Genomic DNA, 142,306 nt, shown 5'->3' with positions numbered 1-142,306 from the left:
ACAAGCTATTGGATTTTTTTGGAAAGAGTGAAATGCATGTGTTCACAGTAAGGAGAAGGTAATGAACTGAGCAAGCTGCTGAACTTATTAAAGCCACATTCTATGATTTTATAAACAACGGTGTTTATGGCACCTCTACACTGTATATAAATTTATGCTGAATTCTTTTCAAGAGTCTTGAGAGTTCAAAGCAATTTGCCTACCCTGTCATGAGACGAAAGGTTTTAATTCCATAGTTACAAACAAGGTGATAGCTGCTTCAAAGCTTGGTCTTCAGAGGTATGGCTCACCACTTTATTTATATATTTGGTTATTCCACAAAACAGAGAAAATGAAAATGATCACTCGTGTTTGCTCCCCTCCCCATTGTAAGATTTGCTAAGATGCTAATTAAGCTATTTTTCTTTTTTTAAATTGTTAAAAGCAGAGGAGCTGAAACATCAGTTGAATTGTTCTGTAACAGGACCAAACATTTTCCACTTTCAGCACCTTGACGATGTATTTGTGACATTGTGGTGGAATTTCTCACCACATGATTATACAGTGCAACCAAAGAATGGAAATTCTGGTCAGTTTCTAAGGACATTGTTTGCCTCTTTTTCCCTCAACATCTAGAAGACGGTAAAGCACATGTGTTATTTACCACGTCTTTAAAAAAAATGGTTTATGTATCTGTTCTTCCACATAATTTCACATAACTGACATCACTGTGTGTGCACAAGTGTGGTAGGATTCAACAACATCTGTTGAGTGAGTACATGCATTACTTCATGACAGCTCTCGATGTAGCACTTAGGTCCAGTCATACTATGAGAGACAGAGTGGGAGGCAGGGAGAGGGTGAGTGAGTGATCTGGTGAAAGAGTGTGATCTGCATGAAGAGAAAGAACAGAACATAGAGGGGCAGAGTGACAGGGAGAGACAGAAAGCAACTGGTCGGACATGAAAAGGTTATTTGCTACACAATGGTTCTTTGTGATTGAAAAAGACAGATTTGAGTCCAAGAGAATTCCTATTAGTAAGAGAAACAGATGGAGAGAGAGGTGAGACATGGAGCGTTAGAGTAGGCGTGTGATTCAGAGCTATGAGCTGTCTGCTGTCCCTCTCTTTCCCTGCTTTCCATTTCCAAATAAAAGCGAAAAAAAAAGCAAAAATTTCAAAGCTTTCTGGAGTCTATGTCAAAAAACCTCTGCTTCCCCTGGAGAGGAAACACTGGGCACTATTTAAAATCTCCCGCTCTCCTTCTCTTGCTGTGTAGTTTGGGATGTTTGTAGTTTAAATCCCTTTGACATGAGCAGAAAGCAAACCTGGATGTTCCCAGAAACCAGGTCTGGATCCACCCAGAAAGCAGATTTAGTTGTGCACAGAAAGCAGATCTGAATGTCCCTAGAAGGCAGATGCGGATGTACCAAACATCAGCTCTTGCTGGGCACTCCTCCCTCACTCAGCAGATTTACTCAGACAATATACCTTTAAGGAAGTCTTTCCCATTGGTCTGATGCCAGAGGTATTTCATTCAGCATTCAGCCATATATGAGCTGGAAGGTCACTCTGAGCACCACAGCGAGGGTAACATCGCATTACAGCGAACTCAGTGCACACGTGCACAGCAGTATGTGAATGGGCTAATAATTGAAGCAGAGGTCAGAATATAGAACAGTGTGGGTCTAAAATTTCTTTACAGTTACAGTTTCTCATAGACACCAGGAAACATGATCTCTTCTCTTACATGTTGTAACACATTTCTAGAAACCTAACATGTATGCAAAAAAAAATGTGATGCAAATGAAACGTGGACTTCAGAACTATGAACATTTTCCTCAAAACTAAATGTCCACATAAGAATACCAGACAAATGCCAGTTTGTTGAATTTCTCTAACAAACTTTTTTTCACCCTGCACTAATAAATTGAGAACACAGCTGTCACAAGGCATATGCTAGTATCATTGTTGCTTACATAGACTAAAGACAATGAATGCAACCTGTAATGAAATTGTATGCATTACTTATTGACACATTTCCCCAAACTAAAAAGTCAAAGATCTTAACCATACAAGCTATTCTCAAAACATCTCCATAAAATCTCTGAAACTTCACTACAAAAGAGCTTTGCTCTGGGGCTGTGTGTCTTTGCTCTAACCAGTCCATAATGTGACTTACTTAAAGCCTCGGCAGGTTACAATTATTGATTAACAATAGAGTCAGTTACTCTTACTCGCTAGATTTTAATTATTGATTAACAGTTGAGTCAGTTACTCCTTAGAGGTAACAAAGTGTTGGACACAATTCAAGTCATATTGTGTTAAAGCAGCTTTCCCTAACTCAGGGCTATAACAGCCACCTTCCAGCAGATAGCATTAGGAGCCGTTTCCCTGTCACACTGCTAATGTGGTTGTGTTTCAGAGTCTTTGTGCACAGTAGATGTTTTGTATTATGCACACAAAAATAATAATTTTCAGCATTAGTGTTTCACATTAGAGAAACAGAGAAACAGAAATGCAGTTTCCTGGGACAGAGCAGTGAGCACATTTGCATGTAAATGTTGCTGAAGCGATGAGCATGAAAGCACAACAAGGTTGTGTGTTCTGTAAATTTGTTTACATGGTCATGCTCTCTCCTCTAACCACCCTGGAGAGCAGCAGGACCACCTTGGATAAACAGTCACGTTACCCCTTCTGTGTGTAATGCTTGAGAAGCCATGGGGTGTTTGTACAGTAAAATCAGTCATGCTCAAAGCACTGTGTAGAGTGAGCTTTGACAAAGAGAGATGGGTGTGTGAAAAAAAAAAAACAGTGGTTCATCTTTTAGTGCAAAAAGTCTAAAATGATTGAATATCATATGATATAATTACCATATTTGTTCATGCTATGCTATAGTATAGTACAATCTATTTCTGTAATGTTTAATGTATGCAGCATGCTTATGGATTAACACACATGAAATACATACCTCAATTAATGCTAAAATTGTATTTGCCTTTTTGCTCCTATTAAATAATGTGCAACATCCTAGAAAAGAACTGTCAGCATGAACAGTTGTGGAGGGAAACCAAATGTAATCCAGAGGCATAAAGCAGTGTCTTTGTTTCCCACATGAAGATGGAAAAGAGATTTTCTGAAGGCAGGGGCCTCAAACACACTGCCTCATCAGAACGTGTCTGACAGCAAACATGACAGAATAAAGAACACACAATTAAACAAACTTTCCATTTCACTGAACAACCAGGTTCTTCAAAATGCAGGGACTGAATGCACAAAAGATAATAGCGATACTTGGAAAAAACCAAGAAGAGGAGATTTTTAGGACAAATTATCTAGTAACTGCTGCTACTACTACAGTATAGGAAAAATTGAGACATCTTGAATTTGGAGAGAGGATGCATTCACCGTGCCTTTCGTAAGTGAGCCTTCTCTCTTTCACTCACCCCTCATTTGCTTCATTATACACTGATAAGGGACTATAGTCATAAACCTTTCAATGGCAAAAATTGAAAAATATTTACAGTTTTTTTGTGTGATTCCAGTACATTACCCGTTTCGCAAAACTAAAAACTAAAAACAAAGCTCTTAACCATACCAGCTATTTTCAAAATTTATGCATAAAACTTCTTAAACTTCACTACAGTTAATCTTTGAGACAGAAAGATGGATGTGTGTATGTGTTCCATGTTCACTGCCAGGATTTCCCTCCATTTGAGATTCCGCCCGATTCCTCACCAGGTTTTCAAGAAAACTGCTCCTACTATTTAATGGCCCCTCCCACAAGAGAGAAGGCTGGAGACAAGTTGCAGTTGCTTTAAATAGTTTAATTTATATAAATTAAACTATTTTAATTTATATAAATTAAACTATTTATATAAATAGCTTTAAATAGCACTATTGAAAAGGAAGCCCTTGCACTCCCAGCGTTGCAACATTTTGAGGTGTACCTTGGTGGTAGTCCAGACCCCATCACCGTATACACAGATCACAATCCGCTAGTGTTCTTGCAGAACATGGCTAATGCCAATCAGTGCTTAATGCATTGGTCTCTGATCATCCAAGGGTTTAATATTGACAAACATAAAAAAGGTTCAGGAAATGTGGCAGATTCTCCTTCCAGATGTTGATGATTTCAGCTTGTTTTGTTGTTTGTGTGCTGGAACTTCCTTTGCAAGTCCGCACTTATGAGGGAGGGGGGTGTTAACGGAAAGATGGATGTGGGTATGTGTTCCAAGTTCACTGCCAGGATTTCCCTCTGTTTGAGACTCCTCCCTACTCCTCACCAGGTTTTCAAGACAACTGATCCTACTATTTAATGGCCCCTCCCACAAGAGGGAGAAGGAAGACAGTAGACAGTTTTTTTGTTGGTTTGTTTGTTGGTATGTTTGGCTTGTGGTTGAAATTTTGTATGACTTGTGTATGACCTTGTTTTCCCTGTTTTTGGACTTTGTTCTTTGGCTTCGCCCCTCCTGCTTTGGTAGCTGTTGTGTATATATATATATACACACACTTATAGATATTGTATAAAGAGTGTAAATATTGTTTTGTTTGGTACTTTGGTATTAGATACTGGTGGTAGGGAGTGACTGCCATTTTTGTTGGGGGGGGGAGTTGCCTCTGTTTATGGGTCAGGTAGTCAGGAAAGTCTGCTGTATGTTCCTTTTGTTGTTAAGATTATTTAGTGTGTATTTTTCTTTCATTAGTGTGGGTTTTCTATATTGTTTTGGCCTAGGTCACTGCTGAAGACATTGCACCACTAAAATTGTTTGTAATTAATATCCACTGTGAAATATACCCAAAAGGAGACTTCTATTTGTGCTACTGTTTTTGTTGATGTTCACTTTTTACAACCTGCATTCTGTTAGCCATTTACATTTCTTTTTCCTTAGTATAGCCTCATAGCCTAGACAGGGTCATAACACTCTTACTTGCTAGATTCCCTTCATTTCTGCTGTTGACCTCTTCCCTCCTACCAGTGTTAGACAGAGCAACATCAAAAACCTATGGGATTTACAAAGGGTTCTTTTATATCTTGGGTCCACTCAATTGCAGCTTCAGAGGTCCACAAGTAAGCTGAGATAAATTAAGAAATTGTGCTCTTTACAGATGGTGACAGGGCCACCCATTTCTAGGTGCTCAGTTAAAAGTAAGCTACTGTCGGGTGGACTACAATAATAAAAAATAGCCCTGTGACATGTATTTAGTTTCTGGAGTTGCTCTTAAAATAATTAAGATTATATCCTCCAAGATCCTTTGGAATTATTATTATTATTATTCCTTTGGAATTATTATTATTATTATTATTATTATTATTATTATTAATAATAATAATAATAATAATAATAATAATAATAATAATAATAATAATAATAATAATAATTATTATTATTATTATTATTATTATTATTATTATTATTAATAATAATAATAATAATAATAATAAGTTGAATTTATACAGCCCCTTTCCCTTTTTTAATTTATTTTCACACACACGTTCTAAATTACTAGGGACCATAAAGCTCTAAAATGATCAATTGTGGGGGTAGTGAACACACGACAAAGAGCAGGGGTGAAAAAATTAGTATAAAAAGGATTTCTACAACATGTCTTTAAAAAGTGTGGAGATTTGCACATTGTGAGGAATTGTTATAGTCTTTTGCACAAGTAGAAAAGCATTTAAGGTTTACACACAGTAACACTTCTCACCCAGAGCCAACTTAAACTCCTACTCAAGAAAACAGATGTTGTATTCTTTACAGTTGGCCATGAGGCGAGAGTTCTGTAATAGTCCTCTGTAGATGTCAGTATGCCGAGCATGCTCTCCATGTCAAACGGTCAGTTCCAACTTTATCCAACAACCCTCATTGCTTCCAGCCAGGATTCTGCACACTGAATATCATGCCTGACATTTAATGTGATAAACCTGTTCCACATTATGCAGTGTAATTCTCTTTTCCTTCAACAGCATTGGTTAAGGAACATCGGGGGGGGGGGGGGGGGGGGTAGCTTGACCATTACCACAAGTTGGCTGAGCCTGCATGGTGGCGCTAAGGGAGTGGGCTTGCCTCTTCAGACTTTCTCGGCAGTATGGAGAGTCCTCAACCCAGGGCCGCCTGGGTTGGAGAAAGACTCAGATGGGTGCAAATTACCTGAAGACAGACTTATTAGAATATGAATGGGTGTGCAGGCTGATTGCACTGTGTACACTTGGGTGGGGTGTGTGTGTGTGTGTGGAGGAGAATAAGAGAGACAGCAACAGCAGGTCACTGAAGCAAGCTGAATTTAAAGACAATACAAGTATAACAGATTTGGAATCAAAGATAAGAAGAGAGTATAGGTACTGTATTCATATAGGCAACATCTTAACATGTTTCCACACACATTTCTTGTCTACTCATCTTATTGTGGATGAACAGGTGTAAAGACCAAAAAGACGTATTAAACTCTTCATGTTTGAAGAGGCTTAGATATTTGCCAAAGTATTATATATACAGAGAGAGAAAAAAGGATTATGTGTTGCTAGTGCATGAAATAATCACAATGTATAATGAGTATTCAGCAGGACCCATGCAATGAGTATGAAATGAATTAACCATGAAGATGGCATCTGTCTCTTGCTGTCTCTGTACCCAGGGGCTTCACAACAACAGCTCATGCCTGAAGGGATTTGTCTTCCTGCTGATCTTGTGCAACCTGCATTATGAATCTGCACCTGTATTCCCACAGGTAGAAAACTGAATGCAACACAGCACCTGCTTTTGGCTCACAATGGTGCAATGAAGCTTGCATTTTCAATAATCTATTTAAATAGAGCTTGGCACAAAGAAATGCGTGAATGACAAGATAATCCGACAATCATAATAATGTGACTTAGCTACCCGTTTTTGCTTCCAAGTCTGAGTCTCTAGTGGGCATAGCCAGAAGTCTAGCACTCTTTGGTCAATTGAGAACATGCAAAGTGCAGTGAGACCAAAAAGGCCATTTGCCCTCCTGATGACACAGGCCAGGAGACTGGTGATTATAGTAAGCATTACTGAAGATTTGCAGACTGAGAAACAAGAATATTTGTTCCAACTTCCACTGTTTAAAGAAAGTGGCTGCTCTAGAAGAACCAGGCTGTGAGTCTGCTACAGCAGGCTGCTCTAGGTGGGATTAAATTTGTCGATCAGCATCACTAGTAGCACCAAAGCCAACACCTGTGAACATACTGCTCCCAGGAGCACAAGCATTCACCCTGCAAAGGAGAAAGACCGTGGCAAGATGAAAGGAAACCAACAAACCAATCTCAGTGCCAAAGAATTTAAAATTGCACCGATAGTAGTCAGTTGTTGCAACATGCAGGTGGTGATTAGAGCAGCATTTCAACACCTGGCAGACTTGGTTTATTTCCACAGTGCATCTATCAGTTCCAATGCTATGGCCTGCTATGGCCCCAGCAGTGCGGTTGACCCCACCCCTCTTGGCTGTAGGCAGCCTTACACTGGCCCCCTCTCTGCTACCTGCCTGGTTTCCATCAGCTCAGCTATATTGCAGGGAGAAAGCACTGAATTTCACCTTATCGCAAGTCTGCTATTACCTGCCTTAGTAGGAGGAAACGACTCCCCCGCCCTTTTAACGAGTTCCATGGTGGCCCTTCGAGCTGTGCAGGCAATACAGCCCACCCGCTACCAAGGTGTGCCTTTGACTGTGATGTGGTTCTGGTGCTTATACCTGAGGGAAGTGAAGCCTGGCAGGATTTGTTACACAGATCTATAAAGAACACAGACACTTCTGTTTCTGTTATGGGGATCTGTAGATGACTGAAACTCTACACTGTTTTACCATGAGCTTGATTAGAAACACTTAACCAAAGTCCACTCCTGGAATCCTGCCCCCACATCACTGAGTGTTTAACGAAAGACTGTTCCTGGGATATTTGAGTGAGAAAGTAAGCAGTTTATTCTCCTTGAACAACATGACTGACAGCCATGTATTTGACTTCTGGAAGATATGCCAAGGGCATGTGAGGAGGATATATGTGAAGAGGAGTGTCTTTTGGGACCTATTATATTCATACACTTCTTCACCTTTGTATAGTTCATCATGGTTTTGAGGAATTTAATTTTAAATATGTAATAGACACCAAAAAACAAAGACCAAGTGGATCTGGGAGTTCCTGAAGGTCCACCAGACCAAAGCCCTCGGCGCTTCTCTCCACGGACAACCCACCTTACAAGAACTTGTCTGTCTCACCTGGCACCAACTAAGCTTGTTTATAGACCCTTCATTTCTGCTCGACTTTCTATCCCTGTTTTATAGTCCACATATTTCTTTCTACTTGCACTGATCAGCTATAGGAAATGGTAGCTTGTGGTGTTGTATGGTAGCTAAATCAGCTCCTATACCAGTACCATGTGTGTTTCGAATTTTTGCCTCAGTGGTAACTCACAGTGGTAACTCTGCTAAAAGATAAATAAACATGTTATTTAATAGTAATCCTTTGGACTCATTTGCCTATTGATAAGATTCCAGCCCTATACTTTCAGTTTACTCTTAATTTTACTTTCGGATTAAAAGTTGCAGTATTGAAATATGAGCAAACGAATATAATGAAATCTGAACAAAGGGATTAGCATAGGGATAGGCTTTCTCCCCCTCTTTCTTCAGAGAATAGCGCACTTCTTTTATGCCCACCAGTGTCTTAGAAATAGATACATCACCAGATCATATTCACTGCAATGTGTGAGACGCAAAACACATGAACATGTCACCACATGCCTCAACCTGCTGTGTGTGTAGAATACACAAAGACCCTCACTCATCACAGGTCTGGGCCTTTGTCCATAGAGACCATATGTATGTGTGTATGAGAGAAAGGGGAGCAGGCAGAGTACACAAGACTGAATAACTTAAATATCAAGTGCAAGTGTGCGCACACGTTATATGCATATGAGTGTGTGTGTATCAAAAAAACATGTGTTTGGCGTGTGTGGCTGGCCACCACACTTGTCTCCAGTTCATGACAGTGTTTTTTCTCTGCTATACAAGATTTATAATCTCCTCACTCTAGTAATCTACACTTCTGATGCATGTTACCCAGCGGGACTTCTCTGCAACAAATGCATTCAGCCTTATGAACTAGTCACCAACATTGGAATATGGAATAGTCTGCTTATCCAGATGACCTGTAGAGCCCATAGGCCAAGGGCTGTTAATCTCACTCACGTGACTTTAAACTTCTTAATAATGGACAGAATGTTTTATTGGTGAAAATTTTTTTTCTTCATGTTTATTGAGTGCATGGCATATGAAGTGTACTGCTGTGAATACACAAACATGAATAAACAATGAATTTATATAGTTCCACAATTACAAATGCTTAAATTTACCAGAAGGAACTGCTGTACCTTCATGTTTTTATGTACTACTTATGAATGCATTAATTCTAGTGTGCACAAACCATCCATTTTCCAGCTACCAAGAAAATATTTTTTTAATCCGTTTCTCCTTCCTTTTAATAAAACCCATGAACTGTGGATTAAAGAGGAATAAAATCCTCTTACTGCTGTATGCAACATTGCTAGTGATCAGCATGACTGACTTTACTGCTTGTTTGTAAGCAAACTAATGCCAAGTGACCCATAGCTATTACATACACAGACAACAAACTATATGCATTACAATTCATATTGTTTAGTCACACTGGATTACATTCCAGCCCTTAAACAGCCCTTAAACGGGAGTAAGTACTACAAATAGAATAAAAACAGTAAAGGCCACCAACTATGTGCATGCATAATGCTAGTGCTGCCTGGTTTAGGGCTTATATTCTTACAATTGCTCCCTCATTTACACACAAATACAGCCAATGCACTAATGAACTAAGACAATTAGTCAGACAAAAGCACAAATACATGAATGAAAACCTGGTGGTAGGGGGTAAACTGTCTCCAGTATCCTTGACAACCACTTGTTGGTGATGCTGGAAGGACAGTGAGCTCTCATTTTCTCTGTGAACGTGTGACTATGAAAGCGGTTATTTTAAATGCATGTGTCCCAGGAAAGTGTTTGATGTCTTTGATTGTGGAGCAATTACTGGTCTTGAAGGAAAGTGGAGAATAAGAGAACCACTTTGTGTGTGCACATGCGTGGGTAAGAGACAGAATGAAGGTTTTATGGTCTTATGTGCACTAGCTGTGATCTCTGCAATACGAGTGGACATGTGTATGCGCAAGAGAGATTAGCGAAGCTATTTTTCTACCTTAACCCTGGCCATATCTCTCCTTACAACAGATACAAACCAAATGAGGAAACTTGCCCATGTTGTAGCAGAAGGCCAATGGCCAAAATCTCCAGCAAACACTGCAGGAAATCACCACTTCTAATCTCCAAAAGATCCAACATTTATGTAGTGCATGAGCCCAGCAAGATGAACTCTGCAACCTTGAATGGAATTAATCAATCCCCAGTGTTGGAAGACAAACACAAATCCAATATTGCTCTGCTAACCCAATAAATACAGGTCAAACTACACACATTCAAGTTCTTAGCAAATTCCATGTGTGTAATCAATAATCAAATATGACAGAAAGCTTACATGAAACCGACATTCAACAGTGAAAGCAGAGCAAGTCTTTTTTTCTGTCTCAAAGTCAGTTTAAACCCAAATCAGGATCTCATGCAACCTGCCTACTGAAACAGAATTTGTATGTTTATCACGGTCGTTGAGCTCTTATGTGAGCTACTGTGGGGGAGGCTGTTGTAATGGCCCGAATGGCGCAGGGCAAGGAGCAGAACGCACAAACTCCCTCGATGCGGACAGACGTTTATTAACACAACACCAACGGTAAACATAATGGCAATCACGTTTAACATGCATCCAATAACGACAATGTACATCACAAACATACAACTATGAGTACAACTAAAGACAAAGAGGCACATTCCAACAGGGGTTTGAATACACACAAACATTACAATGTGCAGGTGTGTGCTGACAACTTGACGTGGTTACAAGCGAGTCTATGATCTCCCACTGCACGTGGCGGGCTGCGCCATGTGAACAGTGGGAAGGGGAACATTCCGTGACAGCTGTTGACCCTACTGACTGATGTTTTCGGGTATCAGAAGTAAACGTTAATGACCAGTGGTTCCACTTACAATTTGCCATATCTTACAAATGTGCAATTTACCAGTGGAAACAAAGTATCAAATATGTGTTAGTGCAGTGAAAAGTAGGATCAATATCTATGAAACAAAATGGAAAAAAAAACCAAAAACATAAAAGTATTTTAAAAAGCAAACAGAAAAGCAATGTACACATACTAAAGCACTATTTAGTGCAGTATAGTAGCAGAGTGCTTATAGATCACTGTAGAACACAAAGGAACAGCGACAGCATTATCTATGCAGTTCTCCTCATCAGAAATCTGGGAAGTGTGCATATGTGCATAAAAGAGGGTAGCATTCCAGTGGGAATCCTCTCCTTGCCCACCAGACCCAACTAGAGATGTCTTAAAAAGGAGCATATTTTTTCCTGCTGGTCACCAACTTTACTTGGTGTCCTAGAGGAAGTAGCCACATTGACACACTTTAAGAAGCATCACAGCCTGGCCTCATGCTCTGGCAAAGTAGAGTGCTTTCAGCATTTATAGAGTTTGGCAGGCACTCTTATCCAGAGCAACTTACATATTTAACAGTGTGACAGTACAGGCAGTCCCTGGGAATCAAACCCATGACCTTGGTGTGACTAGCACCAAGCACTACTAGGTACAAGGCTACACGGCAAGGCTGACAGAGATTCTACTTTTCAACTTTTTTTCTTTTTCTTTAAAAAAAAAAACTCATCTGACCAATCCAGGCAAGAACAAAAGGTCACTCACAGGGCTGCCAGTTTCACAGCACACTTGCTTAAAGACATATTATTAGTGAACTACTATTAGCTATAACATGAAATGTGAGGATTTGTATCCCTTCGGCTAGACCATGCTAACTGTAAGAAAAAGGCTTCAGCCAAACATACCTGATAATCACAAGCCTTTTTGCACTTATTAGATCCTATTCCTTGTTAGCTATGATTTTTCTTTGCTTTAAGAGTTACAAACTCATAGTGTGAGGAAGATGTATCATTTGTGTTTCTTCCCACAAATGCCTGTTTTAGAGCCCCATCACGCAAGCAGTGTGTGTTACAGCTCCATCACATGAGTCACACTCTGCATTCACACCTAATAACTGAGGCCTCTATGTACACACTGTGTTATCTTGCCCTGCTCGTTAGTTGCTTTGGTCAGTTTCACACACACACCAGGAAAAAACCCTCAATGCAATCCTACCGAGTTGAATGTGATATTGAAGTAAAACTCGACAATGTGAAAAGGTGTATGAGAAATGTTAATTCATACTAGTTCACTACCTCTGTGAAGGGGGGGTGGGGGTGACTGAGATGTTTTGCCTTTTATAATAGATATATCAGTGTTGTCTTCCTGGAAACCTGATTTTAACCAGAGGGAATAGCAGGAACATCTGCAATGCTGAAGAAAGAGATGAATTGTTTCATTTTAATTTAATAGTTTAATTGTTTAACCAAAGCCAACTGCCAGTAGTGAGGGCTATTCAAACTGAAACATAAGAGACAAGGATATCTAATTAGTGTGGAAATAGTGAGGTGATTGGGCTGTGATGTTTGCAAGATGGTAAGGAGATTTGGGGGTGATATTCAAAAGACTGTGGAAAGGCCTTCTGGGTTTGGATTATTGCACCTTGAACAGAAAGGAGACCAAAATGCACAGAGGAAGTGTGTGGAGACTGAATATAATATCTAGTGGAAAAGTGGATTCAAGTTCCAATGGTTCAGGTAGCTATGCAGCCTCATGTAAATATTAGAGTTCAAGTTCCGGGATCCACAGACTTCATTTAGTGTATAGTGAGAGATTCAGAGATGGATTGCTCCTGGTTCCTAACCAACAGAGACTGATTGTTGCTGGTCGCTAACAAAACATCTTTTAAAAAGTCAGAGGCAAAGATTTCTCACAAAGACATGTATTGTCATTATTGAATGAGTTAAAAAAGCTCTATCCAACCTGACTACTGACCAAACTTGTTTAGAATCTGGAACACACTGTATCTAGCAGTGAGACCAGCAGTGTGTAGAGGCATCTGCAAGCTTTTAAAGCACCCCAACCAGCATGGTGCCACAAAGTGAAAACCAGAAGGATGGAGCTCAGTTTTGTAATGAAGATAGACTACAAATTATTCCTCTGATGAAACATTGATCTGGACAGAGTAGGATTTCTCTCACCACCTCATGCACAGACAGGGACCAGGACCCCTCTGGCCATGATGTAGAGCAGCAAGGCCATAAAACAGCCTATCTGAAACAATAGCATCTAACTAAGCGGTTAAAACGGTCTCAAATTTCATGTTACCTTATTTTATTTTTATTTTTTTGCTTGTTTGTTTTGTTGGTTTTGCTTAATTTCGTATTTTTAGTTCATGTTCGCCTTGCTGTGTTGATTGAGACGTTTCATTGTATAACCAGCGAGGAATTGTTTCAGAATTGGCATCAAAAGCAAAGATGGGCTGCATAACCACCGATACCCAAAACTCCTGCTTTTGAAAGGTCTACCTGAAAAGGCCTAGGGCTCTCTAACTGAGCCAGCTCCAAAAATCCAGTCCCACTGATCAAGAAGCCTTGTCCTTTCATTGTCATTGGCCTACATCACTCGTGTAGGCTCGAGCCAGCAATGCAATGGAAAATGGACTCTATCTCAGGGCCATCCAGAAGGTTTGATGGGAAACAGACACGCTCTCTCAGTGCCACCCAGACAGTTTGACGAGGTGGAGCCCAACGAGTTGTAAGAACAGGCATTTCCCTTTTCATATTACCATTTAGCATCAATAGTAACACTACTGTTTATACATCAAGATTAGACCAGCTTACTCTTTCCTCTTTCCATCTACAATGCAGTCACCTCAATCCTATAATTAGGTGTCCCTCAGGCGGTTTCAAAACAGTTTTTCCTTCTGTCTTCTGTTATACCTTTAGTCATGCTCTCTCACCACGAATATCATTTGGTTAAGTTTCCTTTTGTTGGTCATGATATGGTTTGATAATTAGACTGCCCGATCAATCATTCTCACAGGTTACTTTAACAGTTTTTATTTTCTTTCCATTCTTTTCTTTCTCTAATTAGGTAGCCACATTGGTCCACCACAAATCTATCTTGTGTTCCTTCGTTTGGTTATTAATCATAAAGTTAATTAATTTTCCCTGTTAATCAGGGTGGTGCCCCAATTAATCTTATCAATCATGATGGACAATTTATTAAATTGTTAAAACTGATACATTTGAAGGTCCCTTATTTGGAAGAAATTTCAGAACATCCTCAAATATACACGCAGGCATCCGTGCATATACAGTCACCAGTTTTGGTCTGAGAAGGCACACACTTAGTGTAGAGTTAGAGTTACTGCTAAAAGTAAAGTACTGGGGCTCATTGAAGCTCGGCACATGTCCATTTAAAAAGTCCCTCTTTTATGACAGCGGCTACATCTGAGCTGAAAAGTGGGGAAATCACTGAGATATGATAACAATGTTATTGTGATCAGACCATTTCAAAGCTTGTTTAACCCTTTCAGAGCTGGCTGGTTTGGGATCTCCTCAGGGTTCAGGCCTTCAATGGACAAAAGAAGATAAATAAGTGAAAGCAAAATTAGGGCAGCAAAAAATGGGAATAGAGCGTGAAACGGCATGACAGACACAGAAGAGTGAACACTTGTGTTTGGGTGAGGGGGTCACTGTAGGAGGTGTAGCTGCGTGATGATCAAAAGGGCCAAATCACTGCACCTGCAGCTACACACACACACAATCTCTCTCTCTCTCTCCCTCTCTCTCTCTCTCTCTCTCTCTCTCTCTCTCTCTCTCTGTCTCTGTCTCTCTGCCTCTCGCACATGGACCACACACACTGACATTCTCTGCCTCACGCCACCCTCACCCCCCACCCCCCCAGCACACACACACTGACTCTCCATGTTTATTCAGGCTGAGGATAAAATTCTTACATCTAGGAATGAAATAACATGACCTGAATTGTTGTATTTAGGTACATTCACAATATGCAATCAGAAATGTACAATAGCCTACTGTAAGGCAGTTGGCTCAGAGAACTTTCCACCTCCACATTTTTAGACAAATACTATTTTTCAGTCAAAGCTGGAATGTGTCTCACCATGACACATTCAGCTTGGGGCCATGGGACTCCTTGTACATCTGGTTTTTCGATATGACACCTTAATAGGTAAGACAATACAAGTTTATTTGCATAGCCCTTTTCACACAATAACAAATGAAAGTGCTTTACATTGTAGAATAAAATAATAAAACTAATAAGTCTTAATACATCCTGAGATCTAACACCCCAGGAACATTGAAAAATGAAAAGTTACATAAACAATTTATTTAAATTGAAAATGTAATAATAAATTTATTTAAATAGCAAAGAAAAATAAACAGTGAAATAATAAAATAAATTAAAGGAGGAAAACTACATTAAAAGACAAAAGTGCTACAGCAAAATAAAATAATAAAGTAACTGTCGTGGCTTCCCCCTCTGGTGTCATGGTTCCCAAGGTGATGTCACCATCTGGTTTTGTTTTGTTTTGACCCCAATCTCCACCATAGTCTAGCATCATGTGTATCCCCTCCCCTTATGGTTCATTACTATGTGTGTTTATACCTGTTATTTTCTGGTATTGGTAGTCGATTTTTGTCTGTGTTTTTGATGAAGAGTTTTGCATGTGTTGTGCTTGTTGTTTGGGGTAGCTTCTGGCAAGCTCTAGTTTATGTATTTCTCCAGTTTCAGTTTCTGTTTTTGGTCAGGTTTTGTTGTTTTTCATGCATTTTTTAAATTATTTTCTTACCTTCAACAAACAGGATGCTCACACTTGCATCCTGCTTTGCACCTCACCATTATCCACATAAAAGAAAAGCTGATCATTTATAAGGATGCAGCAACTCGTGGATACCTGGCTAATTGATGAGGTTTGCGTTTGGTTGGTTGGTTATGTCCACTAGCACAGAGGAGGGTAGCCTGTGTATATGTCAGGCAGCCCTTTGGCTTGGGGACAGGCAGGACTTTCTCCTGGGGTAGGAAAGAGTAGGTTTAACTGTATTTAAGCAGATTTGGCTGTACTTGTGGAGATACATAGGGTGAGTCAAATCTTGGTCAGATTCGCTCCTCCGACTACTAATGACAATGTTCCTAATCACTGCTTTCGTGTGCTAGACTACCACCTGGACACTGCTCAAATCCATTCCTCAAGGCTTTTTTTGGAGGAAGCTGTGTCCTTGGGTCTGGCTCTCCTGTGGTCAACCAATACTTGCCTGGCATGGGGAAGACTCTTAGCATATGAGGGCACCCAGGGGTCTCTATGCCTGTATGCATTTTTGTGACTCCAGGTCTGCCTCCTGCCTCCGATGTTCATAACGCCACCCAGTCTCCTATCTCCAACATTGGTGATGCCACTCTGTCTGTGGTGTGGAAGACACCATCCTGTCTCCAGTGTCCAGCCAAGAGGATGCCATCACCATGCTCTGTTTCCATGAAGGCTCTGCCTTCTCCTTGCCCTGTGCTGTGAGGGCCACAATCCCTGCACCCTGCATCATTGAGGGCACCACCACCATAGATGATCCAATGCCAGTTCCTGGCCTTCCCACTGGCCACCGCCAGCCACCCACCCATCCAGTTCTCTTTCGGGCCAGCCTTTCAGTCATTTTCCCAGTTCCCTGGTTGGACACTCATACAGTTATCTGGGTTGTCACCATTGTCTAGTCTCTTGTTTTCATTATCTAGTCTCCTGTGCCTGGTGTATTGTTTTTCCCAGCCACCATGTCTGTCTCTTATCTGGTCTTGTGCTTTGTCCTTGGTCATCATTCCTTTTATTCCCCTGCCAGGTATTGCTCTGGCTCTTGTCTTGGCTCCTGTTCATACCCCTGTCTTGGTTCCTGCTTCTGTCGTGGCTCCTGTTTCTGATCCTGTACATGTTTCTATTCGTGTTTAGTTTTTTATTGTGCTTTGGGGACGAATGGTTGGGGGGGGGGGGGGGGGTCTGTCATGGGTTCCCTCTCTGGTGTCACAGTTCCCATGGTGATGTTGCCATGTGTTTTTGTTTTGATCCCTATTTCTGGCCTAGTCTCACATCATGTGTTTTTGCTCCATTTTAGTGTCTGTTTTTGTTCCAGTTTTGTTTATCTTGTGATTTCATTTGTGTTCTTACTTTCAATAAACTGTTAGCTTGCACTTGCATCCTGCTCAGAACCTCCTCTTTATCTGCACTAAGTACTGACAGATATTGTGCAAGAGTTCAATTATAAACACAAGAGAGGAAAAATGTTTTAACCTGGATTTAAAAATCGCTATATTTGTGGCACATTTAAGTTTGACTGGGAGTTGCAATTTTGTATAGCATAAGTGCTAAATACTGTTTCACTGTGTTTGGTTTGAATTCTAGGCTCTACAAGCTGGCTTGTGTTTATGAATCTTAAGAGAGATACTGGGTATGTACTCTGAGTATATTAAAAAGTATTCAGGTTCTATTACATTCAGTGATCTATAGACTAGTAGTAGTTCCTTAAAGTCAATTCTCTAAGTAACTCAAAGCTAGTGTAGTGATTTTAGAAATAAAGTAATGTGCTATGTTCTATTTGTCCTTGTTAAAAGTCTTGCAGCAGCACTCTTAATAAATTGCAGCTGTTGAGTGGTCTTTGTGTAGAGTCCAGTCTAGAGATAAAAGTATGTATGAGTTTCTATAGGTCTCATTGGTACATTAGAACACAGAGATTTCTGACTAGGTCTTTAATTTTTATAACCCTAGACTCAAGATGTGCACTAATTTTAAGACACTGTTGACAAATATAATTTAAGGTGTGGCTTTATTTAATCGAAAGTAATTCTGTCTCATCCAGTTATTCATGTATTTCAAAGTCAGATAAAGCAGGTCTATTGAGATACAATCATTTGCTGCGAATTCCAGACATGTGTATGCCTGTGAATCATCTGTAAAACTGTGATAGAAGATTTTGTTGTGCTGTATAATTTATATACATTAAATGAAATTGGACCTGGGGGATTCCGCATGTTAGAGTTATCCGATTCATTCTTGCCAATCCTGATAAAGTAACTTCCGATAATGCCGTAGTCATCCATGACCAGGAGTCAAAGGGAGCAAAATTCACACTGCTCATTGGATGGGAGGTATAATATTTCTCTGTCACCTGTCATTCACAGCAACAGTTGATGGAAGTTTGTGATTTCATCTGAGTGGCACCCTCAAATGGTTGAAGCAGGGATGTGTCCGAAGGGGGTGGGATTGGATGTAGGGACATGGGTACAGGTGCACTGTGTGCGCACGCATGCGTCAGCACCGAGTGGCCAGCTTTTTCCATGCTGTCAGAATGAGACGGTCATTTCACCACAGTGCTCTCAGATGTACAGTGGGATACAGAATTAGACACCCGCTCTTTGGCAGCTGTTTCCGCAAAAATGTCCATAGAACTGGAGGGGGAGCTTGCAGCACCAGTGTCACTGACTTGGCTGTCATGGAACGTGGTTTTGGTTTTGTTAGATGTGAGCCTGGAGCCTTCTGAGTGCCGGACACGGTGCTGCTGCTCAGGGATGACTCTTCCTTTTTAAAACACAGACCAAGGGCCTGATATCCTGGCCTTAGATCAGGTTCAGAAACCAAAAGTTCTCCCCCAAGGTTTTGTTCCAGCCACCTGGATTTGCTAATTAGCTGAAGATGGTGAAACAAACTGGGTGATACAAAGTCATGGAAAGACTTGAGTCATGGCATGAATAGGAACTTTCACACCTCTTCCTGCTGTACACCCACAGCTGGGTCTCCTGCTACACACTGATCATCTCATCTGATCATCTAATATTGCCAGGTTGCTGATGGCAACTAGGCATTATCCACCCACCGGGCATTATGATTAAAGGTCTTTTCCCAGGGTGTCCCTTTAGAAATAAACCTCCTCAGAGGTACCAGTTGATTAATTTTTTCAATTACCCCTCTTTAACTTTTTTTGTTTTTTGTTAATAGCTTTTATCTTGATTAAGAACCATCCTCATTATTCAATAACAGTCCCTGCATAGTTATTAAGTACAGTTTAGCTAATGATTTACAAATCAACACAGATATATAGATCTGAATTAGATAATTAGCTCCCAGCTAAATAACAAAAACAAAAATTCTTTTCATTAAAGAACTATTTGTTTAGTTAATTTTTAAAATAACTTGAAACCAATTGTTTCATTATAGCAAGAAGAAAGATGTAAATAACTTTCAAAATTTAAGGCATGGAGTTACAGAGGATTCACTTTGCACCCTCAGTTATTATAATCTTTGATAATAGCCTAAGCAAATAATAACACCAGTTGTCATATGTATCTGACTAAATTATATATATAGCAAAGGAATGATAAAATAAAAGGAAAATCATCCGCTTTTTTTTTATACTTTAAAAAGCAGGTGATGATAATATTTTGGTTTTTGTCAACTATCAGTTTTTTAAAGACATGAACTGTACAGGTGTGCTTCTTCGTGAGCAGTATTCCAAACCATGCCAAAAGCATTTCACTCTCTCGGATACTCCGGAACCTATTCCATCCCTTTCATAGACTACCTTATATAGAAGAATTCATTTACTGCACATTCTGCTTGTGTAGAGATAGTTGAGATGTGGCTTTTGTGATGTCAGACAATAAATTCAAACTAGACATCACCCCAGTTGTGCCAAAGCTGAATGTATCCTGTAGAGTAGTTGACACATCAGCATTAATATAAAATGTACATGATAGCATAGCGAGTTGCGAGCTGACAACATGTGACATGGGCACATATACATCACCTTTGACATTATGAGGATGATGCAAATTTTTTAAAAGGGCCATATAAACAATTTTCCTCTTCAGTCATTCCTCTCTGGCCTCAAATCTTCTTTGGTGTGGATTTTTTTTTTTTTTGTGAGTGTGTTTGTGTGTGTGTGTGTGTGTGTGTGTGTGTGTGTGTGTGTGTGTGTGTGTGGCTGTGTCTTTCTATGTGTGTAAGTAAACAACTGCAAACACAACAAACACAGGGTATTCAAGTAGCAACAAAGCATAGTGTAAACCTAAAAAGAAAATTGATAAAAGAGATGTGTATTACAAATATTATAAAATGCAAATGTATTAATATAACAAATTAATAAAATGATGAGGAAAATCATACAGCTAATATGATATTTAAATATTGATTAAATAATGTACTGGTTAAAAATATATTTACTAAATGAATTCTTAAATTTTTAGAAAATAAGAATTTAAGACAAGTAGGCATTTACAAATCACTAAAAGTATAAAACCAAAATGTACCAAAATTATAATAGGCTATATTTGTTTTCATTAATCTTGGTTAGTGTGGTCCTCATTATTCCTTTATTGATAAGTTTACTTCCCTGCATTCGGGTATTGATCACAACCTCCTGCTGGTTAATTAAACCGCTGCAGATGTACACGTCAAGCGCTTAACACTTGCCATAGTACTTCAGATCACTCTGTTAATGAACACACTGCAGGGGCTGCAGACATCTGTGTCCACAATAAAGACAGACAGCAAGAAAAGGGGCCCTGAGGCAGGGTTAGCACAGTGGTTAAGGTACATAACTTGTATTCAGTTTGCCAGTTCAAACCCCAGCACTACCAACTTTCCACTATTGGGTCCCTGAGCAAGGCCTTTAACCCTCAGTTGCTCAAACTGTGTTCAGTCATAATTGTAAGTCGCTTTGGATAAAAGTGTCAACTAAATGCCATAAATGTAAATGTAGATGTAAATCTCATGTCAGGAAAATCCATGCATTTCAAGTTCTGCTGTGAGAAATTAAATCCAATTGTATGTGCAACATAGAGCAGGCCTCCCTAGTTCCCAGGGTGAAGACCTTTTCCAGGAACATAATATGAACAAAGGAAGAGAAGTGTTAATATGGGTAGATAGGTTCTATGGGAAGGAATTTACTGTAATCATGTCTAGGCTGTGTATACATGAAACTATTTTGAGGTTCTAAACAAAACTTGATCCTGTTTTTGGTGGTGGAATTGCCACCATGCAAAGTGCTGTTAACACATAGACAGTGCAAACACTGCTTATGTGCCAGAATGCTGAGAAAGCAATTACACTTTTGGTCCCAAATGTGTTAGGATTCCTCTTTGAGCATCATTCTGGTTTATCACTGTTCAAAGCAGCAAGCCTCAGTCTGTTCCATGAGGACCAATGTGTTCACATGGTAGTTGGTCTGAAAAGAACATCTGCGACTTGGTTAAAGTGAAACATCTTTTACTGTCATTTCATTAGCAAGTAGTTATTGGTGCCACTAGCCCTTTGACTTTCTCACACGTGACATGAGCGCACATCAAATCCAGTGCTGTGATGAAGAAAACCTTGGCCCATTCACCTTGGCAGACTCAATTTGATATTTTCAGATTAGCAGCAGGTTAATGTAGGTGAATTACAATCTTCTTCCGGCTGTCACAGACTAGTCATGATTATTACTTAAAATAAACTTTTTATTAAAGGATATTTTACCTATACAAAGTGTAAAAAGTACAAGTTGTCTGAGCAGCTTTGTTAACAAGTACATTTTACAGTCCACATTAAAATCAGTCAAGTTGAGTTAGTCAGGGACTAACTTTAAACCTGCAGGGTTTCGTTTCGTTTAATAGTCATGTGTAGGAACCTGTTGTAACGTTGAGGCAGACGCATGGGCTGAGAAAAGCGAGATTTATTATGGGCAAATCCAAAATAATTGTTTGAACAGTCCAGGGTCATAGAGCTAACACGTAGAGTCCGGGAATACATAGTGAACCAAAAGGAACGAGCAAAGGCAAGGCCTTACTGCAGTTTGCACTGACAACACTGAACAGCGACCCACACTCACAATAACCACCCACAAGACTGCACAAACACGGGGATTAAATACATGAGCTAATGAGCATTAAACAAGAGAGGGGCAACTCATGAGGAGCGGATGGACGGAACTAAGGAACGGAAACAAAGACCAACGCTCACCCGCACAAAATGTAAGATACCTGGATACATGAATTCTTCACAAAACTTATCACTACAATGGATCCATATGAAGGAAAACAGTTGAATTTAGTTAATTTACCCAAAGCTAAAAGTCTAATCATACTGCACTTATTCAAGCGTCTAACATCGAACATCGTGTTTTTGTGTATGGAAATAATTGACACTGATATTTCCACCATCTTTCCATTCTGTCTTAATCGTGACAGTAAAATGAACTACAATTAGCTTTAGAAAATAATTGCTCCAATTATCTGATATAATCAATTAGCATTTCTGTTGTTTCGTGATGCATAAGTGCCCTGAAAATGGGGAAAACACATCCCTCCCGTTCTTCTGTGGCTGGATCAGGTTCAAGTGCGTTGATGAAAATCAGAGGCGAGGAGGCCACAGTCATCATCGGGTTGGCAAGTAAGGAAAATACAGAATGGACTGAATGAAAAAAGGGAGAGAGAGAGCGAGATAAATAAATAAGTAAATAAATAAAATACGTTTGGGGGTGTTAAGTGTTTTTTAAGTTGGCTACCTTTGTTCACAAGATTGAGCTCACAAAGAAAATCAGAAAGACACAGTGAATACGAAAGAAGAAACAAATAAAAACCAAATATGTGAAACAGAGATGTACATATAAATAACAAATTACAAAATAATAATAATTGATGCAATGTTGTTGAGCCACTAACAGTTACTGGACTGATATAGCCATACCTCGTCTGCCCTCTACTGATTAATAGTGCAGTTACAAGTAGACACCCTTGAAAATTGTAGCGCCTAGGATTATTTGTTTTCTCATATTAAAATGCGTAAGCGACACTGCGTTGGAAAGTGGTAATTATAATAATTACAAGTAATTGTCCTTTGTTATTATAGGCTATTAGAATTAAATTGAATTTGTAATTTACTCGAGTAGGTTATAATTGAACATGAATACTTGTACTCTTAATTACACTTCCATGAAAAACATAGATTACTTTTACTTCTTAAATTTCCATTTAAGTACACCTTCAGAGTAATCTTAGGCTACTCGGTACGAAACTAAAAAAGTACGACACATATATTTTTATATATAAAACACAAAATCTACACAAATCCAGTTTATACCAACTTTCCACAACTGTATTCGATCATTTTTGTGCAAGAACCTCCAACACATAATCTCTTCATTTTTAATGCCAGTTCCAAGAAGAGTTTTAGTACAGACTCAAGCATGAGTATGGCATTCATTAATTAATCTATTTAGAAACATGTATGCAGTTCTTCAATAAATATTTTCCCTTTGTCGAGTTCAGTCTAATTTTCTGCAACTGGGCACTGGGGGTTAGAAGGGTATGTGACTGACAGAGGCCGTAAAAAATCTTTAGTTTTTAGGAGTTGGTGGCTAATGTAATATCTTCATGGGCCCAAATCCCTGGCACTGGCCGATGGGCCCAAAATACCTTGCACGCCGTTGTTCTGGAATAGAGGACTCGTCTGTCCTCCTTTCCCTGCAGTTCCACATTTGACCAGGCGAGGTCGTTCTCTAAGCGCATCTGAGACTGGCCGAGCGTAACCTAGACCTTTTTGGGAACTTTGAGGACAACTTACAAACATTAATAGAAATGCTAATTCCTGCCAATTATATTATATTGTAATAGATCTATCTGTGCATACAATAAAAAAAATCATTCACTTCTGTAAACAAAGTATATTGTTTTGCAAGCACAAGTATCTGCATTATAGGTTTCACAAATAGCTCTGGAGATAACAGTGATAACATGTCCTTGAATGAACAAACTATTAGCTATAACCAGCCTATGGTTATTATAATAGTATTTTTCGATCTTACAGTGAATAGTAATGTTCATCATAATGATAAGCACCCTAGGTGCCATTCTGAAGAGAGCATATCTGGAGGTTCTTATCCAAAGAGTTCACTTTGATCTTGCTTTTACAGCATATATAATACTTTAGATGCTTTCTTTACTATATCCCTATCATATAAGACTGTGAATTTGAATAATAACAATAATAAGGCCTTTCTGCCTCTTATGTTTGGGGTCTGTGGATTGTTTTGGAATGGAACCTGCCCCTGTCTGCTTTCCTGCTGTGCTTTAGAGAGTTCAGAACTTGGATTACCAGTCTGTGGGTCTGAAGCTGCTGACTGGCTTGAAGATAGTGTGTACTTCCTGTTTTCCTCTTTACACATTTACAGGGACAATACAAAGCAATAAAAAGTGGGTCATGGTTGTTGTTTAATTTTATTTCCTTTCTGGCTGTTTTTGACAGCTGAAAAATGAAAAACATACACTGTATCCGGATCATTATAGAACAAGTGTCAAAGTTTAACCCATGTGCCTGTTTGTTTTTGTGTTCATTAAATGAAGCAATGGAATCCATACCAGTCAGCAAACCATAGTACAGCTTTTTAAAATAATGACTACAGGTTATTCAGATTTGCACTAATAGTCATAGGTCTACTTTAGGCCCTATGCTGGTCTAGTAAAACATCTGCAATATTATATTGATTTGATAGGGCCCACTGAAAATTAAGTACACTCTTAAAAATAAAGGTGCCCAAAATTTTCTATTTCTTAATTAGCTAACTACCTTGATATTTCATAACTTTCTATCACTGTGTGGATGTTTAAACATTCACAGCAGAGTAAAGGTTCATTAAACTTTATGAAATCTCATTTACCAGTGTTTTTTTGGTCATCTCAGGTTTACCATGTACATTTTTATTCTGAGCGTTTACTCATAGAGGATGACACAGTCAAGCGGAGAGGGAAGATCAACAGAATAAACATAAAACTACAGTTGTGGCAAATGGCAGATAAGAGAAAGTAATGTAAGCAGTTATGATTATAGGCTGTAGGATATAAGGAGTAATAGATAATAGATACATTAGAGATAATAAACATTTTTAGAATAGGCCTCTGCCATTTTTTGATTTTTCCACATTTATAAATATTAAGAGCAGGAGAGAAGTTGTTTACACTGATGGTAATGACATGTCAGTGTGAAGAACCTTTTTTAAAAACTGAAGAACCATCTATGTAAGGCTATGTAAGGCTTGTTTGTACTATTTTAATAAACTAAAAAAAATATCTAACTTTATTTCTCACATTTTGGTAAATGATTAACTGTGAAACACATGATTTACAAACAAACATACAAATCTGCAAGTTCTGAAACATTTACTCACTTAAACAAACACACAATGCATTATGCTTTTTCTGAATGGGTTATCTTCAAAACATTGACAACAACCAACTCACTCCCACTCAGGAGATGTGGTGTGATTGGCTGCCTCACACACAAGGTGCTCTTGTAGGTAGCTGATTGGCTAATGATGCTGAGCCCACAGTCCATAGTATTGTTTTTCAAAGACTTCGGCTGCACCTCATGGACCTCATTCAATACAAATATCATCTTCTTTTTCAGGGTGATTCAAATATTGGATGAGTGTAATAACTATTTCATGACAATCTTCCAGAAAACAAAAGTAAAAGTGGAAATTAGCTCATATCTTTTTTTTTTTTAAAGTAAACAATGCATTCTGTCACATTAATATCCTTCTTCAAATATATCTTGTCACTCAAACCTTTTCCAAGGGATTCAAAGTGACGTGAGTGGAAAATAATAAAGTGATTATTTAAAATCCTAAAACAAACAAATACTTCCAGCACTTTATTTGCATTTAAATTTTGCCACATGCACTGCTGTACTATCAGAAGTCTGAGGTCCATCCTGAGGTTAAAAGCATGTTTACTCATCACTGTTGGAACTGACGTTTGGTTGAGGTAATTATAAAGTGTGACTGGGTCTCACTTTCCACTCATTCCCTTTTCCAAGGAAACTGCTAGAAGAAAGAAAACTGGGCTAAAAGAAAAGGCAGTATGGCATCAGAGAGAAATTACAATACATTTTCACAGCAGGTTTTAGGAACCTGAATTCCACAAAAATAGGATTTACATTTATTTTAATCCTTTGTCTTTTTTATTAATTTAATCCTACATCTTAAATTAGAAAATGTTCTACCACACAACTTGACAGAATGTCAGGGGAAGGCGCATCACCTAAGAACATCAATGGCCAAATGGCAAGTTTTTAGTATTAAAAACACCCTGGTGTTGAGACTTACTGATCTTGATCATGTTGGCTTTGCACAGTGTTAAACTTCAGTTTCTTAGACATAGACACGGTGCACAATCTCAGAAAAAACATTCCACTACAAAAATTACAATGGACTGTAACAAGATGGAAAACATTTCAAATGTGTTTACCTTGTAGGGTTCATTCTTTGTGTGGGGTTTGCTCATTCACATAATAACCTTCTGTCAGTGTTCTGTTTCATGCAGAACGCTGACAGACCCTCTGCTCTGTGGTCCCTTTCACTCTTAGACAGTGAACTCACATTCCCCAGCCAATGCAGATGCAGGTGATAGGGAGCTTTCCGCAACCACATGTGTTTCTGAACAGCAGCTCTCTGTGAGGCTTGGGCAGTCAGGGTGTAGGATGGCTGTAGGGAGGTTCACATCTGCCGTATGCCTGTCTTCGTGCGGGCTTCTCCTTGGCTAAGAAATGTGCCTCTGCCCCACAAGCTTATCTCTCTCCCACACATTGCCACTTTGCCAACCACCGCTGTGCGTAAGCCACAGTCTGCATTCTCACCCATCTACACACCAGGCAGCCAAAAATTTAATCAAGCCTGTGAAAAGCGGTATGCGCTTCCTGAGTGTCTAGGGACATCAGAAATAATGTTCTTTATGCATGCAGGACTGAAATGGAATGTCAGTCTGTGAGTCTGAAGGAAAGTCAGGGCCTCTTCTCAGGGGTGAGAAAAAAAAATTATATAGAAAAAAAACCCCAATGTACTAGTGGTTAGGAGTAACTGTGGCTAAACAGTCTTATCATTGCTAGCTTACTCTGCCTATGGTGTGCTTGAAGACTGTAATTATGTACACTGAATTGGGGGCTTTAGCAAGAAGAACAGGGCCTTCCTGCCAAAAACCTATGTAAGACCTAGATGGGCTCAGATGAAAATGAGCCTGTTCTGGATTTTTTGATATTTTGATATTTTCTTTCCATTGTGAGTTGTTTTCTAGCATCCTCCACTTGAATGCTAGGCATGTCTTACCTCAACAAAACAATAGAATCATACTAAAGATTCTGGCAAAAATCAAAGTATATTACACAGCTGCACAGACAATGTGTGGAGTACTTCCAGACCAATGATACCTGGAGAACCAGAGGCTTTAAAGCTCTGTAAGGTTTGGTCAGAGTTATTTCCCACAAACCTGTGAAGCAAAACTTCAAAATGCACAATATTTATTACAATGTAGTTAGTAATGGCTGTATAAATACACAGCTGCACACATGACTTTAGATGCATTTGGAAGCTTTGCTTCTGTCTAAAGCCATGTTTTGCTTCTGTCTAAAGCCATGTTTTCACTATGCAAGATTTATCTTAATTATAAACATAAGTCATAACAGGAGCTAAGTCTGTACTGGTTGGCTCTTGTGTTAGGGTTTTAGGGCAGTCTGAGTTGACATCTGGCAGAGAAAATCAAGTGTATGAAGGGCACAGACTCTAATTTTGCACCTCATGATCTAGTTTTCATTCTAGTTTTTATTTTTTTCAAGAGCACTCTGAACATAATCCAGTAATGATTACTGGACAGAGACTCAAATCTGAATGGATCCTGCTAGTAGCCAAAATTAAATTGGGAAAGTTAAAAAATGCAGGAAGTAGATAAAATTGCTTTATATAATACAGTAGTGGCCTTTCAATATTTGCAGTTACAGTATAAACAACTAATACACGTTTAGACATAGGCCTTGAGAACTTTCAACATAGGAAAAGAATCACATCACATGTCCCTCTTAAGACACTGACAGAATTAGTAGGGCCCTTAAACTGGCAACCAGTTCTGGGTTTGTAGGTCACAGAGGACCTAAGAATAACAAAAAGCAGGAGAGGTTGCTAGAATTACAGCTAGAGTTAGCAATACATCTGCATTACTTTTGAGAATACTGACTATGCAATATATGCACTGACAAATGGTAACAAGATGAAAAGAAAAAAACAATGAGATCCTGCAGTGCTCTAGTAGTGAGCAAAATCAAGTGTCCTATTTTTTTCAGACAAATGCTTAAGAAATAATAAGTGGAGCCATGGCCAGTGTACTAGTAAGAGAGAACTCAGGTCCCTATCAAACATTCCAGTACTACAGGAGTTTTTTTCCCATTATTCTTAATCACATTTTTTCTCCAGTTCTTGCCACATCCTTTAGGTGGAAAAAAAAAAGTTTTCATTTTATAAAAGAAATTGAGAAAGGTGATTTCTTCTCATTTTCCCACACTGACTGTAGCTATAAGGCATTTTTGTTTATGATATTCATTAATCTCCTGTTTCAACAATATAATTATGCCTGTTTGTCCCTGTTGATTTCAAAATGATATAAGTAACAGAATTGGGATAAGTGCTTCTACACTGGCTGCAGTGTTAGAGGTGGGAGGCGGGGCATTCATACTCTGTTAATGGCATCAAAGTTTCTCTGGAGATCATTAACATGAGGATGTTGTGTGTATGGTGATTGTTATCAACCACATGTGTAGGCATGTGAGTTGTGCAAATTTGGAGGACAATCCTGGCTGCAGACAACACTGATAAGCATGTGCTGTTCCAGTATTATTCCTACGCCCTGACCCACCTCCATGACGTGTCACCTGGCCACTGGTTTATTTGAGTGATGGTTTGGAACCTATTTCTTGTCCATGTATACTTGCTACTGGCTCTACGTGCTATCAACTGAGCAGCTTCTCCTGCGGTTAATGCCCTTAGTCATGCCACCAACCCCAGTTCCCCTTTCCTACATGCTGCTTCAGCTGGAAAGTGAGCCATATGTTATGTACACTGAGACAAGCAGAAATCATGCATAAAGAAGCCTTGTCTGCATGGTCAGCAACAGCTGAAAAATTGCTAATAAAGATTGTACTATTTTTTTTTTTTTTTAGCAGTGTCTGCTGGCATCGTATAAATTGCACACACACAATAATAAAGTAATAAGATTTGTCTGGTCATGCATATGTTGGCCTATGGTATGCAGTTTTGTAGACTGAAAATAGCAAAGGCCTGCAGGTTTTAATACATTTGCCCTTCTACTGACACATGCCTTAGGATGGCACTTACTGCAGGTGCAGCTTTGTAGCTGACCCATATCAGATTTTTCTGGATTTTTCTTCTCTACCAGTAGTTTTGGAAAATTAGCAAACATTTACCACACTGATGAAACAGATATACAGTAACAGAGATTTATTTACAATGACTAGTAATAAATATTTGGTTTAGGTTTGCTTTATAAAATCTAATCAGGTCCAGATCAGCATCTGAATTGGGTAAAGAAAACTAAACAAAACATGCGACTAGTGATAAGGTGACCTCATATGATTGGTCATGTGTCTGATAACAGAACCTGGTGTGTCTGAAACTATGACTTTCTGCCACTACCACAACCAATACAGAAACACTTGATACAAGTTTTGCTCTGACAGGAAAAGGGCAGGGTGTTGCCAACAAATGTCCAGGGAATATTACATACATTTTACACAATATATAAAAACCTGCAAAGAGGCAGCTAATCAATGTGGGTTCCAAATCTGTAAAATTTAATTATTTAATTCATGTTTAGCAGCAGGAACAATATAAACCTGGTTCTTTTAATTCGTCCCTGCAACATTCTGCCCCATTGGCTGATCTGAAATTTCTGATGTAATAGATGTGTAGAATCTTTGATAATACACTGAAGGATTTTTAAGACCAGGTCAATATAGATCTCCATAAGTGGCCACTGCTCAGTTCCCATAATATTACTTGCTGTCTTAACTGATCGAAGGAGTTTACTTCAGTCTTGGACACATGTTTCCAAACTCACCTGTCAGACCAAAATTAAAACACTCTGTAATAATTCTGAACAATTATAGTTTTAAGCACTGCATTGGTAGTTAGTTAACATGCTACCTATCTGATCATCAATTACCGAAACAAGATAATAACAAGGTATATCATATATACTGCCATATTGAACAATTGCAGCTAGTATATTAACTCAGATATGATGTATGCACTATCCTTTTCATCTTCACTGTTCAACTTCATTGTCACTGAGCTGAAACAAACAGAAGCAGAGAGGAAGGCGTGGCCTTGAGGCTGCATGTTCCTGTGGTGCCAAACTGCTGCCGAAGTTCGTAGTTTATGATGGTAACTGGTCTCACTAGCCAGCTTCAGACCATACCACACCAGGAGTATAGAGAAGAGTGTGTGCAGCGACATTCTATATATTAACTTTGACTTGACTACATTCATTTGTCTGAACAGCCATGCAAACCATGCATTTGAATGTGGCAAGGAGAGGGCAGCAAGTGAAGCTTTGCATAGTTCTTCAAATGAATTTGATTCAGAAGGCATCATATAGTTTTTCACTTGACTCCAAAACTCGACAATATTTTCAGAAGAGTTCCACCTTAACAGATGGATGTTTCTCCATTGGGAAACAGTTTTGTCAGTGGTTTGGGGCTGGTATCTCAGCTATTTTAATAATTTCAGTGGTGCTTTTATTGTGCTTTAGCATTTTCTTAAATGCTTCGCAAGGCTTTAGCTTCTAGGCCGCCTGGGAGCACTGCTGTCAGATAAAGGTGAGGTGCAGCACAGGATGCAATTGCAAGTGGATTATTTAAAAGGAAGAAAAAAGTAAACAACATGATAAAATGGATAAATAAACTGGATAAAATGAACATGACTGGGCTTAACAGGAGTTACCTTAAACACAAAGAAATCATACAAGGTTTAAATACACAGATAAATGGAGATGAAATGAATACAGTAACAGGTTGGGATTCGCAAAAGATGAGACAAAGATGAAGACAGAACCAAACAAATCAAAACCACATGGTGAGTAACATGGTGAATAACATGGAAACTAAATGGAAAAACAGTCACATGACACTTGGTACCTTAACAGCTATACTGTTGAGTGGGAAACTGTGATACTTGCAGATCCTTGCTTAAAGCAGTTTCCAAATGACCTTTTTATCCTCTGGCACAAGAGTGAGTTGGGATACAGCATAGTGGTAGCTCAGTGGTTAAGGTAGTTGGCTTGTAATTGGAAGGTTGCCAGCTCAAGCCCCAAGTTGCCACTGTTGGGTCCCTGAGCAAGATTCTTAACCCCCAATTTTTATTCATATTTGCAAGTTGCTTTGGACAAAAGCATCAGGTAAATGCCTTAAAATGTAAATGTAAGTACTGTGCTTTTGTTAAGAGGTGTACCAAATTGTCCAAAGGTTTAACAGGATCAGTTTACTCACCCCGGAATTACTTCACTCCAACTTGTAGGTTGGATATGATTGATTTCAAGAATGTCAGTTAAACATAGCTGGTCCTGTCCATGACATGGAGTACATCTGCCATGTATCAATGCTGACTGGTATTGGTCAACTCTAACTACTTCCCACTGGCTCAATATGAGTTAATGCAGACTCAATGAAGAGGCATTGTTTGGCACAACCACTGGTGATTTGCAGGGATTTCTGGCCACAATTAACAGTGGCATACACTGCTTTGTACACCTTCCACTATTTTTGGGAAACCAAAAAAAAAATAGTTGCAGGTTTCTGTGATTAAGTACTCAACACTCATAAGGATGGTTTCTTGGGATACTGCATTGAATTGTAAAGAACTGCACACACAGCAGATGAGTACCACATTCAGCAAGACACATTCTTTAAATACACATTCTTTCTTTAAAATCTTGTGCATTCTTTTGTATATCCTATTAATCATGGGCAAATTATCTGTGCCAATACCCTGAAGATTCTCTTATTTACTGTTACACTTCTCAGGAAACTCAACTACCACCTTTGGTATTGATCCATTATCGCACCCTTGACCAAGTCATCTAGCTAGAGAAATGTGGACTACTGTTCAAGATTGAAATACTGAATCACCACACCCATGTATTTCAAGACACAGACATCAGTGGACTCATCCAAAGCAAACTAAATTTCTCATGCACAGCTGATGTTCCACTTTTGACAAAATAAGAAGGCACTATGTGGCTAATAATTTCTGAGCATTTGGTGCAGTGCATGTTTATTGCTGTCACAGAATCTTAAAAGTATCGTGGCCGTGAAGAGCGATACACAATTACACAAAGCATATTCATTAAAAAGAAAACACGTGTGCCACATTTCCGAATATAACTTCAGAAACAAAACAACTGATGTGTTTCCGGAAGACACAGTAGATTTGCGATTACCGCGGTTTTATCATTGGTTAGGCTGATACAGAATGAACAACTGACCTATTCATGCTCCGCATGTTTACGTATTTACTGCTTCTAGGTTGTACAGAATGCAGCCTTAATGAACGCTAATAAAAATCAAATTTAACACGCTAGCTAGCTAACGCTACATTCAGTTTGACTGTTTAACTGGTCTGCTACAGTTGACCAGCTGGTCAATTGTCTTATTCTTACTATCTTCTCTGGGGTGTGATGTTTTTACATACAAAAAAGACTTGAAATCAATAACTCTAAATGTAGGTATACAGACAGAAACTGAATTGTTTTAGACAGTATCTAATTGGTTGAAATGGATTGTAAAATAGTAACACTCTGAATGTAGCTAGCTATCTATTTACTGGCAGGGTCAAGTTTTATTTGTATTATTCTAAATATTGTTTCATAAGCGTTCTTTAAGGCTGCTTTCTTTACAACCGAGCAGTAGCAACAAATGCAAGAATGCGAAGAGCGAACAGGCCTTTAGTTCATTCTGTATCATATACCAATGACAACCGTAGTAATCGCAAATATAAATTTTCTTTCACTGGCTGTTCGGTTGTCCATCCCCTTTGCATATCCCCCGGAAACAACAATTCCGTCGTGACTGGATTTGCAGCATTTCTGAAGTTGTATGTGTTTCGTGAATTTGTACCACGTTTCTGAGTGTTGTCATTTTGATTAACGTTTTGTGAACGTTTCATTTGCAGCGCGATCGCTCCTCCCGACCACCGTAGAGCAAAGAAGGCATTCAAGCCATATCTAAATGGTCATATCACCTAAGCGGTGAAAAGTGCATTGCAATAGATATTATCTTCGTGTTTTAGTTATCCACTTTTTTAACCAAATGCGGTAATATAGAGTACATTGCAGGATCGTACGGTGCTCACCAATATCAAATTATTGGTGAGCAACTATATTTATTGGGTTTCTACTGTTGGAACTGTTTAAACATATCAAGAATGTTTAGAAAACAAAGCACCAGAGAAATACAAATATACCATTAAATCCAAATTTTGTAGACAAGCTTAATTTTTGTCTTCAGTTAGCGCTACTAGAGTTAGTAACGTTACTGAAGGCTAGGCCCTTTTCAAATGGTTAATTCTTTGTCCGGGAAGTTCTACATTCTAAAGTATGTTTTCAAATAGTAGTAAAGTATCTGAATGTGTTTCAATTATTTGTCAAAAAAAAAAGTTTGTCTGGTCGAACGCATATGGTGCTTCAGACAATAACAGTCGCCTATGCTTGTATATCCCACTGAGCCGTCAATACTGCTAACCTCACTTACAAAGCACTTTTGCAGCAAGACAGACTGATTGTGTTGTGACTGACAGAAAAATGTCTTTGTCATTTACAGGGCAAATGGGTGCATTTTAGCATTTGAGTTACTTTTCAAACGATGTTAAAAGTAGCAATAATTTGTTACTGGGTGCTTTTTAAAGAATGTTACCAAGGTATTCTGAAAAGTTGCTAAATCTAGCAACAAATTTGCTAAGCTTGCGTCCACAGAAAAAGGAACATCTACGTATGTTCACGGGAAGGGGAGGTGGCGTGTGGTCACGTCATATCGCCCGCCGCTCTTTGATTGGTCAGTGCAACTCACCAGACACCGCCGCGCTCGTTTTCTGCATAGGAAGCGCGCGTGTGGTATGAGATTTGTATTGGGGAATGAAACGGCGTGTAACGTTATTTTTAAAAGCCCTCTTCACTTAGGCTGTTGCTGATGTGACCAAATGTCGAGGGATAAATCTTATACATTAAAACGTAACTGTTTTCGCACAGAAGTGATTCACCCTTGCGCACAACAAAGACAGCTGGGGACAAGGTAGCCAGTTATTCGGTTGTTGGGTTTCATTTGTGGCGAAGTGGCAACGGGCAAATCTGAGTTGTAGGAATGCGAAATAAAAATATAAACTTTATCTTGTTGTGCTGTTTTAGTAGCAAATCGTTTTAACTCGTATGTTATTTGATCGTTGCAGTGCCAAATGCCAAGACTAGAGGAACGCTGTTGGAGCTGCTCCTGTTCTACCGGTGTGAAGTCGAAAGAGCTGTCGAGCGCCAGTTGGATAGCATCTAAAACGGGTGAAATGATGTCCATCATAACCTCCGTATTAAGACAGGCTTATGTTTCCCTCTACCACGTACAGTCTGCTAATTTAATACGTCGTGGACTGGTCCTGTTCGCCGTGGGAGTATTCCTCGCATTGGTGCTTTATCTGCTACAGATACAAAGAAACGTTGTACTGTTTCCTGAAGAGGTACTGGACACTTTGTTTTCATCGGCTTGGTGGATTCCACCATGTTGTGGAACGGCTGCTGGTAAGTTTGCAACCGATTTTGTTGATTTTAGGTGAGATTTGAATGTTGTGATTCTTTTTGAAATGTGAGCCATACATTTGGCAGTCGCGCGAACCTTCCCATAATTAGCACGCTTATCACGGGTACGGGGGGAAACTTGCGTGATCCTGTTGTTATTGTTGTCTTACACTGCATTATGTAATGGTGCATTGGGTTATTGCTTGGGGGCAGCTTTGTTTGAACATATAGGGCAGTTCTACTGCTCCATGTTTATACAGTGTTGGAAACTGCAGACCGTTCGGGGTCATTCTGGGTGTGCTACTTTCCCATTGGCTCCCCTCAGAACGGGTGAGCTGCGAGGGCGGAATGTTATTGGCCGCTATGTCGAACATGCCATTTACCGAAAAAGAAAAACACGGAAGTCATGTATAGTGGAAATGAAACAATTTCGTCATACGTCTCCTCCCACCATATTCCACATCTCTTTAGCGGAAATGCAGGCAAATATACCACATTACGCGTTACCCGCTCTAAAACTTTGGGAACGCCACCAGAATCCGCGTTCCGCTTTGGCAGTTAATAACTAATCCTGACGAGACTTGGAATTGTATTTTTTTATCCTAGTTATTATATAGACCCTGGAACGAGGTCTACGTATTCATGTTTGGTTCTCAAACTCGGATCAGTAAACACTGCTTTACCTAGACTGTACACATTCATATCAGAATTACTTCAGATTAGCTCATATCGTTAACAGTCATAATTTGAATTTATTATAATTACCTACAGAGGTTATGTAGGAACAAGAAGTGGCAGTAAAAAAAAATATCATCATGCGCTGAAGTGTTGTGAATGGAGAAAACCCACAGAAACGTACTTTCAGTAGTCCAACCTTCTGAAGATAATTCACTTTTCCTCCTACATATTAAAAATGGACAAAACAGTCCTGTAAGATGATCTTTCTGAAAATAAGACTGCATCACCTGCATGATTCTTTCATATTGGATGTGTAATATACAGAATACATAAAAAGCTATATAACATGAGACATGTTTCTACACTTCTAAAATATGAACAATACCTTTTTTACGCATTATTTACCATCTAGACAGCATATTGCAAATGAAGAATCATGCAAATGGATTCTAGAAGTCTATAAAGAAACATTTAATTTGTTCTAAAAATACACTGCAGTGTACTCATAAAAATACAACAAAGATGACCACTAAAGAGAATAATCTAATTGCTGAAAGAATTAAATGCCATTAAGAGCAGTGCATCACTAGAAGAGTATGCCTATGAGTGAGCGGTGCATGCTTGTTACCAGCCAAACTGATGCTTGTGAATTGTTTCCACAGCCGTGGTTGGTTTGTTGTATCCCTGTTTGGACAGCCACCTTGGAGAGCCACACAAGTTCAAGAGGGAGTGGGCCAGTGTCATGCGCTGTATCGCTGTGTTTGTGGGCATCAACCATGCCAGTGCTGTATCCTTCCAACCACAGACTTCCAGTTTTCCACACTGTACTATAGACACTGATCACTCATAACCTGGTGACCAGATGATGTTTGTGGCTGTTTACAGGGACATATTTGTAAATATCCAGCAAATAATGTACTTCATTATGTTAAAGCATAAAAGAACCTCTTGAAGCTTAGTTCAGTGTTTTAACCCCAACCCCACTTCTCCTGAGAAGTTCTGGTGCACAGCTGGTTTTACCTTGACTTGACTCAGAAACTGGACTTTGCCAATAACATGCAGCTCTCTTTAACACTGGCTGCTTTGTCCCTGGGCCTCTGGTGGACTTTTGACCGATCCAGGAGTGGCTTTGGCTTGGGGCTGACCACCGCTCTCTTGGCCACACTCATCATGCAGCTGTTGGTCTACAATGACATCTATCAGTAAGTTCTGCACATTTTTGTGGGTGTTAAATAAGTCCTTCATTAGTTTATTCACTCATTTGTTAGAAACTGGACTCCAAGTGATTTAGGCCAGCAATGTTTTCTACAGTTGTTTGTACTTGGTTGAGTAACACCTCCTGAAAGACTGAAGAACTTTGTCTATGAGAGTTAAATTAACTTAAATTTTAAGTGTGAGTTGCCAGCAGGAGTTCATAAGATTTAACACTGTATGCTTAGCCAGTTTCATGTCTCCAGATGAGTTATTCTGAATAAGAGTTTAGTCACACATGCTTCATACTAACCTATATCATTTGTGCCCTTGCCAGCTCCTATTCATATTTAGTCAGATTCGATTTTTTTTAACATGTATATCCCTTTGTTGCACATTGTTGGGACCCTCCTCACCTGGCTGTGTGCTCTGTCTCTTCCTCAGGTATACTTCTCCGGAATTCCGCTACATTCGCTCCTGGCTGCCCTGTATATTCTTCTCAGGAGGAGTGACTGTGGGAAACATTGGGCGACAACTGGCCATGGTTAGATTTCAGTCCTTCAGAGTGATTCAGTGGCGCTAGCATGGTGGCTACCACGTTACAAAATTGCCAGCTGTAACTTAAGAGTAGCCATCTGGGTGGGGTGTCCATCATTAATACACACTTTAATGAGCTAGTAAATCTTTAATATTCATTATACAGGAATTGAATGGGGTTGAATACCATGGGCAGTAGTATCAAAAGCATAGCTTGTTATATGATAAATTAGAAGTAAAATTATTGAACAGAAATGTGTACAGAGCAGTTCCACAGGGTTTGAGGCTTACTTTCATGTACTTTCATGTTCAAAAGTATAAACAAGCTTTTTCAAAGCAGAGTTAAGAACAAACACAGCTCCACCTGATAAGTCTACAGTTTAAGGTATGATTTGTTATTTTTGTGTTTTAGTTGGTTGAGAATATTGAGGGGAAACGTTGGTAGCCTTGCCAAGAGCACATGAGTTTGTGGGGGGTGTTGTACTTGTACATCACTCCATATATTTGTCACTGAACCTATTTTCCTCCAAGAATAAGTAGCTGGCCAATACCAGTGGCGTCATAAACAGCATACAGCCAATCCTTGTGAAACTGTGTGCCCTCTTGTGTTTCCCATGGTATAATGTCCAGCAGACATCTTAATTAGGTTCGTTGTGTGAGGCACGTTACTGCTGTCCCCACAAAGCCCCATGGCCAGCTGGGCCTCCCTGATCTCCCTGCGTGCCATGCCTGACGCTCCCATGAACAGCCTAAAGCTGATTACCTTCTTTGTTTTTCATGCAAATGACCTGAAGGAGCAAGCCAATCAAGTGGTTCGCTTATCACGCTATGCATTCCACGTGTTGTTGCCGTTGTTGTTGTTGTTTTGGCAACTGGCATAGCCCTGTTAGCATTCATTGTACTGAGATTAGGGTGTGTCAGATTTCCTCTCTGGATATTTCTGGTGGCAAACAGATTTCCATCAGATATCTAGAAGCAGGAGTCATCCAGTTTTCCTGTTGACTTGTGGTTCAAACCGGTTAAAAGAAAATTCATGTGATTTGAGGTGGATTGTTGGTGCAGAAGTTGAAGCATCCTCTTGGGCACTGATGATCTGGACAGTGACTGTCCAATCAATGCCAGTCCTGTTACACAGAACAAACATGTAGCATGGAGTCTTCTGGTGTTGACTGACAAGTGAGATGTTTAAAGCATCATTCTTCTTTTTATTATATATACTTGTTTCTGTAACATTTTAGAATTCACCATTACTGGGCAGCTACAGTGACCTGGGGACAATGGTAGCGGTCATTGCATTATTTGCTAATGAAATATAAGTGTTAAGTACATTTGTATTATTATTAAGAAGCAAAACCACAAAACAAAACACTAGGGTTGTCTTTAATCACGTGTTTTCCAGTTAGACCACTCGAGTGGTGTGACACATGACAACTGACTGCCTTATATAAAGCTGCTTAGAAGACTCATGAACAAGCCCTCAGTATAAACAGAGCAGCAGACAGACCTCCTCTGATCTGGGAAGGGCTATAAAATTTTACTACTGAACACCCTTGTTTAAACAAGCCTTATTTAACCCAACCATAGTTACCATATATAGATATGGCTGACTGGCACCAAATTGAAAGCCTTTCGGGAATCATCATTCAGGCTGTTGTCACTTTTATATCTGCACCGTTATAGCACCTTACAGAGTTTGCTGTGTTGGTTTAGACCAGGAGGGCTGTGTGTTCCATTTCTTGTCATTACCCTCTTAACTGAAAATGCTTAGCCCCAGGTTACTTGTGGGTGGACAAATATTGACTCACTTCACACTGGTGTCAGGGAGTAATTTTGTTTTGTTAATGATTTGATTATCCCTGTACGCTGAACCTGTGCCGTTCTCCAATGTCATGCATTTAGATTGTATTAAAGCAAGCCAGACCTCAGCTCTTGTTCCATAAGATGATGGATAATGTTCCATAGATGATGACCATGTTCCTAACCAGTTCTTTTTGTTCCTCCTTAGGGCTCAACCGAGAAGCCTCATAGTGACTAGCAGGTCACCTGCAACCCACATGAGCCTTGTTCAGATGGTGCCAATGTGATGAGCCGGCAGACCTGATCCTTTGACCCCATACAGGAAGAACTGGAAGTCTCCATCAATTTACTGCCTGTACCTTTTACTCCTGTTGTGTTCCTGTAAAGAACACCTCTGGACTAACCCCCTGGCCTTCATTGCCAATATCCCCATCACGGTTTGTAGTTGTAGTGCTGGAGTTTGCCTTCTCATTACCCAGCAGCTGGAGTGGGACACTAGCAGGAATGGAACTGATTTTTGTTGTACAGTGATTGAGCTGTGTGTGGGTGAGTGTGAACCTGTGTGTGTTGGCCATTTAAGGTTTATATACAAGTCCAATTGACAAGACTCTAGTATAACAACGTTATAGGCCAAATATGTGCTTCATTGCTTCTGTTTTGTGCTGGAGAAAAATGTTAAATGAAAGGGAAATAAGTTCCAAAGCTGAACATGTCTGCCATCCAAAGAGGTCTGTTTTCTAGACTGAGTTGGTTGAGCAAAGGGTACAGGTTCGAAAGGTATGTAAGCAACGCACAACATCCATTAATAAAGTTCCACAGAGTATTACTGTATGATGGTCAGTAGCCAACCATAAACACAAGAAAGGAAAATGTATGACCATAGTAAAGGACAAAAAAAAAAGAATGAGAAATAATGCCTTCATCGGCATTGTACTTTTCCAACAGCATAACAAAAATAGGATGACATACGTTACGGTGTCTGGGCCAGTCATAGAGGCCTTTGTATACACTTTAATTTACTCTAAGGCTGTAGCTTAAGTTTTAGGAAATTAAGAAAAGACTTTACACATGCAGCCAATGAAAGGTTGGGAATTAAGGGGACATTTTTATTACAGCCTTGAAAATTTGCAATCTGTGATTGCCTTTGTAGTATTGAGTGCTTTTGTCACTGTTCCAGATTACTTGTGTTTTCTCATTTGTTGATATTTTTACTTTTAGTATACATTGTGTACTGCATGCCACAAATAATCCATTCTTTTCCTATTCAGACAGTTGCTCTACACAACATAGTTTGGGAGCTGGGGGGGGGGACTGAGCAAAGATTTAAGTGCAATCATTACTATGAGCCTGATATACCTTCATAATTTATTGTTTTATTTGATGTAAAGATTCTTCAAAATCTTATGCAGTAGACAGAAACCAACAAAGCAATAACTCTTGTGTTTTTGTGTCTAGTTTTTTTTTAAGATCCAGTACTAGAGGTCTAATACGCCTTTGTTTGAAGTCACAAAATGATTCTAATTGATATCAAGGACCACTTCCACTGTTTGGAGCATCCTATGTGTTGTCGTGTTTTAATTGTTGACTAGTATTAGGAAAATAGGAAAGATTTGTGTATCTGAAACAAAAGCTTGTGTGTCAAATTGAGTGGTTGGTGCAGAAGCATGAGGAAAGCATTGTAAAATATTAACGTGACCTTGTTCTAACAGCAGCCTCGGTGGACCTCCCTCAACTTCAGTTCAGGGAATATAGAAGATGTAAAACAATGAAAGCTTTATTTTTTCTGCAGGCATTGAAGTTTCTTGACTAAAGTGTATGTTTGTGTGTCCATCATTTCAATTGTATTATTTCTATTATACTGATTAAATGAAGTGGAGGAAAATTATGCATTCCTTGTGGGTAGGACCTAGATGTATTCACGCAACAGGATACAAGTGTTGCAGTTGTAGCGACACGTCTAGCTGAGACTGCTATAGTAAGAAAAGAAAGGAGAGGGAGGGGAAAATATTTTCAGTGGGAGAGAGTAATGGATGGAAGAAGATCCTCTAATCACGACTGTCCTGACCCAAGCTCCACTGAAATTAAACAGGAGAGACAAACGTAAGGCAGTAAGTGACATTCAGTGTTCAGGTGACCTGAGAAAGCTGGAATATGAATAACAGGTGACTTACAGCAGCACTGGCTCAAAGGCAAAAGGCTCAAAGCTATTTTAGCTGTGTTATAGGGATAGGCTTTCACAACTGCTATTCTTTCAAACAGGCCTGGAGGCTTTACAACTATTTATGCTCTTTATTTAGCAGATTAACATATATGGGAATCTACACTTATCAGAGCACTAAGAAAATGGGCATTAGTTGAAAGCAGCCAGTCTGAGCTCATGTTCCCATATAAAGGAGCTCTTTGTGTTTGTGTTTGTGTGTATTTGTCAATAATGCACTGACTCAGCAGGGGCTGTGTATGGGGATGGGGCAATTGCACCTCAGTAGTCATCTCCATAGTAACGGTCATCTAATCACAATCACTCATGAATTTGCACATTAAAACTTTGGAGTCTTTAGAAGCACACCAAAGTGCTTTAGAACTTGTCAAATGTATGTAGTGGGACTGGTACATTTACATTTTAAAAAGAAACATTTTAAAAAATTAAGCCCAAAAAAGTGGGCATGTGCTTCCTCTGTTACCCACTAGATGGCAGCATTTCTTCTCCACGTAGCACTATTCTCAGGGCTGTACTAGATTGCGCATATTGGAGCACTTGGGGTTCAGGGAGCCTTCGCCCATTGATAGACTATTACCAATTTGTAATGGAACTACTCTCCAAAAATACCAGGCAGGTGTTTACCTATGGATACTCCACAAAAAGCACACCAACAGAGTGTGATTCACTTCTTTCTGAAGTGACTGAGGAAAACAGTCGGTTGGGTTGGTACCCAGGTTTAAGTGAAAGGATAAAGAATGACACTACAAAAAAGGTGGGCTTTTTTTGTGTGTGTATTTTTCTGTGGAGATGACTCTTGGCTAGATGCGGTGCTCTAACGGGCATAGATTTCGGTTGCTTTTTGGCCCTGGGTGTGCCCCCCCCCCCCCCTGCTGTTACTGTAATGGAAGATGATTCAGCCGAATGCCCGAGCAGACAGAATAGCAATTATCCAGACTTACTGGACTCACCCCTGACATTTCACTGGCTTCGGACTGAACTAACACAGGACTAGAGGAAGAGACAAAGGGTGTGTGCGTGCATGCTTGCGTGTGTGTGTGTGTGTGTGTGTGTGTGTGTGTGTGTGTGTGTGTGTGAGAGAGAGAGAGAGAGAGAGAGAAAGAAAGCAAGAGAAGAGGGGGAATTAAGGAGTGTGTGAATAAAATGAGAATGAAAAAAAAACAGAAGCAAACCCAGAAAGAAATTGAGTTAATAGAAAAGGAGATTTTTACACCTCAGATAGTCTTTCAGTCCTTGCAATAGTTGTGCTGTTCCATCTGAAGACATGCAGCAGTTTTCAAAATCTAAAATGGTGTCAGAATGGGGCATATCAGAGCTGAGAAGAGCCATAGCAATGGTTATTTTGCCCTTTCTGTTCATAATTACACTCATTAGCTCCTCCTGCCCATTTCGCCTGTCAATCAGGATGTGAGCAAAGAACTCAAAGCCAAAATGTGGCATTACGTTTAGGACAGCCTTATCTGTCAGCCAGGGGCGTAGAGAGCTCCATAGATATGGACATTCAGTGGCAAGTGAGAGAATTTGTGTATTGTGTTCTTTCATTTAGCAGGAATTTCCAGTGTGCTGTTTGTTGAATGTGTAGATTTGTGGTTACTTCTGGGTGTTGGGCTCTGGGGGAAGTTTAAGGTATTTTTAAGCAGATGTATTAAAGTCAACATTGTCTCTCTCTCTTTCTCTCTCTCTCTCCCTCCCAATCTCTCATCACTATCTCTCTGTCTCACTCACTCTTTTGGAAAGAGAGCCATGAGGATAATGAATAGAAGAATTAAAGCTAATGGGACACAGACCAGCGACAGGCTTACAAGATGGTGCAAAATGGGGCCTCACTCCGCTCCAAATTGCTCGTGTTGCCATTCAAATGCCAGCCTGGCATTTAAACTTGTCTCACCTCTCTCAAGCAAGCAGGACTTCCATTCAACAGAGGCATTCTGATTCTCCCTTGGTTCTTTTAATTGGTTGATGGATTCAGCGTGGAAAATAAGAGCCCCTGGCGCGTACAAGGCCGTTTGGTGAGGACGGCCAAAGTCATCGCGTGACCAAACTTGACCCTTGCGTGAACTAAGAATATGACAAAAGTGTTACAGCAATAACTAGTCTTCCATTTTATGAGGATACACATTTAACATACATCCTAAAACTTTGAAGTAACCTTATATTCCAAGTGAATGGTTCGGCACAAAAACTATTAGTGCCTTTGCAGTTTAAATTCTAGGCCAAGGCTTTAATGTGTCATGCAAATCATGCAAAAAGACAAATAAATGGACAGATCTATACAAAGAACGTATATACAGTAAAAACAGATTGAAGAAATAAAGAAAAGCCTTAGTTCGCCATTACCTATTAGTTTACAAACAGTGCCATAACAAATGTCTCTCTTCTGCGCACGTCTGTAAAAGTTAGATCACATGGTTTCAGCAGCGCGTGTTACCAGAAAACTAAATCTCAGGTGATGACACACTAAGTGACTGATCTGCGCAAATCCTTTACAGTGCAAATGAAACACATCGCACTACGGCTGGGATTAACTGTCTGTCACGCAGCGCGCAGATATTACAACCTAATCAAGAGCTCACGAAGATGCTCTCTGAATACTAGGATATGTAAGCCTTTTTGAGTTTGCCGAATGAGTCACATCGCTAAAAACACTGCTGAGGTTGTATCAACTGCATCAACTAATTTGCCTTTAACTAGTGAGACGCGGGATTTTTTAAACGGGCACAAGGTTGCAAGACTAAATAGCCCTTAATACAGGTGTGCTAATCCTGTGAATAACTGGTTATGTAGAAAATAAATCATCGATTATTTCACATAACCCTAACATTTGATCTAGATATTCTATAAATTATCTTTAGGCGACGAAGTGGAATTTTGGTTGTGTCTGCGCAAATAAACCCATCTGCAATTTGGTCACTAAATAAGAGCAGCAGTGCCATTTAGTTTATCTCTAAGTGTAAACTGAACAAGACGCGGATTACTTTGGACTGCGTAAGGTCAGTTAGACTATCTAATGTCTCGCTTATTACCATTCTTACTGACAGCCTTTCGTATTCATTTGAACATTTAACGGACTGTATTTCGTACCATTCATATCAATATCTTGAAACAAGCCAATTTTACGTAAAATATTTTAGTAATGTGCACCACATTAAAACAACTGATGATAATTCAGTTCCGATCACTGACTGCAGGCTGGGTTTTTTTTTCATTTAAGAGAAAATTCGTTTAACCAATTAATAAACCAAGCCTGCAACAACGGCTGTGTGTAATGTGTACGTATCTTAGGAAACCGTTGTCCTGTCTCGTTTTCGAAGTTTATGACCTACTAGATCTTAACGGTCTAAAGGGAATTTAGGTTAACTTTACACTGATAGGATGAGGGAGATGTTAAATGGCGCAGACCTACAAAAACAATATTTACACGAGCATGATTATTTATGACGTAGTCGATCTTAAATGTATTTTTAGTAAAAGAAAGCGTATTCGACCATTTCGAGTAGCGTTTAATCTAAGTGAGGACAGTAGGCTAATATATGCAGACATCATTCCATAATTTGAAAAGTGCGTTCATATATCTCTAAACGTTTAGGTCATGCTGCAGTTTTAAATTATCAAACTATTCAGGCTAATTTTAATATTAGGGTGTGAAATTAGGGACAGGTTTTCTAAATTATGGATAGACCTCGACTTCTTCATTAAGTCATTTTAAAGGTTATGACTAGGGCTCATTTCAATTGTCTCCTAATTCCTCTCAACGTTGACTGACATACTCTGAACTCTCACCTTTCGTCCTAAGAGAGATGTAGGTTTCTGTAGACAACTGGTAACCAGTGAGAAGACGTCCTCAGGTCGGGTGAACAATTCACCAGACTTCTAGTTCAGTAATGAAATTCTAACAAGGCGGAGAAAATTGAGGAGTCGGACAAGCACACGTAACACTACCACTACTGATATTATTGTTGTTGTTGTTGTTGTTGTTGATATGATTTGGTATTGTTACCATTATAAGACAAGACACAGTAAACTATGCAGTACTCAACTGAGTCCGAAGGTGTTTATTGAAGGGTTAAACAGGCAGTTTCACTCTGGTGGGTCTACAAAGTATCTTGTTTAACGTTCCAAATACGTTTAATACAAATCGAGTATAAATAGAAATCAATAGCAATATTTCTTCGAGATATGTATTCTTCATGTACAGAATAAATGGCTTTTAGTATTTACAAACACGAGTTTACATAGCACTGTCAGAATCACGTAGGAGTAGGCAATCTGGCATGTTCTAGAATAATCAACACCTAACCGAAGAGCGGAGAAATCTGGGAATTGGCAGCAGGGGATAAAAGATCAGCGTCTGAATGATGGTGGATTTGCGTAGCCTGTTCGTCCTTACAAAGCAGGAAAGCAGCTGTGGATGAAGCAGGTTCCGGTCGAGTTCAGACGCACAAAAGACGACTCCAACTTTCTCAGAGAGACACTGGAAGTCCACACACACACACACACACACACACACACACACACACACACACACACACACACACACACACACACACACAGAGAGAGAGAGAAAGAAAGAAAGAGATAGAGAGTGAGTGAGACAGAGAGAGAGAGAGCCAGTCTCAGAGGCTACATAGAAATAATCAATGTAAAGGTTGAAAATACATCCACATAAATATATAGGCGTAAACCTGCTTGTAAAATTACTTTTACATTTGTGTCACTTATTCTTAAATGGTAGAAGTTACTGCTAAAGATATCCCCATCAGCGTTTTAGGAACTCAGCTGTACCCAAAACAAATCTTCAGACGAGGTTAAAGGTGCAGAATGAGACAAATGGATTCTGCTAATGTGCGCAAACACTTCTCCACATATACAGCAGCTAAAGATGAAGACTGAGGTAGATATACAACATGAGGAAGCCAACCGATTTTCGCAAAGCTCCATCAGTTCTACGTAACTTTAGCAAACCAAAATTGAGTAGCATAACTTTGGAAATTACCTTTGAACCTAAGTTCAATTTATATTGCAATATGTGTTCATTACTATAAACCCACTTTATTCTGCACCCCTTACATGGCATTCATTATTTTTTTTACTCCTTTTTATTATGAAGTTGTTTAATTACACAATTTCAGTATTTCTTTTCTTTTAGTGACATATTCTATCAATAGGGCATCTTTGGCATTGTCTAACCTGACTGCATCAAAAATCATTCCAAATATCATTCAGTAACATATACAGAGAACTGGTCAGAGAAAATGGTCAACGAGGTGGTAAGAAAGCAAAGTGCAGAGCGACAAGTGCTTCGTTATGCGCCCTGTTCACTTGTCGTGATGCTCGTCAACAATCAGCCAGTGCAATTTCAAACTCATGAAGTGACAAGGATACCACGATCTTTGACCTGTCCATGGGGAGTCCGCTAAGCAGATATAATTATAAAATAAAAGCTCAACAGACATAAAATAAAGCTTGCCTCTGAGCATCGTGCCTTTCAAAGGATGCATATAGGTCAAATGTTTGATGATGGGATCAGGTTTTCTTAATGTAAGTCCTGTATAGCAAGCACCGTCATTCATAAACCCCATCACCGAAACACACACACACACGCACACACACACACACACACACGCGCGCGCTATTTGCTCTGTATGACTGGGAAGGTAAACCCATATAAACTCACTGACAGGAATAGCCACCACGTGGCGTTCATTCTTAACTGTCACGAGTAAGACGTTCCTGCACGTGAAGGGGCTGGAAAACTATTCTGCGTGGAACCGGTAATCTCGACGTGGTCGAGTTCATCTTGATAAAGTCTGAATGCCTGTGATAAAGTCTGAGGCCATTCACAAATGAGTATACCATTTTAAACAGATGGCTTGAATAAGATGTTATGCTAATAACTGACCTTTTAAAATCCATATTTATTATTATTATTGTTATTATTATTATTATTAATAATAATAATAATAATAATAATTATTATTATTATTATTATTATAACAATAATAATAATAATAATACAATAACAAAAGAAATTTGAACTCACCCAGTCAACTTTGATATGGTTCTACGTACTTTTATAGTTGCAGGTCATATGACTATTTACAGCAGTAAGTGTGCAAAAACAAAAACTATGGAGAATAGAACAAGTCATTTCAATGCTACGTTTGCAGTATAGCAGGGGCACAGATTCAAGAAAAAAAGAAAAAAAAAACACCTGAATAGGGCACAAACATTTCCTTCAGGCAGACTTTGGTCTACTAAGAAAAATAACATTATTTACATAATACATATTCTAATGCCGGTACGAGTTTTGGGAACTATTTAGAATTACAAAAACAACAGAAATAATGAACTATTACAGTTTCATTCAATGATTAATTCCAAGTGTCGGGTGACACATTAATCGCGAACATTAGTTGCTCTGATTCATCTTCAATAACCTTGCTTTGGGTTACGCCTATGCCGCATAACAAAATATTTAGAAACAATACAATGTCTTAACAAACAAAAGGCTTAAGTATTCTATAATTTTGGGATACATGATTACTGTTTTTATTTGCTTACTGGTGTCTGATACCATACACCATATACATATAAGTTTCGCAAATATAATAGAAAGGTTACCGTAATTAGGGAACAACCCTGCACAGCGCAATGAACTACATTTTTATCTGTCAGAAGTGAGTGTCTCACACGCACACATTTCTGGGAAAAAAAGAGTAAAGAGTGTGACATGTTAATGAAATATAATTAAGGCTGGCGTGTCTGATGAACACAATTAATGCAGGTTTTCACGGTGAGAAATGCTTGGAATTTAGGAAGGAGAGGACGCACCTGTGGCACTTTGGAAAGTCTGGTATTCACTTAGTAAGCCTAAGAAATATTACAGCATAAATGACAATAAATGAAAAGCAAACATTATCATAAACAAAACGCTGTATTTAAGAGCAGCATATAAACATGTTTGAGAAAACAGAAGTATATGCTTTTACTAAGAGCTAAGGTTATCATTTCTAAACGCTCGAGTCAGCTAGTAATGTATACTCAGAGAAACGTGAAATAAATGCATAATGACTAATTTAGTCTCAGTAAACAAATTAGACACTTTAAACTGTATCAAGGCCGATAATTTACTCTGAGCGTAAAAGTTAGACCAGAAAAAGGCCAACAAAATAGCCTATGGAAAATTATTTTGTTTGCTTCTCTTAAATTCGCTACTCCCCCTTATTATCTGTCTCATTGAATTCTCGGAGAGATTAAGTGAAAGATAACGGCTAAAGCTTTGACTGTCAATGAAGCCGTTTTCTAAAGAAAGGGAGCTAAAGGTGGAAGTGGCATTCACTTAGAGGGATTTCATCGACGCCATTAATTGCGTTTGCAGGAGACACCGCATGCACGGCGTGTCTGTGTGACAGAGCTGTGCCGCTTGAAAGGCGACTTATCTACGCCAGGGCGATCAGACGGTTTAGAATTTGGGGAATTAAAACCTATAAACTTTCTTCTCCCAGCGTTTTCAAAGTGCCCACCCCGCTAAGACGTGCTCCCCGACGGCTCATCGGCTTTGTTGGACGAGGTGGAGGGGGGCTTGAAACAATGAGTACTGGTCAGAAATTAAAAGGCGATATTCACTTGGACAACAATTTGACTTCAAAGTACCTGTACAAAAACAGTATGGACCGTGAAGACTGCTTAACTTTTCCTTAAAGATACATCTATCAATTTACATTTTCCGAGAGCAATATGCTTTTTGTTCTTACTGGTCGTCGAGAAGTCTGTAAACACTTGAGGTAAAGGTTATTGAAGTACAGCTGTCCTGGTGGCTCTTTTACGCTTGGGTTTTGATACTCGGTGTGGCTTTCACATTTGGATCTTGTCCTGCATGGTGTCAGGGTTCATACTACAGACATGCTTTGATTGACTGTGTGTGTGTCAGAGAGCGAAAGGGAGAAAAAGAGAGAGAGAGATTGAGTGAGAGAGAGAGAAAGAAGAAGGGAGCGTTATCCCCTACAGCGGACTGTGAGCTCTATGATCAATGAGGTGCACACACCAACGCGTCCATTCACAAATCCACTCCGCGCGTCAGCACCTTTTGTAGTAGAGTCTAGGCCAGCGGCACCAACTGGCTGATGCGTCTCAGGCCCCAAAAGGAATCTCATATGTGGCATAGACAACAGCACTGGTCTCTTTAACTCATAGGAAGAGCGATAGAGCGCTGCAGTTATAACGCTCGCCTGTGCGCATGTCCAGTTTGTACTGAACATTTGTATTACGTGGGTGAATCTCACGAGCAGGTGACAGATTCATAAATCTCTAAAGAATATGAAACGACTTGGGGTCCATTTTTATTTTGGTTGTAATGAGATGCGTGTCAAATTCGACAAGAACGACATAGGCGGAACAACAAAAGCCCACTGGGTTTTAAGGTTAGTCTAGTCTAGAATATAGTAACATTTCTCAATTTTACTAAGCACAGTGGACATTAATTTTCATTTTACGTAGTGAATTCTTATAATATATGAACATGTGTCTAAAAGAAGGCGCCTAGGTATCGACCTGTGTAGCATGGTTGACAGTGTTGGTTGTAATAAGCTTCTGGTGCCCTAAGGGTAATCAATATTTCTGTTTACCCTCCAGGTACAAACATTAAAATTCAAAATTTAATTTTCCGTAACCAAATTAAGATTTTTTACAATATGATTTATAATTACAGCACATATATTCTTATTTTCTTAAAATCTAATTGATGAATTCAGTAATATAACCGAAGAAGATTAGGCCTGGAGTTAGTTCGCCTATCAAGGTCTACAGAAATACATGAGTGTGAGTATATTTATGCCACTCAAATGGCAAAAATACTATTGAAGTAAGTAATTTAATAAATAAATAGTAGATCGTCGTAAAAAAATGTACGTTGAGCGACCCTTTCTGGTCACCCAAACGCTCAATATAAACGCGTCATTCTGAAGATAAAGACGAAGGTACACATTCATTACAGCTCTTCTATAACAAAGATGCCTGTTGGCCACGAGTCTTTACGTATAAATAATTGCTTTCCTGTATACCCCATTGAAAACCAGACTATATGACGCCGGAAAGTGCTAACGCTTACGTGAATCATCTTAGTGAAAAGCGTAGCCTATATACTGGCTAACCCCTCCCAGATGTGTAGTAGATGTAGTTATAGATCAGCGGTAGAGTTGAATAGGCTATGCCCATGCGCGCATGAGCTCAACAACGCTGGTAAGATAGCGGGTGTGATGTCACATCCACTCAAAATAAAAACATCAACGTATGGCCCTGCCCCTTATGAAACAGATTTCATAGGCAGCACCAGTTCAGTGCTGACTGCGCTGTAAAAGGTACGGTCTTGAAACTAGCACTGTGCTCCTCCTCGTCCCTGACACAACAAGATTATTCTGCACACTGCACTGCACAGTGCTGGAAACTAGACACAGCGGAATTTATAACATTAGTTATAAAACAGCAATTAGTATATTATCCAACATTCATTTATCCCTTTATATACAATTAGTCCAGTTTATAAGACCACAATGAACACAGCAAGCTTTTCGAAATGAATTATATAAACTCCTCATCAGACTTAAACACCACCGAATGCAGTATGATACAATACGTAATGAAACAATGTTGATTGTATTACTGGCTTATTACAATAAATAAATAAAAAGGGAAACTATGGAAAGTGGCTAAAGGCCGGCATTTCTACCTTTGACAATGGAACTGGTGTAGTTTTATGTAGTTTCCGAAGATACCAACTTTTAATATAATTAGTATTTATTTAATTAGTTAGAAGATTTTGCCATATGGCTAAAAATGGTCTGTGCTAAACAAGTAATCAACCAATCAAACGAACGAATAAATAAATGATTTAGCGTTGTGTTGCCAATGTTCGATGGAAACAACGAAATACTTACGAAAGAAACTTCGAATTCTAGTAATTCGTAATGATCTGATATATAGACCAAGTTCTATCAATTTGGCACATTGAATTAAAATGTAAGAAAAGTCAGTTTATATCTTAAGTTGTTTCATTTTATATCCCTCAACGTCCTTGGCCTTCAATTGTTCACATTTTACAGAAGCCTAGCAAGGCCTATAGCCTATGTTCAGTCAGAGTTTGTTTGTTTGTTTTTTTTGGTTTTTTTTGGAGGAACCCGTCACTTCAGGTCATAACGGGCAGCCCACAGTAGATCGTAGTTGTCTGTACTACATTGAAAACGTTTAGGGTATCGTTTGCTGTTGCTGTAACGATGATAGTAAATACATATTGCCTTGCAAAAACAGACTTTTAAGATCCTAAAACAACAATCAACTTTATAAGTGTAAATACATAAACTGCAGGCTACTGGTGTATACTAACAATCAGTAAACATTTGAGATTCGTTGGAAGGGGGCGTAGAGTGCACTCCTGCATAGATCAGTGTAAACGTCCTTGCCGGGTGTGAAACCGAGGTAAGAAGGCAAGCCACGGAACTCGCGGTCCCTATACTGGCCCACTGTCTTCCGCTCATTTAGAGCTTGGGATTTTCCTCGCGTACATTACAAGAGCTGAAAAAATCGTAGAGAATAGCCCGTCTAATTACACCCGTGGCTTCCTTCAAGGCTTCGCTCAAGCCTATCGTGACCCGGTATATCAGCGCACACTTGAAAGGCCACTGTACCACTGTCCAGCATTCCAAAATGGCTGGTGTTTGGAGGTCTTCATCAGCGTCTATGGACATGTACGAATGTAACAAAGTCATGAAATATAGAAAATAATCTTGATTTACGACGTGAGACGTAGCAAAAAAGTAAAGAGACAAATATGATAGGCGTGGTCCAACTGAATTTCAAGTAGACAGCACAGAATTAGACACAAAATAACATTTTTATGTAAAAATCTTTTATTTCAGTGATAGAGGGTGACACGTATGTAAAGGAGAGAACGTATTGCGTCTTATGGTGGCGTGTTTGCTTTAGATGCATTTTTATACAGTCACCATTAGGTCAGTAGTGAGCTTAATCACAGTAGAAAAAGCTTATTATGCAGAGAATTAGCTTCAGTTTGATTGGACACTCGATTGTAGTGTCTATGTAATGAAATATGCTATCTAAGAGCTACCATCTTAAGGTGCCACTTCAACGACAACACAAACAGATGAGCACTTTCGCAGATATAGCCTACGTGCCCCACCGTACTGCCTAGCTGGAATTACAGCAAGGAGTGCTTGAAAGCTTAAATCTAATTTATCGTACTTTGTAACATGCCCTCTGAGTTCTGCAGACCAGGGCATTACATCTGACACTGATACCCCACAACCAAGAGAAGCGACGGTTCATTAGAAGAATCCTAAATCACGCTCCCCCGTTCTGCGCGTCAGTCTACTACTCCCGACTACCTGAAGCGCGCTAGATACAAGGCATTTGATAAGGCATATTTGAGCTTTACAGCAACTTATTAGCTCTGGTCGGAATGAACACAGAAAAATCTAACAGGAGTTTTAAAAGTTTCATCTTTGGCGCGCCTTTACAACATGTGTTCGGTGAGCACAAACGTTTGCATCACCGATTTCTTTTAAAGAGGCAAAGGCCCTTTACCACTGTCCGCAACATCGACATTACATTCAAGATCACCCATAAGGACTTGGTGCTATACTGGAGACTATTCACTTTAGAGGGCAGAGCGTAGAAGGGGAAGGGAGTGCGTTGCGTGTTCGGCGTGTGCTATATGTGTTGTGTGTAGCGGAATTATCTCTCATAATTGTGTAATTCCATCTGAAAGCAAAGACGAAACGGTTAATTTTCAAAACAGGAAGCGCTTTCTTTTATTACGCTTACACACAGTTTTCATTATGTTAGTAGCCTTCCAAACAAGTCCACAAAGCAAAATCGACACAGATATATTTCCTCTATATAAACCACAAAATAAATACATCATAATAGATGTAAATTATCTATGTGAAGCGTTGTAGGAGAAGACGACCTCGGCACGCAATTGTTCTGCCTCCACCCATTTCTGGTGTGGATCTCATGTCCGAGGCCTGCGCGTTTACATAACTTGCGTCGTAAAGACAGTAAAATGAGATCATTATCATTAGATCTCATGCCATCCTCCGAAGCACGCGCGCTTATCTCTCGTTTGTGAGTAAAATCTAAAATGAGAACACCTTTGGCTAACACAGCCTAAACGACAACAAAATGTGTTTTCGCATACTTAACCTGCACACGTCTATATTTGTGATGAAACAAAACAAGTGGCAGAACCTTTAGTGATCAGTTTATGCATCACCATAAAGATATGCAAGTTTTATTTCACGCCACATATAGCATCGCAATAGTGCATTGCATTTATGATTTGGTGCAACACTGTATCTTTAAAAACGCGAGGCTGAACGTTGCCAGTTACTCTCGAATCAGGGTCATGTGACAAGCTCCCTTGTAATCTATTGGTCGAAGGCACGTGTCTAGGATACTGGAGTGTAACGTCACTAGGGGGCTCGTATTAAAAATAAGAACAAAAATCCGGAGTGAAAGTATTTCAGGAGCAGTTAGGAGCCCCCCTTCTTTGCCCTTAGTGTAGTCACTGAAGCCCTGTCATTCGCTTTAAGCAGAAAACGGATCGTACCCAACTGACAAGTTTTGTAGTGCACCTGACAGAAGTACAGGTATACTACTTGGAGACACGGGGCCGAAACTATGGTCTTCCTTTGTGACCACAACGCGCGAGGGCTATTTATTGTCCCAAAAACTCACTGATAATTTTTCACATTAATAAAAAAATATATTTAAACGGAACAAAGTGGACGGAAGCGCCAGAGGATTCGGCTGTAGGTGCCTGAGTATAGGAGACCGTTAAAGGGTTAAGGACGGAGCGTGTAAAGTGTCTCAGTATGGATGAGATTGAGCAGAGTGCGAGAGACGAGTCCAACCGAGACATCCGTCCCCTTCTACAAGCTCCGGGGAACGTGCAACTCCCTCACCGAATAACCAACTTTTTCATAGACAATATCTTACACCCGGACTTTGGCCGAAAAAAAGAGACGAACATTAGTCAAAACGAAAGTCGCATCGGAGGAAGAGAAATTCACAGTCCAGCAGAACCCGGCGCGGGACAGGTGAGAAGAACTGTGCCAACGGAGGGTACTTCCACGCCGCATGCAGGCGGCGGAGGGAAAAAAAACGAGTTAAAAGCTGATGAACCACATACATTTCGGGGCGAAAACAACGATCATTGTCTGAGCTCGGACTCGGACAGTTCTCAGACAAGCTCAAATATTACCATTAATCAACCAATGCTGTGGCCAGCCTGGGTTTACTGCACGCGTTACTCGGACAGGCCCTCGTCAGGTAAGCACCGAGTTCTCTTTTTCCAGCAATATCCCAGTAACTTGACTACAATCGACGCAAACGACAAACTACAATTAGGGTGTACTTTGGCTACTAGAGAGTTTGCCAGAAAAGATAAAATTAACCATAGTAATTCGGTAAAATTAGGGGATTATTAAACATTCAAACACACGGAGAATACTTACAATAACAATCATTTAAAAATGTACTCGTGAAACTGGATTGTGTGGCCTATTCTATACAACTACATCACAACATAGGCTGTGATAAACTCATTCGTTAAGAGCGAAGTATGTTTCTCGCCAGAGATCAGATAGGAAAATATAAAACAAAGATAAAAGTTGGTAAAATTGTACTTTATGCACATATCGTGAGCAAAAATCTTGTTTCGGCTGTACCCGGTTCCCGGTGATATTTTTGAAAATACATTTATTATCATTCTCGACCATTCTCTCATGAGCGGTGGTATCATACTTTATCCTGTTCGATCTCATTCCAAGAGATCGAACACGATAAAGGTTATAGTCCAGAAGATAACTCAAAACATTGTCAAGATCGTGAATGCTTAAGAGAAAAATCAATGAAACACACAAACAAAACAAACAAACAAACAAACAAACAAACACAAAAGATGCAAATCAATTGTCTTCTGGATATTTCATTACCATATTTTTGACAATGGGGTAGGCCTCCTGTGTCTGATATTCCTGAGTAAGCAATGATTCAAAATGGGTTAAAGTACCTCTTATACTACGTGTCTGCGTAACAACTCACCGTTAAACACAACAAATTAGGCGGCCTAATATTTGCTAAGAGAAAAAATAATATACATACTTCATATGCATAATTTAAAGCGGTTTCAAATAGAGGTGAGGGACACCATTAATCTGGTGGTGGATTTATTGTGTTACTTGCCAAAAAAAATGAATATGAAGAAAGTTATTTTCGTTTGGGTTCTGCGTGCATAAATGCGAGTGGACTTGTTAGTAAATGCTTCACGTACCAGTATGTTACTCTCTCGCGGCGCCGTCGCCATTGTGGTTATTCGTTGGTTTGTCTGGTTAAACACAGCACTGTCGTTGCGAAATAAAACGAGGTCGGTGCTGAATGACGAATGAATTTATTCCGTGTTATTGTTTACATACGGAAGAATCAGCCTATGTTAGAAAAGTCGGATCAAGGTATTCTGAGCAGTCCGACAAATATGTAACGATTATTGAATATGCTTGTTTATCGCCATTAAAATTGGCTTAGAAACTTCCTCTAAATGTAAAATATATCGCCATGGACGCGCAGTGAAACGCTACACAAAAGCAGCGTTTTATACAATTTACAGATTAGAACAAATATTGGCTTCTGTTTATATTAGAGTACCTTGCTCTTTACAGAGCTTGGTGCCTAAATCACAGCAAGCGTAATTAAGCACGACAACGAATGCGTCAGCATCACTTGTGTTTCCCATATAACCATTGCCCATCCCATCTCAAGCCTCAACAAGGGTTTTTCAACCGAAAATGTCCAAATTGGAGCTTGCCGCGAGTCCCTCATCAATATTCTGCAATATAGGTTCCCCCCGCATTACCTATTCATGTAGCTCTCTGTGTGCCAACCGTACAGTTCATACACTATGACGCAAAATGTATATATATATATATATACACACACACACACACACACACACACACACACACACACGATACTCAACACTTCAATCTGGTCATTCTGTTCATTTTCTATTCTAATTCTACACACAGGTCCCAGAACTCGCAAACCAAAGAAGAAAAATGCTAGTAAAGAGGACAAGCGACCACGCACGGCCTTCACTGCGGAACAGCTTCAGAGACTCAAGGCCGAGTTTCAGACCAATCGCTACCTGACGGAGCAGCGACGACAGAGCTTGGCACAGGAACTTGGCCTAAATGAATCTCAGATAAAAATCTGGTTCCAGAACAAGCGGGCCAAAATAAAAAAGGCCAGTGGTACCAAGAACGCGCTGGCCTTACACCTCATGGCGCAAGGACTCTACAACCACGCCACCGCGACTAAGGACGACAAATCAGAAAGTGACTGAGATTGTTGTGGGGGTGGGAGAAGATAGAGGTTATCGTTATATTTACAATGCAATAACTCGCAAGAAACAAGGGCCAGCGTACAAACATGCCAGCATTATTGAAGCTGAAATTGAAGTGTTATAGTTCTCTACATTCAGCTGAGAAAGATTCTCACAGCAATGTATGACCAACTTCTTATCAAAATAGGATTCCATCTGGGTCCCATTTTCGCACGTCAAGAATTCGGTGCAAGACGCATCTACTGCGTTGTATATCGTTCCCATGCAATCACTATTACTAAGCGCTTTCGATAGGCCAGTTTATCGAAAAATATACAGATCCACATTTCAGATACATCTTGCTTAAATCCAAAGAATATCTTCTGCTGCACCCAGGCAACTGTGAATATAAATAAATTGCTTAAGAGACATTTTATTTCCACGTTTGTTCGTTTTCCTTGGTTTGTTTGATACACAAATAGACGCAGCGATGATACAATTTCCATTAAGTGTGAAGTGAATTATGTTCAGATACTTTATTTCAAAAATACGCAGGTTTTGCCTAGCTACTTTCAATGACGGAGGCGGGGGCAGGGGGGGATTAATACTCAAATCGCAAGAACGAGATGTACTACTGTGTAGGAATAATTTAGCTACCATGTGTAGACATATTCTAACAACGCGTAACAGCCTAACACTGGAACGACCTGAGTAGCCTAGTCTATCCATTTCAACTGGGCGTGTAAAAATAAAACAAACCGAAGCGTCTTAAATTGCATAGTTTTTATGAAAGAGCAATATAATCAATTTTTTTTGTAGCAAAATTTGTTTAAATCAACGTTATGCTGCCTATAAACGTGTGTAGCTCACTGACAATGATTTACGCCTATGCGCGCTCTTGACAGTAGCAAGAGAATAAGCGTAGTAACATCATATACAGAAATATATATATATATATATATATATATATATATATATATATATATATATATATATATATATATATATATATAAACATATATATAAACATTATGAAAATTTAAATGAAGCAAACCAGCAGTTTATTGTATAACAAATGTTGAAATACTGTTTTATTGTCGAGTTCATATTTGTTATGTATTTATAGAGATATATTGCGAAGAAAAAAAAGTTTATCCAATGACTGGTGTCGCTTTTTATTTGAGAGTAGATTTCTAAAAGGTGTTTAAATGGCTTATTTATCTTGCAATAACGTCTGTATGTGAATGAAGCGGTTTTGGGGCCTTTGCATGAAAGCTGCGATTTGTCATATTAAGGCATATTCACGTGTTTATAAAAGTATGATCGAGTTTTTAGTTGCAGAATATTTCCATATACCAGATTGTAAACGTTTTGTTGTTTGACGTTATCCTTTTGTTGTATACCTAAAAAAGAGTGTGTGAATTAAAATCCACCAAACTTAACACACTTTGCCTTACAAGTTCAAGTGCGAATTTAATGACACAGAACTGTGCCAGAATCAGAGCAGCAGTGTTTAAATGCAGCCTTTCCAACTATTTCAACTGCTGGTTCGACCTAATGAATTTACTCATCAGCAGAGATATATCTATAGAAACTATGTTAAAAACTAAAATGACAAAATCAAGATGTATAATACAATGTTATTTTTTATTTTGTGTTTACAAGTATTGTTACACATGTAAATAATTTGTATCACGTATGCATTAATTGTGTAATTAATTGCCTCTTGAACTGCAAAAGAAGTAAATAAACACAGAAGATAATACTTAATCTCTTAGTAGCTTGAGTTCTTATTCTAGCATCCCTAGAATAATCAGGTGTTTTCATGACCTACAGCATGTGACTGATTCAGCACTTTGGTTGATCAGAATGAGCACCACTTTCATCAAATGGGAACTAGGCCTAACGGATGTTACGTCATAATTTGGCCGAAAAGCTTTATCAAATCAGCAGTGAGTCAAATGTGAGGCAGTTATGAGGCAAATGGATACGACTACCAGGACACACTGTTAAAAATAGATAAATAAATAAATAAATGCAAACCTATCATCACCCAGCCAAAACCTGGCACTTCTCAGGTGTAAAAACCTGCAAATTGAGTTTTCTTTCTTTTTCTCCCCTTTGATCCCTATCCCTATGTACTGAGACACATGATGACAAACTATACAAGGACATTTTATAGTGTATAACAGAGACCTGCAGTGGTACATCACAATGAAATTAGTCAAAAATCAAAATAAAACCAAAGATTTGTGGTTTAATCAGCATGGCTAAAGTCTACCAATCACCTGTAATCTATTTATAAAGGTATCTCAATATTTACACTTAGACAGACACAGACAAATGAGTCTGTACTAGATTTATCTGAATAATGCTATAAAACCGTCTATATATACTAGGGCTAAAACACCTGCTACTCGTGGACACCTTTCAGTATGGTTTACTGCAAAGAACCCCCAGTTGACTCAAAATATGGTACAAACACTTAAATACATTAACTAATTAACTACCTTAAAAATGAAGCCCTGTGCACAAATGCTTTGTTAACTTGGTGAGGTAAAATTGAACACTTAGGTAACTATTTACTCTGGGTGCTTAACACAATAAAATAAACAAACAGAAAAAAGACCTTCCTTATGGTTAAGGAGTACACCTTTATTTTACATCCAGAGTATGTTCAATTTTATGAAATTACATGTACAATGTTGTGGTATACAACACAATTCTAACATTATTGAGAGTAATAGACAGTAAAACATATGGGTGTAGCTAGCTGAAGTTATATTAGTCTGCTAATGTAAACTAAGCTCTCAAAACAGAAAAAAAAGAATAAAATAAAGCAGAAATACAATTAGCTGACCTGACCAGGCAACAACATCCAGTCAAGTTGTGTTTTAATGAATACTATGAGTTCTGTACCTTGTATGGTTTGGCCTTTTAAAAAAAAAAAAAAAATGTCTTTATAAGAACAGGTAATCTAGGCCTGTCTGGCCTGGCATTAGCTTAGAGAGCTGGGCATTGTGTTGATTCTTCTCTAAACTTTGCAGAAGTCCAAGCGTCAAAAACCTGTTCAAGACTAGTCCACCTGTCCTTTCAGTAGAATCAAATAAATGAATGGAGTGGGGCGACTGGCTTTTCCCATGCGCTGACCCCATCACGGACAATGCCTCATCTACATTTCCTTTATAGGAGCCCTTGTATGAGGAAATGACACCCAATGGTTGAGCGAAGAGGTGACTGACTGACTCATCTATAGAGCTAAAAAAAAAAAGTGCTTGTGTGTGTGTGTGTTTGTGTATGTGTGAGAGAGAGAGAGAGAGAGAGAGAGAGAGAGAGAGAGAGAGAGAGAGAGAGAGAGAGAGAGAGAGAGAGAGAAAGAGAGAGAGAGACTCCAGATGAAGGTCAAAAACTCTTATCATGACTGCAGGTGTCTAGCTCCCCTAGCAAAAAAGTTACCTGCTATCATCTCTCTCTCTTGCCTTTTTTTCTCCATCTCACACAGATGCTTACACACCATTTCACTTTCTAGTATACTTGTCTACCACACAGATTTAAAACAACAAATAATTTCTTTTACAGCCCTCAAACTGAAGGACATTGCTGATATTTTGACAAAATCCTTGCTATCATGATATAAAGATATGATGGTTCTTCAGTGAGAAATTTACCAACGTACATCAGCCAAGCTGCAGTTTATAACAGTTAAAAGGAAGTCCTATTACAACTAGACCAGATTTCAATACTCTTCCAAAATAGCGACACGTCTTGCTGACATAACGACACAACGCAACATATCTTGCTGACACAGAGGTATATTGTACTGACATCTTACTGCCATTCAGTTACTATCACTATTCTTTGATGAAGATGCAAGATCAGCCCCCCCCACCTTCAATTCTTATCTCAAGAAGTAGAGGATGAAGGGTAACACTAGGCTCACTGAGTCAACCACATGCCTCGTCAGCAGAAGATTCACTGGAAACGTGTAATGAACAGTGTAATGACACTTAAACACACATACACGCATACTGTTTCCTCAAAGACAGATTTACAGACTTTTCATTCCTTTGGCTTACATTCCTTTGGCTTACACCTTTCACACAAAAGCATTTATTGTATGTCAGACAAGTGAAATGTAGGGTCATTTGACAAGCTGTGTCCTTTAATGGGATATCTACTTTACATTGATCACGTTAGTGAATATTTCTGATCATAAGATACAAGTTAGAGAGCCAGAACATGGGAAATCATGCCACTGCAGCACTGGCCCACTCAAGAAATAGAGCGTTATTTATAACTGTGTGGAACACTGCGTAGGGGCGACTGAGGAAAGCAGCATGCGTGCATGCCTCCCATACAGCAAGCAAGACTTTGGTGGGTACCCACAGATGCCACTACATTTTCCAAATGACATCACAGGACTGAGGTATAAGTTTTCCATCCACCCAAAGTAGCAGTGGCAGAGGGAGGTGTGCCCAAAAACATTTTTCACCATCCCAGAAGTTGTTTCAGGACAAGAATAACACATGCACTGCTCTGTTTCAGTAGAAACTCACTTTAAAGGGTGTTATGTCCAATTTTGCTTTCTCCTTTTACAAAAAGAACCACTATTAATTTAACTAAAAATGGAAGTTTTGAAAGCTAACTGTTAGCTTTGTCAAATGTTTCTAAATGCCACGATCAAAGTCAACTAAACAAAAACGCCAGAAAGAAGAAAAAAAGTGTCAGTGGAATCTCTCCTTGTCTTGTTTTTCATATAAAAGATCCATCTCCTCCCTGCTCTACAAAGACCCTTCCCCCAGCCAACCTTTCCTACTGAGCTATTCTACCAGCTCCTCAAATGCTTCCTTAGGCCCAGGGAGGAATGCACCGGCAAGGTTCGGAAACATGGTTAAAAGGGCGAGGGACGCAAGTGAGGTAGAATGGGGATGACATCAGGCCGATTTCACACCGGTGCTCAGATGGCCGAGCCCTAGCCAGGGTCCTCATCATGCACGGGAGATCAAAAGCCAGTGGTAGATACACTGGCCAGTCCAGCAAAGAAGCAAGAGGCCACTAAAGTATGCTAATCCTCAGGACAAATATATTTTAATCTTGTTAGAATACAAGTTAATGCCACAGCTGGCGTACTGGACTGTTTTGAAGGGAAACAGATTCTGTCGACTGGTTTTCACCTTTCTTCAACACTTCTGCATCACTGTGACATACACAAATGCACACACAACTGCAACAATAACACCACCACCACCACCCATTCTTTGGTTTGACCCAATGACTTCCAACTTCGTGGACTCAACAGTACTTCACAGTCATGTGCCAGATTCACACACTTGCAAGATTCATTGCCAAGCTACTCACTGCATCGTTGCCAAATGTCTACAATAGCTTAAAAAAGCGTAAAACACATGTAATAATAAGCACAGTGTGTCTGTTTTGCTTTTGGTTTTGCTTTTCAGTTTCTTCGTTGCACTGTGCGGCAAGTCAACAAGTTACTGCCTCCTAGCAGTAATGCATATGCAGCTATTCACACAAATATAACACACACATTCTGTCTCTCTCTCTCCCTCTCTCTCTCTCTCTCTCTCTCTCTCTCTCTCTCTCTCTCTCTCTCTCTCTCTCACACACACACACATACACACACACACACTGTGGGGGAGCAGTTTTTCATTAGGGGGGAAGCTCCAGTGGTAGTGTCAGTGACCTCCCCTGAAACCACAGCAGGACTTCGACAGCCAAAGGAAATGAGTGTGTGTGTGTGTGTGTGAGCATGCACGGGTGTATGTGCGTCAGTCTGCCTATCTACAGAGCACCTTGGTAACTCTTGATCTCCCATGAGTCTTAGGCAATAGGCTCCTAAGAAGTCAACTCAGAGGAGTGGACAATAGGAAGCACATGCATTGTGGAGAAGATCCTCTCTGTCTACACACACACACACACACACACACACTCACACACACACACACTCACACACACACACACACACACTCACACACACACACAGACACACTCACACACACACACAGACACACACACACAGACACACACACACAAACTACTACAAGCTGGGATACAACCATACATAGTGTGGATCACAGACATGAACAAGAAATACTGAAAAGAAGGGGAAAAACAAAGAAACCCAGGAGTTCTTGCTTAATATGAATTTTAGAGAAAAAGAAAACAGAATATTAGTTGCTTCATTTCATGCAGTTTACTTCTTCACTTATTGCACACATGTAAAAAACATTGAGGAACACTTGCACACTTTAGTCTCACATAGTTCCATATGTGATCCATATGTAATGTAATAATGGCTTCTGGTCAGTTATTAATAATTAACAACAACAACAGCAACAACAACAACTATAACATTATATTCTAGAACCACACTGTAAGCTCTAATTATACATACTAAAAACTCACTTCTCCAAAAACCAGAAATTTATAAGTGAAAAAGGAAATCTATAAGTGAAAAAGCATAAACAAACCGCTCATAGGTGAGCTAGTAAGGCCAAGGTTACTGCATTAGTAGTTTCCCTAGTTACACTGGTCCTGTGTTGTAAGATCAGATCAAACGATTATAAATGCTGAATATGAACGTTATCACCTGCTTGGGTTATTTTTTTTTTTTCGTTAATCCCCACAGCAACTGCTGTGAGGTCAAATACACATCAAACAAATCATCCACATAGGCTTGAAACTTGCGTGGCAATGCCGTTAAGAGATCACAAAACACTTGTTTGTTTATTTGGCCTTTTTAACTCACAGTCAGTGTCTAGCCATTTCAATATCGGCTCAGGTTTCAAGTCACAGTGGAATATTTGAGAAGTACTAGTACTACTGATTCACCATATATACACTGAGTGGAGTACTACAATCTTCAATCAAAGGTGTCGTTTTTCCCATATACAGGGCAATTCTATGCTAACTTTAACTGTGTTAAGATATGGTGTTTTTTTGGCATCTATAACTACTCTTAAGAATTCCAGTTTTAGACACATTATTTGTGATGAAGCAAATGCTCATATTTAACAGACCATTGGTTCAACAGGCTGAAAATGGCCAAGTAGGATCTACTAAGCTTCCATAATCAGAATTTTTCTATCAAAATCTCACCTCTATGCCAGGATTTCTTAAGCTTGAATGTAAGTGTAAGCAACAAGACAAACTGAAGTCTAGTAAAATGAGAAACAAACCCCATGTGACTATCCAGCCTCACAATTATTTTCATAACTTGGCCTGATAAACTACGAAAGAGGCTGAAATGTGGTCATTACATGGTTATTGATTCACATGGATATTGTTAACAAAACCTAATTGGGGTGAAATATAAAATTATGAGACATCAGTGTAGCGCTTCTCATTTGAACATATTACTGAGAATTTGACCTTTCCAGTGTGGTTTCTGTAAGCTATTCAATAATGCATAATGACCTTTGACCTTGTAATATTCAGGATTTTCAGACATAATTAGTTGTGACTCCCAACAACTGGGTAAAAAAGTAATCACTCAGAAGTCTATTCAGTTTTAAAAGTTAACAAACCACATGATGTGTGATTTTTCAGGATTTTTTCTGAAAAGAACAATATACACCAACACAAAAGGTACTAGAAAAAATTTACTTGTTAATTTTGCAGATGTATCTTTCAGGCAAAAATAAAAATACTTTCTAAGGCATATATGGAATGAATTTTACATAAAGATACAGTATACTCAGACATGATATGTAAATGGGGACCCTATTATTTTTTTCCTGCAACTGATTGAAAGCTGTAACAGGTGTTTGTCATAGCTGTCATACACTGAGACTGGTTTTCACTTAGAAGCACTTTAAAGTGTCTATTACTTGTAGGCTATTTTTAAATACAACTTAATAATGTGTACTATATCACATTCGCGTTAAAGAAATTCAGACACTGAACTGTCTCAAACATGGCTCAGATGCTCCTACATGTTTCTTTTGCAGAGAATGTGCTATAAACATTGACTTCTAAATGCTTATTACAGCTACGTTGTTTATAGCACATGCAATATTTGGCTGGTACGGCAGTAAGACTAACTACTAGATTGACTACTAGCTGTTTATGAGAGGTCTAAAAATGCATGAATTTTTTTTTCATGGTGAATAGAAAATTTTATTGTCATGTATAGAAACATTAGATTGTTTATTCTGAACTGACCACATTCTGATTTGTGTGAAGTGAAGGCAGTCAAAGAGATTAATAGATGGCAAACATACATTTACCTTAGCAGCATTGCCGATTTCACCAAGTACATGGTGTAGTCATGCCGTCACACCATCACACCTTCATGGTCTGCAACTCTAGGGACATATACACACATGAACACACACACGCATGCACACAAAGAGAAACAGCAGCAATGAAGCAACATATTTCAAATTTAAATACATTTGGAAGTTCTGCATTTATTATGCGTACTGGGATGGCTTCTTTGCCTTTCATGTAATGCTCTAGTCATTATTACAGCCTCAATTTTGAATCACATTAAAACACCTTCACCTTCATTGCTAGGAGGGTCATGAGTATCACAAAATAAACCTGAGAAGATGTTCACATACAAGTTAGACATAAAATCTAATAAAAAATTTAAAATGATCGCATTTGGGCTTGAAATGTCAGGTCAACTGTGATATAGTCAGGCAGTCATTTACTGTCATTTGTAAAAGACGCCATTCACATCCCTGACTTATTATTTACTGGATAAGTAAACACAGTCTGTTGGTGCTGACCTTGTTGACTGGCCCATACTAAACACTGTAAAACCTTTCCAATAAAAAAAAAAAAATTTCAGTATTTTTTTCAACTCGTGTTACATTTTGAGTACAGCTGACAGCTGAAGCTCACTAATTCTGCTGAGGCCATGCTTGACATGGTTATGAATTACAATACGCCAATGATAACAGTCCTGCACCAAAATCAGCAATCAGGGTATAAGATATTTGGCACAGTTTAAATATATAAAGCAAGAATTGGATTTTGATGTTGATGCATTTCCCTTGAAAAGTTTCTATCATATACAAACACAAACCAGTATCCTTTTGGATGTTTTCAGTTCCACCTCGAGGAAATTCTGAGCTTAGGCATGGCATAAAGGGAATGTCTACATCAACTTAAACCCTCATAGGTGCCTAACCAGTAACCAACTTCATACATATGCATTTACATGCAGCTTTGTACAGGATTTTGGACCAATAGATTGATCGTGCCATTACAGAATTACAGTGTTGTTGTTGTGTTCTCCCTACCATAATTACATTTGCAAGTTTGACCGCTACAGTTAAAAAATGGTGAAAGGCCAAAATAAATGTAACAGTATACCTTCTGTATCACAGACATAGCATTTCTACATTCAAACAACCGTACAAATTCAAATGAGTCTTCCAACAAATCACACACATTTCAGGTATTTCCTATCTCACACAACACACTCAACAAACCTAACCCAATCAAAATGCAATTGAAATAATTATCAGTTAAATGTTTTGTTTTAAACTACATGGCCATACTGCATTGAGTGAATGTTTCCCGTGTATTTTACTACCAAGGTGGCGAAATGGGAGTGGAAGAGAGGAAGCATGTGGAAGGAGGAGGGGGTGATGGGAGATGGGAGATGGAGGAGTGGGTGGAACAGGACTGCTCCTCTGGCGCGTCGCTGCGGCTGCCATTTTGTTGGCGCTGAGTGGCTGGTTGGAGGGCGGGGCTGGAGCAGCCATGAGGAGAGAAAACCAACGGCGCCTGCCGCCTCTCTCCCTGCCGGTGGACCCCATCTTGGGTGCTTGCACTCTTTGGCCTGATCTAGCATCAGATACCCTAATCCATTTACAATTGTGACTGGGAAAATGTGCAACAAGAACTGATCCCAAATCTGAGGGGGATGCAGGTTGGTGTGACAACAGACAGGGAGCAGAAGAAACGGCATGGATGGAGGAAGCTCCCATCAAAAGCCACGGCACCCTTAGGTGATTTTAGCTATCAAAACACCTCCACAATCGTTACACAGACAAAATCTTCATATAGTCGACATACTCTCACCTGATATTCACCAACATTTTTAAAATAGCAGCTGAAACTTCACCTGTTCAAACATGTATAAGAACAATGATAATATTCAGCGAGTATCATTTGATGTATTTGAGCTAAGCACTCTGGAAAATCTTTTAGACATTTTATCCCTACAAAAGATTCTAATAATACCACTAACTATACCAAAAACCTTTTCTAAAACCAAGAAACTAGTCTGCACTCAAATGGAAGAATAAATAATCATAGTCAATTTATTTTTACTCTAGATTTAGATTTATTTATTAAAGAGATACATAAGTCTAAATAAGGATGTTACATATAAATTTGCATTGAGGAAGGAAGAAAATTCTTGGTGACCTCAACAATCAGATTTCAGCACTCAGTGTGTTTCCCAATATTAATATATATGCAAAATTATAACCAAACCAAAACAGTACTTACAGAAAATGTCACCATCACCCTGGAAAACCCCCTTCATTCTTTTCTGAAGAAAGTTCATCAGCATCCCAGTTCCATTTGAAAAAAAAAAAAAAAATCACTGCTGGAATAATAAACCCAAAACTGGTTTATGTTTAAAAACCCCCCCCCCCCCCCCCTTAAATTAACATTTTAAAAGAAAAGAATCAATCTTGATTTTTCGCAGAGCAAAAGGAAAAAGACAAACAGCTTAAGTTCTCAGGAAGTTTTACATTTTAAATGAAAGGTCCACAGGTTAATGTGTCAACACATCTAGCTTAGCCCCTAGCTTTAACAAATGCAGAAAAAATTTACATTAGACACATTAAAAGGTCAGAGTTAATTTTGCCTGCTTGGTAAAAAAAAAACCCCACAGACACAGAGTATCGTCTAGACAGGTCAAGGTGCATGGTGCTCCTTCCCAAATGCCCTCTCACAAAATTTCTACTTTCCCTCCCATGGATACTTCCGGAAGGAGGGGTCAGCAGTGGCCAAGTGCAGGCTGGAAGGGCGGGGGGGGTCACAGTGCCCCTTTTGGCTAGTCAAAGCCCCCCAGTGCTGGATGGCAGACGGGGTTGGGGGGTGAGAGGGCGATGGGGGCACAGAGGAAGGCAAGAGGTGTGTGTCCACTGTCCTTTTGTCTCCTTTTAGTCTCACAGACGAGCTTCCGCTGGTTGTGCTGACACTAGGGCAGAGTCCTTTCACTGCGGGGTCGCAAGGTTCCGTGAGCGTGCACGCGAACACACACACACACACACACACACACACACACACACACACACACACACACACACAAGTACACCACCTGGGGCCTTCCTTCCCCAAAAAGGACAGATCAGGGAAAGCTTCACAGAACTCCTGTCCCCTCCCCTTTCTCTCCTCTCGGTTCCCCTCCCTAACTCCTTCACACCCTCCCGCGCTCTTCCCTGCCTTCATTACTGAGTGGCTATTTAAACAGAGAAGCAGGACAGACATGGCAAACACAGGAAAAAGCCCCTCAAAATCCTCATGCAAATCACAGGCCGGCCTCTGTGGAAAGAGTGGCAGGCAAAGAGGATCTTGGCTCGGGTGGAAATAATTAACTCCCCATTCTGTTGTTTCCACCAGAAAAGAACAGGCCCACGACCTCCAGCACAAGGGCTGAAGTAATGAGCTAACACAAAGGGCATATGCTTTCCTGAGCATCAGGTTGTGTTGCTTAGTCACTACCAGAGAGCAAAGATAAATATTTTACAGATACGTTGTGCTGATACATTTAGGGTGTTGATTTAAGTGCATAGGCTCTCAACCCTTCCTCTTTTACAAATCAGCACTGCAGAAGCTCCTGACGATTTTCCAAACAGCTGGTTGATTTTACTGCTGTGATACAACATAAAAGTACAACACTATAATATATATATATATATATATATATATATATATATATATATATATATATATATATATATATAAAAGAGTAAGTTAGAATAAAACCTTACAACTAGCTAACTAATATCCTGAACATAAGCATATCACCAATGACTGAAGATAGCTATAATGTCATAAATTATAAGAACGATATCATATAACTGAATAACCATACCAAATGGCTTTGCGCACTGTGTCATTAAACAGAAGAAGAAAAAAAGACTTCTATGAGTGCTTGGAAGCAGATGCGTTGGAAAGAGTGATGTAAATATATTAACAAATTTAAGAAACTGACGAGAAACAAAATAGGACTTTACTGTGATGATAAGCTCAAAATACACATTTTACACATTTTACAGCTCGAGTTAAAAATAATGTACATTATGTCATTTCACATTAATAAAGGATTTTTCCCCTCCATTCAACCTTTCATTCCACTCCACCGTAGCTTGATTGTAGGGCCATTTACAGAGCTGGGAGGCTGCAAACATATGTGGATTTACTAGGTGACTATGTTTGCCAGAAGTGCCCCGTTAATGAAAGTCTACACCAGTGTCTTTATTAAAACAGGGAGAGTTGAAGCAGAGAGAAAAGACCAGCTCACAGGAGATGAACAGGAACCATGAATGCTTCAGAATACCACTCGTAGTGCAAAGGGATTTTTTTAACAGCAGGGTATCTGCTGTTTTCTCCATAACACAGCGCAAGTAATGCTGCCGAAACAGGTATGAAAGTGCAAATGTCTGGCTTAAGAGTGCTGTCATTTTCCCTCCATCATAAGATAATAGTAAATAGTCAAGAGTTTTTTTTCTATCTGACATTTTAAACAATTTTGCAAACTTTGCGGCATTTTTTGGCACCTATACAGTGCTTCAAACTACAAAGTCATCTAAGATTTTTAGATTTAAGGTTTCGATGTCATTCCTCAATACCAAAATCAGCACCAAGAGTTAAGAGTAGCATAGTAAGAGAGAGAATATTATATTTCAGAAGTAAAAGAAAGAATATTACACTACCATGAATCCTGTATTACCTGTGAACAAAAAGCAGAATTTGGCTTTTGCGGTTCAAGACAGGATGCATTGATTCTGTTGTTTATAGTTACTGCTGCAATATGAAGATCACTGCCATACACATTCACCCAACACAACAATCAGCAAGAGGGATGATCTATGTATCTAACCATTAACACATACACAAACACCCGAAGTATTAGAACAATTAAATTTTACTCTATATATTGCATGTATAGTAAGAAATTTGGTTTTGTGGAATTTGATATTTTTAAGCATAGACAGACTGAGAATAGTTCACCAACATCTGCTTTAAGTGTCAACCATATAATTCCAGACAGTTTCCAGTTAGCCCAACAAGTTCCCAGCAGCATGCTGAGGCACTACGGCCGCACTGCAAACACCCATTACTATCAGCAGTGATATACTGGTCGGGACCCATAATTATGCTCCATTGTTTTCCCGTATGGTAAATTTAGTCCCCAGGTCCCAGTTCTAAATGTGCAAGGCTACGGCAGCTTGGAATTATTTTTGTCAATGAGTCTTAACATGTCACCAATGCTATGCGCCTGGCAAAATGCGATGTCCTGCTAGATTTGGTTTTGCAGCAACAAATACAGAAAACATTACTATGTGAGTCTAAACAAATGGCAAACTGTGGCTGTACTGTGTTTTCTTGTGAGATGTGGAAAGGCATGATCTACATGTAACATTAGCTTTCAGTTGCACATGAGGCTAACTGGATTTGTATCCTCCAGAACTGATCACAGGGTCAGAGGCTGGCTGCTTGGCGGAATGAGCTGTTAAAATACATTGGTAATGTCCATACTCAGTTCAGGAATTCTTCAGGCTGTAAGCGCTTTAATCACAGTTAGATTCAAAATATGTAGGCCTGTGTGTGTGTGTGTTTACCTCATTTTGCCATGTGAGCCATGTGCCCCTGAGCCTTTGTTTCTGGATGATGCCTAAAATAAAGTAGAAATGAAAGCGTCTGTAGTTATCACTCACCAGCATTTCACGGTTTGTTTCCACACTGTAAACCAAACAGGAGCTTTACATACAAACACAATGGCATCAATATCACGATACGTTCTGAACTTCCAGAGCACACATGCTGTACACAGCACACAGAACAAAGCATGTTTGTTCATAATTTCTATGTTTATGGTTTCAAGCAGCATTTCATGTCCTGTAATGCAGCTACCAATACTGTGCAAAACTGCTTTGAACGGCTTGGTTTAAAAACATGATGCCCATTACAAAGCGTGCCCAGAATAAACAAACAAACAAACAAACAAACAAACAAACAAACAAATAGATAGATAGAGAGATAGATAGATAGATAGATAGATAGATAGATAGATAGATAGATAGATAGATAGATAGATAGATAGATAGATAGATATTTAAGAAGTAGTATAAAATTATTCTGTGCACACCATGATTAATCAAAAGTACTAAAAGGTAAATTCTTTTTAAGAATATAAAAGGTTTGTCGTAAAACATAATGTTCTTTTTTTTTTTGATCAGATAAAAGATTGTGTCAAAATAACACATGACTAAGCTCTCGCAATAATATTATTTTCATTCTAGTATCTAAGATGGGCCTTGTAGAGATGTAAGTGTCCAGAGTGGGTAATGCCTGCAATATACTACTGGATGATAGAGTAGTTGGAGTGTTTCATTAGGCAGAAACCAAAAAGCTAGCTGTTATTATTAGAGATATTCCATTAACAGGAGCAGGAAATATGCTTCTCTTATTATAGGTTAGCCTCTGTAACACTGCGCAATAGATTTATTTACTCAACCTTTCAAACAAAGCCAATTTTGTAATTAGTTCTGTACTCTCCTGTATACTAAATTAGAAACATGTACTGACGGACAAAATGCATAAGTACTTCTATAAGGCAAATCAAAAGTAGAGCACATACATGGAGCATGTAATTACCAGTGTCACCACTTGCAGCATTGCACTTCAGGTGTCCTTCAAGTGACCATCATGCACAGAAATTTCTTGTTAGTCCAGGACTAGGTTTGACCAGAAGATGATCAGCCTTGATGGTCTGGATGTCTAAATAATTGAATGAATGAGTGAAAAAAAATTATGCGTTAGTATGAGGGTGATATCAAGTGATTTTCTAGGATCACCACATGTCACAAACAGTAGTGAGAGGTGCAGGCAGTCAGATGTGTCTGGCCTTATTTTTTGAGAAACACGACCAAGCCCGAGTACCTGATTGCTTGTCCATTCGCCCTCTCACCTGGCTCATGCCACTGCACACCACTGCGCAACATGACTAATCAGCCAATATATATGCCTCCCTCTTTCTCACCCCTCCCCTACTTTCGCTCTCTTCAGGCCTGCTTCTCAGTGTGATCACAAAGAGAAGTCCTTTGCCTTCATACTTATCCTTTATTCCTCTGACATGTCATTCGTCTAAATAACATTGCCATGCAAAGTCAAAACATACAATCAGTCTGTTTTCTCCATCAAATTGGTGAATAAATGAGAACAAGAGAGTGTAAGAGGGATAAAGGGGTAGAGAGACAGAGGGGTCATCACTAATGAGGGGACTGGGTGACCCCTGTAACTAGGCGGCTGAGGGCAGCAAACCCGCCAGCTCCCTCTCAGCAGTAGAGGTTAATCCTCTTTACGCTCTAATTGAGAGGAGATAACGTGATACTATAGCCAGAGCCTTGTTTGGTCTAAACCAAGTGCTCTTGTGCACTGTGTGTCGGCAGGAGCCGAAACGTGAAATTGATATTCAGGATGTCTGTGTGTTTAAGCTCGCTTCTCTCTTATCGAGGAGTCGCAGTGCTAATTTAGTGTTTGTCAGAGGTCCTTTGCAGGGGAGAACCAAAGACCCTTTAATCGCCTTGTGTCTACGTCGTTTCGTTTTTCACCTGTCAACACATGGTTTAGCAAGACGGCATCAAAAGGAAAGCGACTCCTCTGTGTTAATGAGTCTAAATGCTTTATGAGCACCAAAAGTTTGATAGAGTTGGGAAAGGCTTTATGTTAAGTCCTTGGGATGCATTATAGATCTCAGGGGACACAGACAGGTGTGAACGGATTTAAAAGGACTATGCAAGCAGAAGAGTAAAATTGCAGAACTGCGACACTGACAAATGAAGACACATCGTTTAAACATCATAAAGTATTCCTTATCTTCTGTGTTCTCAAGAGTGGTCTGTCTGAACAAGCTGGGATATCTTCAGGGGTAAGAAAATGTGTTGTACTCTGAGCATCGATGATAAGGGTTCTGTTCACCACCAGTTAAAATGTCAGGCTATGGCTTATATCTTCTGTTCAGACTAATTAAAAGCCCATTAGGAGATCAGTAGCTGACTGAAGAAAGGGTACAGGAAAAGAGATAGAAAGTACATGAGAGAGCATGACAAAGGAGAATGGAATGGAACAAGAGTGTGAGAGAATAATAATTCATTCAGTTAAATTTGAGGCCTCATTATTGGGTGTCTTCGTTTGTTTTTTCTCAATCACACCCCTGTCCTCCTCTTTTCTAAAAACATACTAAGGTTAAATGAAGATACCATCAACATGAAGAGGATACTTTTTTTTAAAAAAAAAAGGTGTTCATAGGGTCACCTTAATTAATAACATGCACTGGCTTTAACTGTTTTTTTTTTCTACCCAAAATACATATGGGTACACTGTACTTATGCAAAATGGACACAGCACTGTACTGATACAAACTGAACAATGTAAAACCAACTCATAAAGCAATCAAGGTTTCCACAGATCATTTCCACAATAAATGATAGTGGCCATGTGATATTGATATGATTAGCAAGAAACACAAAGTCTGCAGTGAGGCTAACCAAGATGACAACCTCAGCATTTTTCAAACAAGCCAACCATTCACCCACTTCACAAAGCTTTAAGACTAGTAACATGTAAATATCCAAGCCAAATATCATAAACGTATATGCCTAGCGTACAGATGACTTCTAACAAACACTTACTGTCTAGCAAGAAAAAGGACAGCAACTGGCTGAGCTGTTGCAAAATAACTGACTGAAACGGTCGAGGTTACCACTACACTTTTTGTCTTGTGGTGTATAACATGGACCTTCAGTTAAGGCAACTACACAGGGTTGGCAAAAATAAATAAATAACAAATGTTGGCTCTGTGCAGGTACTAAGGGAAGGTGCAGCCTTAGCAAGAAATATCAACGTTGCGGAATTGCAAATAAGACAGCTCGAAGAAGAGACAAAAGTGCATGCACAACATCCAAACCAAGCAAAACCAAATGGTTGATGCCCAGAAGGCAACATGCTCAGAGGATGAATTGCTGTACCATGTCATGGCAGCTGTTCTAATTTGTGGCACAATGGCCGAAATCGTGTATCAGCGGACATAGACTGTGGCACCCATAGAATTGCATGAACTAATAGTTCCCCGGCACATGGTGGCAATGGAACAACTTGGTTGAGATCCAGACTGAAGACACACAAAATGCAGTATTTTAAAAATATTTTAAAACTTCAACCACAGCCACAGATTTTCTTATCAAATTTCAATGACCTTGGCTAAATGACCACCACTATTTTGCCATCATTGAGCTAGTGATTTTTAAGTTTACACACACAAAACATCTTGTATAAACTTATCTGGGGAAAGAAAATCTACGTTGTCTGCATTAGGGTGTTTTGTTTGCATGTAACCTGAAGGCAGAACTGCAAAATGGATTCCAATAATATAAAAAACTGCAAAACACATGTGCAGAACACACATTATAATCATACATAAACTAAACTTTTCTTTAGCAAGACAAAGGTTCAAGAGACACAGGTTCACAGACCTCTCATAGACATCCAATCATCCTTAAATATAGTATTGGCGGTGGTGCTTGGGTGGGGGATGCTTCCTGTCCGGCACCACCTTCTTGTAGAAAAATGTACTGTATTTGCAGGAAAAGAGACTGCATTTGATAACACAGTCAAAGAGATTAGGAGGGATCTACACATAGACTGAAAGGTAGCAAGTCATGAAGAGTCCACTTTAAATTGCTGAACTTTAAAGTCAAGCATGCATTCATGCAAGCAGCATGCTAGAAAGAATCCTTGGAGGCCCACAGCAGGTAGGCTTTCTCTGAAGACTAATGCAGTACAACACCACAGCTGAGTTTGCCAAAGAGACACAGCAGCTGCAGGCCAGGAGCTGGGTTAAAGAATGATTCATGTGAAAAAAGCAATGCAAGCTAGCAGTGCCAGTAACCTTTTAAGGGTGGTAATTACTTGCTACATGTTTGTAAAATATGTTACAGACATGTTGCATGAAGAACTCCACAAAAGCTGGAAATGGTAGAATTTAAAGATGTTGAGAACTAATAAAATATTATAGAGGGTGATGGAGAAGTAGGAGGTAAAGAGACAAGTTGAAAGGCAGCTGCATAATGTTCACTATATAATATTAAGTTCACTAGCTATTAGTTACCCAGTGTAACTGAAGTATTCGCCATGAAAGAAGTCATCCACAATGAACTCCAGCACTGTGTATCACGTATGTAAACTCTAACAACAGTCGAATCGCAATGCAGATTTCATTGCCTCCTTTTGTTGCCACAAAGGGATAGTTTGGTTAAAATAAAAATTAACATGATTTTTCACTTACCCCAGATGCAGATAATCAGCCGAGACATGTTTTGTGTCCAAATTCTTTAGTTTAGAACAAAACCTGCTGGCATTGCTAACACTGAGAGTCAATGACAAAAGCCCTTGTAAATAAGTTACATGTCCACAAATGTCTATCAAACCGTTGTTTTTATTGATTTTTACAGCTCATAGCAATTTATGCTGCCCCCTCTTGTGTGTCAGTCTCCCTCACATGTTCATTATTTTGTGAGTCATGTGTTTCTGTTGTTTCTTTTTGCTCCTCCCATTCTACCTCACTCACTGGACCATCACCTGGGCCTTGTTTACCTTGAAGGTCCCTATCTTACCGTTGTTGACTCTGTCTAGCCTGCTCTCTACCAAGCTACCCAGCCTAGCATAATCAACACCTTTCTTAGATTCTCTTTAGCTTTATGCTCAGATCTCCTCAGTTTCTGTTGTGTTTTTATGTTAATTAAACTCCCTGGATATTGATAGATTCTATTTAAAATTTCTGAACTCAACACTCATCTCAAAACCTTGACAGAAACCGGGGCAGCCCAGTGCTCTATTCAAGCTGGAAACTTGAGGGAAGACTGCCAACCCGAGGGAGGAGGGCATTCAGTGAGAATCAGATCCCACTGGAGACTTCAAAAGTACAAAAGTACTATCAAACATTTCCCATTATTGTCTCAATTGGTTTACCTAATATTTTATTAGAGGAAAAAAGAAGACTACTCTTTTGTATTACACATGCACAACTGAACTCATAGGCATCACCAGCTTTTTGCATAGTTTAGAGTAACAAATCGTATCAGCATACTTTGATACTCAAAATGCGTATAAGGGTTCATGTACTTATCTATTGCACCATTCTAGAGTTAACCCAGAAGGCAGTGGGACAGAAGTTGGTGTGTGGATTCCCTCTGAGAGTCTGTTACCCCATGATTCCTTATTTCGGTAGCAAGATCCCTCAATAATCAAGGAACCATGAGGTAATCCAGGTGAAGGCATATAGAACATACCACAATTGTTTCTAACAATAGTTGAAGTCAGTTCAGTGTGTTGCAGCGTTGCTGGTATGGTTAGTACCTACCAAAGGTCCAAGGAAGGACAACCTGTGAACTGGTGAGAGGATTATAGGCATCCAAGGCTCACAAATATGCATATGGGGGTCCATCTGGTCTGATCCCACAGAAGAACTATGTATCTCAAATTGCCAAAAAAGTTCATGCTGGCTATGAAGGAAAGATGTCAGAACAGTGCACCACAGCTTGCTGTTGTATGGGGTAGTGAAACTGCAGACTGGTCAGAGTGCCCATACTGAACACTGTCCACTGCTGAAATGTACACTGGGCACATGAGCATCAGAACTGGACCATGGAGGAACGGACGGTGGTCTAGTCTGATGAATCACATTTTCTTTTACATCATGTGAATGACTGGGTTGAGGAATGATTTGAGAATCATGACAGAGTTCAAGATATTAAATTGGTGTACAATTTCCTTAGATCTCAGTTCGATCAAGCGTCTGTGGGATGAGCTGGAAAAATCCAATCCATGGAGGCCCCACCTCACAATTTACAGGACTTATAGGATCTGCTGCTAATGTCTTGATGCCAGATACCACAAAGACACCATCAGAGGTCTTGCGGATTCCATGCCAGAAGTAGTGTGGGCAGAAAGTGGGTGGTAGAAGGAGGACCTAGACAAAAGTTGGCAGGGGGCTTTATTGCTAGGCTAATCAGTGAATCTAGCACTTCAGAGCATCACATCAACGAAAAACTACCTTCCATGAAACTGTGTTCAACAAATACAAAGATAAAACAGCTACAGAGTGCATCAGAACTGTATAAAACAGACATGCACAGTGCAATAATGTGTGTATATGTCATGTAAGAAGACCTGCTTTTCAGCAACAACTCACATTAAGTCACAAGTCAACACTCTTTGCATAAAATAACAATACTACACATTCCTACACCATTCATTGATTCATGTTCTAAATGCTTAATCTAATTCAGGGTCAACACAGGGCGCATGGCAGGATTACTACATCACATGAATAATCCAGTGGCAAACTTGACATTCTATGAAACAACACTTTTTTAGAAAAGTGCAAATGCAACATCTTCAGGTATAATTATAACATTTTAGAATCATAAAAGTTTCCAAACCCAAAATTCCTCAAATAAACCAGAGATCTCTTCAATACCTACATATGAATGGTCATGGTTTAGTCTAGATGTTCTTAAGCACTTTACTGCACTTTTACATTTTAAATAACTAACTAAACAAATAAATAAAATAAAGTTTGATTTTTCCTTTTCGTTTCTCTTTTTATCCATTTTTCCCCCAATGCTATACATGGTTGTTGTTCTACATCATTCAAGCTAAACTATGCCCCTTTCAAATACTTTCTAATATAATTTTAAAAAATGTGTTGTCATCCTCCACACCCTCTATTTCACCCCTATAATTTTAATTCTCACGTGCATGCAAATGCCATTGCTCCATGGCTAATGTGGTCTTCCCTCTCTCTTTGATTACTATGGCAAGAGAAACAATGCCAACTCCCACAATGTCCAGAATATAAATATCAAAATTCAATTATTGGAAACATCTGCTACTGGGTCACGAAAGGTGAAATATGCCACTCCTTAATTGCTCTGACAACTCTAACAATGGGTCTTATAACACATCTAATTGAGCTTGTTTCAATTAGCACCTTCACAGTTTAGTTGCAATATGATCAACGACCTGTAGACAGAGTCACCTACTTAAAGTCTAAGCAACAGCCAATGACCCACTTATAAGATTTTAACTGTCTGTTTACTGCATACTATCTGACAGATGTATACATTTCATTGTTGACTAAGTTTGTGGGCACCAAAATTGCTGTTTTAAAAACAATAACAAAATAATGCTGAAATGTTAACTCGTTAGTTAATGTTAGCTAATGTTAGCTCTTACAAGCTGATAAGACAGTGTGTAAATTTATGATATGCAACACCTCATAACTCATACCATTAATACATACTGAAGATTAATAGGAACAAGTCAGCCAGCTAGCTTATGTTGTCCCCTACCTGACATGATAATCACTATGTCTGGGGTTTTGTTTCATTATAATTTGCTGTTAGCAGTTGAGCTTTTATTCTATAGCCTCTTGAGAGAATATGAAGACTGGGAATATGTTTCGGAGTCTGAAGACTAACATGCTATTTCTCATATGTAGCCAATCACTGTATATTTCTGAGCGGACTCTCACAAATGTTGTAATATAACTGAATATTCTTGGAAGAAAGTGTTACCTGCATAATTCTTATAGGACTGCTCTGTGCTCAGAAGAACTGATCCATCTTTCCCACACAATGAGAGCTTAGCTAACTTTAACTCCTGAGCACAAATGGCTATGGCATGGCTAGGAACTGAGTTGGGATGGTTCACAACCTTTTAAGCTGGTGCCACTGAAGAGCTTTCTACACTGCTCTGTAGAATTCCTTCATCTTTGACAACAGATGCAATAATCATGTTCTGCACTTACAGTGGCAGACTAGCCATGGTACTGTGAGATTTGTTTTTAGGTCTCTATGACCTAACACTGACAGGACACTGTGTCAGTGCTACTAGCTTTTCCTGCTTTGTATTTTGACAAAGTAGGTGTCCATTTTAATACTTGTAATAACTGGAAAGCGAAGTCAAGCATAATTCTAAATTCAGAACAAGAAAACCAATGTTTCCAACTGTCAGTTTCAGATTCATTTACTGCAACTGTATTTTAATCATTTGATGAACAAATATGTCTATAACATTGGTTTCTGTATTTGCTGTCTGGGACAAGAGCTTTAAATGGGCTTTCTTTCTCAGTTGGAAAATTTTGACAAAATCATCCAAAAAAAAGTTAAAATGGTGAAACCTGTTGCAAGATGTAGCATGAGATGGGAAGTATCCAGAATCGGAAATGTCAGCTACTTGAGACATGTAGCCAGCATATTCTTGGTTTCTTGGTAAGTGGGTGCTCCCAAGATCATCACAGACTTTCTGTTGCTGTTTGCAGCTAAACAATATCAGAGCTGAGTGCTGTGGTTGCCAGGTTGGGCAAGGCAGCTTGTGTGCTATATGCAGCTGTGTTAAAGGAAATGAAAGTAATGCACTTCTTTAAAAAAGTAACTAGATCGCAAAAGAATACAATAAAATAACAAAGAACTTCTAGGAATTCATATGCTTCGACTGCACCAGCAATTATTGACAAGATGATTAATTTGGGAAAAATGTTTTGTCCCAGCTGAGAACATCTGTAAATGGCAATAGCTTTTGGATTTATAAAAATATCTTTTGAATTTCAAAGTCTGAACAAAGTCTTCATTTGTTTTACATGGCATCACAGAAATATAGTTCCTTTTGAGATTATCCATACTACAAATAAGCACAGAAAGTTAATACTACATTACTTAATTAATGTTACTTAATTAAAGTTTTATTAATACAAATTCATAACAATTACTCTGTATTCTCCCAAAATATTTCAGTAATTCGTTCATTGAGAAAAAGCACTGCAGTCTGAGTTTTTAGCAGGAATCAGGTTGTTCTGCACATGTGCAGAACCAGAATGAACTTTAACAGAGCTGGCCTATATTGTGACATACAATCTTAGTCCAGCTATAATAAAGTTAGCGTAAAATCAGCCACAATGTTTCCTCCTAATTTTAGCAGATCAGATCACTGTGCTGCACTGTTAGCCAACATAGTTTCCTCTTAGATTTCCTCTTCTGCTTTTTGATTAATAATGCAAATTATTTCTATGACATCAAGTAAGAATTGACACACATCTGTGCTAAGGATTGGAAGCTGTCTGTTGTACCTGCCTACTCTGACCTGTGGACCAAGATTAACTTTGCATACTTTGAAACAGCTTTGAATAATATACATCTCCATCTGACTTGCCTTTTAATTAATGACTAATTAAATTTAATTTTCTGGGGTACCACTGCCCCTTTCTCTGTGCACTTATGTTCTTTGCTAGTTTCCGTTCGATTAGTGGTCTCCTTGCAATAGGATGCAATATGCAACGTGTTCTACAGTGCATGACAATGCAAACTGATCTAAATTGCGTACCAAAACCTCAACTATACAAATACTACAGCCCAACACTTCAAAGCCACTGCTGCCATCAGGTCATAAAACTAAAAAAAAAATAAATAAAAAAAATTCCACTTGATGGTGGAGAGTCTCTAGTTCAACTGCAGAGTATTTCAAATATCCTAAAATATTACAAATGTTTAAAATGTTTTAAAAATGTATGTAGAACCAGCCTCTATAATCTGATTCTTAGATGAAACGTGCAAGTCAAAGATATTGCATGAAAATGTCCCAACTGGATATTAGCAAACATTTTAACACAAAAAGCAAGCTATATATCAAATTACAGGCAAATTACATGCACCTAACCCCTTCAACCAGACAGAAGGACTAGCATCCAGAATTTAAATAAAGGTCAAAGTATTTTCTTAGTAAAAATATCAAATTCAGTAAACAACAAGTCTTAAATACAAGAGTTGCAGACAAACAAATGTAATAAATTATATATTTTGATTTAGACATTTTTCCATATTTATAACATTGTATCAGGTCTTAGGAAAAATAGAATAAAAGTAGATATGAACTTGACTGAAGATTTTTTAATTTAATAAATATAGAACACAGCCCTATATAAAACAAATATGCTGATTAAGATTTGATTCCTGATCGCTCTCTAATATGGCCATGTCTGATTCTATATGCTGCACATTTATTGCACAAAAACTGCTGCTCATTCCGTGGATACCCTAGTTGGGTTTACGTGACTTCTTCTGGAACCATCCTGAAGTGGACCAATGCAATCTTGCTGCATGATTCAGTCATGTGTTCAGCATCAGCTTTTGGACCAGTGGTCTTACAATCTCTTATAAAATACTTTGAAACAAACAAAATGTATATCCTTTTCAACGATTGCAAGCAATGATAGCAATGTCTTTTTCTGCCAATGCATCCCAAACCTAAACCTTTCCATCACCGTACTTGATCGCTTATATTGATATTTAGCTCTTGGTCTTTTTTTGTGTAAATTCATAAATATAGCACTTAGTGATGAGACACTAACCCATGGGACACTCTTAACTACTTTTGATTTAATCTTTCCAAAGAGAATTTTTTCTAGGTCTCATAATATCATCACAGTGCTATTAAACAGCGGTAAGGTGTGTATCCATGTCTTCCAGTGTTCGTTTTGCCTTGCTATTGTGTTATGCATTCCCTTTTCATTTACCAGTGTTCTCAGAGTTGAGGGTGTATGTTGTCAAATTCACTCAGGTTAAAGTCAATTGTTATCGATTCCATAATTTAAATGACAAACTAATTCTGCTTGTGAATGGACAAGGTTGCTTGTTACCCTCTAGTTAGTTGCAAGGTTAATTATTCTGTACAACAAACAATGGAGTATGTGGTTTTTATTGTAAACCACAAAAAAACAAAAACAAAAAAACAATTAAATTCAATGTAGAAAATGCTAAAAAATGTATAAAATCAAAGAGGTAAAAATTTCTTAATGGAACTGTAAGTAATTTTCCAATCAGCCCACATTTCCACATTTCCAACAAACAGGCCTACAAATCAGTTTATTTTTTAATTACTGCTAGATTGTGATTTAACATATTCCAATGAATTTCGTCTTCACTAACAAATCCTAAACCACTTCAGTTTGAGACAGATTTCATGTCCAGTGGGTTTCACAAAAGAGCAAAGAATCTCCTGGAACAGTGTGGCCCTGAACCATTGAAACTAACCCACAATTCCTCCCTCTATTAAAATACAGACCCAAACTCAAATATGCACAGGTACCTGTTGCAAGAGTTCTTATCTGGGTGCATCACACACCATCATACAGTATGTACGATACAGCAAAGTAGAAAGCAGAGGACAAAGAGTCAAACTAAAACATCTAAAAGCATGTAGCTTACATGCTACCTAAAAAACTGTTTATTTTAAAAATGGAACCTCATTTGTGATTGAGTGCAGCACTTAAAACATCATTTTCAGCATTTGTGCTGTGCTGCATAAGATGGGTAGAGGATGAAAAGTGGTATTACAAAAGTTAACAACAATATTGAATAATGTGTAGAAAAAAAGTGTTGTAAAAAAGCAATAGAAAAATGTGTTGTAAAAAGAATTAGTCTTGCCAGTTCAGTCAAAAATAGCTAATTAAAGGTTCCCATTTAGGAAACTTTGTATTGGGTTGTGGGTATCATATTCTAATTAAGACCTCAGATGGTTAAAGGTTCTGTAGATTAATCTAAACATAGGCACATTATAGCCACAAAGGGAAAAAAGACCGCTCATATCTGCCTCAAATCAGTGGATTTTTTTCTTTACTGTTCATGAGAAACTATGATCACCAAGATCATTTGGCCTGCCTCTCTAGTGACATTACTGGTGAGTTGGTAAAAACTGACAGCCTTGATATAGGCATTTAGTTATGTATGAATTTCATCTCACAAAGTCCTGCTAGCTAGGAAGAATAGGGCTACACACAAAGCTAAAACTTAATGGAATTTAAAAGTCACATACTTTTGTGAAGAGTTAATTGCATTCATGCATAATTCATAATTGCATTTCATGCAGACACTTTAACCTTGGTTTATTGACACATGCATTTGTGCTCAAAGATCTGCACTGTACTTCACTATGTTTACTTGGAAGAAATAACAAATTTTTGATCCTTGATTTTGACATGATAAATACAATTTTTTCTTTTGGAACCCTAATATACAGCATTTAAATTAATATAAAAATACAATTTTAGAATTTCTTTTTAAAAATGTAGGTTTCCTCCTTCCTGGCTAGCAAAATAATTTCCTTAATAATGACACTTTAGTGGCAGTGCCTCATTCTTGATATTCTATGGCAGCCTCTCCACTACTGAACTTTTTATTTTTTTTTATTTAAATTTTTTTTTTTAAATCATTGTTCCACAACATTACCATTACAACTCAATGTATAGGCCTGATGATAGCATGCTATCCAACTTCCTGAATATTTCCAAAGGAGTACAACAGAGATCTGTTTTAGGGTCCCTGTTACATACTTTATACATGTGCTGAGCTAGCACTAAAGAAACAGAGTGTGGCTTGCATTTTATGCTGGGGACAGAATACCATATGCTGGTACTTTAACTCCAAACAGGTGCTGTTGGTTTTAACATAGTATAACATTTTTTTCTGAACACTTAATTGATAGCTTCAAATGATATCAATATACATTGTTTTCAGTCCCAAAACATTAATTACACAGAAATTTAGATGGCTACCTTGACTGGAAAACACATTTTTTGGGTCACTCATAAAAACATTTCTAAACTTGGATAAGTGAAAACGTGTGTACTAATAAAAAGTCAGATGACTTGGAAAACGATACTGGGATTTTGCAACAAATATAAATCAAGTTTCACCTTTGAAAGTACAAAAGTGGTTTCCCCATCAGCATTCATGTCGACAAAGGACTACAGGGACGTCATTTACATGCATGCAGCCATTAACACTCTAAACAGTTTTGGTACTGTACCGCAGTGCCCTCTTTACGGCCTTCATTCTCAGCACTGTGTTTGCTTTATCATAAGTTACTTTTCTTTCATTCAGGAGGGAAAGTCATTTGTATACCACCACAGACAAAGTACTTCTTGATCAGCTCTGCTCTGCACAGGATTTCACCAAAATCATGATTTACATTTTTTTTTAGTAAAATGAGCCATTAAACAAATTCATTCGCTTTTTTTGCTCATCCACAATGGTCAAACATGCACCGTACATTCAAAGTGGTTAAGTGTGTATCTTTACCCACTGCCAACATTGTACTGGAGGTCCAGTTAATCTTTCAGTAAATTAACTGCTTACTGCACATCGTAATGCACATGCAAATTTCTACTAGGTCGGTATTGTACATTAGACTTTGACCTCAATTATCTTGCCGATATAAATATATAAAATAAATAGTACTCCACATGATGTCATAAAGATGTAACTGCTTTCTAAAATCTCACTGCAATGGTAATAACTAATTTTAATAAAAGCTAATATTGTGTCAATTTTCCAATATTATATTAAGACACTGCATTTGAAAAATATTTCATATCATATCTTACTGTATGGCAAGTAAATGCTAATTTTAAATAAAATATGATGTACATCTAGAAAGATATGGTAAAAAAAAAAAACCCCAGAATGAATCAATGAAACAGAATAAACAAATGAAACAGAATCTGTCAAACGTCGAAGCCTACTGAAGAAATGTATTTCAGTGGAAATACATTTATTTCAGTGGAAAAATTACCAATGCAGAAAATAAGTGTAAATTTTGCAATCAAAATTATTACTGACGTAATTCTGAGGTCTTATAATCAATCTTTTTAATCCTTTGATGTTTTGCTTTGTAGACTTGTAACTTAGAACAAAAGTGAAAATACTACACTAATTTTTTCATCATCTAATATACAAAGGAACATAAAACTAAATGTTATGGAACAAAACAGCGAATTCCACACAATATATTTAAGGTATTAAAGACCTAAGGTGACGTACTCATACTTGCCTAACAGCTACAGTAATGAAAGAGACCAAAAAAGATGTGAACAGTCATGAAAACAATGATTCTTAATATAATAAATACAAAGCAGCAGCATAACTATTAGTACTGTCTCTCTGTAACAATAACAAACCATCAAGCAAAACCAGGCAAAACAATACCTATCATGTTGCAGCAGTAATTTTATTTTACACGTAAAACTGAGGAAAAAAATTAATTGGAACATACGTGCAACTTATGCATGTTTGAAAGAAACAGACATAGTAACAAGAGAGCTATTAATCACAAATGCCTAAAAAAGAATCATTGATCAATAGTGCTGGTTTTGCAGTACAACAGTCTCCATCTTGCTCTATCCTTCACCCTGAAATGGAGGCCACTGTTCCAATAAATTCAATGTCTCGCTCCAGCAACTGGTTAAAGCATTCAAAAGCATCAAAGATTACACCACTAACAGCCCATAAGAAAAAAACTAAAAAGGAGGACAGAAACAAGCAAATGAGTAAAAATGAGAAACAGACAGATAGCAAAAAGAAAAAAGACTGCAAAGAGGGGCTCGGCATTTCTGGCTGCCTGCCAGTAAACCCTTTAAAATACTACTATGACTTTGATACAAAATACATCCAGACAGAACAGTGTGGAAGAGTCTTATTTTTACGACATAGAAAGGCAAGGCACTCTGAAAGAATGACAAAGACCTGGGTGGCGCTGTTTAACATGGGTTACTGTTTCCTGTGCCCCACAACAAACATGGTCGCCATCATGACATAAGTAAAAAAAAAAACCTATTTCTTACAAAAAGGCATTAAAGACAGCAGTTTGGAAGCAAGATTTTTTGAAGATTGTATTTGAACTTTCCAGTTGAATTTAGCAAACTATTCCTTCTGTAAAAAATACCTTCTATAAGCATCAAGTATGAGTGACTAGAAAAACCTGCCTGTGCTATGTTTACCTTCCCTGTAGACAAGACACTTGCGCCAAGGCTAAGCTGCCCATCTAGCCACTTCATTTAACACAGAGGTCATGTGAAACAGTGGAGGTGCTCATAGGATGGGTGTGCTTGAAGTGATTGGTGCACTGAGCTGAGAGTGCAACTCCTCAGTACCCTTTCGAGTGGCAGTTCTGCCAATAAGAGCTAGCACGCTAGCATTAGCATCCCTTCGTGCACACTCACCCAGGATGCAGGTTCCCTGGCTTGCACAGTCACAGGACTTCTCATCATGTCTGCCACTCATCCCCATTCTCTGCAATATGTCCTAATGTGTGTTGCACAGCACATGATAGAAAATGCTTAAACTTACTGTGAACATGGAAGCTGTGAGCATCTTAGGCTAAGGTTCACAGAACCTCAGGTTCATGTCATCTCCAGGCTGTCTACTGTCTCCCTGTAAATAATACAGATATACACACTGATCGCAGCAAAAAAAAAAAAAAAAGATTTAAAAAAAATTAACGCTGTAATTAAATAAAAATATGTATATGGCATTGTCAAATCCAGGTTTTAGTTCATATTCTACATGATGACCCAAGTACATTATCATAAGGTCTAATACAGTGATGCACTAGCACTTCTTGAGGTAGAAGCTGTATCTTAAATAAAATATATCTTAAATAGCATACTGCCTCGAGTACCTCAAGAAAATATTGCTCAAACTTCAAACAACACATTTTCGGCCCATGAAATAAATAGAAATTTTAGTTCCATACTTGCTTCAAGTCAAATTCACAAACATGTTATGCACTCAGAATAAGAAAAAAATAATGCACTTTTCAATGTTAAGTTTTGGCAATGTAAGCATTAAGGCAGGTCTGTTTCACAAACTTTTTATTTCAGAAATACAAATAGCTTTGTTATATTATTTTTCTAAAGACAAATATAATCCTATATGCACATGCATGCACACACACACACACAACACACACACACGCGCGCACGTGCACACACGCATCTACTTTGTGTTTTTGCAGCACAAAGGTCTTACTAAACTTAACTAACCTTAATCCACAACTTCTCTCACTTCATACTATTAGTTGATGCATTTGAAATGTAAACTGAGCTTTTCAATGAATGCCGCACTGTTATCTATGCTGCAACGTTCAAAAATACAAGGGTCAAAACCACCAACAGTATAAAAAACTTTTACTTAAAATAGCCTAAGGAACCATGACAAAAGTAAGCACTGGGAGAGAACAATTTTAAATAATTGTTTTCTAAAAATAGGTCTTATTTATTACAAACATCGGACTTGTATGTAAAAATGCTATGGATATAATTGTAGATATTCTGTAGTTAAACGTCTCTCACAAACATACATACAGTTAACATAATTCAATTATAAAATGTGTATTAACTATTTTTCTCAACTTCAGGTACATTTTAAAACAGCGTTTTGCGCAGTCAATCAGCATTATAATCAATTTTATTATTACTTCATCTTAATATCTCCTAATAGATGATAAATGATAACTGTTGCCCACGGCTTTCCTTAAAAACAAATGTCCCGAATGGCCTAATTTGCCGAACGGGCTGTAAACAAATCACTGGCTCGGTTACAGGTCTTTTGAGGAAACTACCTACAACTCTTCATGCACCAGGATGAGCCCTGCATTACATTTGAAGGAAATGAAATCACATCAACATTTTATTCCTCATAGTGCACTAGGCTAAGCTCTATGGTACAGAGGTCATCACCATGAAAAAGGACATACTGCAGTATTCCATACGTCTATGTCACAGACCTCCACATTGCATTTATGAACCAAAAAGGGAAAAGAGAATAAAGTCTAAAAACTGAGTCTATTTGCCATGAACCAGACATGAAGGAGACTGTGAAGCGGTACATCACAAGTAAACCGGCCTTCGTTTTGTTCTACTGCCAGATGACGCACGCAGTCACAAGACTCGTCTGTTTTTATAGGAGAATAATGGTTATAAACAGAGGCTAGTGGTGTATACTTTACATACACAAATATCTACAAAGATGAACAATTTCTGAAGCATGTCCGACCCACTAATAGGCAGCGCCGCCATACACACCCAAACAAAAATAACCAAACAGAGATCAAAAAGTCGTAAAATCATCAAGTGGCTAACAATATGTTTTTAACTTAAACGCTTCTTTATACTAACGCACTGATTTTGCTTTTGATGCTACACAGGGTTTTGAAAAAGATATGAGCCACAATTTCAACAAAATAAGCCTGGCGTGCTCCCCTACTGGAGCAGGAAGACCATTTAAATACAAACTGGATCACATTCGCTGAGCAACCAAAAGCAAACAGTGTATTACTGAAATGACTTAAAACATTATTGAATATCTGCTTGGCAAAATATAGCAAACTGCCTCATAGACTCAAGCTATCCTGGCCTGCAACTCTGCTACACATAACATACTAATAATGATAAGGAATAAACATCTGGCAACATTAAACAGGAGGCGGAATTTTAAAACCTGTCAGTCAAGAGTTTGAAACCAATCGCGACAACAGGATTCCACTCAATTCCACAGGGAAACATCACTAGATCCAGATGTCATGGCAAAATTCAAGGTACCTTGAATTGAGACTTTAAATTTACAGACAAAGCTTCAACTTGTACATGCAACCAAAAAACGTGTAAACCAATCAAGTGCTCCAACTATGTTCCAGGTGCAAACTGTATGATTAATTCAATGAGAGAGGCCCAAGTTTGAGCTATGAGATCATCATTAATATCTGGAACTACTCATTGCTGAAATGAATAAAGTGAGTCTATTAGGTGATTCGGACTAAGCAAAAATCCCATCTTTTGATATCTTTTTGTTTCATTTCAGGAAAATGTACAAGTTTACATCTTGCTTACTTACTTCCTCAACATGACTTGAACATGGGCACTCTTTCTGTGATTATGTAAGAATGAAGTTAAAAACATCGTGCTTGGCCTTAACCAAAATAAGCATACTTTTTAGCTGACATAATTGCACAGCAGCCTACTAAATGCTAAAAAAAACCTGTTAATTATTTGGAATTACAATATAAAATTATGAATTATATATCACTAAACAAAAATATTTAACTACTGGGCTACCTTTAGTCATCAACAAGTTGTCCGTGTCCCATTACACATTCGAAGTTTCATGTCAACAGGAAAAAAAGGTATATGCCTTTAATCAAATTAAATATAGTAAAAACGTTTGGCACGTATTATTCACCATAGGTTATTGTACTTTGGATGCACCATGACAGGCCATTCTTTTGGCGTAGTAAGTTCAATGGGTTAATAATTAGGCATGCTCACGTGAGTAAAGGTGCGTCACCTGCGTCGCTTCATGTGCACAAAGGTGGTCGCGAGCTTCAAAGAAAGCATTCGATTGTTCGTTCAACTCTAAGTCACCCTTGCTACAGCGAAACGCTATAATTCAACATATCCCTACGTTAAATTTAAGCTTGACAGACGAACTGCAGCATATACAAACGTGCTTTAGCCTTAATTAGGTAACACAACACTACTCCTACAACGCTCTGTATGTTCATTATATTTATATTCTATCTGGTATCAGTTATCATAAAGACCGACTAGCTTCTGTTAAACAAAAAGATTTACGCCCCGCCATGGTTGTCTTACCTGGGATTTAATGAACTGTCTGATGAAAAACATGGAATAAAACTTTGAAACACGTTACAATGAAATTATGGTTGTACGACTACAAAATAATACAAATGTGTCGGTTCTTGAATAATTGTAAAGTTCCGCTGAGTCTCCCATTGTTTTTAATAAATATGACCACGGCTGTAGAAAAAAAACTCCATCACCAATTTTTATCAGTTTCAGACAGACTCCAGACAGACTCTGGCCACTTACGTGCACTGTCTGCGCGCGTTCACGAGCATCTGCGCACCACAGACTGACAAGCAGCGAACCAATGGTATCCTGAAGTAGAACCTTATAACCAATAACAAGGGACAAAAATAACCTCCGAATGAGTCTGGATGCACAAAGAAAAATAATCTAGCGAAATCGGTATAAAAGGGTAAAACGCGATTTTACTGTGTTACATTGCCTACCACAGAGAGATGGATAGGATATTGAAAGGCTCCTAAGTTGTCTGGGAACCCTAAAATTAGGTATTCTCGAAGGAGGCAGATACTTGTCATTTTATGCTAAATATATGATCAATTATGCTTGCTTTTGTGTTGTCCTAGACTAAATACTGAAACATTAACTACCTTTCGATCAGCACTAAATTCCATTTATTTGTAGATTACGAAGGCTCAAAATTGATCTGGCCATGTTGCGAACTTTGTTTCATAGTGAAGATCATAAATTTATTGTCAGAACAAAATCTCATCTCTGTAATGAAAATAATTCGAACCTTGTGTTTTTAAGTGTTAGTACATTTTTTTTCCAGAATCTGATTTTTACATATTAGTTTCTTAAAGTTATCTTCTGCTTTGTAAAAGTGTCGTTAGGCATTTCCTATATGAAAAGTTTTTAGTGTACTGTAGTTAAGCAGGAGATAAAATACTAACAGTATTTTTCATAAAGCATGTTGGATTTGTTGCCTATAAATTTGACCGGCCTTGCCTCATTTGTTAGCCTAACACTCGGAAAATGAGCTAATACTAACCTAACGTTAGCTAGGTTAGTATGTTGTGATGGAGTTTTTTTCCTAGAGCCGTGGTCATATTCATTAAAAACAAGGGAGGCTCAGTGCAACGGTATAATTATTCAGTTATCTAGTAAATACTATTAATACGTAATACGTTAGCTTACCATTTAGCTAGCTAGCCAGCTAACCGCTGAATCAATGTTATCTTTACTAATTAACTAGCTAGCTACCATTCTGTTACCTTTTGAGCTCTCAAATATCTACGCTCATTACACAATTTTATGTCGCTAAAATGCAGCAGTTTATTTTCACCCAAGAGTATAAATATCTGATCTAACGTAAGCAGGACCTTAGCGTTAGCTTGCTATGGTTCTGTGCGAGCCAAGTTAATTAGCTAGCATACATGCTAGCCTAGCTAAAACGCTAGCCTAACGAACTGTTTAGTTCACCAATACCTCAAATAAATTAATTCTACCTATATGCCTATACTCCGGCGCAAGCACTGTGTATATTAATGGACTTGCTGACTTGACAAATTAAGTGAAATTTGTACCAAACTATAAACTGGTAATGTTACTGGTGACATTAAAAGGTCACCTCTTGCCTTTTTTTTTTTTTTTTTTTTTTAGCAATATAGGTTAGTCAAGCCGTGGTCTAACGTAGGTTAGCTAAGTTAAGTTACCCGAACCGGACAGGATTGACTTTGTTTTGGCTCTGGTGTTATACAACAGGCCTTGTAATAATCGATTTACTACTATGAAAAACGTGATCAACTAAACGATCTTTTTCTTACATTCCGTAAGAATCGAGTATAAATGGCTACCGAGAATCACGTGTGTGAAGTAGGCAGAACGATATTAAACAGTACATCTGGTAGCGTAGCTTTAAGTATTGTTTTTGTGTAAAATAACATAATAATAATTTTATACTCTGCAGCCTGGCTATTATCAAAGAAAACTATATCAATCAATCCCAGTGCTGTAAAAATAAGTGCCGATAAATTCTTAATAAATCAAAAGCTTAAAGGAGGCCTAAAGGAGAAACTTTAAATCATAACTACGTTTAAATATTCATGTTGTTTAATTAATTAAGCAAACATAGGTAAATGCCACTGAAGATTGGACAGTGCATGGTAATACCTGCAGACAGCAGCCAGACCCATTTGTTAGAGTTAACTGGTTGTCTTATTTTAGTGTCTTTAAAATGTTCCTTACCGGTCATGTGAGGACAAGCACAGCTCCATCTTAAATAAACAAGCGTTACCACAGGGGCCAACTAGTTAACTAGTTAGTAGGCCTACCTTAGTAAAAATTACATACTTACATAGTCAAGAGTTTATTACTTACCAGCATAATTAATATACTTGTACAAACATTGTCTAATGCTAAAAAAATTAAATGAATAGTACACCATAGGCTTTTATGTGATATAGGCCTATATGTTTTAATAAATACATTGATACATTTCAAAAAGCCATTTCAGATTTGATTATTTGTCCATTTGACCAAAACATATTGTTGCCTATTGTACTATATAACATAAAAGGTACCATACATTTTTCTCTTACTGTAATGCAATATGTTAGTATAGCCTAACCATAACCGTAAAGGTTCTCTCTGAAAATAAATACATGAACAAAATAGATGTATTTTTAATCTATGGGCATTTTGTCCTTTAAAAAATAAATGGAAACATGGCAACATAGTGCTGCCTTGTGTTCAGTTACTCAATGTTTACACCATTTTTGAGCACACAGTGCTACTTATGTATGCTTCTGTTACACAACTGTCTATTCACTCTAGGAGGGACTGAGAAACTTAAGTTCTTCAGGTTTGCTGCTTGTGAGCAGATTCAACATACATATCTTTTCTTAGCATCTCAGTATTTAGTATGAACAGGAAAGGGTTTAACTATCTTGTCAAAAAAACAAGATATATAGCCTATTGTAGAATTAATCAGTGAATCTTTTTAAAGGCCTACAACACTACACTACAATAAAAAAAGGGTATCATTATTTTGAGGGCTGTGGCTCTCAACAGAATCTATGATGCAAGTATGAACTGTTGGAAAAACTCTAAATCTTAGCAGAGAAAAAATATACTTAATTGAGACATTTTCATAGCATATTTGTTTGGACACTGGTACATAAATTTCATATGTATATAGAATATCACAATGACATTCCATATGAATTCATGATATTCCATATGATGATGGACTGGGGTCTAGATTTAGGTGGTCAACAAAATGTCTGTGATTTGGACCCTTTTGAATAGCAAGATGGTTCCAGAGCTTGGGTTTAAGTACACAAACTGTGCCTGACTTCTTACCACCTATAGACATTCAGTAGATTTGCACACATTGACAGCTTGACTGGTGGTATTGTCTTGTCTCCAGGAGTTAAAGAAATTATGCTCCACTGGTAGAGATGGCCCCAACAAGCCTGCTTCTCGTATAAGTGATCTAATGGTTGGGTTGAGCATTTTTATATTGCAGCTTATCTTCCACTGCTTTAATGCATGGTTTTCTCTTTGGCCAGGTCCACCTGCTTTTCTACCTGCTTGAGTATCTATGCCAATAGTACCCTTGGATAAAGTTGTGTTATCCTGGTGTGTCCCTGAGCTAAATCTTTATGCCATTGTGTTCAGGCCTCTAATTTGATCTAAGCGTTAAGAAGTATTAATAAAATTATGCTCTTTTAAAGTAGAATACAAAAATATTTGCTTTAATGACATTTGTGCTTTGACACAAACTAGTTTTGGTGCAATGTCTTAAAGTAGTAGCAGAAGAGACATTGTTCTTCCTCGTTATACCTTTAGTTGGTCCCTCAATTATAAACAAAGTTAATATTCTTCCCAAATGCTTGCCATAGAAAGTGAGTCTGAAGACAAGAGTTTGAGAAAAAACTAAAAAAGAAGACTATAGAATTTTAAAACTGGTTAGTTGGCTTGCAACATTTTATTTAAAATTGCTAAAGTGAATTCCCTGGTTGATTATTTCAGAACCAACTTACAGATGTTCATGTTTCGTTGTTTTTTGTGCACATTTGGAACAAATTAAAATATGTGACTCCAGATCTTTATAAGATGTAATCACTAATCCATATCCATTTTTCCAGGCAACATGCATGCTCTCCACTTTTCAGCAATGGGTCTTCAGTTAAATCTTTCATCTTTTGTATTCCTGCAGTGTATGTGAATTCACAGTCCTGCAGGAACCCTCTTTTCTCTGCCATATTAAAGCTGCTGGTTCTGATTCCCTCCACTGAGATCCTCCAAAGAATGGAAATTATTTATGTTGCCAAATTTTATCATTGAAAGTCCATCTGAAAGGGGTGTTATGTTTCATCCAATGCTTGATTGAAAACAATTTTATACAGTTGAATTTCAAACTGCAAAGCAGCTAGATACTGAAGCATTTTCACTCAAAAACTTCAGTCAGTGATCCTACTCTTGATCAGATAAGTATAAATATTTTAACATGATCATTACTAAAGGAATATAAGAAAAAATTATGACAACCAACTTTTTTTTGCAACTCAATTCTTAGTACAGCCAATGGTGCCTAGAGAATGTATACAATATTCAGATTTAATTTTATGCACTGCTTCTTTTAAAACATTACATTCACATTTCAGTCACTTCAGACATTCCACTATCCACAATTAATTTCAAAATTCAGTTTATAATTGTATAGGTTTACCATTTTCATCTTTCCTACCCATAGATCAAGTGATAAATGGAAAAATGAAATGAGCCAAAAATGTAAAATTTATTTTGCTTGGGCAGCCTAAAAGATGAACTTTTTCTGCTATTCACATACTAGTCTTGGTAATACAACTAAAATTCTAGTGGCACATATGGAACAAAATGGCAAAAAGGTATTGCCATTTCTTGAATCAAACTATAATTGATTTTTGACCAGTCATGGTATATGCTCCATAAAAAGTGATTTTTGAAACGTCTATTGATCTGTCATAACATTCTCCAAAGAATAAGAAGTGGCATTACAAAGCATATGAATTCCATAAGCCTGGCTCATGGTAAATTTAATTCGTTAAAAAAAAAAGGATGCTCTCCAAGACTACATTAAGAACACCATTTGTATGAACAGTAATGGCATAATATTCTAAGTGAACAAAAATACAGCACACCTTTTTTACATTGGACTTTTAAAAATGTTAAAAGTAAGATGATAATTAATACATTAAATGATTTATAACGACGGTGTCAGGTAACTGCAAAGACAGCTAAAGACGTCTTCGCTAGGCTATCCTTTTCCATTAAAAGCTCTTACAGCTGGAGGGAAACCAAGACATTTTATCTAAACGACAGGCTACAAAAAGTGCTTCCGATTTTGAAAAAGTCGTCGTGTAGTGAGTGTAATTTAAAATACGGGTAAACATTACTTTAAACTGTTGAAAGAATCAAACCTACCCTTCAGACTCGAAAGCCTCTTCGTTAAAATAGAATCCTCCATACAATTTTCGCGCTCGCCCCCACCCCCCTCTGCTTACCTAGCTAGCTACCCGAGATGCAAGGCGCCACTGACTGGTCTCCATGTTTGTTGAGTGTGGCTGATTAGGTGCTGTAGACATTTTTTTTTTGGTCCCAAACCCTTGCAGTTAACAAGTATAGGTTTCAATGCACCCATCGGTAATTTAGAGATAATAAAATTCTGAAGATATCATCTTGGGTTATGGCGGCCAATACCCGAGGTATGCTATCTAAAATCCTTGATTAAATAATCCATGTTAGCCAATTTGCCGTCCCGCTATGTAGCTAGCTATATCACTTATACCGGTAACTAGCTAGCTACGGTTACTGGTCTGCTATAGCTAAGCGATATTGATGCAATAGGCAAAAGTACAAAGTAAAAAAAAAAAAAAAAAGATACATTTTCTGTACATAAAAGCTCTTCGTACCCTACCTAGAGTTAGTCAAAAACCCAAATAGTGTACTCTCAGTACAACAGCTAACGTAAGATAGCAGGCTTGCTATTTACGATGTTATTGTAATTGTATAAGCGTCAACACCGTCTAATGACTGCTACTTGGGTAACTTAGGTACCCTTAACGCTAACTATTAACGCTAGCTATTGTTCGAGTCCATTACACATAACTAGCAAATGTCATGAACTCGCACTTTAACTTTAATAACCATATGAGAAACAATAGCTAGCTATCAAGCTAGGAAAGTTGAAACGTATCAAGTATTTATATACCTAGCACTGGTTTATTAAATTAGCTAGCTACGGAAGTTAGCTAGAGATAGCTAGCTAGGTAACATAGTTAGGCTAGCTAACCCATCTACCAAAACCATGGCTTGCCAGCGAGCGACCTAGCTAGGTTAGCTAACTGCAGAGACGCAGAAACAAGATTTCGAGGGAAAAAAAAAAGTGTTATAGCAACCAAGGCTATAATTAAACCAGGTAGTTATCTTATTGTACGTCGCAAGGTTATTTGGACATTTAGTCCAGTCAATTTAGTTTTGGTGGCTAATTCGCAACGTTAGCTAACCTAGCTGGCTAGTTGCAGTATTGAGTAGTTGCACTTGCTTCAACTTACACCTTGAGGCCTTGTGGTTAGTGAGCTAGAAGATTTTGTCCAACGTGGACTTATTCAGTTCCAAACAAAATAAGGACTCGCCTGATCAATACGGGTGCTTACAGTGCACGTCTGTCAGTATGTTCAACATCATGATTCTGTACACATATAACGTTATCACTCTGGAAACCTAGCTACTAGTTTCGCTGATTATTAGTTGACTAACATTAACTGCATCAGTCACCTAGCTAATTGATCTTAATTAGCCTCCGAATGGCATGTACTAGAGTTGAAGAATTGTAAAAGTGTTATTTAAGGCTTCATTTTCTTTTCGCTGTTCAAACCAGATGATGAATTTGATGAGTATGATAAACCGGGAGCTGAAAGGTCTAGGAGACGACGAGGAGAAGACGACGATCTGGACAGGTGAGTCCCGTGCGCCGTCCTGGTTGAGAAACTCCCATAATTTTATGATGCTGCATTTTGAAGTGAAAGTCAATTAGTGGAATACCGCTAGGTTTCTAGTGTATTCGGTTGCCCCTTTTGAAGGTAAAACGCATTACGAACCTACATAATTACAGTGTTTCTTTCTAGCGGTTAGTTTTCGTTAGCTAACGCTACATCAAAGCTTCCCTCGCATCTTTGGGAGTATAACCGAAATGTGCGCAAGTGTATGCAGTTGCAGGCGATTTTTGTGTCACGTTAAAAGCACCACCAGTCGAAAAGCAAACCATCTCTTCTGGCTTGTTTTCTATAGCACATTCAAAGTTTTTTCAGGTAAGGTTTTTTCATTACTCTTCATGAAGATTATGCGTGTGCAAGCACCACTACACCATGGAAGGGTGCACCACCATTCCTGACTGAGCTAAACCTTCCTGCAGGTTCATTGCGGTCATATAGGGGATTTGGTTTGCTTTCCTTAGCAGCATATGAGGAGTTTTGTTGGTCTTCTAAATCTTATCTTGACCTCCACCATTCCATTAATTGTCAGTTCTTAACATTTTGCACTGTAGAAACTTCACTGTAGAAAGGTGAAAACACTTGGCTATCTTGTAGCCTTCTCTTGCCTTTTGGGCATAAATTACCTTCATTGTAGGATTTGTACAGTTGCTTAGCCCATGGTTGCTGAGTGTTAACACAAGGTTTAAAGTGTTGGAGGATTTTATAAAGCTTGGAAATGTTAAGCTGACAGTTCCTAATTACAGTTGGTGACATGCCTAAGGACTGACTTGCTAATCAAGATTTGAACTTTGTCAAAAAAAGTTAACACTTTTATTCACTCATGCTAACTGAGTCAAATTGGGGTTTAAGAGATGTTTCCTTAGGACCTGAGTGAGAGAGATTGTTGTGAGGGGTAAATAAGATTTTGTGCTTTTGTCTTTTTTTAACCATTCTCTTTGCAAAACTTAGCAATTATTTGCTTGCATTTCATTTGGCCTTTTGGTTCAAAATCAAGCGAGTACACAGAAGATTTTTTGCTAGGTGGATGCATTCACATGCTTCACTTGATTCTATGCAATACTTACATATCTAAAAAAAATTAAAGCAAAACATTTTTTTTTTTAAATGATTGAATAAAGTAAAAGAGCAAAACTGTTGCCCAATTATAAATATTACTTGCAAAAGTAATACTTTTGATCACTACTGCAACTATTTGTAGGTGCTATCTGGAGCCTTGAATCTCCTAAATATTTAGTTTCTCCTTTCACAGTGATTTGGAAGGTGACTTGCTTGAGGAGGACTGGCTTTTGTCTAAGAAGGTACTGCATTACACTACGTCATGTTCAGTGACCATCTGTGGATTATTAGTAGAACTAATGTTCGTAATTACCACATTCTTCTGATTTTTTTCCTCCCAGAATGCATCAGAATTGTCAGATGAAGAGCTTAATGATGACCTGTTGCAAAGTGATGAGGAAGATCAGAACACAAGGTATTGATGTGTGCTGTTGTGAGCACGTCTACGTGAGCAGAACATCTTCTGGAGCAGTGTTGAAAATTCTTCCATTCCAAATAATGCAGCAAATGATTTTATATGAACAGCTCACTAAGAAAGCCCGAACCTGTTCAGTTCAAGGTGCTGTTTTACATTGAACCTGCCATAAATAAAACAGTTGTGCAAGTAAGTCATCCAACTAGTTAGTGAAAAAAGAAATTTTAATGATCATGCTAAGATAATTTTGAATTTCATTCTTTATACCACCATAGATAGGTGTGGTTCTGCTGATGACAAATGCATAATCAGAACAGAGGTAGTAGTTCACTAGATTATTTATTTAAAATTACATAGACCCTTGTATTTAAAATGACTAGAAGCAAGTGTATTTAACAGTTACATAAGAACATGAATGCAGCAAAGGAGCATCCTCTCTGGTTACCAGTTCCAATTCTGAGGACATGACACTACACAAGGAGAATGTAAAAGTAAACAGAAAAATGTGGCCCCCCTCACTGATGTTAGGTTCTATTCATTTGTTGTGCCCCTGGTGTATCTGCTGTTCTTTACCCAGCCACAGCAAGAGTAGAGCTGGTTTTGATCCTGCACTCTTGCATTTTCTTGTGTTTATTTCCTCCGGAAATCAATGCCTATATAAGATTCCTGACATTATATTACAATAGCAACAGTCTGCTGTTGCTTGCATCCAGTTGGTCAAAAACTGTGGTGGGGTACTTGCAACAATCACTTGAATGTTTTATGTGTTCAATATGCTCATCCCACAGACCAAGTTGTGCCTTGTGCTGTGACCTTTGTTAACCACTATTATATTGAATTTCTCTGTTCTGGCACCTTGAGATTTTTTTTCACTTAAATGAAAGGTGAATTGTGAATAAAATCTGTTCTTATTTCTAAGAGCATATCCCCATTACAGTGGGAGGGTGGAACCTCAGACTCGTGGGTAATCTGAAGATGGGATTGAATCGCTTCCTTCATTGGAGTTCACCAGAATAAATGGCTCATTTAGAATGCTTTAAGTAGAATGGCTTTTTATATTTTGTATCTCTTTTACCTTTTTTACTTCAATTTCATTGAATTGGTGTAATGCTTAATGTGGGAGATTATATGAAGAATTTGCCAGTTTTAGCAGAAATATCTAGTAATTTATATAGTTGTGGTTTGAGAGAAACTAAGGCAGATAGTACATCTTTGGTAGGGGTTCATGTTTTCAAACTGAATTACTAAAAGTGTTTTGTTAGTTGAGAAAGATGGAGGCTTATTTTCACCTAGCAGAGGACTGTTCTTCTAGAGAGTTCCATGCTACTTGTTTACTGCAGTTATTTCTAATCACAAAACACTAGCCTGCAAATGTTTTTGTCAAGTTTAAGTCTATTTTTAGGTTGGCAAAATAGTATAAACATTAATTACCAGCTGTGTAAAAGCAGAATCCATTTATTTGAAATCCAATAGGACAGTGCAAATGGTCTCGGACCACAGTGAGACACCCACATTTTCCTTTATGTTTTGCTGAGTATATTTCTGGTTGTCTTCCTCCAGAAGAAACAAATATGTATTTGTATGTTTGTTCCAGTGGTCAGGGTGAAGCAGTCAGTCTAAATGTGAGCTCAGGCCTCAGTACCTCCTACGACCTGCAGGGGAAAGAGCTTGACGAAGGGGATTACACAGGTGAGGGCTATGAACTGACTGAGGGAGAGCAAGGAGAAGGTTTCTCTCAGGAGGAGGAAGAGTACGGAGTAGACAAATATGGCCATGAGGAGGACATGGAGTACACCACAACACAGAATGATGAAGGGTATGAAGACGAGGTGCTGGACCTGCAGATCAATGAGCCCCTTGATGACGAATTTCAAGTAAGCATTTTACCTTTGGCTCCTTTTGATTTTTAAAAACAATAATTTTAAATATTTATTTATCAAACTTGTGTGCATGTAGGAACATTTTTACAAAATGGTTCTTTTTAAGGGAGGCTGGTCTAAAGGATTTGTTTTACATTACTTACTTCTTTTTTTTTTTTTTTTAGTGATCTCATTGTGAATTGTTGCCCTTACTTGTCCAGTAAACTAAAAGCTGTGAGTTCTAAGTGGCTAACAGTTATTTCTGTAAGTTTCCAGAATGATTGTGTATTGTTTGTCATAACGATTGGCTCTGTTAACCAATGAGCCTGTACAAAGCTAGACTGGCAGTGTTTTGAATTGATGGATTCTTATGTTTAAAATTCTCAGGCCATTTTCATTGTGGCCAAAGGTATTAGCACATACATTTAAAACCTATTCTGTTCAAATTGCTGCCATGCACTTTGCATTTGTGTGGTGTTTATCATGGTTAATGTGTGGATGCGATTGCTTTTTGACTTTGCACCTTGCCTGCACTGAAGCATCAACTATTGATCATATGGTGTGTGATTTGGAATGCTTACAGTGATCTTAAACATTTATTTTACCCTAAGACTCAACCATGGCTATGTTGATGCTGGCATAGCCTGTGAAATTCAATATAGCAGAAAATTCCTACTGTTATGCAATCACACATTGTCATATCTTTCAGCTTTTGTAGAGTTGATACTGAAGTGTCTTGGTAGATCTCCAAAGAGAGATCCTACACAGGCAATGTGAAACGGTGTATGTAAGGACAGCATAAGTAATTGCCTGGAGAGGCTGAAAAATGGACTCCTCCTGCCTACTATCAATGCACAGTCCCTGAAAGACAGACGAAATATCAGCTGCTACCCACAAGACTATCGGCATGCCTGTTTTTGGGCAGTCGCGGAGACTTGGTTGGATATCGTCATGTTCAGTGAGTGGAGCCCTCAAGGTTCTTTGTTTTTAGCTCCAAGCAGGATTTGCAGGAAAGGCTTTGAAAAGGTGGTGTCTGTCTCCTCATCAGGGATTAGTGGTGTCAGGCAGTTGTGGTGAGAGCAATTCATGTGGAGTTTGTCTCTCTCTGACCCTTTTACCTACCCAGGGAGTGTCCTCATACACTATATTGACAAAAATATTCACTCACACATTCAAATAATTGATTTCAAGTGTTCCAATCATTTCCATGGCCACAGGTGTATGAAACCAAGCGCCTAGGCTTGCAGACTGCTTTTACAAACATTTGTAAAAGAATGGGTCGCTCTCAGTAGCTCAGTGAATTGTAGCATGGTACCGTGATAAGAGGCCACCTGTGCAACAAAACCAGTCATGAAATTTCCTCACTACCAAATATTCCACAGTCAACTGTCAGTGGTGTTATAACAAAGTGGAAGCGATTGGGAACAGCAACTCGGCCACAAAGTGGTAGGCCACGTAAAATGACAGTGGGGTCAGCGGCTGCTGAGGCGCATAGTGCATAGAGGTCACCAACTTTCTGCAGTGTCAATCGCTACAGACCTCCAAACTTGATGTGGCCTTCATATTAGCTCAAGAACAGTGCGTAGAGATCTTCATGGAATGGGCTTCCATGGCTGAGCCGCTGCATCGAAGCCTTACATCACCAAGCACAATGCAAAGCATCTGATACAGTGATGTAAAGCACGCCACTACTGGACTCTAGAGCAGTGGAGACATGTTCTCTGGAGTGACGAATCACGCTTCTCCGTCTGGCAATCTGATGGACTGGGTTTGGCAGTTGCCAGGAGAACAGTACTTGTCTAACTGCATTGTGCCAAGTTTAAAGTGTGGTGGAGGGGGGGATTATGGTGCGTTTCTCAGTAGTTGGGCTTGGCCCCTTACTTCCAGTGAAAGGAAATGTTGATGCTTCAGCATACCGAGATATTTTGGACAATTTCATGCTCCCGGCTTTGTGGGAATAGTTTTGTGGGAATAGGCCCCTTCCTGCTCCAACATGACTGCGCACCAGTGCACAAAGCAAGGATCCATAAAGACATGGATGAGCAAGTTTGGTGTGGAAGAACTTGACTGGCCTGCACAGAGTCCTGACCTCAACTCATTAGAACAGCTTTCGGATGAATTGGAGTGGAAATTGCGACCCAGGCCTTCTTGTCCAACATCAGGGTCTGACCTCACAAATGTGCTTCTGGACAAGTGGTCAGAAATTCACGTGAACACACTCCTAAGCCTTGTGGAAAGCCTTCCCAGAAGAGTTGAAGCTGTTATGGCTGCAAAGGTTGGACAGACATCATATTAAACTGTATGGATTAAGATTGGGATGTCACTCACATTCATATGTGTGCGAAGGCAGATGATCCAATGCTTTTGGCAATATAGTGCATTTTCACCATGGTGTATATGTACACTTGAAGGCAAATATGATAGATTAAAAATTATTTCTGATGACTTTCACAGAAATTTGAGTCATTCACCTGATGCTCCCAATTTTTTTCTTAGAGATTTTAGTAACTGTTCTGTTAAGTACCTGTGCACATACTATAAGTATTATTGACTGCCCCACCAGGAGAAATTGGGCCCTAGATGTGTTATGGGACTGTCTGATACCTACACCGCATCTCTCTACACAGCATGTTCCCTATTTACATTTCAGTAGTAGTATAAAATATTGGTGTGTTTTTCATAATTGCATTGTAAATTGTGGAGATTATGGATTTAGGAATGATGTTTGAGTATAGACTCAAATGGGGACATTTTGGGAGCTTCCAGGGGAAAAAACAGAATTCATCCTTTTCACCTAGTGCTATAGTGGTAAATTACTTGCATGTTAATTGGAAATGTCACATTTTTCAAAAACCTGTATAAAGTTAGCCAAGGAATTTATAAAGGTCCCCTCTAGTTTTCATGCCTTTGTCCTCCCAATTAAGAAACTGTATCAAATTCTGAAACAGAATTACATTAAAGGAGAGCTGTCTTACACATGCTTTGTTTTATGTCCAATAAACAGATGCATTTGTTCCCATGCATAAAAAGAATATAAATACAAATGAGTTTTTGGTTAATTTAACTAGGGTAGTCTTTGATCCCAGAAAGGGGATGAGCTGAAGAGGGGTGTGGTTCAACTCTTTACTGTACTGTGGAACACCATCTAGCATCTACTACTTGTGGGTGAAACCCTGTCCATATAGAGCTAAATAGTAGGCCCATTTTGTAATTGTAATCTACCTTTTAAAATATGTCTTGTAGCATAGCATAATTTAATTTTCAGGTTTTTGTCAACCTGTAGAAAGTGTGTGATTGCCTTATCTAATTCTTTAAAATGCATTCTGGGTATCATTTAGTGGCAAACATTGAAAAAGATAAATACATTTAGGGTGGACCTTCATCTTTATTACATTTATCTGTCCTATTAAAGATAGTGGTAGCCCCTAGTAGTGGTTTTAATCTGGGCTAGTAGTTTCTGATGGCTTCTTATGTGGGAAGGAAGGCTCTGTTGAAAAATCTTGGCAGTACCCAAATATCTGATAATAGTTTTACACCATTTTAAAGGGCACAACACCTGTAGCCATGAAATGAGAGAGAGAGGCATAGCTTCAGTCTTATACTGATTTGTTTATAAACTGATACTTGGTTATATCTCTAAAAGAAAGTACTTTTCAAAGAAACTGCTGTCTTTCATTGTCCACAGTGAAATGCTTGATGTTTTATTGTCCTTTTAATAGACAGCATCTTGGTCTTCAGCATCACATACTGATTTGACAATACTATGGCGGCACTAATGTTGTCAGAAAAATGGTGATCAGTAAAAAAAAAAAAATAAAAAATAAAAAAAAACTGACCAGTAAAATGTTGGTGACTACTTTAGGAAGTATGGAATGCAGTTGAAGAGGAGGCAGATCATGATGATGATTGCCTCCTCATTTGAATTGTTGCCATCTGGGTTATGTTTTCTCACCCCTCTATTCACTAAAGATGGATCTAAATTTAGAATTGTACCACAGACTATTAAGATTTTATACAGGTAAAGTATATAATACTAACCTAATCTGTTGGCAAGGTGTAAGGTTTATGTATGAGTAGGTGTATGACAGTTGGTGATGTTTGATGGGTATGTCTGACGTTTGTCTGTTGGTGACCCTGTGAGGTTTCCGTGTAATTGTACTGCAAAGCAACTTCTCTATGGGGACAAAAGGTGTCTGTCTAAAACCTGTCGTACCAAAACTATTATAGGTGATTTGCCATCTTCAGATCAATACACCATGGTGTATTTTTACACCCCTTTTAAAATATAATTGAGGCTAACCTGGACGCTGACTGTCCTTTTGTGTCTGTCTGTCTCTTTGGAAGAGTCCTTGATGAGCATGAAAGTTGGAAAGGAGCGAAGAAGGCTGTAAAGGGGACACTACAATTTCACATAAGTCTGACTGCAACACCCCCACCACAGCCATGTTCTGGGGATCCAGGGCTCTGTGTAGTAGTACAGAGACTAAATTGGCTCCGTTATCTCGAGATTGCTGCACGGTTTCCTACCGTGCACTGATGGGGGGGCAGGGATTGTGTGGACAGGTCTTTTGGCATTGCCTGTCATGGGCTCATCTAAGCGGTTCTCCCTTACCCCCAGGGCCTGAATGTTTTGTTAAGGGTTAGAGGGGCCTTATAAGGTGCTTTGTGTTAGGCAAACGCTGCCAGTCCCTGGTGTCTAATGGTGAAGGTCCTCAGACACGATCTGATAAGAGCACCACATGTGAAAAGATTGCTGACCTTCCTTTTAAAGTCACCCTTTTACAGTCCAGAGTAACACAGGATAATGATTGATGAATTTGTTTGGTTTTGCACTTGTTTCATTTGTTTGTTTTGGTCTACCACAGAGGGGTGTATGGAGAAGGGGAGGTCAAGGGGGCAGAGGGATATGTAGATTGTTCAGTGGGGCATCAGGGCAAGGACATTTTGTCTAACACACACAGCATCTAGGATTACTTGGTGACCTTTTATACTTGTGATCCTGTTCTCAGTGGAAGTTGCCATTCTGTTCATACGAGTCCAGGCACACTGTCTATGTGCCGTCTGAGAGTTGAGTATGTGATCTCTCCGTTTACAAGGTCATCTAACTGGTGGAGCTTGGTGTTTGCTGTTGTTGAGAGTTTATATGTGGTACATTTTGAGATTAAGCTGTTTGTCCTGCTGGTGTGTGTCTGTTTGATGCGTGCATGTGTGGACAAGGGAGTGTGAAGGAGACGGAGAGCAATGCGCTCCTGCAGAGGTTCTGATGTTGACTTGAGCAAAGTCGGTGTGGTTGTGTTAGTTGTAATATAGTTATTATAGGTTATTACAAATATTATTACAATATTACAAAAACTAATTCTGGACTTTAGAACATGAACTAGGAGTGAAAAGACTTTGTTGTTTTGTTATCTGGTAGGTGGGGTAGGTGATAGTAGTTTAAAAATTCAGGTGCTGTCAGTATTTAACACTTTCTCAATCAGAGAAATTTTACAAAATTGGTGAGCCATTTTGGCAATTTTTTTTTTACCTGAGAGGAGTGTCTCCTCTTTATTCTCTGCATTTAGCAGTCTTAGATGACCCTGAGCTACTGACGATTATTTTTTGCGAGATTTGATTGCTGACGTTAGTAAGGATCATAGCAGGGAAATTAACAATAGTCTTATATTTACATTCCTGTTAGGGATGTGTGAAGGAGTCCTGTGTGTGTGCATATGTAGAATTGTCATATGAATATCCGATAGTCGTCTGATGATGATATTCTCCCTGTCACTGGGCTGTGTTTTCACCCAGACATGTGCGAGGGGTTTGTATGTGCGCGCTTGTGCATGTATATATAAGGACATCTCAATGATGTTTTTGCTATCACTGAACCGTATGCATGTTTATCTCCTGTTTTCTGTGTATCATGTCAAACATTTACATCTCATTGAATTTCAAATGGGGGCAGGAATAGTAATGAGGCATAGTAATGTGACTGGAATCCCTACTGTTATGCTAATTCAGCAGGGCTCCCTCCAACAACCCCCTCCGTCTCTTCCTGGGTTCTCTCTCTGCCCCCCTCATGTGACGTTAACATTTTCATTCAGATCCATATGGTCTTTGATGATCATCTGTATGTGTTTTCTATAGTGGAATTGTCTTAATGGAAAAAGTCCTGTCTGGTTCTGAAAGCATGGGACTACTACTGTTGATACAGACTGGTTAAAACACCAGGCTCAGATTAAACCTAAATTTAAAAGGATTTTCAAATTTGAATCTCCGCAGTCTTTGCAGTGTAATCTGCAAGTGTCTTTATCTGTGGTGGGGAGAATGGACACTTGCATATTGTAGAAATTATTCTTTGTGTGTGTTTGTGAGAGAACTTGAGAGTTAAAATATAATGTATGTATGTTATGAATGTTATTTCCTACAGGTTGATGACTACTCTGGTGAATATGGTGCAGAGTCACAAGAGGAGCAGACTGACCAGCAGGAAATGCTGGAGGGGGTGGGGCCAGAGGAGGAAGGGGAGGGCCAAGATAATTCCCTGATTACTGAATCTGAGGAGGTAAGGGATGGCCATAGCTCTTCAGCTTTGTATCTAATGTTTTGTGCTTGTTTTTTACACATCTCATCTGTACAGCAATAAAATTACCACAGGAAGAGGCAGGTTTTTATATATATATATATATATATATATATATATATATATATATATATATATATATATAAAAAGTGGGTTGTAGTTGCTGCAAACCTGACTGTCATTTTTCACAACATGGTGTCCAATTATTTGAAGTTCGTGATTTTGTGGATATGAGGAGTAATGCTTTATTCATCTAGCTGCCATTATGAGGACCTGCATTATCACCCCCCCCCCCCCCCCTTTGAGGTTTTGACGCATTGTCCATGTTAATGGTTGACTCGGTCCTAATATTTAGGATTTTATTTATTTTACACATTAATGCTTCAGTTACTGATATGTGCACTACAATTAATTTGTCAAGTTTAGCTGTCACCTCCCCAGCGTGCTTAATCACGCGCGCGTGTGTACGCACGCGCATACACACATACAAAGTGACATTTGCATGAAAATCTACATAGATAACTAAACAGAGCTAAAATAAATTTTGTGTCTAGTATATTAATGTACAACAGTAAGAGATGTCATTGTGCTAACTAGTAAGGTCAAGACTTTAACTTGCAAATATAACAAGTTCTGTGGCCAAAAAGTTGCAGTTTTTCTTTCTCTCTTCCATACTCAGCTTAGCACAGAAGTGCAAAGGGCTTGAAAAAGGGTCATGAAAAGGCAAACCCTTGTATGGGAACTACTGTCTGATGAAAAAATGTTCAAGCTATATATTTCTATGTGCATCTCACTTGCCCATGAGAGTGGGACAGACAAGCCAACAGCTTCTTCATGGCTAGGGAATTAAGATTAAAAGTGTGGGTTGTTTTTGTTTTTTTTGTGTTTGTGTGTGTGTGTGGGGTTGTTTTTTTTGGGGGGGGGGGGGTTAATTTTTTTTTTAATTTTATTATTTTTTTGTTTTGTTTTGTTTTATTTTTGCACAAACTTGAAGAGAAATCCACCACACCACTGAATTTGGCTAAATTGGCCTGTGTTGAGCCCTAACGGGACTGCCATGACAGCATTTCAAGTGGCTATGAACGTGTTTCTGCGTATGTATGGTTGCTGTCTGTGTTGGTGTATTATGGTTCTGTCCTCCTGGCTCCAGGTGGAGGCTGAGGCAGAGCCTGAGGTGGAGATTGAGGTGGAGCAGGAAGCCGATACAAAAGAAGAGTCTGACGAGGATGAGGAAGACAACGAGGAGTCCGGTCGGCAGCGATTCAAAACTGAGCGCAAAGACGTTACTGTGGTCAGACTCTCCGATGCTGCCAGCAAAAGGCGCAATATTCCAGAGACGTTGGGTTCGTTTCACCACAGCACCACAGAAGTCTTGTTTTATCTTTGTACCTTCTTGAGGTTTTCTCACTGGCTGCATTTTCTTGTTTGTTCTCCAGAACTGACAGAAGAAGCAAAAGCAGACTTGCTGGAGTTTGAAGAGAAAGAACGTGTGCGAAAACAGGGCCGTTTTGGAGGGAGGGGCAGAATAGGTGGAGTCGGAGGGAGGGGAGTTCCCTTGATGGGCACCAGAGGCAGGGGAGGAGGGAGAGGCGTGCTCCCTCTGTTTGGAATGGGAGATTTCCGTGGCGATGGAAGTGTTGGAAAAGGGAGGATAAACGAACATAGGCCTCCACTAATGCAGGTCAACTTGGGCATGCAGGTAGGAATTCCATCGTCGCAGCTGTGCCCATTCCTGCTCATCTAAGCTGGGGTGAATCCTGGTGTTCTTTAGCCTAGATGAAGAAAAACACAAAGTCCTAGTGAAGTTTTAGCACTTAGCCAGGGAGCACACGTTTGTGATTTGCAGGTCAGGTAGATCATACGAGGGTGTGGAGCTTGCAACGACTGGAATAAAGGCCCTCTCATAAACACATAGACAGAGCATGATCGCAACACAGATAAATTAAAAACACAGTGTAATACATGAGTAAACTTGCCACCAATACATGAGTAAACTTGCCAAAGCTTGCCACCCTGCTCTCAAACCCTGGCATTGTACATGCTTGCAATATTCAGATGTGCTTTCCTGGATTTGATGTCAAGGGTTCAATATATTTTTGTTTTAATATCATACGATGACTTGTACAATGTAAAACAATCACAGAATACTATTTTTGTTCATATGCAGTCTTGGTTAGAATAAATCTCCGGGTATATCTGCAAATGTAGGAACGAAAGGCTCTACTAGAGCGCATGACACAGACTTGTCATGTCCCATACAAATGGTTCCTGTTCCATCCTATTGCTGCTGCACAATCCCACCTGTGTGTTCTCTGACTCATCCTGTAACCTGTGTACCTGAATGAGATCTCAATGTTCAGGCCAACCACTGCAGAGCTGTTCTCTCTTCAGACACGTCCATGTTAGCCTGGTGCTCATGCAGGTATTTTGTGGTACTTGTAAATGAGGATGCACGTGAGCATGTGCACCCTAACGAGTCCATAGTCAAAAGCTGAACTCGTACTCCTGCAGGCCCGTGAGCTACAGGATGACATTTGGGCTAGTGCACTTTTGAATAATGTCGCACAGTTTAGTAATGTCATGAGTGAAGGCTGGTTGTTATTGCATAGCATGTTAATGTGTTTTTATGAGGTTTGCTTTGTGAGCAAGCAAGTCTGCGAGATTTTCCCAGTGCGTCCCTCCGATAATTTGGAACAAAGTTGGAATTTTTGTAATTTGTCTGAAGTGTTAAATTGTCATTGTGATTAATCGACTAAGTAGAGGGCAGAGGAGTGTGGCACCAGGAGCACTGTAGAATGGAGCCTGACAGCTGAGTATATGACAGCTGAGCCACTGGGCCACAGGTTCTGGGCAGGAAGTTCTGCTGTACATCAAAGCTAGACTGCCCTGAAACACCTGGCTGTCCCAAGCCACTGTGGAGAAGGAGGAGGTGAGAGGGGTTAGCTTTTGGACCACAGGTCTCACACAACGGGCGAAAGCCTCACTGCGATGCAGGAGAAGTGCTCCATGGATCAGCCGCGTCCCAGCCATGGATGTAGGGGCACAGCCTCCTGCCCCATCGGGAAGTCCGTTTGCGATGGGGAAAGTCAATTTCCCCAGCCCTCACCCTCTTATTCATGTTGATATTATGGATTATGCCAAAAAACTTGGCAAGAGTCAATTGAAGTATTATACCAAATTAAATCTGGACTTTGTCTAAGGATTTAGGATCCTTTGCTTATTTTATTATTAAGTATCTGTTGAGGGGGGGTGTAATCCCTTCATTTGTGCTTTCGCCTCATCGGTCCATACTGCACTTTAAAAGAATAAAAAGGAAATGGTTAATTCCTCTTCATCGAGGAGCCAGGCTATGTCATGGCTTGAGTGATGCCACCCATGTGTAAGTGCGTTTGGTGGAGAGGCTTCATATTTTGCGGTGACATGCTTCCACTTACTTTTATTCCCCCCACATTCACTTTGTCACACAAAGTGAAATGCTTTTAGTTGTAATTTAGATTAGCGCATATGGCACTCTCGCCTGCGTCGTCGGATAGGGTGGCGTAAATCCTTGCTGTAGGAGGCGTGTTCGAATGCAGGAGAATTTCTATAACTCCATCATTGTTTGAATGAGTCATTTGCCAAGGTTTAAATTGGGCTGAGTGCAGGCTAATGAGGTATTCCCTTGAGGGTTCCATGAAGCCTGGTCCAGCATTGGATGCTTTTGCAGGATTATAGCAATTCTGAGATAATGATGTATTTGTGTACTAGCACATATGTGCACACAACACAGACACTTTTGAATCTGGTCAGTCTTACTCAGCTACTTTTCTTGTAATCTCTCTCTCTCGCTTAACTACCAGCCGAGAATGGCTCCCCAACAGTCACATCACCATCAGTCTCGCCCGCGGGGAGGCCCAGGCCTTTTCGCCAACCCTGTCGGCCCCCTCTCCCAGCAGCCTCTACAGCTTCTGATGCCCCATCGCTCACCAGGGCCCCTACCGCCACTCCCTAGGCCACAGCCAGAACTACATAGACCCCGGGGGATGAGCACACCTCCTCCACCTGCACACGCCAACCAACAGCCCAAGAATATCCACATCAATCCGCACTTCCGAGGACCATCCTCCTCACCCGTGCAAGGTATGACCTCTGCTTCGTTTCAGATGTACAGTCACCATTAGAAAGGATGTTTCCTGCTGGCTTGAGGCTACGCATTACTGATACTCAGACTGTTGGGTATTTCTGCTTGGTAGTCAGCACATTGGCCCCAAAATTTTTTTTTTCTTCTATAGATTTTTTTTTTTAAGTGAATTGATTTGCAGTGAAATGACCCCTTTTGATTGGGCTTTTCTATCCCGTTATGGGACCTCATCCCTGGCTGTGTGAGGGTCCCAGTCTGGGTGTTGGAATAAACCCTCCCTACCTCCGTCCGAGGGACTCTGTGACATGTGGTCTGGGTGCTTTATAGTGTCAAACGTTTTGGTTTTTAATCTTTCTTTTTTTTCTTCTTTCTTCTTTTAGTTCCATTGATGGCTCCAGCTCAAAACCAGCCCAGACCCAACATTGGACCTCAGAGATTCCCGGTAAGTTAGCGCACTTGACAGCAGATTGTCTAATGGCAAAGTGCAAACATGTTTGAAGGTGGAACTCTGGCATCGGTGCTGCACAGTGTTTGTAATGGACTGCATCCTCCAACCTGGCTGCAGCGAATATAAAATTAATGCTGTCATTCGTTTCGTGACTCCTGAGGTCCAGCTTTTGCTCACCAGGCAAGAAAGCCTCTAGACCTCGTCCCTCTCCGGGTTTGAGGGGGGAAAACATTCTCAAATGGAAATGGAAACCATGAAAATGGAAAGTGGATGTAAATGACCATTTCAGCGTGTGGAAGAGATGAGTGGTCTCTGACACAAGCAGCCCATCCCACAGCTACTGAGGCCAGTGTTAAAGGGATTTATTTCATAGAGGAATACGCGTGGGCTGGTTTTCAGCATTCTCACTCTCGCAGGCTACTACTCTCACTCCCTGTTTCTTACGCATTCTCGCACATGCACACTTTGGTGTTCGGCAATATAAGGTATTGGTTCAACGTAAGAGAGGCAACAAGATTATTTCTTTGTATTGCTCCTAAACTGTGGCGCACGTCCACTAAAACATTTTGTACAGAGGTAAAGTGGTCAGTGCAAGTAAATTTAAAATAAGATTTAAATTAATAAACTGATATTAAACAGCTGTATCTTTTAAAGGGTTGGTTGTTCATCACTGTTCCTTTGTTGCCACTCAGGTTAAAACATGGCACTCCATGGTGGGCAATATGAGGGCCAGGAGAGTGTACTGGATAATGCTGCTGCTCTCACATTTAGAGCCTTCAGCTTTCACAAGACCTGGCTCAGCTTCAAGAGCCATTTTATCCTTATCTGGCCAAGGAGTGCTCTCTCTCTCTCTCTCTCTCTCTCTCTCTCTCTCTCTCTCTGTCTGTCTCTCCGCTCTCTCTCTCTCTCTCTCTCTCTTTCTCTTTCTCTCTCTCTCTCTCTCTCTCTCTCTCCCCGACACGTGCACTTACCCCAGATAGATAAATTCCCCCAGCTGCCTGTCTCCCATACCCAGTCTGGCACAAACAGGATGTCATTTAAAATGCCAATGACTAGACAGCCAGCAAATTCTATTAGCCCTCTGGGTACTTGATTAGCATACATTATCATATAGGGACATCTAACCTTACTGCAGGCTGGGCCACTACCTCTCCCACTGTTGAATATTTACAACTAGTTTTTGAATATTAATCACTGCCACATATTTGATTGATGCATTCTGTTTGTGACTTTTGCAGACAATGAACAGCATGCGCAAAACAGAATTGTTATTGTAAACGAGCTATGAGCCTTGCGCCACACCTATTCGTAATCGTAGCTGCCATTAGGTTTTAGCCATCCTCTGACATAACAAGAGCTGCTACACGGGTCGTCTGTCTGTTTTTTTTTGTTGTTTGTTTGTTTTTTGTTGGTTTGTTTGGTTTTTTTTGTGTGCAGGGCAACAGGTAGGGGGCGTGGCTTTGCCGCAGCAGTGTCTATCCTGTCTGTGTTCACCTCTGTGACGTTCAGTCTGCACAGGGCTCTTTTTCCCGTGCAGCATGGATGGCGCGCCTGCACTTCTCTTTCCAAAATGGCTGTTTACCCTTCTGGCTATTTGCTCTTCCGGCTCTTCCTCCTCCGTTTCTTGGCCAGATCAGAACCGGTTTCATATTGACCTAGACTGTGCGTAGACCAGCGAAAGTGTACAACCCCCCCCCCCCCCCCCCCCCCCCCCCCGTTTTTTTTATGTTTGTTTTATCGAGCAAACTTCTGCACCCGCATGGTGGCTGTATTAAGCCTCCATTGTGCTGAGGGGAGCTGACCTTTTGAACAGGGCGATGAAGCTGACGCCAACAGTGCAAAATGCCTAGCTAATCCAACCGATTGACTTTCCGTTAAGCAACTCTGTCTGTCTTCACAAGCGTGCCACACACCGCCGCACCTTTCCCGAAAAACGAGGGATTAAACCCTCAATCGCATCTTAAGGCATTCCTAATGAGCATGCGAGGCGGTGCGGGGCTAAAGCGGCCTCTCTGAATGAAGGTTAATTTCTTAAACGCGAAAGGATGCTTTTAAAGGAAGAAAAGCGATTGCACGCAGGGCACCACCATTCTGTGTGAGGATTAGAGGATCCTTATCTGGCTTTCCCTCAACAAGGTAGAGGATGGATTCGGAATCTTTGGAGTCATGGGTGATGGTGGGAGGTGCGGTGCTAAAAACACCTCCATAATCCGCCGCGCCACCTTTTTATTCTGACTTTCCATTTCTGCAGAACGCACTGGCTCTGCGGAGTTTATTGCATGGCATGCATAGATCCACTGCTGCCTGGAGACTGCTCTCCAGTTTGCAGTGACCTGTATGGTATTGTCTTCTATGTTCCACGTGTCCCATCTCCTGGCAGGGCCCTGTGGACTTCCAGCAGCACCTCCAAGGGAATTTTGTGCAGCCGCAAAGACCCCCTCCCCAGGAGCAGTGGAGAGGGCCGCCACCCCTCCACCAGGAGCGAGACACTTTCTTTGGCAGTGGTAAGGCCAGCCTACAGGGAGCAGATTAGCTTTGTGCAGTGGCTCGGCGTAAATGTCACCCTTGGCTGTAGATTGTGATCTGAAGTCATCCGTTAGAGTAGTGACAGGCTAAGGCCCTCAAGGCCCGCAGCACTGCAGAATTTAGCCCCCGCCATTCAATATGCCCGATTCAGCTAATGGACCGGCTGCTAAGCCCTTTAGGAGCTGGTCTGGTTTCATTAGTGTAGTCCATTAAACTGTGTAGTGCTGGACCTAGGTCTGGCACCCAGTGTTCTATGTAGTATATATTAAAATGGAATGAATTCATGGGGACAGGCTCCTTCCATGTATATGTTTGCCAACCACTGTCTGCTGTAAGGTCACCTTTAGTGCCATACTAATTGTGCCATGCTGACTTTTCTTCCTCATCCCCATTTTTTTTCTTCTCCTTCAAGAGCCACGCTTTCCTGCCCAGCACATGTTCGATCTCCCAGGCCCTGCCCCTCTCATGAATAACAACGTTCTTCCTCTTGGGGGTCCAGGACCGCTGTCCTTCCCCCCACCAGGGGGACTGGGCAGTGCTCCGGGTCCTGGGCTGGGCTTTGGGCCTTTGGCTGTTGGTCAGGGCCAGGGGCCTGGGGGTGGAGGCATGTTTCAGAGAGAGCCCCAGCGAGGCAACCTACCCCCCCACAACGCCGGCCCCCCTGCTCCCCCCGGTCCGCGTGGCTTCATGGGCCAGCACCAGCCCTTCGCCCCACAGCAGCAGGGCCCGCCCTTCAGCCCCCAGCACATGCCCTTTGGCCTGCAGGTACGCCAAAGAGTAAGTCGATTCTCAACCAACCACCACGCCGTGCCCTTCTCACTGGTGTCTGTGCGTGCGTAGAATAGATCTTTTAAGGTGTGTATTATGCCACTGTGGTCCTACTGTTGAGCAACTTTTTATTACAGATCTCAGTCAACACTGCCCTCTTCTGTTCACTCTTTTATGCATGTCTCATCTTTAAGGACACTTGAGTAGTTTAGATAAAATTCTTTTACAATAAGCAGCATGTTTGAAGCTTGCTATATTTTTCTTTGATTTCTATACAGATGATACACAAGTAACTTTAATGTCCTGCTTCCAGTTTTATCCATATTTTTCGTGTGTGTGCGTGTGTGCGTGCTTTAGAGTATAATGCAGCCTCACTCTCAGCCCCAGCACCATGATCCTCCACTGTCCCATGCTGCCTTGCACCAGCATCACCACAGACAGGATGTCCCTCCACAGGGCCACCCACAGCCCCTCCCACTCCCACCCCACAACCAGCACGAGCAGCAGCGCCAGCCTGGCGAGCAGCATCCCATCATGCACCTCTCCCACCCCCCTTTCCGCCAGCCCCTTCAGGGTGGGCCCAGGCAGATGCAGCTCCGCCCCCAAAGTGGACTGCAGCGGAACAACCCTGGCCGGATGAGAATGGTGAGACATTTGTTCAGGGTTATGGCACTTGGCGTATTTTTAAGTAATTTTGTTATTAGTGTTGAATGGTTGTCATGGTATGCTTACAAGTCTCACATTCCTCCCTGTTTTGATGACATCACCTGGTATGGTTAGGAATTGTCAGGCACCTCACGATTTTGCCTTGGTTTTGTTTCTTTTCCTTTACCTGGTGTCAAGTCTTGCTTAGAAATGTTTTTTTTTTTGTTTTGTTTTTTTTAATGGCTCATGTTTATTGGCTTTGCTTCATTGCATTTTTTCCCTAACTGCAGTTGCAGAGAGAAAATCATAGATAACTTCTGTTTGGGAGAGTGTAGTTTTATACTTCTATATATTATATATACACTATAACATAAATGAGAAAGTATTCTGTTGAGCATGCCTTTACCTCATTTAAAAATAACTAACCTCAAGAATAGATAATGAGTCAACTGCCCCACCTATCACCCATTACCTATTTAAATCCATGTACATTTAGCATTGGTTTTTTCCTCACTCTTTTGACCTGGATAAAGTGTAAACCACCAAACACTACAGGTAGTTGTATTTTAAGATGGATTAGACACGGCTGTGGATGCCGTCAGATTTCCTTTGCTTATTCAGAAGTTAAAGTAAACCCTTGGCACTGTGTCGTGTGCAGGTGTCACCTTCCCCCCTGCAGCAGCTGCATAATGCCCCGCAACGCAACAGCAACCTCCGCGAGCTGCCCATCGCCACCAGCCACGCCACTACAGCCCACCCCTCTCAGCCTACCATACCAAGCAGGCCCATTACCAGGGCGGGCCAGGACATGCGGCCCAGTCAGGGGGTGGTGGGCGGGGCTGTTGGCCGAGGGCGGGGCATGGCTAAGTCCATACCACCTACTATCACTTCAGAGACAAAGAAAGCAAGCCCAGTTGCACAGCCAAGCATGGCTGCACAGGTAAACCTGCCACACACACCTGCACAGACAGTCCAGCCTAACACAACCATACACACCTGCACAGACAGCCCAGCCCAATGCTGGGCTGAGGCCTGGATTTCATCGTTCTGAGCTACACTAGCCTTCTGTAGATTTAAAAAGGTACAGCTTGCCTTTTTGTTAGTGTGTCAGTAAAGTTAAAAGCAAACTGATTTTTTTTTTTCACTCATCTGCCACAGATGCTGTGATTTGAAATTTATTAATCTTGTACCAGATTGTGAAGGCACTTCAAATTCTTCATTGGCATGAGTTTAGTTAACTCTATTGTTTCTCTCTGTGCATTTATATTTTTGTATTCATTTTGTGCCTCTTATTAGCGAGGCCAGACAGCAGTTGAAAATATGAAGTAACCCTGTGTGTGTGAGCGCGAGAGAGAGAGAAAAGCACTGTATGATAGGAGTGTGAAAGGATGCACATGTTCAATATGATTTTTGATATGGAGGCAAATATTGGTAAACGAATGATGATGAATCATTTTAGTATTTTGTTTTTCAGTAGTTAATCCCAGATTTGTCTAATTTGGTGAATCTTCTGAAGATGAAATCTGAAAATCGTATAGTAGGCAACTGAGGGGTGTGGGGATGTGTGTGTTTCAGGAGCCAGATGAGGACGAGGAGACACGTCAGTACCGGCTGAAGATCGAGGAGCAGAAGCGTCTGCGTGAGGAGGTGCTGAGGCGGAAGGAAATGCGCAGGCAAATGCAGGCTGGTGTTCGCAAGAAGGAGCTCCTGGAGCGCATCGGCAGCCAGACCCAGACGGCTCTGGCTCCACCCACCGCCTCCCAACCTCCGCCCGCCTCTACCCAGCCACCACAGCCTGTCCCTTCGCTTGCCCCCAATGGTGCTGCCCCGAACACGCCCCCTGCCCTCCGGCCCAGTGTGAAGAGCCGCCTCCAGAGCTCCAGCACTGAACCCCAGACCTCCAGGTCCGAGCCCATCCAGAAAACCCCATGGCAGCAGCAGGGAAGACCCATGAATCCACAGAACCCTCTGAGACAGGGGCCTCCACTCCCAAACTTGCAGAGCGGAGGCGCCGCCCTTGCTGATGCTGAGGGCTCGAGCAACACCCAATCTGGCCAGCCCCAGCCAATCAGACCTGGTGGGAAGAGGACGGTGATGCAACGCACCAGCAGTGCAGGCTTCACCCATATTCCACCAAAAGTGCGAGTGGTCAAACGCTTGGTGAGCAAACACTGTACATGTGTAAGAACACATTGTTAAAGTTCATTCGTCAAACATATACTTTAAAGTTCATATTGTGCAGTCTTTTATTCTCCTCCCCCTTCTCCCTATCCTGTCATTCACATGAAATGTTGAAGTCTTGTGAAAGAGTTGAATCCTTGCTGGAAAAGGATGTCAAATTACTCTTAAAAGGGCCAGAGATTTTGGACGTTACTGCTGCAAGGAGCGACACTAAAGCAACCATCTTTCTGCCAGAGCCACGGCTAAATGAATTGATCCTTAAAATGATCTCCCTGCCTCTGTTATGACATTGTGCTCAAGTGACAGGGCTCTTTAGCTTCTCAGTGCAGACATGGCAGCCTCTTAAAGTCATTAAAGTGAGCCATGTGGCATTTGTGGTTGCGTTTAGTGACAACAGGGTGACATGTTCTAAAGGTTTGTGTCTTCTTTAAGTCATAGTAATCCCAGCAGGACCTTCAAGGCTCCAACGAAGTTTCTTGGGCTCTGCTGAGCATTTCAGGTGCTTGTTTCCAGACGTGACTGCAACTGGCGTCCACTTTAATAGATTGCTTAACGGTGAAAAGCAGACTGCAAAAAGCATTTAGAGGCTTTTAGACACCTTTTTGAGGTCTTGGAGGATGTGTAGAGCACCTTCTCTCCTCGCCATTCTCAAAGCTGAGGGAGATGTATCTCATTTCGGCATGACATGCTGTCGATGAAGATAACTGTGTCAGATGTGCTAATAGAAAGCTGCACAGAGATATGTGCAGTACCTTTTGCTCTGAGAGTCAGAGGGGAGGGGGCAGATCCTGGAGATGGTTCCCTGAGACGTTCTCCCTCTGTCATGCTCTATAGCTTGACAATGTTATCTATCATTAACCCCCCCCCCAGCACAGAGGTGAGTTAGAATAGGTGTCAATCTCAGGACAAGTGCAATTAATCTTCTTCGTCTTTGCGGATATCAGTGTAATAATACCGACGAGAGCTCGAGAAAAAACGGAGATGGCAGTTTGGATGGATTTAGATTTTTTTTTTTCTCCCCCCACCTTCTCTCACCATAAGCTTAGCTCTGCCGATAAGAGCAAATTAAATTTTCATCGGGACGAATCCAAAGGCTGCACGTTGCACAAAAGCAGGGGGTGGGGCAGAGGCTTGCGAGCATCGAGCGCATCACCCCCGCCCCAGAATAATGCAGCTTAGCATCCGCCAGGGGTGGGGTTTGGGGGTGGGGGGAGAGAGATAAGGAGCACTGGATTTTCTATTCAGCTGCATTAATCTATTACCCCCACAGTCTAAGACAGGCAGGAGATAGTGCTTCTGCTCTGAGATGGATGGACACGCATCATCAGGGAGGAGACTGATATGATAGTGATGGCTAGCTTGGCTTTTGAGAGGTTTAGGACATGATTACCAAAGCCTTTTGTGGCACAGGTGGAAATATTTCAGGGACCTTCTCATTAGGTTGATTTGGGGAGTGCAATCAGGGAATTAAGACTGACTGACTGACTATAGTGGGATGGTGAGCCTACCACATGATGGTCCCTGAAGTTAAAAGAAAAGCTTGCTAAGAAAGCTACCTTGAAAACAGTTCCAAGCACCCATGGCCCATACCATGATGGTAAAATTGCTGGTCTAAATATGTATAGATACACTAGGCGTAGCCTTTTGTCTCATTTTAAGCTGCTACTACTTAGTTATTTTTGGGGTGGGGCGGGTGTTCTTCCCTTTTTAGATTGATTTCACTGCTTCTGAAATGTCACTAATAGCTCACTATGCATCATGCTATGTAGATATAGATGCAGATTTTGTTTTGGAATTTTTTAGAGACTCTTCAAAGAAAAAGGGTTGTTCTTTATAATTTTATATATATATATATATATATATATATATATATATATATATATAAACTGATTTTGAGATGTGATCAAATGTCTAATCATTGCACTGATGCTGTGTAATTTGCCTATGTATGGTAGTCAAACCAGTAGTGGTATATCTACTGTCTTAAGACACATCAACATCATAGTTTGCTACTATGTATTGGATTATTTTAATTAAGTATTTAATATTCATAATGGCACATGATTCTGAGATTTGTTCAGTCACCTGCCTGACCCCTTGGTACACAGACATCTAATCAAGGCTTTTGTGATTTATGTGATGATGTGGTGGTATTCCACAGGGAGAGGCGGGACCTAACCCCAGCACCCCACCCCAACAACAACAGCAGCAGCAACAGCAACCCATTGGTCGGCCTGCCCCTCAGCAGAGACTTGGCGCCATCAGGAAGGTTACCGTGGCAACGAGCAGTGCACCCCAGCAGCAGGAAGCTGGCTGTGGAATGGCAAACCAAACTAACCGAGTAAGTCTCACAAATGCACATCAACACCCATGCTTAATTAACACATTTTATTTAAAGCTCATGTTTAAGGCAAAATGGTTTTAGACAGCTCTCCATGTTAGAGTCTCCCCTCATTTGTTTCTCATGGGTATGGACCTGCATCCAGGATTGCAGATTTCCCTAATAATAAAGCATTGATGGCTGACCCCCCCCCCCCCCCCCCCCCCCCAAAAAAAAAGAGCAAGACTTTACCCGTGTTGAGTCTTTCTCTAGTAAAGTGTAACCCTTTGCTTGGCTGTGGCTCTCCTCACTGGTGTTCAGGCGAGAGACTGAGTGATTGGAGCTTCTAAACCAGGTTTTCCACTAAGCCCATTGTACTGTGTGGAGTAAGAGCATCACTATGTGCTTGTGTGATCAAGTGTCCGCCCGCTTCCTTACAGCCCCTCACCCTTCTCATGCCATCCTGTCACTTGCACAGGTTGTAGTTCCGGGTCTTGGGCGGGGCCGCGGTGCTCCAGGGGGTCGCGGCGGAGGGCGCGTGATGATGCCAGCAAACCGGCAGAGCCCACGAGGCCCAGACCTCCAACCCAGCACTGTGTCCATCGACGGTCTCTCCTCCTCCACCACGGAAAAGCAGATTAAGAACCTGCTCAACTCCATTGGCCCCATACAGGCAGGATACCTGCACAACACCGACAGAAGGGCAAATTTTCTTTGTCCACATTACGATTGTGTTATGCCCCTTGATCTGATAAGCGTTCTAAAGAATACTTATCAGGTGTGATTGTGGTTGAGAGTTTAGTTATTTCTGTTGGTCCTTACTTTTGGTTTTCTCACAATAACCTTTAAAAAGATAAGCTTTAGGAAATGTATTAGTAAATATTCATGTTTACGTTAAATCAACACTGTCACCTTGCTGATGATTAAGGACCAGTTTGCTCTGGAATGCAATAGAATGCTGACACCTAGTGGTAGCATGGTGTAGCTCTGGAAAACCTTGTGTTCCTTTGCTCTGTTTAGATGTTTAAAATGCTTCCGCAGCAGAGGAAGGCGATTGCCAAGTTTGTCAACCCTCAGCATGCTCTGAGTTTTCAGCATAGCTTCCACAGGTGAGCTACTGCTTTGTCTCCTATGTAAAGTAAGTCTAGAAGCAGTATGGTTGATATGTGGTAAGGGCTTTTAATAAGAGCAAAACTGCTCTGGCATAAACATTTGGATTTGCTAGACTAGTAAAGGTCAGGCCTTATGATTCTTCTTCTCTCAAGATTGTAAATTCACTTAATTCATAAAGTAATTTAAAAAAATGTAAGATAGTACCAATTAGGTCACATGAGAGATATTGGAAATCCTCAAGACTAGGCTAGGCCTGGACCTCATTACTGACACTCAGTTTTGGCAGCTGCCTTCTCATATATATGGAGATACAATAGAAGTAGTTCACTATTCTAACTGAGCAACATTTTGTAGAAGAACATTAAAACTAATCTATTTTATGTACTTTCAGTGTAAATATATTGTGTGTGTTCATGCTTTGTTACTTAGAGCTTATTATGTTTAAGTTGACAGGTTGTGGCCATTAGCTCCTCTCCATAATACCCTCTGTATGTTGCACACTCATCCCCAGTCCAAGCTTCAGGTGCTTGACACCAAGTTGAAGCACTGTTGATTTCAAAACCACTGCTCTCCCATAACCCCGTGTTCTGATCATGTAGGCACATGATAGACTTGTCCCATATTGACGTGACCATTATTGATGGCTGAGGAGAGTCGAGGCTATGTGGAGAAGTCACGGGGCATCTGGGACAAGCCCACTGCTCAGAGGAAGGCCAGGCTTTGCTGGAAAACACTCGCTGTACTAAAATGATCTGGAGGTTGGAACAGAGGCAGTGAGTGCTGAAAACACTAGTCGGATCAGCCCACTCTGGGACAACATGACTCACTGCGGAAAACTGTTCTGCTGTTTTGTCCAAAGCAGTTATGTACTTTGTAGTGTTTCATTCCGAAATTGAGTGAGATTTTGAGAAGTAGTTGTGACTGAAAGGACACGTGACTGTTTGAATCAGTAATTCAGACTAGACAAAGGTGGATGTTTTTAAGTGAACCTGCGTAGTGACGCTTGATAATGGTTGCTCCCATCCTGATTCTCCTTGAGGTTTACAGAGAAAATTGTTTTGAAGACACGTTCTTGGATAGGTGGCTTGCCTTTTGTTTGGGGGGGGGGGGGGGGTCTTCTTTTTTTTATTTTTTTTTTTTTGCTTTTGTTTGTTTTTAATCACTTTTTGGGTCATGAATTTAAGCTTCATAGGGTAGACTGAAAAACTATGGTATTTTCATAGCATGGTGCCTTTTACCACCACTAGAGGGCAGCATGTGAATGTAAATGTTGTCCCTGTATATTGCTCCCTGGGGTGGGTCACAGCTCCTGCCATCAGTGTTCCTCACTATCCTCAACACTGCGCAGGTTAATGAAGCAACTTGACCAACCAGGACTGAGTTAAAGAAGTGAAGCATTGTTATTTACCCCTCATCGGTTCTGTTGCTTGGCTGCTATTAAAATTAGTTCATACTGGGTGTTACAGTGGAGAGCTTTATCTTATAATTGCTGGTGAAGTTTACATTAATCAGTTTGGGTTAAGGACTTAGGCTGGTCTGATGGATTCTTGTGTTTATGGGGACCACCAAGTTTTGCATGTGGTTTCAGTCTTCAGTTAGCTATCTGAGTGAACTCTTCAGCAACATAATCCATTATGATTCACTTTTTTGTTGCATTTTAATTTTGCACACTAAAGTGGTGTATGTTTAGTGTTTGGGTTTTTTCCTAAGTTACAGTGCTTCAGTTGTCAGTTACAGGTTGATCTGCCTTTGCAGGTTGCCACACTGCTTAATGTAATGATGAATCCTTTTCAGATTTTCATATCTAATACGTAATGCATGTGATACAGTGGTTGGAGAAAAGTAGAGGATTTTGCCAAATCCGGCAGTGCAGTGTTTTTTGGCCACTCCAGGCGCTTGTTGAATCTTATCTGCTTCAATTGTTGGCTGACATGTTTAAGAAATGTATTTTCTTGAAATAAGAAACAAACCCTGGTGTCCCTCTGTCTTGATGTGGAAACTACCTCCATAGCATTCATAGATCATAGCTGTTTCAATAGGAAAGTATGAGGTTGGTTCATTTCAGTTGTTTTTTTTGTGATTTTGGGCACGCTTTTGTGGTCAGTCTAATTTTTTAAAGGTGTGTTTTCCTGAGTCGACAAGTTTAACTGAGGATTCAAACATTTAACATGTCTGTGTTCAGACAGTTTGATCATGATCTATCAACCAGTCAATGTGTCTGTAGCACTGTGTTTGTTAAACAAACATGGTAAATGTATTTATTTTTTCCTCCAAATTTAACTTGGGCAGCTGTGCTACAACAAGACTTTTGCAAAGCTGACTGGATCGATGCTGGTAACTGATGTTAAATGCTGGCTAATTCTGATTGGAGATTTTGGATCTTTTAATAATATGTCATTTTTAAAGCTCTACGCTATACCTTGCAGATGCACTTTTCAGTCAAGTGAATGTGGGTCAGTCCCTCTGAGGGACTTGGTGTACATTACTAGCTGTTGGATTATTGGCATGTACACATCAGTCCTTTCCTCTCTTGTGTCTTGTACTGCGCCATGATTTGTGGTCCCAGTATTAGATTTTAAAAGGAATGGGGGGTCATTTTCAGCATAATTTATGACTTACTCAGGACCCACTCATAATTCCTCCCATTTTTGTCATTCAGTGCTGTTTCTCCCCATGTTCCATTAACCGTATGAATCAAACTTTGCCTTGCTTTCTGACCAATCATTGGCAAGTATACTGGTGCATTACACGTTTCCTCTATTGCCTGACTGCTGTTCCATGTGTTGTGCTCTCCCACACATTTTTCTCTCTGTTTTAAAACCTATAGTGTTGAATACATTCATCTAGACATAACTGTGTGCTGGGAGCAACTATTATCAGTGTTCATGATATATAACTAGTTAGTAGCTTTACATAAGTAACAACATAGTCTTGGAGGCAAGTCCGTCACTTTGACTGTGAAACTAATTCCTGTGTTTTTTCTTTTTTATAATTTTATTACTGTTTGGAGGTGTGTTTTTTTTTTGTATGTAAACACTTAATCACCTTTGTTTTACATGTTCTGTTAATGAAGAGCATAGGCCAAGGGATTCTCTTTTGGCTAGCCTATTATTTGAAGACATTTTAAAGATGAAAAATAAAAGATGGCCCTGTGCATACCATGTAATTATGGGGTACGTGAAGCCACTGAACTCTCTCAGAACGCAGCCGTCTTATTTAGTGTGTGTATGGGAAGGGATGCCTCTTCAAAAGGTGATTTTTATTTTATATATATATATATATATATATATATATATATATATATATATATATATATATATATATATATATATAAAATAAATATATACTTTTTTTTTTTACTTTTTTTTTCCCCCCCTGTTCCATTTGTTTACTACTAAAGCCATTTGGAGTGCAGCATCTCTAGCCATCCACCCTACTGTGTGTTCCAGAGCTGTGTTTTAAATGTCCACGCTAAAATATTAAAATATCATTTTACAGTTTGAAGAGATGAGAATTACCTATAACAACTATCCCTTTCCAGTTTTCAGGGAAGTTTGGATATTTTTTGATGTTGATTTGCATTTGAATCTAGTCTAAAGAAATGATGATTTGCTTGACATTTAAACATGAGTTTAAGACTATTAATATTCACTTAGGGCTAGTATTTACTGCGTAAAACAAAACATTGATTCGGTGTGACAAATAAGTAGTCCATGGTTAAAGGTTTTGACTTAATATCTTGTCCACAGGTGTTGTGTTCTGTCTCATGCTTTGGTAACTTGGTAAGATGATGGACTGATGTATGTGATGAGCACTACATGCATGCCTCTCAGTTTTGTCCTGTGCTCCTTTATTTGGTTTTTCTTTCATTGAACCAAGATCTTTATTAGATTACTCAGGTCATGCTTTTCTTGAATTGCACTTTGTCTGCCTGAATTTGGAGGCTTGTTTAATAGCTTTTCCAGCATACATCCCATGGATGTTAAATGTACCAGCTGTGCTGATTCATTATATAAGACACATTTACTAATACATACAATTTAATATTAACTGATAAGATTTTGTTGTCTTATCAAAGAGGAACAGTGGTTCATATTGAACCTAGAAGTAACTTCATTAGAAGTCTGTGCTTGAATGTGTTTACTAAAACCCCTCACATATGACTGCTGGTGGTGCAAAAGTTTAGTGGTTGAGTTTGTTTTTTTTAGGGGGGGGGGGTGCAGTGTTTTTGTTTTTTGTTTTTTTGTTTGTTTTTTTTGTTTTGTAATGTTTTAAAAGAAATTGTGTCCTGTTCAGGTATAACCCATCTGGCTGAAGCTGTAGCTTCCTTAACAAGGCGGAAACTACCATGTGGTAGTTTTGTTCTCTCCAAGTGATCTGGCCAATTCCTTTGAACATTTTATAGAATTTTAAAATTACCTTTGAACCATAACAGAGCCATTGTTTCAGGATTCTGTTTATGCTAGTAACATGGAACTAGTTGGCTAGATTTAACCAGTTATAGCTTTTTACTCTATAAATGAAACACTTTATAATCCTTTGATGTTTTACATTGTATTTTTTTCTTGTTGACTAGGTGGCAGAATTTACTTTAAAATAAAAAATTTTCTCTCTTTCAGGAAGGATGTTTCCTAAAAGGATAGAAGTTCCCAAAGGAGGGTTATTCATAACTAAAGGTCTATTGGTCCTATTTTTGTAAAAACTTAACTTTACCATTGATTACACGTTTTAGCTCCACAATGCAGCACTCTGCTACATAAAAGTATTGGGGTCAGTTCAAGATTTTAATGTAGACAGTAAGATTATGAAAAGCCCTCCTTTTGATTTCTGTTTAACCAGTATCATGTCTGTCCACAGTTTACCTGTTTCCAGCCAGTCAGTTTTTCCTCTAACAAGTATGTATTTTTCAACAGGTGCTCATCCTAAGTGCCCAGCTCACCAGTCTCAGCAATCCTTCCTCTCTCTCTCTCTCTCTCTCTCTCTCTCTCTCTCTCTCTCTCTCTCTCTCTCTCTCTCTCTCTCTCTCTCTCTCTCTCTCTCTCTCTCTCTCTCTCTCTCTCTCTCTCTCTCTCTCTCTCTCTCTCTCTCTCTCTCTCTGCTGGTATGGTACAGGGTCCCTATGGCTGCTGTTCTAACTCTTTTTTTATTAAGCAGGGAGGACCATGACTCTGGATTTCCTTTGTTTGTTTACCCAAATCCGTGGAAGTTTTGCATCACTGAGACCACACCCAAGCGGGGTCCAAAGTTCAGAAACTCTCAAAGCCCCAAGCGATCTGTACAGCCTTACTGTTATACAGACAAGTTCTGCATTGTTTTGGACTAAAGGAAAACCACATTTTAGTTTGGAGTTGTTATTGTACAAAGCAGATGTATTGTAGACTGCAAAAGCATGTGTAATTCTGTAGATGTTTGTTACTGTATTGACTGAACAAGCTAAAATGTTTGAAATACTACCAAGAACATTACATGCATTGAATGTGTTCTCATCCTTGTTTGGTAATCAAAAAGGAAAGCCAATACAGCCTGTATATCTAAACCATTTTAAAAGTAATAAATCCAAGCTGTTTCTTAATTGTTTGTGTGTGGTGCTTTTTAGTGAATCTAAATAAATATTCTTGACGACTAACCCAGATTAATCTAACAGGTATTTGTCAACAGCATAATAAATGCCTCAGATTCTTTGTTGCGGTCTTAGAAGAATGTTACCATACTGCTTACATAAAAGCTGTGTTGTGTACATCATATATTCAAAGTAGTTATAAGGACCCGAAATGTTTGCGCGTGTGCCCTTTTCGAAGAGAAACCGCAGTCATAGGTGATTTGCCTCCTGGGTAAATGTTTGAGATGAATGATTTGAAATTTAGCGTTATGCAACCTTCATTTTCTACCCCATAACAGTTGCCAGAGCTTTTGTTTGCGGATGTCAGCAAGCGTTTGCTGAACCGTTTCTCTTTTCTCCGGCCGCGAGGCCCCTCGCGGGGATTAGGGAGTTTTATTTACCTGCTGAGAGGAATGCGTTCGCCTGGGCGCTTTTGTATCGATGCGAAGGCCCAAGGTCAGGGCTGCGAGCGGGCTTCGCCGGCTCGCCTGAAAAAGCTGCAGCACACTACCACACAATGAAGGCGTCTCGAGAGGTTGCCGTGGAATTTCTGTTCGTGTTGCAACACAGTTCAAAAGCTTGCTCGTTCTCTTCCCAACGCGCGCGAAGAAACTAACGAACTAAGAGGCTTTAATAAGTTTGCATATCGACGCCAGAAACGCGATAGAAGGAGAAGAAAGTGCAATCAGCAAGTGTAAGAAAGGACGGGCCATATTTTGTCTAGAATTCCTAGAAGGCTGGTTTGCATACTTTGAATTATTATTTTTTATTATGGGAAAGTCAGCTGTTCCGTAACATTACGCCCATTCTGACGTTTTTGGACATCGCGCGCTGATCCAATCAAAGGGTTTCCTCTTGTTCCACACCGCACATCAATCATGGAATGAAAACGGTATATCAATGCACCTGAAAAGATTAAGTTTCTCATTATGGGTTTTTGCTTTTCAGAGCGTTTGTCAAGGACGATCAGATAATACCATTTGGATATGTGATAAACTGGCTGCCTGTATATACCCTCACAGCTGGTCACAGAGTATTCCAAAACAAGATGATATCCAGACTGAACTGAAAAAATAGAGCTGCTTCCAGTGGGTGGTGTCATCGAGTAAGATAAATTAACTTAAGATATAAATCATTGTCAGCACTGTAGCTTTATATATAGACGAGGTATCCAGAAGTACAGATGCATGGATGATGCAGCGATACCATTGCTATCCCCTAGGACCATGTCAAGTGAGCAAGTCTGTTATTATTTTGTAAAGTTGTGTAACGGAAAAATTGGGTATGCCTCGCGTTACAGACTCGTCGTTACATAATTGCATGGTCTTTTGGTTACATTCTCAAGTATAAAAACGTCGATATAAGAAGTCCAATACGTTAGGCACGTTGTAATCTCTGTCTAAAGTCTAAAGAGCCCTTGCAGTTTTCATCTGAAAAAAAAAACATACCACCAACAAACAAACGCCTTGTAAATACTCTTAAATCATTGTTGGAATATGAAATGAGTCTGAATAAAGCTTTCAAATGACGCCACGGTTTTGTCGTCTGTACAGTTGATCAGATCTTTTTTAAGCGGCAATCTTCACTAATATTCGAATTAATGGCCACTTAGTCAAGTTTCCAAGAAGTCTGTTTCCTGTAAATTGCATTGCTGTAGGCAACAGAAACAGCGTTTAGGGCTAGCAAACACAGCCGTGTTTAATCTGTCTAAGAGGGTTTCAGGGTTATTTGCAAAAGGCTATCCTCTTCAAATGTAACATGGGACCAACACTTTTCACACGTATACACAATCCAGTTCAAAGACTCCTTGAGTCTCTCCGCTGCTAGGCCATAATCTCCAACAGTACTATTTTATTTTATATACCTCTTTGTTCTTGCTCATCTGTGACAATATTGGACTTTTTTAGAGCATTTAAGGTCCTTGATTGTACAAGCACTGTTTGTTTCTCCTTTACGCCGCCAATCGAATGTTCGTTCATGTGGTCATACTCTGTTATTTTGTCGGTTAGAAACTCCTGTTTTAAAACTGATTTGAATAGGTAATATTAATTCGGAATTTGGAATAATATTCATTCGGACCGAATTTTATACGAATCTGCAATTGTTATTCATGTCATTTAGCAACACACAATTCTTTAAAAAAAATCCACTGGCAAGTTTCAATAGTTTCTTTGTCACATTTTATAATAAACATATAAATAATAATCTCTATACATTTCCTGACACATTGCCTGTTATTAAAGATAACGGGCAGCCTGCGGCCACGCGCTCATTGGCTACTAGCCTATGTATTTGCTACATTTTATTTCTATAAAACTACCGTATTTACCTATTACAAAATATGAAAAGAAAAAAATACATTTTAGTAAATTTACATGAGCTACTTATTAATTTATTAAACAAAACTGTTTGCTCTGAACTATATTGTAATGACTAATAAGGCTAATGACTTGTCAAAATGTGCATTTCGGTTTTCACAAAGAAAAATAGAAAAGAAACATGTGACATGTGAGGAGCAAGAACAGTGGTCGCGAAGCAAGACGTCGGTTCCACTCCGTCAGTTTACAAAATACTAGAGAAATCTTAATGAGCATAACAGTACAGGATTGCCAAGACTTTGCAACTATTTAAATTAAAATATATTCTCGTAATTTACACTATTTCAAATAATGAAAAGTGATTCGGTAACGATCGGTCAAAATCTAATTTACAATTCTGTGTATAAAAATATAATTTATGGACCCCACAAAGTTTGCGTAACCCCCAAAATATAACAGTCAGATGCACATATGCACAGAACATTATAACCTGTCAAAGAGTTTTCTTTTTTCTATCATTTTACATTATCTTTTTCCTGTCCTGTTTTCTTGAAATATACAAAAATAGATTCTGCACATCTGGCCGGTCACACTGAATTCAGGTCCATTTGTGTGACACCAGCCTAAGTTCAGATGAGAATAAATTATTCAAAGAAAACTTTTAAGGCTCCATTTTTACTCTTTAAAATGACAAATGTAAAACTCAGTGAAATAAATATCCCACCTCCTCCCGGGGCCTTTGTCTCTTTTATACTAATATTGTCTTATATCCTACATCAGTTTTGTATGTCCTGCTTTATTTCCATACGATATTTTCAGCTCGATTTTACTAACATGCCCAACGGATGAAGCGCACGGCTGTCCAAGAGCCAAGTTCCCATTTGATAAAGAAGCCTCGGGTACCAGTGGATTCCCTCAGGTTGTAGGGTTGAATTTAAATTTGACTGATAGCTTTGTGGAAATAAAACTGATGACAGTACATAGGCGAACCTGACAGGCGCGAATGCCCAGTGGGCCAGCACGTGGTCCTCGATTACGGCGTAACAGGAAGCCAGCACCCGGTCGACCACAATGGTTCCATGAGAGGTCACTGGTGCGAACGAGCCTTCATGCTCTTCCGTGTATATCCGTTCTACGATGACAGAGATCAGTTGACCCTTATCATCAACAACCATCACCTTTTGTCCAGGTTTGACATTGCTGGCAAACGCGGTGGTCATAGTGTGGATATCATTCGTTGAGTTGTCGAGTACAAAGAGGAGGTGCGCTGCGGTAAGGGTAATCTTTTCAACGGGTTCTTTAGTTTCTATGACATAAAACACCCTTCGCGTGGTGGAGTCTCGGTCTGTGAACATCATGAATTCGCTGTACACAAGGTTCCCCGCGTGGTCCGTTGCCAGGACCTTGTCTCCAGGATGTAGGTCTCTAAGCGCTTTCCGTCTTCCGTCTGTCAACGTCACCTGCGCGCTGCCTGGAAAACAGCCTCCAGATTTGGCAGCAACTGAATTTTCTGTTGAGATAAATAATGTGTTTTTATTAGGTTACATTTTTATGGAGACGGTAGGAGCATAATTGCATTGCAAGCTATTGTTAGTAGAAAACAATTTAGTACTTTAAATTCATCAATTAAATATATTAACAGGGCTATTTAAATAGTCCCAGCTTGTGAAAACTTCTAAAAATGTTGGGTTTCTTTATTATAGGTGATAAGAATACGTAGCGTTTCAAAGTCAAAACGAATAAGGACCATGTGGCCTACATACGTTACAGCTTTAGTAGAAAATGGTCTTTGAATAAACAAAGGGAATCGTGGCAACGACGTGAATTCAGCTGTAAATCTAAAGGCCAAAAAGCTGCGTCTTTGTCTGACACGAGGAACAGAGAGAGCTTGGACTGCTCTAATTAAAAAACCACGGAAGGGCGCACATTGTCATTCTAATGCAGCCTGTATACGGACCACTTTTGGAAAAGGACACTTACGCCTTTCCCAGCTCCTCTTTCATATTTGCTCAGGTGCAGAGACGTCTGTGTGACAATTCACACGCATTGCCTACTCTCCCGAAGTGAAAAAGAGAGCCCCAGAGCGCGCGGACTAGTATTTGCTTAGCCCAGACACTTTTCCAAGTTTCCCATGATGCAGATTTGAATGTAAATTAGGTCTGGGGTTCGAAATGGCAGCGGTAGCCTAACATCAATGCCAGGCTTCTCATTTCCTTTTTAACCGTCATGCTTCTCTCCGTTGTCAGTTCTGATGACAATAATTCGGGCCTTGAGAGAACTCTTCACATTCCGATCTCGTGGATCACGTTCGGTAAACAAGGTTAGAGAATGACTTCGTCCCACCCGGATTTTTTTTTTTTTAGGTCTAATCCTCTCATAAGATCTTGGGCCATGAAATAAGGTGGTGACAATTGAGAAACAGATTTGGGCGAACGAGTTCAGCCTTGCTCCGTCCAAATCCTTTTGGTAAAGACACGTGACCCCAAATGACACGGACTTCAATATATGTCAAAATGTGTTTTGAATAACAATCCAAAGATTTCACATCAGAGGAAAACGATGTGTATGCTATGCTACGTACTCATGAGAAGCAGGCTTATTTCTCCTGACCTATCATAAGAAAAGAACGTCACTTGCCGATTTAACAACTTTTTATAGTCGTCCACACAGTGGTTTAGATGCTATTTGTTAATATTTACCTGGAAATCAGAAACAATTTGCTACTACAATATATCAGCCAGACTTCTTCAAAACTGTCCAGTATATATATATATATATATATATATATATATGCTTTTGCAAAACCATGTGCACTCCCAGGCGGGCCTGTCTGATTTGACCTTGGAATATCTCCAGAGGGGTCTTGTGCTATTAGCTATCTGTTAGCTGATAACAGTGTTTCCTTCAAAGAAACAGAGTGGGGCGATATAAGATCATTTAAAACTTTCGAACATAGGTTACACTTCCTGTACTCCTAGTTCAGTTACCACATTTTAGGAATTGGCTATATTTTCGGCTATTTTTTCTGCTTTTAAAAACCACCTAAAAGCTGTGATTCGTTGCCTTAAGGACCAAAAACCAAACATTGTGGCGTATGGTTTAGGCTAATTTAGGTCCAGTTTATTAAAACGTTTTTATTGTGACTTCTTATATTCGTTTCATAGTTTCTTTTTTTCATTCATTCTTTTATGACCTTATACTGGTTTATTAGCCTTTTATGTGCCCTTTGTAATGGATATTCTTTAGTGAAACTAGTAGGCCTATGTTCTTGTCCGTCAGAGCACAGCGATCTTACCTGCTTTGACGGAGCAATGGATGTGGGCCTTGGACTCATAATATACCCAGTCAAACCCTGCCTCTACCGCTAACCGAGACAGAGTCCCGTATTTACTCTTGTCCCGGTCGGAGGTGGTGATGTCAACGGCTCGGCCCTCGTAGTGGAGAGATTCCTCGAAATGATGACCGTCTTCGTCCCAGCCTTCCGTTACACGCAATTTAACACCCGGCCATTGATTCATTACGGAGATGGCTAGTGAGTTGAGCTTATCTTTGCACCGCTGAGAGAGAGAGAGAGAGAGAGAGAGAGAGAGAGAGAGAGAGAGAGAGAGAGAGAGAGAGAGAGAGAGAGAGAGAGAGAGAGAGAGAGAGAGAGAGAGAGAGAGAGAGAGAGAGAGAGGGTTAACTGTGTTTTTTTTTTCAAATAAAATGCTATATCATGCATATATTATCATGCCTGACAGACATGACGTGGATAAAAATGTTCAAGACGGTAACAATAACAATGTATCAGATATGTATCACTTGATTCTATAGGCCTTAAGGCACAGCCTACCGTAATATGTTGAGCTTTAGATACAAATCTGACAAATTAGCCAACTTCTAGACAAACTCGTGTAAGCCTCTTAAGGATGTGTTTTGGTGCGTATTTATTGTCGACGAATATTCTGTCTAGAGGGGGCATATCTTACTGATGATTGCGATGAAAAATTTATGTTATTGCATTCGCTCCACTGCTCTAAAATATGTCTATATATTCAGCCGTGAATGGGCTGCAAGGCTTTGTTTTGGATGCTCTCAAGAAGAAGGCCTTACACTTTTTTTCGCTTTCTGTCAAAGCACCGAACTAAAATGAAAGTAGGAATTCACGGTTCAGCACGAAATATGCTCAAACGTGTGTAAATACAGGCAGCTGAAATAACTGTGTATTAGTTTGGGGTTGTGCACTCATTGACCTTACCAGTATCTCAAACTAAGATGCTTGGCTTTCTCCAGGACAACTTTTTCGAACACTTAAGCAATATATCAAATAAAACATCACAAAGAGCTCATTCACCGTTTCCCAGGAGAGAAGCGGTGCTAATTATTCCTGAGGCGCAGATTTATTCTGCAGACGTGAAGTGATTGCTCAATCACGACTCTTTCGCGTGTTGCACAAAAAAAACTATTAAATCATGTTCACACACTGTGACACCAAATGGTGTAAATATGTCATATGAAATGATTCGACCACAAATGCGTCTTATAGCGTTCTGTCATTTTGCAGCCTTCTTAACATGCGCGTGTGTACGCTCATGCAGAAACAGTTCGTGGCTACACAGTTTTGACATCAGGCTGTTGCCATTGTGAGATCCGAAGGAAAATAAAGCAGACTTCTAACAAACTGTGTCACAGATACACAGGAGAAAACAAGAGATTGAAGCTGTCTTCAGGTTGTCTGCTCCAGAGCACTTGTGACACTCTTAATGGCTAAGCGATGGGGAGGGGGAACCGGGAGCAAGACTGCCGGGAGTCAAGAGCCGTGAAGGCTAAACTCTTTATTAATTCATTGGGTCGTGTGCCGCAAATCAGGCCAAATTCTGTTCAGTCACCATGAAGCGCAGCGGGAAGCCCCCTTTCTGCTGCTAGATGTTTGTTGAACAAGCCTTCCATTCGAAGTCGGCTTTTAATCTACCCCCAAAATGAACTGGTTTTGAGGAAACACTTATCGGGTACCTGTCAGAGCAAATATCCCGTCGTTAGCCCTCTCACTTCTATTTAATTTCGCGAGCAGAATCAGCCCGATGATACCTGTGCTATTTTATTTGTAAAACGGCCTCTTCAAATCCCGCATATTTCGAAATGGTTGGTTAGCAGGAGAACATTTAAACTTTACTGTATTGCTTAAGCAGGTGTATTTGAAGTTAACGAAATCGTCTAGCTAACTCCTGTGAAGCTGACCGTGAGTGCCTCGAAGTATCTTGCCCCTATAAGTTTAATAACTATAAGTGGAGTTTGATATACATCTAAGAAAACCACACCAAACACAGGTTTTATCCCATTTAAGAGGACCAAAAAGATTCACACACACACACACAAAAACGAAAGTTTAAAATGCACCTGTGACACGAGAGGAGTCTTATTATGTAGACAGTGGCGTTCTTAAAAACAGAACAAAACTGACAGTAATTATGTGCGACTGCAAGCTGACTTTACAACTGATAACCGGAACATAGTGTGAATATGTAATATGCTCCTTTCTATAAAAGTTCCTTTTGTATCATGAACACTGAAAATGTTTATAATCGCTGTAGCCAATGTTCTGAAACTCGGACGTCAATAGCAACTGATTCGCTTTCTCTTTCATTGGCAAAGGGTCACAAGTTCACATGAACACCGCTAATACAGACAGAGTGGAAAGGCAGCCCTCCCAAGAAGCTGTGCGCATCCCTAAGAGGTCTCTGCATCACACTGCGCATCCAGGGAAAATGCCATCAAAATGTAAATGTTCAGCATAAAGTGGCATTTACAGTACACCGTAGTGTTGAATCTTTTTTACTAGAGCGACCACATGTCAGGCTAAACATCTAGACGCGTGTAAAACGTACAGTCATGAACAATGCCCGATATGTCACAGTCTGCCTATAAAATAAAGAAAGGCAACATAATTTTCCCCTAGCTAACTTTTGGATTAAGCTTTCATGATAAACCAAGGCTACATGACTGAACGATGCTGAAACAAGATATCTTGCAAGATTGATTAAAACAAACTTTAGCTATTCACTACATAAGCACCATGTCAGGCAGCAGTAAAAGAAAGACGTTTTCCTGATTGGTTTGCTGGCTGAATGCATAATCAGCGCTCGTGCCTCTGCGCACTGTCCAGACCGTCGCGCGCACTGCATTGTCGCTGGCTTGGCAGGCTACCTTTGCTCCTCCGCTGATTTTTCACCTTTGCAACCTGCCATGAGTTTGCTAAATCATAGTTTGGATGAGGTCGACTGTGTCGGCCCTCGGTGCCTTCGTGTATATGTTATGAGGACAGCGTAGACATATCACGGAGCATCATGCAACATATGATGTTACAGTTTGGACTCTAGATCAGAAAACTCCTTATCTAATGCTCTAACAAATGACAGGTTTTAAGCGAATCACCACAATGAGGATCAAGAGAGATTAAGAAATCTCACAATATGATTCTTACTGCACAATTTAGAAGAGTTCTGTTCTCTTTGCAGGTAGAAAGTATGTTCCGAATATTTTTTTTCTAGAAATGTCAGTGGTTTCATGCCCTGATAAGCACCCGCTGCGAGCTGGTGGGTTGCTATATGCAATATATATGCTATATATAAAACACTATCACTTTCTGCTTTCTCGAGAAGGTTATCATACATATGGCACGAATATCTATCATTCATCCAGCCTATGTATAATTCGGGAGGCAATGGGCGTCTCGCACAACTCAACAGGGACATATTTATAGCATTTATAAATATAAACATAGGATTACATTAAGTCACACATATTTTTAAACTGCTAGAAAGAAGGAGTCTAACGGCCGGCACTTGATGCCGTTCCTCCGGCAGTTTCATAAGAGAAAGCCTGGTCTTGACTAAAGCAAAATATAGCCCGCAGGGAATAATTCACAATCCATTTGTAGGTATAAAAGCTCTGACTTAATGTAGCTGTAGGGCTGAATGATGTATCAGACCGGTGGACACTGCAGCATCCGAGGCGAGGGCCGAAGCAGTCCGCGGAAAGGGAAAGAGGCGGATAAAGATTACCTGTGTCATCAGCCTGTCTGCACCGGTCTTCTCCTCATCCTTAAATATAATGTCGGGATTGTAATTTGGAGTCAGTTCCTTAAATCTCTCCGAGTTCCTTGTGATCTTGCCTTCGTATCTGCCGCTGGCCCCAAGAGTCTTTTCCGCGACATTTGGTATGAACTGCTTGTACGCGAGCGGTGTCAGCTTCTTCGGATGTTTTCTTCTACCGTAGCCTCTGCCTGGTCCGCAAGCCAGTCCGGACAACACCAAGGACAGACTCAGAACAGTAACCAGCACTAATCTCGTTAGCAGCCGCATTTCGCTAAGCAAATCTTGAACGACTGGCTTTGGGTGTAGCGCTGGGACTGTCAGTCGGGGTTTCCCTTCCTGCGTTCTCGTTTGGCCGGCTCCAGCAACGTCCTTGCCTCCTCTTTCTTCTGTTCAGCTTACGCGTGCACCCAGTGCGATTCCTTACCGTGGCAGGTGCGGAAATGTGCGCCTTTGCGAACTGATAAAGGAACACATCGGAGGTGGGTGACTGCAGCGTAAATGAGGGAAAGGTAACGTTGGTCTGGGAATATCTACGTAGTTGAAACCACAGCCGCTAATGCGAGGAGTCCGTCTTAACTCCTATGTATTATAGCTGCAATCTATGGTAGGGAGGGACCTGATTGGCTCGCCTATACAAACCCTTCTGATGTTATCCCACAAAGGAGACACAAATATCTTTTAAGATTTTTTTCCACCTGGAGGGTGGGTTGCAGGGGAGGGACGAGGTGATGGAAACTCACCAATTACACCTTTTCCCTTCAGTCAACCGCTGATGCTCCAAACATGTGTCTATGGCCCAAAGAGAAAAAAAGTCGTGATCACACGCAGATATCCTGTACGACCCGCTTTTGCGTCCATATACAGAAATCAGCAACACTTGAGTCTTATATATTGACTACATACGCGTCACTTGTTAGATTATAGTTTCATAAATCGTTAGAGAAACTGCAAGCTTTATATTCTGGTTCGTATTATATGTACAATGTGCTTTCACATTAACCATAGGTAAAAGTGATTTATCTGATTCTCAGGAATCACGTTGTAGAAAGAATATAATTATAATTAAAATCTGAAGAAAGTCTTTCATAATATTTACTAACCAAAATATTTCGTTAGCACTGTCTCTTAGGAGATTCATTTGACCACGGTGTTTTGTGTTTTTGTTCCTTTTACATATTCTTTAGTCTCCAAGCAATACATTTTAATAACTGAGTGGAACATTGTGAAACTTAATTAGGACTCTTCGACAGTTTATGGAAAATGATTGCCTTATCTGATATGCATCGCCCTCACTTAATTTAGTGTAGCAACTCGGGCTAATACGTATAGCATACTATATGATATATCTATATAGGCTAATACGTACAGCATACTATATTATATATATATATATATATATATATATATATATATATATATATATATATATATATATATATATATATATATAGGCTACAAAAATGACTTGGAGTAACTCAAAAGGCACAAGGCAAGCATGATTTCGAACCTTAAGTAATTTGAGTTTAACTCATTTAATTCTGTTCTGCAGAGAACCAGTACAACTTGCATTCACTGGTCAGCACAAGGGTAGGCACAAAGTGTTTTAAACCACTTAAAATCGAAGTAGCATATATTTGCTAAGAAAAGTGCTGAAATATCTTATTTTCAAAGTTTTATTTCTTAATCTAAATTACATTTGTTCATGCAAAAAATCACAAGTAAAATCTAAATCAAATTATAGTGTTTTTGTACCTTTATGTGTTTAGTTCCATTTTTACTTTATGTAATGTAATCTGTTTGAACTAAAGATTTGTTGCACTTCTTTTTGTGATGATGATTTTAATATAGTCCAAGTGATCCATTAATGTATTCCTTCAGCCTTTTATTTTTTATTGTCATCTTAGATAACATACTGATCAGATAAATACTTTGTGATGTAACTCAATATGTTTAAGAGAAATGACAATAAATGGCAATAAACTTGGAATCAATTACATTTCTGTCAGAGTATCATATTTCCATGTTTGGGCAAATCTACTTAGAAAACAAAATTCTAAGTGTGTGTTTGTATGTCCTTACATGCATGAATGTGTGTGCGTGTGTGTCTGTGTGTCTGGATGTTGGGTGGTGGTGGTGGGGGGTAATAAGGTATTATGCTGGGTGTCTTCCCTACTGCTGCCTGTTTGAGATTTCAGAATGGGCTCTTCCTGTGCACACAAACACTGTTCTGTGTTGTTTGGGCGAGAGATCAGCCCTTAAAAACCCCTGTCGCCCCTCAAAGTGCCCTTCAGCCACAGATTAAGCCATGGTAACCAGTGCGTCCACTGTCCCGTAGCAGTGGGTGAGGTATGCATCTCATTGTCTTACTTTCTATTCTTTTCTCACGTATTCCTGACTGCCCTCTACAAGATGGTGATTGCTTGTTGCTCGCCTTGGGAGACATATGAAGGACTTGGGCCTCAACGGGAGAGTGTAGTAACACCAGGTCCAATACAGAAGATTTGTTGCAGACTTTGCTGTAGTAGGGCATGCTTAACTGTGATGTCTTGGGGACCACAGGTTCTAATATGAAAGTATTATGGGCACATGATTAATTAAAAGTTAAGGACAAATAGGCATGAGTCTACTTTAGTTACATACCTGCTTGGTTCAACTTTGTTATTTGTATTCTTCTCTGCAAAGCTCTTGTACCTTTTTTGAGCATTGGTGAATTTATTTTTAAAGATTAGGATTTTGGTCAAGCAGCTGCAACTTTTCAATACACAATCACCACTGAAAAAAATCAGTGCAGCCAACAATTTATCTTTAAAAGGCCAGGATTTTTAAATTGAGCCTGAGTGTCACACAGGAATGTATGACAGTAATGTTACACATTACTTGCATGTGTGATTGAGGAGAAATCTGCTGACATGAATACATCAGGGTTAGAGGAGGCCAGAAGTCCTTCACTAAAACATATAATACCACTAAAGATGGGAGAATCTGGAGAAGAACGCTGAAATCTTGAGCTACAGGGAGGTAGCATGAGAACATTTCACAACCCAGGAAGAGGAAATATTGATGGGCACAGCATTTCTACATCAAGAACTCTGGAGGTGACATTTTTACGTAGAGAGGTGTGCCAAAGCCCTGTCAAAGGTATTCTGCCTGGCACTAAAGTGCTATGCGCATCCAGCCCAAAAGTGTGAATGCCTGTATCTTCTCATCAGGGACAAATCTTTTTCATGGGCCATATAGTAAGACATTTAAGTCAGCAGGTTTAGCTCATGGTTTCAATGCAACATGAAAGAATCCGAACCTTTACCTCTGAGGCTTTAAGTGACTTCAGTCCTGTTGCCACTTATTTCTGTGTTTTGCAATGTGTCCAGGATGAGTTGTTGTGTGGGCACATCCCCCAGACCTCAAAGAAACCCCAAAGATCCATTCAGGAGACAGATCTCTCTTTAAAACTTTTCAGCATGTCTCGCTCACACATCTGAGAATTGATTAAGTGCCATTTTAAAAAGGATTAAACAAACATAGGACAGGATGACATGAGATGGAGAGAATACCCAAATAGCTTTATGGCTTTTGTTCCTCTACATTCTCTCTGTCTCTCTTCCTCTCTCACAATTTTTAAATGTGTTACTCCTTTTTAAAGCACGCTCTGTGTCTTGATGATTTCCATACTCGTTGGGCTATGGTGCGTTGGTATGCTGGGTAACTCAGAGCTTCCCATGTTGGGCGGGGGGGTCGGGGGATTAGTGGAAGAAGCAGCGTAAAGCACCTGTGGCTTCAGGCTCTTCTCTGCTGTCCCTCCACCACGCCGCTGTCTGGAGCTCAGCGAGCCTTTTATGACGGATTAATTGTGCACACAAAAAACATGCAGACACGCACCATGTCAGGTGTGTTCCTGTCTGTTGGGAAGAGCAGAGTCTTCTTATTCATCCGACGAACTCCAGCAAGGGCAGGGCTCATTTGAATCTGCAGGTGTGCCTCAATCAGAGGTTACATAACCGCATACAACATGAAGATCAAATCAAACACCGCAGTGGATTACGTGGCACTGAAAAAAAGATCTGAAACTTCAGGGCCTTGGAGCGGGCCAAGCTGCAAGGCACATGTTCTCAGGGGGACACGTGCGTGATCAAGGACTGCCAAGCCGGCATCTCTGCGGACACACCGTGCTGCTATGGAGGAGCAGAGCGTAGGGAATTTCACAACCTGAGAACCTGTGGTTCTAGCCCAGCTCCGCCTCCTTGCAAGGTGCAAAGGAGTTTACTCTGCTCAGCCACTCCCTCTATTTAAACACACTCCCAGGCCTCACCAGGCCGCAGAGAGGGAGACAAGCCCTGAGCCAGACCCCTGAAATGTAGTCACAGATGGAAGTTGGGGAATCCTGTGAATAAGGTCTTAATTACATTTTTCATCCTAACAGAGACTTAAAGGGCAAGGGAATAGCCAAAGTAATTCCTAAACCCGGGAATGATGAAAATACTGTGTTTTATCAATGGCTTTTTCATATTGACATATAACATTCCACCCTTTGGAATGATAAAGCTTGCCTATGAGTGCCTCTGTGTGGGCTGAGGTGAGCAGGCTGCTGGTCTCTGACCTGGATTTTAAAAACAACAGCATGGAGCACTGAGTAGAAAGTGGGCAGTGTGAACAGCTCACATCCCTCCTTTAGCATGAACAGCTAAAACATTTGACTATTCATCGGGTTTATTACACACTAAAACACATAACAACTTCTTGCAATCCACTATGAGTGAAGCAGTGTGAGCATGTGTTGTTTTTTTTGTTTTTTTTAATCAACTGAGGTTTCTCTCGAAATTGGTGCTAAATCTGCTGTTAGTCTGAAAATGCCATATGCAGTCATTCACCAGGGCAGCTGATGAGTCATTTATTTGGGTATTTTTCCTTACGAGTGCCAAAACTGTTCCAGTGCCATGGAGGCATTGTCTAAGCAGCGATACAGAGTCACGCACACTCCGATCTCAAATGCTCTGTAAACTCAACAAAACAGTGTGACTCACCTGAGAGAGCAAGACACACAGAGAGAGAGACTTCAAAGCATCAGCCACTGTTGTGAAACGGCAATGGACATTTTAACAACGGATGAAAACATAATTGCAGTGGCATGAGAAAGCTTAGCATGTAAATCACAAACGGAGTCTATGGTGAAGTTCTTATAGTGAGCCATCTGCTTGAACATGCTTTGTTAGACTGCCATTTTGACCTGAGGACACAGATAATATCTACTTAATGAACTTTGGGGTGCTTGAAGGCTGTGCCATATCACCTGCAGCAACAGTAATTTCTTCCTGACCGAAATGTCATCACTCAACAAACAGCACGCTGGCTTAATGCTGGCATGCGTCAAGGTAATGTGAAACGATGTTGACCACACTAACCACTAATAAGCAAAGACCTTCATCTGAACTGCTCAAGATGTCTCTGATATATGATATGACGATATCATGATATGACGTTTGTCGATTTTTAATCTAGGGAACTGGTGTCATCCCAAGCAGTGCAGTGTACAACATATAGGATATAAGAACAGATATTTCTCATTCCATGAAGCTAGACCTGGGCCAGAGAGCTGCTCACGCTCTCAAGCACTATCGCCTCTGTGCAGAATCCATGCTGATGTGTGTGTGGCACTGACATCATGTCACAGCTGATGAAGACAGGGAAGAGGGTGAACAGGTGTCATATCTGGCACAGCATACCAGGAGCAGTACCAGGAGCAGTACCAGGCATACCAGGAGAGGCTTCCTTAGAGACCAAAACTCTAATTTAATAAGTCAAAGCTTTGCTCTTTGCAAGAGATCAATTTAGGAATGTCGGAGGATACAGGGGACCCATTTCTCCAGGGGACCTGAGGAGAAATGTGTAGTGAGGGACAAGTAAAGGAGTAACAAGGTAATCAATAATAGACTGATGAGCAATGGAGGGGCAAGTCAGAGAGTGACGAGTTAGAGAGTGACAACTAACAGAAGGACGAGTCACAGAGTGGCGAGTAATGTAGTGATGAGTAACAGTGGAGCAAAACAGATTGATGTGTCATGGAGTTGATAACACTGTGAGAAGTAATAATGATCAAGTAATGGAGTAATGACTAACGGAATGACAAATAATGTACTTAATGTACTTAAATGTACTTAAATAATGTACTTAAAAGTAGGAATGAACCTTCAACTACGAGGAAGACAAAGGAAACAAACAGTACCGGAAAATATGACCAATTCAGTGCTGAAAATGTAAAATGTAGCCTTTCTTTTAGCAGCTTTTAAGTTGTGATACTTCACAGACACTTCAGTGACAGGGATGCTACAAATACCTTTATGATGCTGAATAAAGTATTTCTGCCACGGAAATGTCTCTATGATTTTATATTGTTTGTTAAAGGTTCAGCTATCGTAGCAGATATGGGAGGGGAAACAGTCTTTATTTTTTACCTGCGATCATGTGACCAATCGTAAACATTCTATTTAAGGTACATTTAAAACTGTGGCTTTGCATGCTGAAATGTGGGACATTTATGGTGACGGGAGTGCACAGGTGGTGGAATGGCTATGGTGCGTGTTGGATTTGGCACAGTGCCAACTGCAGAAGGGAGATTAGCATGCAAACTCACAGACAGCATTGCACCAGCCTGATCAGGTGTGCCGGTTCTGGAGAAGTGCACGCCGCAAAGCCATGAGTTCTTGACTCATCTGACCCATGTTGAGTCTTTCACCTGCCTGGTTTGAGTTGAATTCTTTATCCGCCTCGTTAATGTTGAGTTCTTCACCCACCTGGCCTGTGTAACTCATTTGCTCCTACCCAGAACCTGAGGTGTGTTTACCTGTCAGTCTCCTCCCTCTCTCTTTGCTACATTTAAACCACTTCCTTCCCTCATTCTGTTCCATTTCCCTCTCCCTCTTTCTCTCTCTCTCCACACTTCTTTCAGAACACAGACTGGTAAAAGCTGATGGGATTAGTGTGAGTCCAAGGCTCAGCACGCACACACAAACACACACACGCATGCACATGCACACAC

General features: G+C 39.7%; 4 protein-coding genes and 1 long non-coding RNA gene across 7 annotated transcripts; 3 read left to right on the top strand and 2 right to left on the bottom strand.

The window, feature by feature from the left end:
- The first annotated feature begins 34,023 nt into the window (after positions 1-34,023).
- insig1 (insulin induced gene 1) lies at positions 34,024-39,813 on the top strand. Its single transcript, XM_027022349.2, has 6 exons — positions 34,024-34,217; positions 34,372-34,711; positions 36,049-36,173; positions 36,422-36,588; positions 37,022-37,121; positions 39,120-39,813. The coding sequence occupies exons 2-6, from the start codon at positions 34,378-34,380 to the stop codon at positions 39,147-39,149; spliced, it is 756 nt and encodes a 251-aa protein (XP_026878150.2). The 5' UTR covers positions 34,024-34,217; positions 34,372-34,377; the 3' UTR covers positions 39,150-39,813.
- A 5,353-nt stretch (positions 39,814-45,166) lies between these two features.
- Positions 45,167-89,448, bottom strand: LOC113585044. 2 transcript variants are annotated; one of them, XR_003411458.2, is made up of 4 exons: positions 89,279-89,448; positions 85,977-86,060; positions 64,770-64,847; positions 45,167-45,600 (listed from the first exon to the last, which is right to left on the bottom strand). It is a non-coding gene; the product is annotated as an uncharacterized LOC113585044 (long non-coding RNA). The 2 variants fall into 2 exon arrangements; XR_003411459.2 differs by lacking the exons at positions 45,167-45,600; positions 64,770-64,847 and adding exons at positions 70,358-70,411; positions 71,395-71,517.
- en2a (engrailed homeobox 2a) lies at positions 53,689-57,457 on the top strand. The gene is made up of 2 exons (XM_027022330.2): positions 53,689-54,473; positions 56,228-57,457. Exons 1-2 carry the CDS (start codon positions 54,017-54,019, stop codon positions 56,542-56,544), a joined length of 774 nt encoding a protein of 257 aa, XP_026878131.2. The 5' UTR covers positions 53,689-54,016; the 3' UTR covers positions 56,545-57,457.
- Positions 89,449-94,824: 5,376 nt separating the features above from the next.
- Positions 94,825-121,381, top strand: rbm33a (RNA binding motif protein 33a). Of its 2 annotated transcripts, none has more exons than XM_035536202.1 (19): positions 94,825-94,980; positions 96,156-96,234; positions 97,520-97,568; positions 97,668-97,741; positions 99,336-99,615; positions 106,013-106,147; positions 107,316-107,508; positions 107,602-107,864; positions 110,005-110,284; positions 110,666-110,727; positions 113,114-113,237; positions 113,672-114,024; positions 114,385-114,672; positions 115,331-115,612; positions 116,248-116,832; positions 119,015-119,194; positions 119,652-119,846; positions 120,194-120,282; positions 120,886-121,381. In XM_035536202.1, exons 1-19 carry the CDS (start codon positions 94,962-94,964, stop codon positions 120,932-120,934), a joined length of 3,579 nt encoding a protein of 1,192 aa, XP_035392095.1. In that variant the 5' UTR covers positions 94,825-94,961; the 3' UTR covers positions 120,935-121,381. The 2 variants fall into 2 exon arrangements, with proteins under 2 accessions (XP_035392095.1, XP_035392094.1); XM_035536201.1 differs by having other exon boundaries at positions 113,672-114,036.
- Positions 121,382-128,076: 6,695 nt separating this feature from the next.
- On the bottom strand, positions 128,077-135,840 carry shha (sonic hedgehog signaling molecule a). Its single transcript, XM_027022341.2, has 3 exons — positions 135,244-135,840; positions 131,499-131,760; positions 128,077-129,713 (listed from the first exon to the last, which is right to left on the bottom strand). Exons 1-3 carry the CDS (start codon positions 135,541-135,543, stop codon positions 129,019-129,021), a joined length of 1,257 nt encoding a protein of 418 aa, XP_026878142.2. The 5' UTR covers positions 135,544-135,840; the 3' UTR covers positions 128,077-129,018.
- Between the last annotated feature and the right edge of the window lie 6,466 nt (positions 135,841-142,306).

The sequence above is a fragment of the Electrophorus electricus genome, chromosome 18 (assembly GCF_013358815.1).
Source record: "Electrophorus electricus isolate fEleEle1 chromosome 18, fEleEle1.pri, whole genome shotgun sequence".
Taxonomy (NCBI): Eukaryota; Metazoa; Chordata; class Actinopteri; order Gymnotiformes; family Gymnotidae; genus Electrophorus; species Electrophorus electricus.
Note: the sequence above shows the minus strand (reverse complement) of the source record. Positions and strands in the feature narration are given on the sequence as shown.

Bases quoted from the DNA above. Each gene is read 5' to 3' on its own strand.
- shha (XM_027022341.2), bottom strand. From the start codon at position 135,543: ATGCGGCTGCTAACGAGATTAGTGCTGGTTACTGTTCTGAGTCTGTCC. The intron at 131,761-135,243 runs GTAATCTTTATC...TCTCTCTCTCAG, and splicing joins CAGACAGGCTGATGACACAG to CGGTGCAAAGATAAGCTCAA. The intron at 129,714-131,498 runs GTAAGATCGCTG...TTATCTCAACAG, and splicing joins CCATTGCTCCGTCAAAGCAG to AAAATTCAGTTGCTGCCAAA.
- insig1 (XM_027022349.2), top strand. From the start codon at position 34,378: ATGCCAAGACTAGAGGAACGCTGTTGGAGCTGCTCCTGTTCTACCGGT. The intron at 34,712-36,048 runs GTAAGTTTGCAA...TTGTTTCCACAG, and splicing joins ATGTTGTGGAACGGCTGCTG to CCGTGGTTGGTTTGTTGTAT. The intron at 36,174-36,421 runs GTATCCTTCCAA...GACTTGACTCAG, and splicing joins GCATCAACCATGCCAGTGCT to AAACTGGACTTTGCCAATAA.
- en2a (XM_027022330.2), top strand. From the start codon at position 54,017: ATGGATGAGATTGAGCAGAGTGCGAGAGACGAGTCCAACCGAGACATC. The intron at 54,474-56,227 runs GTAAGCACCGAG...TTCTACACACAG, and splicing joins CTCGGACAGGCCCTCGTCAG to GTCCCAGAACTCGCAAACCA.
- rbm33a (XM_035536201.1), top strand. The intron at 110,285-110,665 runs GTATGACCTCTG...TTCTTCTTTTAG, and splicing joins ATCCTCCTCACCCGTGCAAG to TTCCATTGATGGCTCCAGCT. The intron at 114,037-114,384 runs GTAAGTCGATTC...TGCGTGCTTTAG, and splicing joins GCCTGCAGGTACGCCAAAGA to AGTATAATGCAGCCTCACTC.